Source organism: Gopherus flavomarginatus, chromosome 4, assembly GCF_025201925.1.
Source record: "Gopherus flavomarginatus isolate rGopFla2 chromosome 4, rGopFla2.mat.asm, whole genome shotgun sequence".
Taxonomy (NCBI): domain Eukaryota; kingdom Metazoa; phylum Chordata; order Testudines; family Testudinidae; genus Gopherus; species Gopherus flavomarginatus.
The window spans coordinates 69,262,311-69,406,489 of NC_066620.1; the positions used below are offsets into that span (position 1 = coordinate 69,262,311).

The window sequence follows — 144,179 nt, forward strand, 5'->3', positions numbered from 1 at the left end:
TGTCTAGCCAGGCCCTGTGATATAGACTTGCATCTGCTGCCAACATGGGTCACCTGGGTCACATTAAGATTTCTGGCACTTTTAAAATTGCAACTAGAGAGAAGCAATGAGTGAGTGATAGAGCCTTGATTTTGGACTCAGGAAGCCCCCCGCCCCTTAAAAAAATATAAAATGGAAAAAACACTTATTGGAAACAGATGTACTAACATATCTAATGTTCATATGAAAAGTAAATGGAAGCAGACAAAGCAAGTTAGGTCACAGCTATTCAATTAATTTGCTTACAAAAGACTGCTAATTGCTTTCCTTGGACCCAGTTCTGAAAGTTTAGTGTGCATCCAACTCTACCTTCCTTCACATCATCTTAGTTTTATTTGGCTTTGTGATACATAGAACAACAGTTTGTTATGCTTACAGCAGGATTATTATTTTTGCAACATCAAAGGACTAATTCCCCTACAGATGGTTTTCTACCTTCTCAAAAAGTATTCCACCTAAGACCTTCCCCTGGTAACATTTAGGGTATGTCTACATGGGCAGAGTTATACCACCGGCAGTTACAGCGGTGCTCAGAGAGCGCTAAAGGGAAATCACTGTTGTGTGTTCATACTGTCAGCTGCCTGCACTATAGTATGTTCACCCTTGTGGCACTTTCAGCTGTATTTGGAGCAGTGCATTCTGGGCAGCTATCCCACAGAGCATCTCTTCCTCTTCTGCTGCTAAGAGTTGTGGGAAGGCAGAGGAGGTTGCAGGACATCCTGTGTCCTGTTCCAATGCCTGGTGATGCATTGCTTTGCATCCCAGCAATCCTTGTGCTTCCGTGCACATTTGGTGTCATCTTTCAATGGTTTGTGTACTGTGTGCTCTGCCTCTTTGGTCTGCTGGCATGGATCCCGCACTGTTGACCAATATGCTGCTCGCTTTCACTAACAAGTCATGAGTGGCAGAGGAGTTATTTCTTAAATTACAAAGGCAAGAGGAGTGCAACATTGATCTCGCCATGTGTAGTAGCTACGACACAAGATTGCTTATGGAATTCATGGAGGTGCTGACCACAGTGTAACACCGCTTTTGGGCTCAGGGAAACAAGCACTGACTGGTGGGATCACATCGTGCTGCATGGCTGGGATGACAAGCAGTGGCTGCAGAACTTTCAAGATGAGGAAAGCCACATTCATGGGACTGTATGATGAGCTTGCCCCCACCCTGAGGCACAAGGACACAAGACTGAGACTGCCCTGTCATTGGAAAAGTGCATGGCAATTGCACTGTGGAAACTGGCTACTCCAGACTGCTATCGATCAGTTGCTAATCAGTTCAGAGTGGGAAAGTTGACCATTGGACTCATGTTGATGGAATTGTGCAGGGCCATTAATTGCATTGTGCTCTGAAAGACTGTGACTCTTGGCAACATGCGTGACATTGTGGATGGCTTTGCACAAATGGGCTTCCCTAACTGCAGAGGGATGATAGATGGCACCCATATTCCAATTCTAGCACCAGCCCATCTAACCACTGAGTACATTAAGCAGAAGGGGTATTTCTCTATGGTTCTCCAGGTGCCTGTGGCTCACCGTGGGCATTTCATGGAAATTAATGCAGGCTGGTCCAGAAAGGTGTGTGACACATGCATCTTTCAGAACATTGGCCTGTTCAGCAAGCTGCTAGCAGGGACTGTCTTCCCGGACCAGAAGATCACCATAGGGGAAGTTGAAATGTCCATTTTGATCCTGGGAGACCCTGTCTACCCCTTAATGCCGTGGCTTATGAAGCCAGACATGGGGAACCTTGACAGCAGCAAAAAGCGGTTCAACAACAGGCTGAGCAAGGGCAGAATGACTGTGGAGTGTGTTTTTGGCCATTTAAAGGCCCGCTGGCGCTGCCTATATAGGAGACTGGACCTGTCCGATGATAATATTCCTATGCTTATAGCTGCGTGCTATACACTGCATAATATTTGTGAAGGGAAGGATGAAAGCTTCACTCAGGGCTGGACTGCTCAGGCTCAGCACCTGGAGGCTGAATTTGAACAGCCAGAGACCAGGGCTATTAGAGGGGCACAGGAGGGGGCCATAAGAATCAGGGATACCTTGAGACAGCACTTTGAAGCTAAAAGTCACTAACATTTGTAGCTATGCTCAGGAGTGCAATGCTTGTAATAGTAGGAGGTGATTGTGATTGATGGAGACTATGGACTATGAAGGTTTAAGACAATTGCCTGTTGCTTTGCGGGGCTCTATTTGCTTTCAATTAATGGAATTGTAGCGGGGTGGTCATCCCGCTCCTGCCCTGAAGGGCTTAAAACAGCCCTAGGAGAGGGCTGTGGCAGGGGAAGAGCTGGGCTGATTGGGGGAAGCAGCCCAATCAGACCACAGCTGGGCCTATAAGAGGGCTGAGGGCCAGAGACTGAGACAGACACTCTCTCTAGTTTCCCTGAGAGAGAAGAACTTGGCTGCCTGGAACCAGAGCAGGGTACATGAGGTGGAGCAGTGCTGGGGAAGGGCAGAGGGAGCTGGGGAGCTCCAGCCTAGCAAAGCCCCAGGCTGCAGGCTGAGTTAAGGGCCCACAAAGGTACTGGGACTGTAGAGGGGCAGCCTAGATATAGGCAGAGGCAGCTCGTCCAGCTCCCCCTTGCCAATGATGAGTGGTTTATAGACTGCAGTTTGCACTGGGGACAGATGATGATGACTGGCAGTAGTCACTGAAGCAAGGTGGGGATAGGAGGTTGGGGGTTCCCTGGGATGGATAGACCCAAATTGCAGGTTACTGCTGGGGGCAGAACCCTAACATAGAGGGGTACTGGGGTCTGGAAGGGACACGGAGGCCAGTGACAGGTGAGACATCAGCTGGCAGAGGGCGCTCCGGAGCTGGAAAGGAGCTAATTTGCTGGAGAACCAGCAGGAGGCACCATGCTGGTGAGTCTCACCCCACCACAGGAATAAAGATTGCTTTCAAAGCAAAACAATTATTTTATTAAAAAACAACAAAAATACACATCAGCACTGTGGGGGGATGAAGGAAGGGAGACTCCCAGGAGGAGGTGGGGTCCTGGGACAGTCAAAGATTTGTGTATGTCCAGGTATCATATGCAACCTTGTCCTTTGGAGTACAGTGCACTGGGTACTGTTCTGCAGAGGGCCGAGTGTAGAGTGCGGTGGGAGTCTGCAGGGCTGGGCTGTGACAGGGCAGGAGGTTGATAAAAGTGTGTCGGCAGTATCTGGGGGTGCATGGGAAAGGGTTCTGTGACAGAGGCATGGACCTGCTCGGTTTACAGCGCTAGTAGAGCCTGGAGCACTCCATAATGTTTAAAAGCCGCTCCGTGGCTTCGTTCTGGCACACCACATTCTCCTTTTGGTCCCTTTTCTTGCTGTCCCGCCACTCCTTTGGTTCTTGTTTTTTGGCTGTGGAGAGCATCATGACCTCACGCAGAAAGTCCTCTTCAGTTCTTCTTGGCCGCTTTCTAATTGTGTGCAGCCATTCAGCTGGCGATAACAAAGAGGGAGGCTGGGCTTCCAAGGTCATATCTGTGAAGCCAAAATGCAACATTTTACAGAGCAGTATTGTTTGCCCACTGTCATAAACAGATAGCTAAGGGTTAATGTCTCTTTCACCTGAAGCACCTGACCAGAGGACCAATCAGGAAACCGGATTTTTTCAACTTTGGGTGGAGGGAAGTTTGTGTCTAAGTCTTTGTGTCTGTCTGCCTGCTTTCTCTGAGCTTTGGAGAAGTAGTTCTACTTTCTAGTCTTCTGTTTCTAAGTGTAAGGACAAAGAGATCAGATAGTAAGTTCTATGGTTTCTTTTCTTTGGTATTTGCATGAATATAAGTGCTGGAGTGCTTTGATTTGTATTCTTTTTGAATAAGGCTGTTTATTCAATATTCTTTTAAGCAATTGACCCTGTGTTGTATCATCTTAATACAGAGAGAACATTTGTATGTATTTTTCTTTCTTTTTATATAAAGCTTTCTTTTAAGACCTGTTGGAGTTTTTCTTTACTTCAGGGAAATTGAGTCTGTACTCACCAGGGAATTGGTGGGAGGAAGGAATCGGGGAGATCTGTGTGTTGGATTGCTAGCCTGATTTTGCATTCCCTCTGGGGGAATAGGAAAGTACTTTTTGTTTCCAGGATTGGGAACAGAGAGGGAGATTCACTCTGTTTGGATTCACAGAGCTTGTGTCTGTGTATCTCTCCCGGAGCACCTGGAGGGGGGAAGGGAAAAAGGATTATTTCCCTTTGTTGTGAGACTCAAGGGATTTGGATCTTGGGGTCCCCAGGGAAGGTTTTTCAGAGGGACCAGAGTGCCCCAAAACAATCTAATTTTTTGGGTGGTGGCAGCAGGTACCAGGTCCAAGCTAGTAACTAAGCTTGGAGGTTTTCATGCTAACCCCCATATTTTGGACGCTAAGGTCCAAATCTGGGACTAAGGTTATGTCACCCACTGATTTAAAACACAGCCACTATTCACATACCTGTCACTAACTGGCTGACCCCAGGCAAGCACATGTAAGCCGCAAGACCCCCACAATGGTGAGTAACTGCAGGGCAGAGGAAATCCGTGTCCCAGAACCATACTGTCCACTGGGCACGTGGAGAGCCAGCACTGAGGGTTGGGGGGGGAGGCTTATATTCATTCCTGTCCCCACATTGTCCACAAGCTGTGTTCATTATGGCAGATACGTTGCTGCTGAGAGTGACCAGAGAGTCAAGGGAGGATTTCTCCTAGACTGTGGCTTCTGCCCTGGCCCTTATGCGGCTCACCTGTGTGCAGCAATGGTCCCCTCTCCAGTGATGGCAGAGTGGTGCAGGAGTTACACTTAATGGGGCAAGAAACAAAGTAGCTCTGCCAAAGAAGCTGCAGCAGCAGATTGCCCAGTATCTCCATGAGAGTTTTGTGGAGTTCTCTGAGGCAGATTCCCGTGAAGTGGGGGAGTCAATCAACACCCTGTTCAGCCACTCAGACTAGGCATATGGTGGTACGCGCATCATACAGACACAAGCCTGCTTTCTGCAATCTTCCTGTCCCTAACAATTAGCTTCAGCAATTCCCAAAATCAAAGCCATTTACTAGGGGCCTCCTCTCCTGTTTGCACTTTGCCAAGCTCCAATAGCTGTGACTGGCTAGTCTCCTCCAGGATGAAGAAGAGCTCCTGGCTGCATGCATCTCTGACCTCTGAGTCATCCTCTGCCTCTGGTCCCCCTCCCTCTCCTCATTCAAGATTTCCTCCTTCTGCCTCGGTCCACTCTCGACTGGCACATGAGCCACCGAAGTATGCACAGCTCTTTGTAGAACCAGTAGCTTGTGGGTGCAGCACTGGAGCGGTGGTTTGCCTCCCGTGCCTTGTTGTAGGCTCCTTCACTTTGAACCTCACTGCAGTGTTTCCTGGTCATGGCCCCTTTCTGTCACTCATCATGAAATCTGTCTGTAGGTATCCTACGGCTGGAGCACAGCTGGGACTGGACAGCCTCCTCTTCCCAAATACTGATGAGGTCCAGCAGCTCAGCATTGCTCCAAGTGGGGGATTGCCTGGTGCGTGGAGCAGGCATGGCCACCTGGAGAGATGCGCTGAGACCACTGCAAGCGTCACCGAGGAAATGGCAAGGGGGCTTTCAAAATTTTCAAGGTATTTAAGGGGTGGGACTCATGGTTGGTCACCTGAGGGCAGGGCAGTAGAGTTCAAACCATGACCAGTGTGGCAAACTCAGGACACTTAGCTACCAAGCGTGGGGTAGTAATTAGTCCCAGAAGGCTTAACCATGGAGGAATAAGGTTCAGCTGGAACAGGGGTTACCAGGGAGGTAATTAGTTTCAGCTGGCCCCAATGGCTGGAGACCTTTTTAAACCCTCCCTGGCAGGGAAGCAGGGAGGGAGGAGAGAAGTAGAGTAGCTGCCAGCGAGTAGAGGCAGCTGAACTCTAAAAACTTTTCTTGCAAGACAGGTTGCACTCTCCCCAGAAGGAGAGGAAAACAGAACAAGGGCCTGACTGAGAAGGGATCAGCCAGACCCTGCACGACTGTGAAGGGCTTTTGCTTTGCCCAAGCCTGTGTCTCCAAGGCTGAGGAGGACTGAGCTAGGAGAGGAGAGACAGGTACTTTGCCACACGTGGTGTCAGGAGTGGGATGTACTAGTGAGTGTGGCTCGGTGGCAAGCCATCACAGGGCAAGGTAAAAAAAAAAAAAAAAAAAGAGAGAGAGAAAAAAAATTTTTTTTTCCTTTGGGAAAAATGGAGGATGTGCTGAAGGCGTTGATGCAGGCCACCGCGGCTCAGCAGGAGGCTACCCGAGTACAGGTGGTGGCCCAGCGAGAGTCCGTGCGGGTGCAGCAGGAGACCAACCAGCTGCTGATGAGCCAGGTGGCCCAAGATCGAGCCACCCTGACCGAGGTAGTGAACCAGTTGAAGGCCCTGACTACGATGACGCACGCGGCCCAGGGGACCCGGCCGCTACGGGCAAGCAACTACTTACAGAAGATGACAACGGATGACGATATAGAGGCGTATCTCCTCGCGTTTGAGAGGACGGCACTGCAGGAGGCCTGGCCCCAAGACCAGTGGGCAGGTCTGCTGGCTCCATTCCTGTGTGGGGAGGCCCAGAAAGCCTACTTCGACATGACCGTAGAAGCAGCTATGGATTACCCTCGGCTGAAGGCGGAAATCCTCGCGAGCGCAGGCGTGACGCCAGCCATAACGGCCCAGCGCTTCCACGAGTGGAAGTACTGGGAGGACAAACCACCAAGGTCCCAGCTATTTGATTTGATACACCTTGCACGGAAGTGGCTCCGCCCCGAGGCCCGTGGGCTGGAGAAGGTAGTAGAGACTCTGGTATTGGACAGGTACATGAGAGGGTTGCCGCCGGACATACGGGGGTGGGTCTGCCAAAATGATCCCTCCTCTTATGATGATCTAGTTGCTCTCGTGGAGAGGCATTTGGCAGCCCAAGAACTTTCTCCGACCCCCAAGGGAGGAAGGCGCCAGTATCGGAGACCAGCCTCTGCACCGAGGCCCCGGTTTGCCCCAGCTCCAGGCCGGAAAATGGAGGGGAGGCAGGAGGCGGAAGAGCAGCCGGCAGTCCCGGAGAGACGGGAGGACTGGGGAAGAAAGGCTCAGGCGATAAATCCCAGCAGCCCGAAAAATAGGGGGCTGCCCCGAGGGGGGTACCGCTGTTATGCCTGTGGTGAATTAGGGCATATTGCTGCCCAATGCCCTAATCTAGGAGAGCCCATGCAGTGTGAACTGGGAGATATAGGGGGACCATGCGAGCTAATAAGTCTAGTTGGGGTTGCGATGGTCCCCCATAGGTACACTAGGCCCGTTAAGCTGAATGGTATAGAGACCACAGCTTTAATAGACTCGGGGAGTGCAGTCACACTGGTCTCAGGGAGGCTGGTCAGGCCGGGCCAACTATCCCAGGCCAAGCGCTCGGGAATATCAGCTATTACCCGACCGTCCCCGTATGCATAGAAGTTCTAGGGAACCCCGCTGAGTTGACAGTGGGAGTCGTCCCGAAACTCCCTTACCCTGTCCTTATCGGATGACACTTCCCCGGGTTTGATGGCCTACTCCCCGGGGACGAGGGAGAAGGAAAGAAGGACTCTGTGATCCAAAGGGTGGCCCAGATCGGGGACCCTCTCCCCACCTTCCACGAGTTTAGCCAGGATGTGTTCTCTCCACCGGGGAAGTCCAGGAAGACTCGGAGGGAATGGAGGGCGGATAAAAGGAGGGGGACGAGGATCCTGACACGGTACCTGATGCCTACACTAGCAAGAGAAAGAAGGAACTCAACTGACAGTGGGACGGTGTTGGCTAACTACAACCCAATTGTTGGACCGGGTTCCCCAGGCTCTGTCCCTGAGGGGGAGACGGAGGTAGACCCCCCCGAAATAAGGCCAATAGGGACCGCGCACGGGACTTTTGGTCAGGATCAGGCCAATGATCCCATATACCACAACATTTTTAAGGAAGTAGTCAAGGTAAATGGGGTCCCAGTGGAGGGGAGAACTAAGGGCCCAGGGCCGTATTATATGATTAAAAAAGATCTTCTGTACAGAGTAGTCTGCGTCCAAGAGCAAGTCATCGAACAACTCTTGGTCCCCCGGAAGCATCAAAAAGCGGTAATGGATCTGGCCCACAGTCATCTATTTGGAGCCCACCTAGGGATGGATAAGACCCTTGATCGGATCCTACAGAGGTTTTTTTGGCCTGGTATTTATGTGGCCGTCCGGCGATATTGTTCCTCCAGTCCGGAGTGCCAAATACATGGGCCCAGACCATACTTAAGGGCCCCTCTGGTACCTCTGCCAATTATTAAGGTTCCATTCGAACGAATAGCTATGGACATAGTGGGGCCATTGGAGAAGTCGGCCCGGGGCCATCAATACATCCTGGTAGTACTAGATTACGCCACCCGATACCCCGAGGCCATCCCCCTACGGAATGCCATGTCCAAGACCATAGCCAAAGAGTTAGTCCAGATATTCTCCAGAGTAGGGATACCTAAGGAGATCCTGACGGACCAAGGGACCCCCTTTGTTTCTAAACTGATGATGGACTTGTGTACCATGCTCCACATATGGACCCTCAGAACGTCGGTCTACCACCCCCAGACCGGTGGCCTCGTTGAACGTTTTAATAGGACGTTGAAGAGCCTGTTACGGAAGATGATTAGCCGCGACGGAAAAGACTGGGATGCCCTGCTACCTTATGTACTGTTTGCCGTACGGGAAGTTCCTCAGGCTTCCACTGGATTCTCCCCTTTCGAGCTGTTATATGGTCGACACCCCAGGAGCATACTGGACCTGGCTAAAGAAGACTGGAAAGAGCAGCCGAACCCAGGGAGAAACATTGTGGAACATGTGCTGCAAATGAAAGACCGAATAGCCCGAGTCACCCCTCTTGTGCGCGAACACATGGAGAAGGCCCAAGGGACGCAACGGACGTACTACAATCGTCAAGCACGGTCCCGGAAATTCCAGGTGGGGGACCGGGTGACGGTGCTCATACCCACGGCAGAGAGCAAGCTCCTGGCCAGATGGCAGGGGCCCTATGAGGTAATCGAAGCCGTAGGAGAAGTTGACTGTAAGGTCCGGCAGCCAGGTCACCGGAAGCAGGAGCAGATCTACCATATAAATCTGCTGAAACCTTGGCGGGATAGAGAAGCTCTGGTAGCTGCGCTGGGGGCACCATCCCCTAAAGGCGATCAGCCCAACCTGGTAGGAATATCCCCAGAGCTGACCCCGGAACAACGATCCGAAGTGGTCAGCCTGATCAAACGCAACCAAGATGTGTTCTCAGAAAAGCCAGGCAGGACTACTGAGGTTCACCATCACATCTTCACAGAACCTGGAGTGAAGGTGCACGTTAAGCCATACCGGATCCCGGAGGCCAAGAGAGAAGAGATTACGAAAGAGGTCAGGAAGATGCTGGCCTTAGGAGTCATTGAAGAGTCTCATAGTCAATGGTCTAGTCCCGTGGTTTTAGTGCCTAAGCCAGACGGCAGTATGAGGTTCTGCAATGACTTCCGCAAGCTAAACGAGGTGTCCCGATTTGACGCCTACCCTTTACCCAGGATAGACGAGCTGATTGACAAACTGGGAAAAGCCCGTTTCATGTCTACCCTTGATCTTACTAAGGGCTATTGGCAGATCCCTCTGGCTAAAGCCGACAAGGAGAAGACGGCCTTTGCAACCCCAGAAGGACTATATCAGTATACTGTTCTTCCTTTTGGATTGCATGGGGCCCCCGCTACCTTCCAGCGGCTGATGGACAAACTGTTAGGGTCCCATCGGGAGTACGCTGCTGCCTATCTTGATGACGTCATCATATATAGCCCCGACTGGGAGACGCACCTAAGAAAGGTAGAGGCAGTCCTGGATACCCTGAGAAAGGCCGGACTGACTGCGAATCCCTCCAAATGTTCGATCGGATTAGCTGAGGCCAAATACCTTGGATATATTGTGGGGAGGGGCGTGGTGAGGCCTCAACTCAACAAGCTAGACGCCATACAGAAGTGGCCCCGACCACTCCGGAAAAAACAGGTCCGAGCATTCCTGGGACTCATGGGGTACTATAGACGTTTCATTCCCCACTTCGCCACCAGGGCATGCCCACTCATGGACCTGACCAAGGCTCGGGGCCCAGATATAGTAAAATGGTCTGCTGAGGCCGAAGCCGCTTTTGCAGATCTGCGAACGGCCCTCTGCACAGACCCCGTGCTGATAGCCCCAGACTGGAGGGAGGAGTTTATCCTGCAAACAGATGCCTCTGAAGTAGGGCTGGGGGCGGTGCTCTCACAAATGGTCGGAGATGACGAACACCCCGTCCTCTTCCTCAGTAGAAAGCTCCTGCCTAGGGAACGGAAGTACGCCATAGTGGAAAAGGAATGCTTGGCGGTAAAATGGGCCGTTGAAAGCCTCCGCTACTATCTACTCGGACGGAGGTTTACCTTGGTCACGGACCATGCTCTGTTGCAGTGGATGCACCAAAACAAGGACAAAAATGCGAGAGTAACGAGATGGTTCCTATCGCTTCAACCCTTCCACTTTACGGTAAGACACAGGTCGGGAGTCCAACATGGCAATGCGGATGGCTTGTCGAGGGTGCACTGCTTTCCGACCCAAGTAGCCCAACCCCATAGTTGAGCAGGGGGGGTGGGATATGTGGCAAACTCAGGACACTTAGCTACCAAGCGTGGGGTAGTAATTAGTCCCAGAAGGCTTAACCATGGAGGAATAAGGTTCAGCTGGAACAGGGGTTACCAGGGAGGTAATTAGTTTCAGCTGGCCCCAATGGCTGGAGACCTTTTTAAACCCTCCCTGGCAGGGAAGCAGGGGGGAGGAGAGAAGTAGAGTAGCTGCCAGCGAGTAGAGGCAGCTGAACTCTAAAAACTTTTCTTGCAAGGCAGGTTGCACTCTCCCCAGAAGGAGAGGAAAACAGAACAAGGGCCTGACTGAGAAGGGATCAGCCAGACCCTGCACGACTGTGAAGGGCTTTTGCTTTGCCCAAGCCTGTGTCTCCAAGGCTGAGGAGGACTGAGCTAGGAGAGGAGAGACAGGTACTTTGCCACACCAGAGAGGCGAGAACAGGCATTGTGGGACAGCTCCTGGAGGCCAATTACAGCACTGTAATCGACCAGGATGTCTACACTGGCACCGCAGCGCTGTAGCCCTGGTGCAGAAAGCTGTACACCTCTCGTTGGGGTGGCTTGTTTACAGCGCTGCACCTGTGCAGCTTCTGCACACTAAGTGGCTTGGTGGTATGTACACCTCCGGAGTTATACCGTTCAAAGCTGCTTCACTGGCAAGTTTCTGTGCAGTATAGACAAAGCCTTACTAACCTACCTCACATATTCCAGCAGTGATATATTCCCTTGAACCAACTCACATCCCATCTACCAAAGTATGTTGTATTTCTTTGCCTAGATCTACCCCCCACAAAAAAATGGGGGTGAGGGGGGTTAAGGGAGCTATTTTAAACTCAGGTTAGCCAAACTAGATTACAATATCTATGAAGACACAGCAGCTCTGCTTTTAACTCATGTTAGCAGCTAGATTTAAAACCTAAATGTTGCATCTCATTCTTCTCACCTAGTAATAGCTTCCAGCACATGCTAGAGTAAATCTTCCCAATCCTAAACCCTACAGCCAAACTACTTTGCTGACACCTACTGATGCAAATAGTAGAAGGACTATGAAGCTAATTCTCTGCCCAGATCTAGTGTCATGTGTATCTTGAGTCATCCATAGTCTGGGCCCAGTTCTGCATTACCCTGTTCTATTAGAGACCTTTTTTTGCCAGTCACTTACTAAATAAAAAATGGTAGTTCTCAACATCCACTTTGTACCGGTATCAGTGGCTACTCAAGGGACAGAGCAGAGCAATGGAAAATCAGGCCCTCTATGTACCAAACATTAAAATGGAGCAGCATGAGTTCAAACATCACTGACAATCACTATCAAGCGGAGTGCTCCAAGGGTTGGTCCTGGGGCTGGTTTTGTTCAATATTTTCATTAATGATCTGGAGGATGGCAGGATTGCACCTTCAGCAGGTTTGCAGATGACACTAAACTGGGAGGAGTGGTAGATACGCTGGAGGGTAGGGGTAGGATATAGAGGGTCCTAGACAAATTAGAGGATTGGGCCAAAAGAAATCTGATGAGGTTCAACAAAGACAAGTGCAGAGTCCTGCACTTAGGACGGAAGAATCCCATGCACTGCTACAGACTAGGGACCGAATGGCTAGGCAGCAGTTCTGCAGAAAAGGACCTAGGGGTTACAGTGGACGAGAAGCTGGATATGAGTCGACAGTGTGCCCTTGTTGCCAAGAAGACTAATGGCATTTTGGGCTGTCTAAGTAGGGGCATTGCCAGCAGATTGAGGGACGTGATCATTCCCCTCTAGTCAACATTGGTGAGGCCTCATCTGAAGTAGTGTGTCCAGTTTTGGGCCTCACACTATAAGGAGGATGTGGAAAAATTGGAAAGAGTCCAGCGGAGGGCAACAAAAATTATTAGCGGGTTGGAGCATATAACTTACAAGGAGAAGCTGAGGGAACTGGGATTGTTTAGTCTGCACAAGAGAATAACGAGGGGGGATTTAATAGCTGCTTTCAATTGCCAGAAAGGGGGTTCCAAAGAGGATGGATTTACAGTGTTCTCAGTGGTAGCAGATGACAGAACAAGGAGTAATGGTCTCAAGTTGCACTGGGGAAAGTTTAGGTTGCATATTAGGAAAAACTTTTTCACTAGGAGAGTGGTGAAGTACTGGAATGGGTTACCTAGGGAGGTGGTGGAATCTCCTTCCTTAGAGGTTTTAAAGGTCAGGATTGACAAAGCCCTGGCTGGGATAATTTAGTTGGGGATTGGTCCTACTTTGAGCAGGGGGTTGGACTACAAGACCTTCTGAGCTCCCTTCCAACTCTGATATTCTATGACAATGCATATAGGAACCCTAACCCTAGCTCCAAGTGCCTACCCTTAGGAACCCTAACCCTAGCTCCAAGTGCCCTACGTATAGGAACCATAACTCTAGCTAAAAGTGACCTACCCTTAGGAACTCTAACCCTAGGGTGGGAAGCCCTACCCATAGGAACTCTAACCCTAGCTCCAAGTGCCCTATCCTTAGAATCCTAACCCTAGGACAGGAAGCCTTACCCATAGGAACCTGAAACCTAGTTCCAAGTGCCCTACCCTTAGGAATCTAACCCTAGGGCAGGAAGCCCTACCTTAGGAAACCTAACTCTAGATCCAAGTGCCCTACCCACAGGAACCCTAACCCTAGGGTGGGGTACCCTACCCATAGGAACCCTAACACTAGCTACAAGTGCTCTGCCCTTAGGAACCCTAACCCTAGGGTGGGAAGCCCTACCAATAGGAACCCTAACCCTAGCTCCAAGTGCCCTACTTTTAGAAACACTAACCCTAGGGTGGGAAGCCCTACCCATAGGAACCCTAACCTTAGCTCCAAGTGCCCAACAATTAAGAACCCTAACCCTAGAGCGGAAAGTCTTCCACATAGAAACCCTAACCCTAGCTCCAACTGCCCTACCGACAGGAACCTTAACCCTAGCTCCAAGTGCCCTACTCTTAGGAACCCTAATACTAGGGAGAGAAGCCCTACCCAGGGCAGAAAGTCCTCCCCATAGGAACCTGAATCCTAGCTCCAAGTGCCCTACCTATAGGAACCCTAATCCTAGATTATAGTTCCCGACCCTTAGGAACCTTTACCCTAGGGCGGGAAGCCCTATTCATAGGATCTCTAACCCTAGATCCAACTCCTATACTCATAGGATCCCTAACCCTAGGGCGGGAAGGGCTACCCATAGGAACCCTAACACTAGGGCGGGAAGCTCTGCCCATAGGATCGCTAACCCAAGCTCCAAGTGCCCTACTCTTAGGAACCCTAACCCTAGCTCCAAGTGCCCTACCCATAGGAACCCTAACCCAGCTCCAAGTCACCTACCTTAGGAACCTTAACCTCAGGGCGGGAAGCCCCACCTATAGGAACCCTAAACTTAGGTCCAAGTGCCCTACCCTTAGAAACTCTTACACTAGGGTGGGGTGCCATATCCATAGAAACTCTAACTCTATCTCCAAGTGCCGTACGCATAGGAACCATAACCCTTGCTCAAACTGCTCTGCCCTTAGGAACCCTAACCCTAAGTCCAAGTACTCTACCCATAGGATCCCTAACCATAGGGTGGGAAGCCTACCAATAGGAACCCTAACCCTAGCTCCTACTGCCCTATCCATAGGAACCCTAATCATAGGTCGGGAAGTCCTACGCATAGGAAACCTAACCATAGCTCCAAGTGCCCAACCTATAGGAACCCTAAAACTAGAGCAGGGTGCCGTACCCATAGGAACCCTAACCCTAGCTCCAATTGCCCTACCATAAGAAACCCTTACTCTAGTACGGGAAACCCTACTCTAGGAACCCTAATCATAGTTCCAAGTGCGCTACTCATAGGAACCCTAACCCCAGGGCTGGAAGCCCTACCCATAGAAAACCTAAGCCTAGTTCCAATTGCCCTAACCATGGGAACCCTAACCTAAGCTCTAAGTTCCCTAGCCTTAGGAACCCTAAGCCTAGGGAAGGGCGCCCTCCCATAGGAACCCTAATCCTAGCTCCAAATGCTCTTCCCATAGAAACCCTTATAATAGGGAGCGGCACCATAACCATAGAAACCCTAACCCTATCTCCAAGATCCTACCCATGGGAACCATAATCCTGGCTCCAAAAGCTCTTCCCTTAGGAACTCAAACCCTAGAGTGGGAAGCCATAACCATAGGAACCCTAACCCTAGCTCCAAGTGCCCTACCGTTAGGAACCCTAACCCTAGCTCCAAGTACCCTACCCTTATGAACTCTAATCCTAGGGTGGAAAGCCCTACCCATAGGATCGCTAACCCTAGCTCCAAGTGCCGTACCCTTAGGAACCCTAACCCTCGGGCGGGGTGCCATACCCATAGGAAACCTAACCCTAGCTCCAAGTTCCCTATTCTTAGGAACCCTAACCCTAGGGCAGAACACCCTACCCATAAGAACCCTAACCCTAGCTCCAAGTGCCCTAGCCATAAGAACCCTAACCCTACCTCCAAGTGCCCTACCTATAGGACCCCTAACTCTAGGGAGAGAAGCCCTACCCATAGCAAGCATAACTCTAGCTCCATGTGCCCTAACTATATGAATTCTAATCCTAGGGTGGGATACCTAACTCATAGGAAACCTATAGGAATATCTATGGTTAGAGCACTTCGCGCTTGGGTTAGGGTTATTATGGGTAGGGATTCCCGCCCCAGGGTTAGGGTCCCTAAACCTATGGCATTTGCAGCTAGGTTTAGGGTTCCTAAGGGTAGGGCACTTAGAGCTAGGGTTAGAGTTCCTATAGGTACCTCACCCTGCCCTAAGGTTAGAGTTCCTATGGGTGGGGCAGTTGGAGCTATGGTTAGGGTTCATATGGGTACGGTGCCCCGACCCAGGGTTAGGGTCCTTATGGGGAGGGCTCTTGGAGCTACGGTTAGGGTTTCTATAGGTACAGCGCCCGGCCCTAGCATTAGGGTTCATAAGGGTAGGGCACTTGGAGCTAGGGTTAGGGTTGCTATCACAAGGGCTTCTCTCCCTAGGGTTAGGGTTCCTAAGGATACGGCTCTTGGAGCTAGGATTAAGGTTCCTATGGGTAGGGCTTCCAGCCCTAGGGTTAGGTTTCATAAGGGTAGGGTACTTGGAGCTAGGGTTAGGGATCCTATGGGTAGGGCACTTGGAGCTAGGGTTAGGCTTCCGATAAGTAGGATGCCCCACCCTAGGGTTAGGGTTCCTAAAGGTAGGGCACTTGGAGCTAGGGTTAGTGTTCCTATGGATAGGGCTTCCCGCCCTAGGGTTAGGGTTCCTCAGGGTAGGGCACTTGGAGCTAGGGTTAGGATACGATGGGTAGGACTTCTAGCGCTAGAGTTAGGGTTCCTAAAGGTAGGGTACTTGGAGCTAGGGTTAGGGTTTATAAGAGTAGGGCACTTGGAACTAGGTTTATGGCTCCTATGGGTATGGCTTCCAGCCCTAGGGTAAGGGTTTCTATGGGTAGGGCATTGAAGCTAGGGTTAGGGTTCCTAAGTGTAGGGCACTTGGAGCTAGAGCTAGGCATCCTATGGATAGGGCATCCTCCACTAAGGTTAGAGTTCCTAAGGGTAGGGCAGTTGGAGCTAGGATTAGGGTTCTTATGGGTACGGCGTCCTACCCTAGGGTTAGGATTCCTATGGGTAGGGCACTTGGAGATAGGGTTAGGGTTCCTATGGGTAGGGTTCCCCACCTTACGGTTAGGGTTCCTAAAGGTAGGGCACTTGGAGATAGGGTTAGGGTTCCTAAGGGTACGGCACTTGGAGCTAGGGTTAGGGTTCCTATGAGAACGGCTTCCCACCCAAAGGTTAGTGTTCCTAGGTGTAGGGAACTTGGAGGTATGATTAGGGTTCCAATGGGTAGTGTTTCCTGCTCTAGGGTTAGGCTTCCTAAGGGTAGGGCATTTGGAGCTAGGGTTAGGGTTCCTAAGGGTAGGGCACTTGTTCTAGGGTTAGGTTCCCTATGGACAGGGTTTCCCTCCGTAGGTTTAGGGTTCCTAAGCGTAGCGCACTAGGAGCTGGAGTTAGGGTTCCTATGTTTAGGGCTTCCTGGCCTATGGGTAGGGTTCCTAAGGGTCGGGCACTTGGACCTAGGTGTAAGGTTCCTATGGGTACGGTGCCCCACTAGGATTTGGGTTCTTATAGGTAGGGCACTTGTAGATAGGGTTTGGGTTCATATGGCGAGGGCGCCCTACCCTAGTGTTAGAGTTCCTAAGGGTAGCGCACTTGGAGCTAGGGTTAGGGTTCCTATGGGGTAGGACATTTGGAGCTAGGATTAGGGTTTGTAAGGGTAGGTCACTTGGAGCTAGGTTTAGGGTCCATATGGGTAGGACGCCCCCCCAGGGTTAGGGTTCCTATGGGTAGGGCATTTGGGATAGTGTTAGGGTCCTTATGGGTATGTCTTTCCATCTTAGGGTTGGAGTTCCTAAGGGTAGGGCACTTGGAACTAGGGTCAGGGTTTCTATGGGTAGGGCTTCCGGCCCTATGGTTATGGTTCCCAAGGGTAGGGCACTTAGAGAAAGGGTTAGGGTTCCTATGGGTAGGGCTTCCTGCCCTAGGGTTAGGGTTTTTAAGGGTAGGGCACTTGGAGCTAGGTTTAGGTTTCCTATGGGTACGGTGGCTCCCCTTGGATTTAGAGTTCCTATGGTTAGAGCAATTGGAGATAGGGTTTCGGTTCCTATGGCTCTGTCGCCCTGCCCTAGTGTTAGTGTTTCTATGGGTAGGGCACTTGGAGCTATGGTTAGGGTTCCTATGTCGAGGGTGCCTCTCCCTAGGGTTAGGGTTCCTAGGGGTAGTGCGCTTGGAGCTAGGGTTACGGTTCCTATGGGTAGGGCTTCCCTTCCTAGGGTAAGGATTTGTATGAATAGGGCACTTGGAGCTAGGGTTAGGGTTCCTAAGGTTAGGTCACTTGGAGTTAGGGTCAGGCATCCTATGGATAGGACGCCCTGCCCTATAGTTAGGGTTTCTAAGGATAGGGCACTTGGAGCTAGTGTTCCTGTGGTTACGGATTCCCGCCCTTGAGTAAGAGTTCCTATGGGTATGGCACTTGGAATTAGGGTGAGGGTTCCTATGCGTAGGGCACTTGGAGCTAGTATAAGGTTTCCTATAGGTAGGGCTTCCCACCCTAGGGTTAGGGTTCCTAAGCGTAGGGCACTTTGAGCTAGGGTTAGGGTTCCTATGGGAACGGCTTCCCATTCCTAGGTTAGGGATCCTAGGTGCTGGGCACTTGGAGCTAGGGTAAGGGTTCCTACGAGTAGGGTTTCCGTCCCGAGGGTTAGGGTTATTAAAGGTAGGGAAGTTGGAGCTAGTGTTGGGGTTCCTCTGTGTAGGGCTTCCCCCTGTAATATTAGGGTTCCTAAGGGTAGGGTACTTGGCAGTAGGGTTCGGGTCCCTATGGGTATAGTTTCACCCCCTTGGGTATGGGTTACTATAGGTAGGGCAGTTGGAGCTATGGTTAGGATTCCTAAGGGTAGGGCACTTGGAGTTAAGGTTAGGGATCCTATGGTTAGGGGTTACCGCCCCAGGGTTAGGATTTATAAGGGTAGGGCACTTGCAGAAAGGATTAGGGTTCCGATGTGTAGGGCTTCCCACCGTAATGTTAGGATTCCTAAGGGTCGATTCACTTGGCGGTAGGGTCAGGGTTCCTATGGATAGGGCTTTCTGCCATAGGGTTAGTGTTCCTATGGGTAGGGCACTTTTTCTAGGGTTAGGGTCCCTATGGGCAGGGCTTTCCGCCATAGGAATAAGATTCTTAAGGGTAGGGCACTTGGAACTAGGGTTAGGGTTCCTATGGGCAGGTCTTCCAGCCCTAGGTTTATGGTTCCGAAATGTAGGGCACTTGGAGCTAGGGTTAGGCATCCTATGGTAGGACTTCCTGCCCTACGGTTAGGGTTCCTAAGGGTAGGGTACTTGGAGCAAGGGTTAGGGTTCCTATAGGTAGAGCTTCCCATCCAAGGGTAAGGGTTCCTAAGGATAGGGCGGTTGGAGCTAAGGTTAGGGCTCCCATGGGTAGGGCTTCCAGCCCTAGGGTTAGGATTCCTAAGGGTAGGGCACTTGGAGCTAGGGTTAGAGTTCCTATAGGTAGGGTATCCTGGAATAGGGTTAGAGTTCCTTAGGGTAGGGCACTTGGAGCTAGAGTTAAGGTTCCAATGGGTAGGGCTTCCTGCCGTAGGGTTAGGGTACCTAAGGGTAGGGCACCTGGAGGTAGGTTTAGGGTTCATATGGGTAGGGCACTTGGGCTAGGGTTAGAGTCCCTATGGGTAGGCCTTCCCGTTCTAGGGTTTGGATTCCTAAGGGTAGGGCACTTGGATCAAGGTTTAGGGTTCCTATGGGTACGGCGCCTCGCCCTAGGGTTAGGGTTCCTATGGGTAGGGTACTTGGAGATAGGGTTACGGTTCCTATGGGTCCGTCGCCCCGTCCGACAGGTTAGGGTTCCTATGTGTACGGCACTTGGAGCTAGGGTTAGGGTTCCTATGGTGAGGGTACCCCCCGAGGGTTAGGGTTCCTATGGGTAGGGCACTTCAAGCTAGGGTTCATATTCTTATGTGTAGGGCTTCCCTTCCTAGGGTAAGGGTTCCTAAGAGTAGCGCAATTGGAGTTTGAGTGGGGGTTCCTAAGTTTAGGTCACTTGGAGTTAGAGTTAGTCTTCCTGTGGGTAGGATGCCCCGCCCTAGCATTAGGGTTCCTAAGGGTAGGACACTTGCAGCTAGGGTTAGGGTTCCCATGGGAACGGCTTCCCACTCTAAGGTTAGCATTCCTAAGTGTTGGGCAATTGGTGCTAGGGTTAGAGTTCCTATGGGTAGGGTTTCCCTCCCTAGGGTTTGGGTTCCTAAGGGTAGGGAACGTGGAGTTAGGGTTAGGGTTACTATGGGTAGGGCATTTTGAATTAAGGTTAGGGATCCTATGGGAACATCTTCCCTCCCTAGGGCTAGAGTTTCTAAGGGTAAGGCACTTGGAGCTAGGGTGAGAGTTCCTAAGGGTAGGGCACTTGGAGCTAGGGTTAGAATTCCTATGGGTAAGGCACTTGGAGCTAGGGTTGGGGTTCCTAAGGGTAGGGCACTTGGAGCAAGGGTTATTGTTCCTATGGGTAAGGCTTCCCGCCCGAGGGTTATAGTTCCTTAGTGTAGGGCACATGGAGATAGGGTTAGGGTTCCTATGGGTAAGGCACTTGGCGCTATGGTTAAAGTTTATTTGGGTAGGGCACTTTAAATTTGGGTTAGGGTTCACATGTATAGGGCTTCTCGCACTAAGAGTTCATAAGGGTAGAGCACTGGGATCTAGGGTTAGGGTTCCTATGGGTAGGGCTTCTCGCCCTAGGGTTATGGTTCCTATGAGCATAGTTTCCAGGCCTAGGGTTAGAGTTCCTAAGGGTTGGGCACTTGAAGTTAGGCTTAGGATTCTTAGAGGTAGAGGACTCGTAGATAGCGTTAGGGTTACTATGATACAGCTTTCCACCCTAGGGTTAGGGTTCCTAAAGGTAGTGCACTTAGAGGTAGGGTCAGCGTTCCTAGAGATAGGGAACTTGGAGATAGAGTTAGGGATCCTATGGTATGGCTTCCTGATCTAAACCTAACAATAAGTGCACTAAGGTTAGGAACTCTAACCCTAGGGCGGGAAGACCTACTAAGATGAACCTTAACCCTAGGTCCAAGTGCCCTATCCTTTGGAACCCTAACCCAACGGCTGGAAGCCCTACCCTTAGGATCCCTAAGCCTAGCTCAAAGTGCCGTACCCTTAGGAACTCTAACCCTAGGGTAGGGTGCCCTACCAATAGGAACCCTAACTGTAGTTCCAAGTGCCCTACCCATTGGGTCCCTAACAATAGGGTTGGAAACCCTACCAATACGAACCCTAACCCTAGCTCCAAGTGTCCTACCTTTAGGAACCCTAACTCTAGCTCCAAGTGCCCTACCCATAAGAACACAAACACTAGGGCACGACGCCCTACCCATAGGAACCCTAACTCTAGCTCCCTGTTCCCTACCCATAGGAAGCCTAAACCTACCTCCAAGTGCCCTACCCATAGGAACCGCAACTCTAGCTCCATTTTTTTACCCATAGAAACCCTAACCCTAGCTCCAAGTGCCAACCCTTAGGAACCCTAACCCTAGGGCAGGGTGCCCTACCCATAGGAACCCTAAACCTAGCTCCCAGTGCCCTATCTTTAGGAACTCTTACCCTAGGGCCAGAAGCCCTACCAATGGAAACCCTAACTCTAGCTCTAAGTGCCTTACCTTTAGAAACCCTAACCCTAAGCCGGGAAGCCCTACTCATAGGAACCCTAAGCCTAGGTCCAAGTGCCCTACCCTTAGGAATCCTAACCCTTGGGATGGAAGCCCTACCCCTAGTAACCGTAACCCTAGCTCCACGTGCCCTACCCTTAGAAATGCTAAACCTAGATCAGGAAGCCCTACCCATAGGAACCCTAACCCTAGAGCGGGGTGCACTACCTATTGGAATACTAACGCTTGGTCCAAGTGCCCTACTCTTCGGAATCCTAACCTTAGGACTGGATGTCCTGCCCATAGGAACCCTCACCCTAGCTCCAAGTGCCCAACATATAGGAACCCTAACCCTAGAGAGGGAACCCCTACACATAGGAAGCCTAACCCTAGCTCCAAGTGTCCTACCATTAGAAACTCTAACCCTAGGGAGAGAAGCCCTACCCATAGGAACTCTAAACCTAGCTCCCAGTGCTCTACCCTTAGGAACTCTAAACCTAGGGTGGGAAGCCCTACCCAAAAGTACCCCAACCCTAGCTGTAACTGCCATACCCATAGGAACCCTAACGCTAGGGCAGGGTGCACTACCCAAAGGAACCTGAAGCCTAGCTCCAAGTGCTCTACCCATAGGAATGCTAACCATAGCTCCAAGTTCCGTATCCTTAGGAACCCTAATCCTAGGGTGGAAAGCCCTACCCATGGGAACCCTAACCCAAGCTCGAAGTGCCCTACCCATAGGAACCCTAAGCCTAGATCGAAGTGCACTATAATTAGGAACCCTAACCCTAGGGTGGGAAACCCTACTAATAGGAACGCTAACTCTAGCTCCAAGTGCCCTAACCTTAGGAACCCTAATCCTAGGGAGGGAAGCCTTACCCATAGGATCCCTAACCCTAGCTCCAATTGCCCTTAGGAACGCTAACCCTAGCTCCAAGTGCCCTACCCTTAGGACATAGTGCCAAGTGCCCTACCCTTAGGAACCCTAACCCTAGGGCTGGGCACACTACCCATAGGAACCCGAACTCTAGCTCCAAGTGCCCTATCTTTAGGAACCATAACCCTAGGGCCAGAAGCCCTACCCATGGGATCCCTAACTCTAGCTCCAAGTGCCCTACGTTTAGGAGTCTTAACACTAGAGCGGGAAGCCCTATGCACAGGAACCCTAACCCAAGGTCCAACTGCCCTACCCTTAGGAACCCTAACCCTTAAGAGGGAAGCTCTACCCATGGTAACCGTAACCCTAGCTCCACGTGCCCTACCTCTAAAGACACTAAACCTAGGTTGGGAAGCCCTACTCATAGGATAACTAATCCTAGCTTCAAGTGCCTTACCCTTAGGAACTCTAAACCTAGGGTGGGGTGTCCTACGTATAGGAACCCTAACCCTAACTCCAAGTGCCCTACCCTTAGAAATTCTAACCCTAGGGCGGGAAGCCTTACCCATAGGAACTCTAACCCTCGCTCTAACTGTGCTACCTTTAGGAACTCTAACTCTACGGCGGGAAGCCTTACACATAGTAACCTTAACCCTAGCTGCAGTTGCCCTACCCTTAGGAACCTTATCCCTCTCTGCAAGTGCCCTACCCAAAGGAACCCTAACACTAGCTCCAAGTGCTCTATCCTTATGAATCGTAACGCTAGGGTGGGAAGCCCTACCCATAGGAACCCTAACTCTAGCTCCAAGTTCCCTACCCATAGGAATCATAACCCTATCGGCATGGTGACCTATCCGTAGGAAACCTAACACTAGCTCGAAGTGCCCTACCTTTAGGATCCATTACCGTAGGGCCAGAAGTCATACCTATGGGAACCCTAACCCTAGCTCCTAGTGCCATGCTCTTAGGAACCCTAACCCTAGGGCGGGAAGCCCTGCTCATAGGAACCCTAACCCTAGCTCCAAGTGCCCTACCCCTAGGAACCCTAACCCTGGGGTGGGAAGCCTTGCCCTTAGGAACCCTAACCCTAGCTCCAATTGCCCTACTTTTGGGAACCCCAACCCTAGCTGCAAGCGCCCTACACATAGGGACTATAACCCTAGGGCGTGGCACCCTACCCATAGGAACCATAACCCTAGGTCCAAGAGCCCTACCCTTAGGAACCCTAACTCTATCTGCAAGTGCCCTACCCATAGTAACCCTAACACCAGCTCCAAGTGCCCTACCCTTAGGAACTCTAACTCTAGGTCGGGAAGCCCTAGCCGTAGGAACCTTAATCCTAGCTCCAAGTGCTGTACCAATAGGAACCCTAAACCTAAGGCTACGCCCCCTACCCATAGGAACCCTAACTCTAGCTCCAAGTGCCGTACCCATAGGAACCCTAACTCTAGCTCCAATTCCCTACCCATAGGAACCCTAACCCTAGCTCCAAGTGCCCATTCTGTTAACCCTAACCCTAGGGCAGAGTGCCGTACTCATAGGAACCCTAACCCTTGCTCCAAGTGCCCTACCCTTAGGAACCGTAACCCTAGGGCAGAAAGCCCTACCCATAGGAACCCTAAGCCTAGCTCCAAGTGCCCTACCCTTAGGAGCCCTAACCCTAGCTCCAAGTGCTCTACCCTTAGGAACGCTTACGGTAGGGTGGGAAGCCCTACCCATGGGAACCCTAACCCTAGCTCTACGTGCCGTACCAATAGGACCTTAACCCTAGCTCCAAGTGCCCTACCCTTAGGAACCCTAACCCTAGGACGGGAAGCCCTACCCATAGGAATCGTAACCCTATCTCCAAGTGCCTTACCCTTAGAAACCCAAACCCTAGGTCCAAGTGTGCTACCCATAGTAACCCTAACCCTAGGGTGAAGTGCCCTACCCAGAGGAACCCTAACCCTAGCTGCAAGTGCCCTACCCTTAAGAACCCTAACCCTAGGGCAGGAGGCCCTATGCATGGGAACCCAACCCCAGCTGCAAGTGTCTGATGTATAGGCAGTGGTGAGCTGGAGCTGGTTCCCACTGGGTCGCGGGAACTAGTTGTTAAATTTAGAAGCCCTTTTCAATTTATCAAAAGCCCCAGCAGCTCCCTGCCCTTTCCCCGTCCCCAGCTCACCTCACTCCGCCTCTGCCTCCTCCCCTGAATGCTGCCGAGGCTTGTCCTCCCTCTCCCTCGCCCTCTCCCTGACTTCCCGCAAATCAGCTATTCACACGGTAAGCCTGGGAGAGCTGAGAAGGAAGCAGTAGCTTCCCTCAGGTTTGCTAGGGCAGGAGTGCGAGGAGGGCTCCAGGCACCGCACGGCTCCGAACTGGCTCCTGACCTCATCCCCAGGCAGCGCGGCTCCGGCTCGGTCCCGACCTCGGCGGCCCGGTTCTGGCTCGGCCCTTTGGCCCTGCTGGCTGGGCAGCACATCATGGCTCTGGTCCCAAGCCCTGCCAAGCGGCCCAGCCCGGCCCCTCCCCCATCTCCACGCAGTGTGGTAAGGGGGCAGAGAGCATGGAGGAGGTGTTGGATAGAGTGCAGGGGAATTGTTGGGGTGGATTAGTGTCAGGGTTGTCAGAGGGCAGGGAACATGGGGATTGAATGAGGGCAAGGGTCCCGGGGGGGGCAGTCAGTAAGGAGCAGGGGTCGGTGGGGCGGTAGGGGGCAGTCAGGGGACAGGGAAAGGGGGGTGGATGGGGCAGGGGTCTGGGGGGGGCTGTCAAGGAACGTGGGGGGTTGGATGGGGAAGGAGTCCCGGGGAGAGCATGACCCCCTCATGGGGTGAGGAGGAGGGAACTGGTTGTTAATATTTTGGCAGCTCCTCACTGTGCACATCATGACAGCTACTATGTCAGATGAGGCTAGACAGAGCTGGGTAAAACAGAAACGTATTTTAAAGAAGTGTGCATTTTAAAAATTATGTTAGATCTGAATCCAGTTCCATTTTTTAAATGTGCTGTAAATCTTACATGTATGCTTGGCAAACCTAAGCTTATTCACAGATCCAGCATGTGCTATAAGGGAAACTTTCATGCTGGGGGAACTTGGAAAAAAGAAACATTTATACATGATGTAACTTATTTTGCCACTAACTTCCTTTACCTTCTGCTTCAGTTGCAAATGTGCATTTGAAGAGATTTCCATCCTTACCATCCTTTCTGCCTGCAATCAAGGTTGCGGCTTTAGATCAGTCTACTCCACAATAGTGCCTCTAGTGAATATCACTCATTCCGCAGTCTAATTACAAGATCAAATAAAAAGAACTGATAGTTAAGATTAGGCACTGGCTATGTGCCTAATTTGTAAAGAAAGAGGTGCTAGGGCTCAAGCAATTTTTTTACTTTCATAACTGCCACAGCCAGAGGTGCCAGGGCTATGAACTGCCCAGCCTAGAGGTGCTGACAGTCAGCCCTGGCACAACCTAAGCAGTGTTCATAGCTTTTTAAACAAAATGCATTGAGTGTTCAGGAAAATGGGCAGGCGATTTATTAAGAGAACATGAAACATAAAAGGATAAGTCAGTAGTAAGACTAGTTGAAAGCTTAACCTGTAGTGAAAAACAACTTTCTAAAAACCACATTACCTTAAAAGCAGCATAAGAGCGTGAGCCAACTGCCTCATAATTTTTATTTATATGAAGAAATCACAGTTCTGATCAAATGTGCAAGCGCTGGAAAGGTTGCATATCCTGGTTTTATGTGAAGCTGCCCTACACAGAGAAAGAGCAAGTCTGTTATAGAAACTCAAAATCCTTCTTCCATATTCCCCATAGCTTCCAAACACACTAGTACTGAGTCAACTGGTAGGTGAAAAGATTAGAACTACTAGTTCATGAGGGGTTCCACGATGTTGTGGTCTCTCCTCTCTGCATAATAAACTGGCTTTTCCCCTTCCCACACTGCCAGGCTACAAATGGGAGACTCTCAGTATGTAACCTGGAAGACCTTTCCTGAATAGCCATGATCGAACAGGAAGGATGGCCTGCGGTTAGGTCACTAGTCTAGGACTTGAGAGCTCAGGGACCAAGTCCTTGCTCCAACAGACCTCTTGTGTAACCTTGGGCAAGTCACGTAGCCTCTCTGGGCCTCAGTTCTCTCTCTGTACAAATGAGGATAATGGCACTGCCCCATTTCACACAGGTGCTGTCAGAAGTATGTCAAAGATTATCAAGTGCTCGACTACTACAGTAAAGGGGACATTTAAATATCGTAGATAAAGGAACAAAGGCAGATTCAGTAGCAGATTTAGGGGGTGGGAGTGAAGGAAAAAAGCATGCATTTGATGAAGTGGGTTTTAGTCCACAAAAGCTTATGCCCAAATAAATTTGTTAGTCTCTAAAGTGCTGCAAGGTATCCCTGTTGTTTTTGCTGATACAGACTAACACCAATGCCATTCTGAAACTAGGAAAGAACTGTTTTTAAAACTAAACTTGTAGCACATCTGGAATTAGTAGCGATCCTTAATAGACTTTCTGAGGGTGATAAAATATTTGGATTATCCATGGGCTCTATCACTATTTCCTGGCAAACAGATACAATATATATTCCTGAGGTCAGTTCTAGAGAAGCATCTTATAACAGTGTTTATGTGAAATTCTGGCCTCATTGAAGCCTATGGTAAAACTCGCATTGACTTCAACGGGGTCAGGATTTTACCCTTTATGTCCATTACAGGAAAGGATTTTCCTCAGTGTGATCATGCCAGCACACCCTCCCTTCCTTCCTTCATGTGGGGCTCTCCCACCTACTATCAAACCGTTGGCTGCATATTTCCCCCCATCCTTCCAGTGATGGGATTCACTCCTCCCTGGGGCACCTCCTTCTAACTGCCTGTGGGGACTAGCTCCTTCCAGGTCTAATCCTCTCTTTCATCATTCATTCATGTGAGCTGCAGCCTCCTTCTCTCTCTGCATGAAACAGGGTGCTCTTTGTGGCTTAGCCCTCCAGCCAGGTCACTACACTCCTTTGCTTCTGGGGTATAGAAGTCTCACTGGGCCATCTGTCTCAGACAATCTTCTGTTCCACTACCCAGCCTGTACCATTTCCCCACTGGTGGGCAAGGGAACCCAACCCCACCCACTACTCCATGTTCCAGCCCAGGGATCTTACAAGAAGCAGTGAAGATCTGCACTTTCCCAAACCTTGCTGCAGTTTCCCTGGGCTACTTCCTACTTTGTCTTGATTGGACTCCTCCACCTTCCTCGAGGCATGCCCTTACCTCAGAGCCAGGATCACAGACACCAACTTTTGTCATTTCTGGGGGGATGCTAGACCCCTGTGCCCCCTCTACCTTTTCCTGCACCCACCCCACCTTGTTCTGCCCTGCCCTCACTTTGTGCCCTCCCCTCCAGCATGCCACTGAACAGCTGTTTGCAGTGGGCAGGAGGCACTGCTGAGCCCTAGAGCACCCAGGAAGTCAGCACCCATGGCCAGGATCCCAGAGCCTCTTTGTTCCCCTGGTTTCTTCCTTTTCTTCTCTAAACTCAGAGTGACTGCAAGCCTTCCCCTCACCCAGCTGTGCTTCATCATCATATTAGACCTGAATCTCCCCCAACATGGAAAATATCACAGGGTTAATTGGCTCTTTCCGTCTCCTCAGGCTGCCTGGGGTAAGCACCTCATCATAATCTTAACTCCCCCAGGGATCCCTGTAAGCCTGGAAAGTATGGGTGGTGGTACATGCACTCTCCCCACCTAGTCCCACAGAGTTCCCCATACAAATGTAATACAGCTGCAGAGTTCCTGTTCCCTGTTTGTCCTGCAGGAGATGATCAGATAGTCCATTTTATTCAGTCCTTGCTTGGGGCAACTCCCGTTGAATCTTAAAATTGTACAAAAGGAAAAACATGGGTTTAAAAGAAAATCCTCAGAATTCAATCCATCATCAGTGCTAAGGGAGTCAAAGGCAAAAGGCCGGCCTCAATTGCTCCTCAGGCTAATTTTTGAAAACTGGCCAATAGGGAAGAGAATAGCCCAATCTCATTCTTGAACTATAATCCTTTTGAAGATTTTCCCCTCAGTCAGCTCAGGGAAGAATGCCCCTCCATAATGGAAGGCTGAATAGGCTCATGGAGTCCTTTATCCAACTGGGAGTTGGATAAAATAAAAAAAGAGCAAGTAAAAAATCATTTAGAAAAGTTAGATGCCTGCAAGTCACCAGGGCCTGATGAACTACATCCTAGAATACTCAAGGAGTTAATAGAGGAGGTATCTGAGCCTCTAGCTATTATCTTTGGGAAATCATGGGAGACGGGGGAGATTCCAGAAGACTGGAAAAGGGCAAATATAGTGCCCATCTATAAAAAGGGAAATAAAAACAACCCAGGAAACTACAGACCAGTTAGTTTAACTTCTGTGCCAGCGAAGATAATGGAGCAAGTAATTAAAGAAATCATCTGCAAACACTTGGAAGGTGGTATGGTGATAGGGAATAGCCAGCATGGATTTGTAAAGAACAAATCGTGTCAAACTAATCTGATAGCATTCTTTGATAGGATAACGAGCCTTGTGGATAAGGGAGAAGCGGTGGATGTGATATACCTAGACTTTAGTAAGGCATTTGATACGGTCGCGCATGATATTCTTATAGATAAACTAGGAAAGTACAATTTAGATGGGGCTACTATAAGGTGGGTGCATAACTGGCTGGATAACCGTACTCAGAGAGTAGTTATTAATGGCTCCCAATCCTGCTGGAAAGGTATAACAAGTGGGCTTCCGCAGGGGTCTGTTTTGGGACCGGCTCTGTTCAATATCTTCATCAACGATTTAGATGTTGGCATAGAAAGTATGCTTATTAAGTTTGCGGATGATACCAAACTGGGAGGGATTGCAACTGCTTTGGAGGACAGGGTCAAAATTCAAAATGATCTGGACAAATTGGAGAAATGGTCTGAGGTAAACAGGATGAATAAAGATCAATAAAGATAAATGCAATGTGCTCCATTTAGAAAGGAACAATCAGTTTCACACATACAGAATGGGAAGAGACTGTCTAGGAAGGAGTATGGCAGAAAGAGATTTAGGGGTCATAGTGGACCACAAGCTTAATATGAGTCAACAGTGTGATACTGTTGCAAAAAAAGCAAACGTGATTCTGGGATGCATTAACAGGTGTGTTGTAAACAAGACACGAGAAGTCATTCTTCCGCTTTACTCTGCGCTGGTTAGGCCTCAACTGGAGTATTGTGTCCAGTTCTGGGCACCGCATTTCAAGAAAGATGTGGAGAAATTGGAGACGGTCCAGAGAAGAGCAACAAGAATGATTAAAGGTCTTGAGAACATGACCTATGAAGGAAGGCTGAAACAATTGGGTTTGTTTAGTTTGGAAAAGAGAAGACTGAGAGGGGACATGATAGCAGTTTTCAGGTATCTAAAAGGGTGTCATCAGGAGGAGGGAGAAAACTTGTTCACCTTAGCCTCCAATGATAGAACAAGAAGCAATGGGCTTAAACTGCAGCAAGGGAGATTTAGGTTGGACATTAGGAAAAAGTTCCTGTCAGGGTAATTGAACACTGGAATAGATTGCCTAGGGAAGTCGTGGAATCTCCATCTCTGGAGATATTTAAGAGTAGGTTAGATAAATGTCTATTAGGGATGGTCTAGACAGTATTTGGTCCTGCCATGAGGGCAGGGGACTGGACTCAATGACCAACTCGAGGTCCCTTCCAGTCCTAGAGAGTCTATGAGTCTATAGGGCCTAACTGAAGTCCAACAATTGGTCTAGGCAGAGTTTGATTCCATGCAGTAGTAACTAGAACGAGTTTAAGCCACCACCACCCACCCACAAAAACTCCCCAGAAAGTATTTTTGCACAATTTTGGTTTCTATGCTCTCTCCCTGCCACAATTTTTTTCCTCTCACACACACCCCACCCCCCAAGCCAGAATCCCTGCAGCACCATATCCCCAAACTCAAACCCCTACAGGGGGGCTGGGCCTTGCAATGTCTTCAAAAGAAAAAACTTTATTGGCTGTGTCTGTACTGGAGGAATCCTCCTCATCTGAACTGCTCTGGCCCTTTTATCCAGCACAAAGGGAGCTAGGTGGAGGATAGAACCTCACCCCTCAGCTGCAATTAAAAACTCTTTTCATCTGCATTAGTTTTCTTTTAATTAGCTTAGAAAGACTTGACCTTTTAGTAAAACTTCTATCTACTTTTAACTTTGGAGAGACTAACATTTAATTAAGATAATGGGGCTGACTCTGTCTCCTGCATGACTCATTTTCCACTAATGTTGCTCTATGCAGTGGACAATCAGCCCTCAGGTTGCCAATCCTCCAGGATTATCCTGGAGTCTCCAGGAATTAAAAATTAATCTTTAATTAGAGAAGTCATGTGATGAAAACTCCAGGATACACTCATCCAAAACTGACAAACCTAAATCAGGCCCAATATTTCATGTCAGAGCTATGTATTTAATCACAAAGAGACAAGGGAATTTAAACATTTATTCTTTATTGTATTGCTCAGAGTATCTACGCAATTTATGTATGTAGTGTAGTTAAGGATCCACATTTCCCAAAACATCACACTGCAGCACAGTTTCTTTACACACTGTGAGTAATCAGTGCGTTCTTTAAAAGGTGACAATCAGTTGCAAGTTTAAGCATTTCTGGTAGTAAATGAAGGAAAAAGCTAAGTTATCAATACATATTTTTTCACACTCAAAAACACAGTTTACAAAGGACCGCCAATGGTGAAGCAACTACTTTGATGATACTCTATCTGTAAATGTAGACTCTGCAGTAAAAAAAAAAAAAAAAAAAAAAAAAAGCCAAATAAGCATAAAAATATATATTTTAACTCTTAAAATAATTTAAACACAGTAATATTTTGCTTGTGTTACCTGTGTTTACAACGTATTGTCTTTGATCTGATCTATAGATATAGGGCCAGATCTTTAGCACCTGTGGCTCTGACCCATATTTAAACTGAATCACCCCAAGTCGTTCATATGTGAACACAGAGCAACTGTTTAATATTGAAGAACTAGTTACAGTGCAGCTAAAAGAAATAGTAGTAATTTAAACAATTTAAGATTCTAGAAAGAATCTTAGATGTAACACAATGTTGAAATAGTTAATATTTATTCTTCACCTCATAAGTCTCTAGTTGATGCTTACAGATTGATTACTCAAAAGCCACTGAAGGTCAGTTAAGCTAAGGTCACAAGTTGCATTATTATCCCCAAACAACATTTCTTAATTTTTTGATAACTAATACTGGTATCTGAAATATATTTGTATGGTTGCTGAAAACTTTTATTAAAATGTATCCTCCTGCTACGAGATATTTACCATACTAAAAAAACCCCCAAAACAAAAAAACATGAAAAACATAAAAAAATATTTTTAAAGATTTTTAGAAAACTCAAACAACTGCTAATACAGCTGATCTTTTAATATATATATTCTTCAGTTTGTTTTTTTTTAAATGTATCATTTACAAAGAGGCAAAAAAGTACAACAGTCCTAGGATTTATTTTTGTCCATTACATTGAGGACTTCATCCAGAAGTGAGGGTCCCAGGTCAAGCTGCAAAGAAAGAAGCGAGCCTGCAAGATCTGACAAGGATTCTTCTGACTTAGTCTCTGCCTTGGTTAGTTCACATGAGAGATGACTGTCATCAAGTAAGTCAACTGTTTGCCAATCAGTGCACTGTTCAGAAAGGCTGGATGAATGACTCTCTCTGCCATTAGTATAATGCGATCCAGAACCATTTGGCTCCCATAGAATGTCATCTTTGTACATTTCCCCATTCTCCAACTGTTTGCTTTTCTCCTGCAATTTTTCTTCCATTACTGGCTCACAACTAAGCCTTGGATTCTTTGATGGCCCAAAAGAGTCCCGCTTCGAATTAAATGTCACTGGTGACAATAAGGGCAACACAAGGGCTTGAGAACCACCAATGGCAGGAAGCGAGATGGCATTTTTGAGCACGGGTGAAGGAGTTTCTGTAAACATGGAGTCACAGGTGCTGTTTGCCCTTAAGAACTCATTATGTCCACCAAACTGACCAACTCTTGGTGTTCCCTCGTTCCCAGGTAACAGCTCATAATTTCCTTGCAGAAATGAGATGTCTCCAAAAACATCATGTTGTCCCTCTTTCCCAATGTGTATGGTGTGGCGAAAGTCTCCGAGTGGTGGACTGATCATATCAGGAGACAAAATATCCCTTAATTTGAATTTCTTCCCTTTCTTAGTATTGGCAGCTTTCAGGTAGATGGGTGTCTTAGCTGGCATTTTGTTTGCAGATTTTGAAGTGGTTTGTTTTATAAGGGATGAAAAAAAACCAAAAACCACTTATAAGAATTAGCGATTCTTCTCCAGCAGACTTTCAATGTTATCGTTGTCGCATTATTGACTTGGACTCTTCTCACACACAAGGTCCATTTCTTCTGGGAAAGAAAATCTGGGAATTAAGAGAGCTGAAGAACCCCAACGTAGAGCCTTCCAAGTTTAAGCATACAACCGTCCTTCAGGTGAGGATTTAGTGACCAAGTACTCTGTTACTTCCAAAACCTGAGAAAACCTGTATGGGAAACAAAGCAGGTTATTAGCTTACTCTTCATGGTTCACTCAGCCTTGCTTTTACAAAAACGATTAGTAATGGTACTGACAGTTCCAGCCTACAGATTAGCTTTATGATGTTGCTTCCCTTCATTAAGCAGGATAAAAGGCTTTAGTCTAATAAGGGCTAGCTAACCTCTTCCTGACTTCATAGTTTTTTGAAGTCAGAGTTCCTTAGACACGGTTCCTGAGCACAGTTCACTTGGTAAACTCACTATCTCTGTTTCTCTCTCACTCTGTCAGTCATCTTCAATCTGTAGAGGTAGTGATGATATTCAAAGGTTTCTACATTGACATTTAAAAGAAAAAACCCTCAAACTTTTTAAACAAAACCCCACACACTTTAACACAGAGGCCTATTCACATTACGATATAGACAGGTCTGAGAAAGTTCAAAGTTAGACTTGTACAGCCAAAATTTTCAAAAAATGGTATCGAAGGCACCACTGTAAGCTCTCTAGTGTAGCCACTCTAAGTCGATGGGAGAGAGGTCACCTGTTGGCAACTCCAGCCCCAATGAGTGGCAGTAGCTATGTTGGCGTGAGAAACTCTCCCACCGACATAGCGGTGTCTATACCAACACTTACATCGGCATAAGTTACTATGCTCAGGAAGGTGGCTAATTCACACCCATGAGTGACATAACTATGACAACTTAAGATGTAGTGTAGCCATGGAGCCTAGCTTTAGGTTCCTAACCCCATACTGAAGCATCTAAATAAGATACCTGATTTTCAAGAACGTTAGGCACCCATCACCTTTCACTGCCTCCCACCCCCAAGAAAAGGAAAGAGTCAGATCATTTATTTAGAAGTGTAAGTGTAGGCCCTCTTTTGCTTCCCCAAAAGGTCAAAATTTTAGCAAGTTATGCACAACTGAAAAGATCTTAGAATGGAAACTCCCACCTCAGCCTTAACTATAGTTGTCATCAACACTTCAATTATAATTAAGTTCAAAAAATTGCACATTTGAAACAAAATCACAGCACATAAGGAAGTGCAGAAAGTGTTTAAAAACATATTCCAGGTTAAAGCCTACTGAAGCCAATAGAATTAGGCTACAGGTTCTAACAGCAACATTAATTCAGTCAGGCTGCATACTATCTGCAGTCCATTAGATTTATTTACTAAAATGAGCATTAGAAATAAAGCTATACAGTTAAGAACAGAAAACATCATTTATGTGCAAGGTGGTCAAGTTCACTTTAATATTTTTTATTTCTTGGCTTTCTGGGTGTGATTTTAAAGCCAGTCCTCTAGTTTTTACAGGCAAAATTTTACATCCACAATTAGCTGCGTCTAGTATTCATTCAGGAAGGAGCAAAATTGTGGGAGTAATTCACTGTTGGTGCCAAACTCCACAAGCAAGACTGGCCCAGCTTGAAAGTCAGCCCTCTGCAAGATTTACCTTTTTGACTTATTGCGATTCAGTTTCCTAGTGTGCACTTTTAGGAACTAAGTGCCTAGTTAAAAACTCTTAGCCAGTGACTTCTAACATGCACTGGAAAAGTGACCTTCATATCCCTCCCTTGGCTTCCCTTTCTCCATCATATAAAATGTCAGCTACGTGTCCTCCTTTCCAAGGAACTTTATGACCCTTCCTCACCCAACCTCGTCTCTCATTCAGGATGATTGGCCATGATGCCAGCCTCTACAGCCCTGCTGTAACAAGACTAAGGGAGCGGATCTGTGATAGCAGAGCTGAAGAGAACTCCTGGAGCTGCTGCAGGGCCTGGGACAATGCATCCCTGCAGGCAGAGGCAAAGTAGGTATTTGTGGATCCCTGGGCCAGAGCAAGTGGGGCCCCTTCCCTATCCCTTCCACCTGCATTCCCCCCCGGCGCTCCTGCAGGGGAGGAGTGGGGTTGGGCTATAGGGGCTTCCCCCACTCCCCGGCAGGAGCACCGGGCGGACAGAGCAGGGCAAGCCAATGCGGGGACACCCATTTTGCTGGTGCTCTTGGACATAGGCCCCATTGGCCCGTGGCTAATCCGCCACTGCCTGCAGACACAAGGTAGGGGTGAAGGAAAGGAAGACCTCCCCAGTCCTAGTGGAGCAGACCAGAGACCCCTGGCCAAGGCTGTGAGGAGGAGAATAACAGTAACGATCCTCCCTCCAGCCATGGTGGAGACCATCGAGTGCAGTGGCTGAATGGCTCAGTCCACAGGCAGGAACTGTTCAGGAACACCCCATGGCCACACGCTCATCCTCCCTTCTGGCAGTCCTGACCTGGGGGTGGGGGTCTCTGCTCTGCTAGGCCATGACCACATAACGTCCTGCACCTTGTGCCTCAATGTCTTGGGCCCCTACTGTTGGCGCTAGTAGCCCCCTGCAGCCCCACTGTTGGCATTGTTCTATCCATACCCGCCCCCCATTTTACAGCAACTGTAAAAATAAAGATAGTTAAAAAATTCTTAACGGTGAAAAATGCAATATTAATATTTGAGATAAAAGTCCTGGATTCTGCCAAAGCTATACATAGCACCATATGGTCCTGGTCCATCACTAAGGCACAATAAATAGGTAAAATAAATAGATAAAAAGGGTACAAATAAACTTAATAAAAAAAGATGAAAAGGATCGCCTTCAAATTAAAAATAAAACAACAACAAAAATCCCTCCCCGGCATACTTTGAATAGAGATGAGGCCTGAGACATTTCAGCCCCAATGACCCATTTTCAGTATTTGATTCATTTATAACCCTGTTTTCACTCAAGCAGTTTTACCTTCTATTCTTTGCTACCAAGCAAAGATTTATAATGCTGTCTCAGATTCCTTTCAGCAGTCTCATCAACCCAGTACACAGTCAGCATAAGCCTCCCTCAAGTAGCCTAAAATTTTCAATGGGTGCCTCAGTTTATACCCCAGCCAGCACATCACAAACAGTTACAAGCTAGTTTTTGAGGACTAGGGCTACTAGACAGAGGTAAATACATAAGGTAAAGGCAGATTCTCATCTCCATCCCCAGCAAGGCCAGAGGAAATTCCCTGGTGAGATGGGATTTCTATTAGAGCAGTGGTTTTCAACCTGGGGCCCACAGACTATATCTAAGATTTCCAAAGGTGTCCGCAAATGAAAAAACTTTGAAAACCACTGTATTAGTGATCTCTTTTGGGGGCTCCATCTTTCAAATTTATGTCTGGTTAATAGGTGTTAGCACTGTTCTACATACAAAGTTGTGCGGATCTTGTTAAACTGGTGCATCACCACACCTTTAGTTCCACCAGTGCAACTTTTGGGTTCAGACCAAGCCTTAAATCTGAAGTCTCACCACCAAACTGCTCGGAGGAAAGAGATGCCTCCTGCAAGGGAGAGGGTCTCCACTATTTTGCCCCTCTACGCTTGGAGCCTTCTCTCCTCTGATTAACTCCAGTCCCTACCTCTGTTGCTGCTCAGAGCTTTCCAAAGCAGAAGCAATAAACATTTGACATCTTCAGTTTCACTGCTGCTCACAGGGTTCTGAACAGCAGCAGTCAAAAGTGACCAGAACCATGTTAACTTCACTCTGATGCTGCTTGGCAAAGCTAAAAGCAATGAATCAGTGCATCTGTCAACTCAGCAAAATGACACTGCATTGAGCCTGCATCAGTTTACATTTCGGAGGTGCTCTTAATTTACATAGGAGTTAGAAACATACAAAATAATCTTCAACTCTGCAGAATTTAACAGGACAATTTCTGTTACTTGCCTCGTCGATTTGTCTCTTAGTCACCAGACGAATGTATTTTTCAAGCCCTGACAAGACACTCTGTCCTGAATTTAAAAAAACAAGGAGATGCATTAGGTACTAGAATGGCATTCAGATATTCTCCTGTTTGTCAACACTAACAAGAATATGCATTGATAAGGTCCTCAATTAGCACAATGGCAAACTCTCTTGAAAAGCTGGACGCTCAAAATACATACAGAATATATTTTATGCTGCTTACAAAGCCAAAGGCCAATAGAGTAATCATGTAAGACAGAAAGGGGTTCTACAGAAAATGCAAACCAGATCAGAGGCTCTGGTGCAGCTACAACCCACGGCTGGCCAATCATGGCTTAAGTCAGGGCAAACTAGTCAGTACAGTGTAGACAAGCCCTTAAGCAGCACTGATATACTTAATTAAGAACTTACCATCTCTTATCTTTGAAATCCCATCTAGATTTCTGTATCTGTAACAGGCAGCACGCCCTGGAAAATATGAGAGAAGGACATATATGTCTGTTTCCTGGAAAAGACCCCTTAACTTCTGTGTTTATATAGTCCCAAATCCCTTCTGAGTAGCTCCAACCAAATCAGTTGGTACTGTTTAGCTCTTTTGTTGCTCCGTGCTAAAGAGTTTGCATTCTTTTGATTCAGGCCACAGATTTAATTACTCCATTAAAGATTCAGGCCAATTCACACACCAGTTCAGTTCAAGTGATTTACCCTAACTCTGCTCAACCCAGCCCTTTTAGATTAAATTTACCCATTCTGTCCCAGTTTAACTCAAAAGAAACTGTAAACAAAAAAAGAAAAACAAACCACACCTCCTGTGCACCACTGGACATATATTTGTCATTAACAGGGAATGCATGGAAAGCCTCAAATATTTGATGTCACAGTGAGCTGAAGGGAGTATAAAAGGAACTGGTTCATTTTCAGGAACACTTTCCTCTCCACTTCTCTTCCCAAAGGTGTGAAACACTTTTTATATGGATTCTGTCCCTAAATGTTTTCATTTCCTCTAGTTAGATTCCCTCAATTTAACGAAACGTTAGATGAAAAGTATGCCAGCAATGTTTAGACAGGTGGTGAAGATAGCTGAACTGCAAGGATAGGCTAGAAAAGATGGAACTTAGAGCCCCTGACTCTAGATATCTTTCATTCCTCCTATGTCTGTTCTCCCCACAGAGTCCCCTCTCATGTTGAAGATGAAAATAAATATCAAACTTTTGGAAAAATCATTCAGCTATTTGCATCTTTAACTCTTGCAGCCTTTCCCCCGTGGAAAAACCCCTCACACAAATCAAACCCCACTGGATAAAAACATCTTAGTTGCTTCTACTAAAATGCACAACAATGAGATAAAGTTGCCATTATAATGGTCATACTAAAATTTCAGTTACCCACCCCACTGAAATGGATGGGGTAATTGACACATCTAGGAGCTATTATTTTAGTCTTTCAATCAGCAATCTTAAAACAGCCTTGCGCTTACTGACACTTGAAAGGATCTCTCTGAAATCAGAAGAGTGTCGCACAATGCCTGTTCTCATCTCTCTGGCCACTGGTTTGAACTCTACTGCCCTGTTCTCAGGTGACCAACTGTCAGCCCCATCCCATACATTCCTTTGCAAATTTGGAAGTCCCCTTCCTGTTTGCTTGGTGACGTGTGCAGTGGACTCGGCGCATCTTTCCAGGTGTCCATGCCTGCTCCATACAATCCCCCGCTTGGAGCAATGCTGAGCTGCTAGACCTCATTGGCATTTGGGGATTGGAGGCAGTGCAGTCACAGCTGCGCTCCAGCCATAGGAATTATGATACCTCTGGACAGATTTCTAGATGCATGATAGGAAAGGGCCACGACCTGGGCACACTACAGTGCAGGGTCAAAGTGAAGGAGCTGCGGAATACCTACCACAAGGCGTGGGATGCAAACCGCCGCTCTGGTACTGCGCCCACGAGCTGCCGGTTCTACAAAGAGCTGGATGCGATACTTGATGGTAACCCCACCTCCACTGCAAAGTCCCCTGTGGATACTTCTTTGGCTCACGTTGCAGTTGAGAGTGGATCGAGCCAGGAGGAGGGGGATGAAGAGAGGGAGGGGAAACCAGAGGCAGAGGATGACTCAGAGGCCAGAGATGCATGCAGTCAGGAGCTCTTTTCTACCCCGGAGGAGCCTCGCCAGTCACAGCAGTCGGCTCCTGGCAAAGCGCAAACAGGAGAGAAGGCCCCTGATAAGTGGATCTGATTTTGGGAATTGCTGAAGCGAGTTGTTGGGGGCAGGAGGGTTGCAGAAAGCAGGCTTGTCTCCCACTTCATGCCTAGTTTGAGCGGCGGGACAGGCTGTTGATACACTCCCTCGCTTCACGGGAATCTCCCTCAGAGACCTCCAGGAAACTCTTGTGGAGACACTGGGCAATCTGCTCTCGCAGGTTCCTCAGCCCCATTAACAGTAACTTTCCTGTGCCACTGTGTGTGTGTGGGTGGAACCATTGCTGCACACAGGTGAGCCACATATGGGGCCAGGGTGGAAGCCGCAGGCTTGGAGAAGACCCTCCATTGATTCCCTGCTCACCCTCAGCAGCGAGGTATCTTCCATAATGACTACCTCCTGTGGAAAGTGTGGGGACAGGAATGATTATCAGCACCCCCCTACAGTGCTGGCTCTCCCCATGTGCCCAAGAGCCACATGCCGTGTACAGCAGGCTCCAGGAACGGTGATTTACCCTGCCCCTGCGGCTACTCACCATTTTGGGGGTCTTGTAACTTATGTGCGCTTGCTTGGGGTCATCCCCCTCCCTGCTGATGAATTTTTTCGTTTGACTCTCTCCCTTGGTTGTCTTTCAATAAAAGAATTGTGTTTGTTTGAAAGCAGCCTTTATTCTATTAAGTGAAAGCAAAAAGAGCACTGCAAAGCAACATACAATTAGGTTAAGGCCCTTTCTTGCATTATGTGCACCAATCACCTCCTAGCATTACAAGCACGCAATCCCGAGCATAGCAACAAATATTAGTGGCTCTCAGCTTCAAATTGCTGCCTCAAAGCATCCCTGATCCTTATGGCCCCACACTGTGCCCCTCTAATAGCCCTGGTCGCTGGTTGTTCAAACTCAGCCTCCAGGCACTGAGCTTCTGCGGTCCAGCCCTGAATGAAGCTTTCACCCTTCCTTTCATAAATATTATGGAGCGTACAGCTATAAGCATAGGAATATTGTCATAGGTCATGCCCAGCTTCCCATACAGGCATCATCAGCAGGCTTTTAAACAGCCAAATGCACACTCCACAGTCATTCTGCACTTGCTCAGCCTGTTGTTGAACAGCCTTTGCTGTTGTCCAGTTGCCCAGTGTATGCCTTCATAAGCCACGGCATTAAGGGGTAGGCAGGGTCTCCCAGGATCACAATAGGCATTTCGACTTCCCCTACGGTGATCTTCGGGTCCAGGAAGAAGCTTCTTGAACAGGCTAGTGTTCCAAAAGATGTGTGCGTCATGCACCTTTCTGGACCAGCCTGCGTTCATGCTTGTGAAATGCCTACAGTTATCCACAAGCGCCTGGAGAACCATTAAGAAATACCCCTTGTGATTAACGTACTCAGTGGCTAGGTGGTCTGGTGCCAGAATTGGAACATGACTGCCATCTATCACCCCTCCGCAGTTAGGTAAGCCCATCTGTGCAAAACTATCCACAATCTCACACATATTGCCCAGGGTCATGGTCTTTCAAAGCAGGATGCGATTAATGGTCCTGGACGCTTCCATCAACATGACTCCAACAGTCGACTTTCCCACTCCAAACTGGTTAGCAGCCAATCAGTAGCAGTCTGGAGTAGCAATTGCCATGCGCTTTTCCAATGACAGGGCAGCTCTCATTCTCATGTCCTTACGCTTCAGGGCTGGGGTGAGCTCATCACACAGTCCCATGAATGTGGCTTTCCTCATCCAAAAGTACTGCAGCCACTGCTCGTCATCCCAGACGCGCATCACAATGTGATCCCACCACTCAGTGCTTGTTTCTCTGAGCCCAAATGCGGTGTTCCACTGTGGTCAGCGCCTCTGTGAATGCCACAAGTGTTCTATCATAGCTACTACATGTGGCAAGATCAATGACGCATTCCTCTTGCCTTTCTAGTTTAAGGAATAAATACACTGCCACTCGTGACATGTTGGTCAGTGCAAACAGCATACTGGTCAACAGCTTGGGATCTATTCCTGCAGCCAGAAAGAGGCAGGGCAGGGTGCAAAGTACACAAACCGTTGAAAGATGGTGCCAAATGCAGACAGAAGCACAGGGATTGCTGGGATTTGAAGCAATGCATCACGGGGCATTAGGACAAGACCCAGGATGCCCTGCAACCCCTTCCGCCTTCCCGCAAGTTTTAGCAGCAAAAGAGAAAGAGGTGCTCTGTGGGATAGCTGCCTAGAGTGCACGGCTCCAAATAGCGCCGCAAGTGTCAACATGCTATTGTGTGGACAGCTGTTCGTGTGAACACACAACAGTGGTTTTCCTTCGGCACTCTCTGAGTGACGCTCTAACTTTTCCAGTCTAGACATGCCCTAAGTGACTATACAACAGAGGGGGTGTACTGCTTTAACCTTAAGTGACTACACAAGGTGCAAGGTAGCACGAATTAAGCTTTTGTCTTCATTAAAAAAAATTTACCAAAAAGAAGTCCTACTGTTGCTGACACTCCTTGAGCTCCAGCACTGTTAGGTCTTGTCTAGAAACAGAAGTTGCGTGGGTTTAACTAAAGGTGTGATGTTACAGCAATTTAGTTAAACCAATGCTGTTTTGTGGGGCGACATGCCACAACAGTTAAATCTGGCCTCTCTTGGTTTAGGCTTGCCTCACAAAGTTGCATCAAGCAACTCTGTGGAACATTACACCTTTAATTAAACCAGTGCAACTTTGTGTACAAATGAGGCCTTAGTACATTAGAGTAGCTCTAAAGTAGGTGCTGCGGCAGCCATTTTCAGCACAGTGTTGATTAGACTTGCTGTGATACTGAAAATGGCTGCTGAAGCCCGAGAGCTATCTGTGCTTGGGCCTCTGAAAGTTGCTCTCACGGGGGAGCTGAAGGATCAGCACAGTGACAATTAAAAATAAATCCTTAGTTTAGATCAGTGTTTCCCAACTGGTGGGTCAGGACTCCTGGGGAACATGAATGGCTGTCCTGGTGGTCATGAGGTGTTGAAAATTTTATTCCAGTCTAAAGCAAAGAAAAAATCTTGCTCCCTGCACACCTTATCAAGAGCCAGTATTCTCTATCATTCTCTCAAAACTCTTGCATAGATCAATGACATATTTTACTCTTACTTTTATAGTAAATGTAAGGGGACCAAGTCTTTCTTTTTTAAAGCTTCAAATAAGTGATTAGCAACCTGAAAAAAGACTTAGAAACATGGGTGTTGAGAAAGTTTCAAGGCCCAAGTACACACTTTGTATAGGTATAAGTGACAAAACAAAAAGTAAGGCAATGGAAAACAAGACAATTTGTACGGACCCTATTCATGGGTAAGAGTGAACCTCCTCTCTGTGTTGTAGGTCTTCCCTTCCCCAAAGACTAAAGTAGAAAAGATATATCACCATGGGTGGGAAGGTGGTGAAGTTTTGCACTGAATTAAAAACTTTGCTCTCACGCAGACGTCAATGAGTAGGCCTACACAGCAATTGGGAGGTGTGATTCCCAGCATGGGTAGACAGACTCAAGCTAGCTCAGCTTGAACTAACACACTAAAAACAGCAGTGCAGACACTGCGGCACTTGCTTGCACTCGACAGCTCTCGCTAGCCCTGGGTTCAAGTTCAGGTGGGTAGTCCGAGCTCTCACTAATGTTGCACCATCCACACTGCTATTTTTAGCATGAGTCTGTTTACCTGTGCTGAGAATCACACCTCCCAGCTGCAGTGTAGACAAGCCCAATAAGGCTTTTGAGCAAAACCAAGCTCTTTTACTTGAATTCTGCATTGTTTCCCCAAATATGACTTTATAAATCATCCATGCACAATTCAATACTGGTTGTTGTTGAATTTAAAATTATTCTTCATTTTTGTTTTAGATCATCATATGGAAGAGAACCCAACAGAATGAAAACAAAATGTTAAAAAATGGGCCCAATCTTGCTTTCCCAACGCATGATTTCAATGAGAGTTACATGTGAGAGCAACACCGGACTGGGGTTACTGCATGTTGGGTGGTCCATTTTTCATACAAGTGAAAGACACATGTCAGACACTACCTTTCTAGCTGGGGCATGTCATTGTCACCTATCACTTGCCTCTGACTTTGCTGATATGAATACACCATGCCAGAGAGTAATGCAATTCTTGCTGCTTCCTTTTGGAATCTGTTTGCTGACAGTAAACACGACTTGGTAAAGAGTCCTCCACAGGAGTCATGTCTCATTAACTTATATGTCCGATATATAATGTACCTGGTATATCTTTTTCTGGAAAGAACCACTTAAATATTTATGCTCCGAGTACGTGGTATTGCTTTGAAAAACAGTTATGCTTCAGATACTGCTTTGCAAAAGCAGCCTTATTTCAAATAGTTAAATATGCTAGGATCTTATTCTATGTTTGGCAAGAACAATAAGGTACAAAGAATGAAATACTAGAGTGTGGCAGCAGCATCACTATAATTAAGACTGGAACTAGCTCATTAACAGCTGATTTTTCTAAAGCTCTAGAATCTACAGGCTCTCTCAGACTGTCTTGGAAAACTAAGTACATTTTGAGGGTCTGATGTAGGATCAGTGGCCCAAACTGGAGGTTATTGGAGCAACTGGTTCCTGAGATGCAGCCCCCTAAAAATCTGTTTTTTATAAAAAAGTGTATGAATTCCATGTGAGCCCATGTACTATGGCACTGATCATTCCCAAACTTACCACACCAGCTTGAGACTGATCTTAGCTAGTGTCCATCAACCACTGTCCCTCTGGGGGAGCAGTATTTCAAAAGTTACACAGGGTAAAAGTTACATCTCACAGTGTGGCTCTGGTCAACTTGATAAACCAGAATTTGCACATGTTCAGCATGAGTTCTGTCAAGACAGCTTTGCAGGCAGCCTGGAATTAAGGTAGTGGTCTAGGACTGAATCTAAGCAGCACCTAGCTGCGAGCTTTCTAAGAGTATATTACTTTCTGCCTGCATTCTGTAGGGTCTCCTTCTGGAATTTTTGTCCCGAGAACAAAGCTTAAACTCTGGTAAAAGCTGACACTTCAAAGTGCTCCAATATCCACATGAATACCTAGATTTTACTTTTGAAGTACTGTCAAGGAAAATTGCATTAAACAACAGATGGAGGATGAAAGTCTGGTAAACAGCAGCGTAATGTAATCATGACATGCTCCTCACCCATCTCCTGAAGAATAGGATTGAATGTGATAAGAGGAAAGCAAGTAGTTGTGTCTCATCTATATTAACAGGAAAGGTCATGAGGTTGCCAAATCAGGTTATAATAAGTAATTTTTGGCTTGTTTTTGTGGCATGGGGCAGTTGTTTTCATGCAGTTGTGTGGCCTGCATTTATTCCTGCTTGCCTGTGGGGAAGCTTTGAAACAACAGCAACCCCCCCCCCAAACAAACAAACTGCCCCTCTCCCCCTTTTTTGAGGTTTTCACAAGTTTTTTTGAGGCCAATCAGGCTTGGTTTTAGGTGGCACAGGTCCCAAACACTCTGCAAAGGTCTCTCTCACATGGGAAGGAACATGGGGCCCCACAGAGACAGTCTTCCAATCCCATAAATTCCAGAAACTTCTTGTGAGGGCATCAGCCTCTCTGTGCTGCTTCTCTGGTCCAAGCCGAAAGAAATTCATGTGGCCAATTGGGGAAAAATACCATGGAGTGACTGGGATGGAGCCACCCTGGATCCACCAGATACCTTCTGGCTGCAGAGTACACTTAGGTTTTGATTTATACTGCAGCAGTCACTGTAAAAATTTCCACACGTTGCTCTGACAGAGCATTTCTAAAACTGATCTACAACACTCCTACTATATTAAATCTTGTGCCTCTTTTAAGCGTAAACTGCCAAGAATAATCATGCCAAGTTGCGCAGACACATAACTTGAGGAACAAATATTCCTTGTGAATTAGAACAAGACCAAACCCATAAATTTTTATTTTTAATCCAAGGCAGAATTTGAACCTGAAGGTGAAAGACTCACACAGTAGCCCACTGTAGGTAAGCCCTCTGATATCAGATTTATTGTATTTTCTCTTTCATGTCCTCCTCCACCACACACATTCTATGATTCTTTGTTCATACAGAAAAATATACTTAGTAAAGTCAACAAAAATCTTTCCAGAGGAAACTGTCATTATATATAAACTAGATTATTGGATAATTAATAATAAACTTCACTGTACATCTCTCTCTCTCTCTCACACACACACACACACACACAATTATTAACACCTTTCCAGATAGCTTGATTGTACAAGTTTGACTGTCACAAGAATACTAATAAACTCATGGTTTCTATGTGTTACTATAAGGACTCTGGATAGTTGCTGAATTTTCTTTTCCAGAACCCAATGAAATTTTTTGAAAATACTGTGGGATTTACTTTTATGTAAACTTACTCAAAATACAAGAATACTGATCATTTGGTATTTTTGAGTAGTTTTAAATGAATGATTTATTTACCTAAAAAAAAAAATAAAAATAAAAATAAATAATTCCCCAATCTTTAGCTTTTTACCACCCACGAGAGTGCAACATTCACCATTCTATAGAGATGGTCTAATCCTCCCATATCACTTGTTTCCCTCACAGTCCAATGTTGAGGACCAAACAAAGTTAAATATTTAATTAAAAAATGAACTTATAGGCCTTTCTAAATCCTGCAGCTGTACTCTCGTAGAATGCCCTTTCAAACAATTCAAAACACTCTGAGCACAGCACATTAGAAGTAAAGCTTTTACTAGCAGCACAGCAGTTAGCATTTATACAACGTTCACTGGATTTCAAAAATTAACCTTCCTAAATTCACACCTCTCAAAGCTACTGTTTCAGTGAGCTTAACTCAGGAAGTCAGCATTTCAGTGGGTCACATCTGGAAAAATTTCTATGCGAACAGAAAGACTAAAAACCTCATTTTAAAATGAAAGTTAAACTTGCAATATACAAATATTGAGAATACCAAAAATCCAGAGAGACCCTTGATCTGCACTATACTTTGGCTCTTCCAACATGTGTACTTCAAGTGTCTTTACTTATTATTTCAGTAATACGTATAGACTGGTGTGTTTTTATTGCTTGATTAAACCAATCTTAACACTATTCTGGTGGAATGCCCTTCATACTTGAGGATATTTACTTCTCCCATGTGGGAGAAGATATGAAAAGCTTTCTTGTGTGTTTTTTCCATGTATTGGAGCACTGCTGTTGGACTTTCCATTGTAAGTCCCTAATTTCATAATTGCTTAGCAATAATTATTTGCTCCCCGATGAAACTTGGCATACAAAGTCTCAGGGCACAAAAATGTTTTATCAATTTTGAAACTACCTTAGTTCATATTAAATATTGTACACCGCACAGTGCTAAAGTAACAAGTGTCTCTTAACAGGAAATACATTGTATGCTCTAGCTTCCCCAAGTATTTTGTTGGTACGTTTTACAATTAAATGTTAGGTGTAAATAATGTTAGGGTTAGCAGCTGCTTCTCGACTACTGTGCATAGAGGGACACTTTTCCAAACTCATTTTGCTAGCTTGAAAGACAAATGAAGTTCCTTTGGGGTCCTTAGGCCCATTTCTGATTTCACTCAGTTAGAAGTAACTGTTGAAACCAATGAAATTACATCAATGTATAACTGGTGTAAGTTAAATTAAAATCACGCCTCGTTTTCCTTTCACTCCAATTAAAGCAGGCTGGACCCTTAAGATGTTGATGTGTTATGTAACTCCACATCATCCAGTGCACTTTTGCAAAAGCAAACAATAATTTTAATGTTACTGCTGCTCCTGCAAGTAGTGGGCCTGGTCCTCTTGCACAATTTTAACTCTAGTGACTTGGACGGAGTTTTTCCTGACTCCCACAAGGATAATGACATTACAAGTATGTTCCCAAGAGGGGCAGTGCAGTGACTGACTGAGCATGCATCAAATTTACCATGTGCTTACTAGGGGGATGCTACAGACAGCAACAGCAGAAGCACAGACACAATCCATACAGATAGGTTTGTCCTACAGGAAAGAGGGAAAATTTGGCATATTTTATAGAATCATCGATTCCAAGGCCAGAAGGGACCATTGTGATCATCCAGTCTGACTTCCTGTATAGCACAGGCCATAGAGCTTGACCAAAATAATTCCCACAGCAGTTTTTTTAAAGAAACATCCAATCCTGATTTAAAAATTGTCAGTGGTGAAGAATCAACCACAACCCTTGGAACGTTGTTCCAATGGTTAATTACTCTCTGTAAAAAAATTTACACTTCCTCCAGTCTGAATTTGTCTAGCTTCAACTTCCAGCCATTGGATTGTGTTTCTCTGCTAGACTGAAGAACCCATTAGTAAATATTTGCTCCCCAAGTAGATACTTATAGACTGTAATCAAATCACCCCATAACCTCCTCTTTGCTAAACTAAATAGTGTCAAAGAGCTCGATCTGTTACCATAAGGCAGGGGTTGGGCAAACTACGGCCTGTGGGCCAGATCTGGCACATCAGGGCTTTGGATCCAACCCACAGGATTGCCACCCCCATGGCGCCATGTGCCGCTCCTGGAAATGGTCAGCACCACGTCCCTGTAGCCCCTGGGGGAGGGGAGGGAGCAGAGGGTTCTGTCTGCTGCCCTCGCCTGCAGGCACCATCTCTTGCAGTTCCCACTGGCTGGGAATGGGGAACCGCAGCCAATGGGAGCTTTGGAGGAGGTACCTGCAGGCGAGGGCAGTGCACAGAGCACTCTGCCTCTCCCTCCCCCAGGGGCCACAGAGACTTGGTGCTGGCTGCTTCTGGGAGCAGCACGGGGCCAGGATAGGCAGGGAGCCAGACCTGGCCCCGGTGCGTGCCACTGCCACCCCTGAGCCGCTCCAGGTAAGTGGCACTGGGCCAGAGTCCGCACCCCAAACTCCTCCTGCAACCCGCACTCCAACCCCCTCCTACACCCCTTGTCCTGAGATCCTTCCTGCACACTGCAGCCCCTCCCACACCCTGCACTCCCAGGCCCAGCCCTACATTCATGGCCCTGCATGCAATTTCCCCACTCAGATGTGGTCCTTGGGCCAAAAAGTTTGCCCACCCCTGCCATAAAACATGTTTTTAATCCTTTAATCATTCTCGCAGCTTTTCTCTGAACCGTTTCCAGTTTATCAGCACCTTTCCTGTATTGCGGACAACAGAACTGGACACTGCATTCAAGTGCTATTTACACCAGAGCCAAATACAGAGGTAAAACAGCCTCTCTACTCCTACTTAAGAGTCCCTTCTTTATGCATCCAAGGATTTCATTAGCCCTTTTGGCCACAGTGTCACACAAAGCTCATATTCAGCTGATTATCCATCCTGACCCCCAAATCTTTTTCAGAATCCTATGCAAAATTTTAGTCTTATGCAAAACTTAAACCCATGGCCTTCAAAGTCAGGATCTGGTCAACACCTACATCATCACTCACATATAATATCCCCTTTAAAAATGTCCCTACTCTTCCGGTCATCAGGCACTTTCCTTTGCTCCTGCAGTTTCAAGACAGAGCTTAGCTCTAACCTCATCAGAAAACTGAGCCTTGTGTCAAACTGAATTAGTGCAAAATTCAAAATAGCAACAGTATCTGAAGTGAAAAAACAGAAGATTTGTACCAGAATTTGTTTCCATCATGAATATTATGACTAATGTTAAAGAATATCCTGTACTTTTAAATATTTTATATTTAGACAGACTTCTACTGTTTTGGGGAAAGTAGGACGTTTAGGAAGCTGTCCTTAAGAGATTTTACAGTGCATAAATAACTCTGAGGAGAATAAGGTCTCTATTCAGCTACTGCACAGCAGAACTAACCAGCAACATTAGTGAAGTCCACGGTATTCCATCTTAATAATCATTCCCATAATCTATTAATATTAAGAGTCTGTAATTCAATTATTGAGTTATTTCTGCACTACAAGTCAGGATTCTAGGCAAAGCTATTCCCCATCCCACCCCGCCCCTTTAGGGGATTAAAATGCCCAGTGTTTCAAAGATTTACCAGACACCAACTAACCAGATCAGTAAGAAAAATAAGGTGAGGCCAGCAGCAAAGCTGAGAGGGACAATGCCTTTGTGAGACACTCAACTAACACTCCACTTCCTTTCCTGATGGTGGAAATCCCAGCAACTTCTCCTTCAAGATCCTTGCTCAGAAACTCTAGCTTCAGTAGAACAGTTAAGTCCCTGATATATTTTGAAGTCATTATTTTAAAACTGAAACTTAAGACTAGGCCCCCAGGAGTTGCAGAGCCTCACTGGCAGCTAACAAAGAAAGGGGCTAGGCAACAGAACAAAGCAACCAGAGGAGAGGTGGTTTCCTCTTTAGTCTTCAGCTTCAGAGAAACGAGAGAGGAGAATGTCTCCTGCTCTGATGCCTTCCACCAAGTTCCCTTCTGATTATACCTACCCTCAGCTGAACCCACTTTCTCCCCAAGCTGCTGAACACCTTTTGAAGTCTGCAGGATGGTGGCCCTGACTGCCCAGCCATTAGGAGATGTGGCTACATGGAGCAAGGGGCTTGAGTGGGAAAAGACTGGGGAGTATTTCCTCCTTTCTTGTTGACATCCTGCTGTCAGCAGTGAGAATTCCCAGTATACCTCAGAGTGGATCATCAGCCCCTCTCCTTCCCTGGGGAGGCTTGCTGAGGGCAACCCTGCCTTTGGGGGCCTTCACTCATAGAGGTAGCCCTCAACTTCTATTTGTACAATATTCAGCAGCCTTTGAGAAGTCTGTTTAGACTTGGCGAGGCTGACAAGCTTATTTATGTTCACCAGGCTCTGAAGGGCAACATAAGGCCGCAAACATTTAGAAGGAAGCCTGAATGAGCTGCTCTTAGCTATGAGGGGACACCACTGAGTCTTTTAAGATTCATGAGGGAGGAAAGGAAGGTTTGGGTTGGGGTATGACAAACAATGAGATTCTTAAGGATCTAAAGGTGATGCTACTGAATTAGGGCTTATGCCTTTACCCATGTGGAGGCCTCAACTTCTGCACACTTCCGAAGGTTGGAATCACCACATGGACTTCAAGAGGTCTGCAGGCAGAAGGGATGGAAACAGCCACTGATGTGTTGCTCCCTCTCCCAGCTATTATGATCATTCTATTCATCCCTTTACCTCCTGAGATCAAAAGGAGGAAACCCATCCAGCCCATGTCTACATGAAAGGTGCGTCCCTCCTGCAGAACATAGGAAACCAGCAGGAAAGAAAGCGAGTGTCGCTGCTCTCTCCCTAACTCAAGTCCACTTTTCTGCCTAGTCCCATGTTAAGGCTATTTACAGGGATAAAGTAAATTTAAGGCAAAAACAAAAACAAAACAAACAACCCTTTTTAGGGTAAACTTACGGTGGAGAGTACATATCAATAATTTAAGGATTTTAATCCTTACAAAAAAATCAATGCAGTCATCAAGAAAAAACTACAATGACCAACATCCCACCCACCCCATCCATTAGAAAGGTCTGGAAATCTAGAACAAAGTTTCAACTTTCAAGAAACTAAAGTATCTGAATGCATGGAGGAAATTCACAGTTAAGGTACTTATACAACCAACGCTGCCCCCATAGTGATAACTTAAGGAAATCCATAACAAAGAGTTTGATCTCACCAGTGACTACAGAACATTAATCTTTACTATAGGAGGGTTGTGCTGACACAGGCCTTGTTTACACAGGCAAGTTTCTGAGCAGTAAAGCAGCTTCCTGCGGTGTAACTCTTGGGGGGCACACTGCCAAGTCACTTAGTGTGCAGAAACAGTGCAGTTGCAGCGCTGTAAAAAAAAAAAAAAAAACGACACCCACACACCCTGACGAGAGGCGCATAGCTTTCTGCGCTGGAGGTACAGCACTGTGGTGCCAGTGCAGACACCCTGGTTGATTACAGCACTGCAACTGGCCTCCAGAAGGTGTCCCACAATGCTTGTTCCTGCCTGTCATCGGTCTGAACTCTACTGCCCTGTCCTCAGGTGACCAACTGTGAGCCCCACTGTTACTTCCTTAGGAATTTTGGAAGTCCCCTTCCTGTTTGCTCGGTGACGTGTGCAGTGGTCTCAGTGCATCTTTCTAGATGATCATGCCTGCTCCACACACCAGGCAATCTCCTGCTTGGAGGAGTGCTGAGCTGCTGGACCTCACTGGCATTTGGGGAGAGGAGGCTGTGCAGTTCCAGTGCACAGTACAGTCCTGGAACATGGATTTCCCTGCCCCCTGCAGTTACTGACCATTTTGGGGGTCTTGTGGCTCATGTGTGTTAGCCTGGGGTCAGCCAGTTAGTGACAGGTATGTGAATAGTGGCTGTGTTTTAAATCAGTGGTCTCTGTGTTGCAAACAATACTGCTTCTGTAAAATGTTGCATTTTGGCTTCACAGATATGACCTTGGGAGCCCAGCCTCCCTCTTTGTTATCACCGGCTGAATGGCTGCACAGAATTAGAAAGTGGCCATGAAGAACTGAAGAGGACTTTCTGTGTGATGTCATGATGCACTCCGCGTCCGAAAAACAAGAATTGAAGGAGTGGCAGGACAGCGAGAAGAGGGACCGAAAGGAGAATGCAGCGTGCCAGAACAAAGCTGCTCTTAAATGTTATGGAGCGTCAAGCAGACACGTTCCAGGTGCTAACAGCACTGCAAACTGAGCAGCTCCACGCCCGCCCTCCTCTGAAGTTGCTGTTGCGAAACTCTTTCCTATGTGCCCCCAGACACCGCCAAACACACTCTTATCAACCTCTTGGCTCCTGTCTGTACCCGCTGCATTCCACTCCTGCCCCATCACAGTCCTGCTCTGCGGACTCCTAGTATCCACTGCACTCAACAGCCGTCCCTCTGCAGTTTAGCCCTGCTGAAGTACAGTACTGCTGAACTGTACCCCAAAGGACAAGGTTGCATATGATACCTGGACATACACAAATCTTTAACCCCACCTCCTCCCTTCCCCCACAGTGCTGATGTGTTTTTTTTGTTTGTCTCTCGCCTTCGGTTGTTGCTTTTGAATAAAAGAATAGTTTTGGTTTGAAAGCAATCTTTATTCCATTAATTGAAAGGAAACAGAGCCCTGCAAAGCAACAGGCAATTGTCTTAAACCTTCACAGTGCATCGTCTCCACCAATCACAATCATCTCCTAGCATTACAAGCACTGTACTTCCGAGCATAGCAACAAATATTACTGACTTTAGCTTCAAATTGCAGCCTCAAGGTATCCCTGATCCTTATGGCCCTGCACTGCGCCCCTGTAATAGCCCTGGTTTCTGGCTGTTCAAATTCAGCCTTCAGGTGCTGAGCCTCAGTGGTCCAGCCCTGAGTGAAGCTTTCAGCCTTCCGTTCACAAATATTATGGCGTGTATAGCATGTGGCGAAAAAGAGCTAAACTAAAAACTAAAAAAAGCCACCGTGGCTTAACAACCTTGTAAAAGAAACAGTGAGAGATAAAAAGGCATCTTGTAAAAAGTGGAAGTCAAATTCTAGTGAGGCAAATAGAAAGGAGCATAAACAGTCAAATTAAGTGTAAAAATGTAATAAGAAAAGCTAAAAAGGAGTTTGAAGAACAGCTAGCCAAAAACTCCAAAGGTAATAACAAAATGTTTTTTAAGTACATCAGAAGCAGGAAGCCTGCTAAACAACCAGTGGCGTCCCTGGACAATCGAGATAAAAAAGGAGCACTTAAAAGACGATAAAGGCATTGTAGAGAAACCAAATGAATTCTTTGCTTCAGTCTTCATGGCTGAGGATGCAAGGGAGATTCCTAAACCTGAGTCATCCTCTGTAGGTGATAAATCTGAGGAACTGTCACAGATTAAAAGTAACAAGTCACCGGGACCTGATTTGGTGGCCTCTAGTTCTTATATTATGGGAACAAGTAAATAATTTTTCCTTATTCACTTTCTCCACACCACTCATGATTTTATATACCTCTATCATATCCCCTCCATAGTCTCCTCTTTTCCAAACTGAGAAGTCCTAGCCTCTTTAATCTCTCCTCATATGGAACTCGTTCCAAACCCCTAATCATTTTAGTTGCCCTTCTCTGAACCTTGTCTAATGCCAGGATATCTTTCTGAGATGAGAAGACCACATCTATACGCAGTATTCAAGATGTGGGCATACCATGGATTTATATAAGGGCAATAAGGCATTTTCCGTCTTATTCTCTATCCCTTATTGAATGATTCCTAACATCCTGTTGGCTTTTCTGACTGCTGCTGCACAATGCATGGACGTCTTCAGAGAACTATCCACAAAGACTTCAAGATCTCTTTCCTGATTAGTTGTAGCTAAATTAGCCCCCATTATATTGCATCTATAATTGGGGTTATTTTTTCCAATGTGCATTACTTTACATTTATCCACATTAAATTTCATTTGCCATTTTGTTACCCAATCACTTAGTTTTGTGAGATCTTTTTGAAGTTCTTCACAGTCTGCTTTGGTCTTAACTATCTTGAGCAGCTTCGTATTGTCTGCAAATTTTGCCACCTCACTCTTTACCCCTTTCTCCAGATCATTTATGAGTAAGTGGAATAGGATTGGTCCTAGGACTGACCCTTGGGGAACACCACTAGTCACTCCTCTTCGTCACACAGTGCACAGTCAACCTATGGAACTCCTTGCCTGAGGACGTTGTGAAGGCTAGAACTATAACAGAGTTTAAAAGAGAACTGGATAAATTCATGGTGGTTAAGTCCATTAATGGTTATTAGCCAAGATGGGTAAGGAATGGTGTCCCTAGCCTCTGTTTGTCAGAGGATGGAGATGGATGACAGGAGAAAGATCACTTTATTATTATCTGTTAGGTTCACTCCCTCTGGGGCACCTGGCATTGGCCACTGTCAGTAGACAGGATACTGGGCTGGATGGACCTTTGGTATGACCTAGCATGGCCTCTCTTATGTTCTTATGGCTATAAGCATAGGAATACCAGCAACAGCCAGATTCAGCCTCCCATTTGGGAAGCGCCAGTGGGCCTTTAATGGCCAAAAGCATACTTAGTCATTCTGCACTTGCTCAGCCTGTTGTTGAACCACTCCTTGCTGCTGTCAAGGTTTCCCATGTCTGGCTCCATAAGTCATGGCATTAAGGGGTAGGCAGGGTCTCCCAGGATCACAATGGGCATTTCAACTTCCCCTACGGTGATCTTCTGGTCCAGGAAGAAAATCCCTGCTAGCAGCTTCCTGAACAGGCCAGTGTTCCGAAATATGTGTGCATCATGCACCTTTCTGGACCAGTCTATGTTAATGTCTATGAAACACCCACGATGATCCACAAGCACCCGGAAAACTAAAGAGAAATACCCCTTCTGATTAATATACTCGGTGGTTAGACGGTCTGGTGCCAGAATTAGAATATGGGTGCCATCTATCGCCCCTTAGTTAGGGAAGCCCATTTGTGCAAAGGCATCCACGATGTCATGCATGTTGCCCACAGTCTTTCAGAGCAGGATACTATTAATGGCCCCGCACACTTCCAACAACACAAGTTCAACGGTCGATACTCATTAGTGACCAATCGGTAGCAGTCTGGAATAACCAGCTTCCACAGTGCAATTGCCATGTGCTTCTCCAATGGCAGGGCATCTCTCATTCTCGTGTCCTTGTGCTGAAGAGCTGGGGCGAGCTTATCACAGTCTCATGAATGTGGCTTTCCTCATCCGAAAGTTTGCAGCCACTGCTCGTCATTCCAGACATGAATGATGATGTGATCCCACCACTCAGTGCTTGCTTCCCAAGCCTAAGAATGGTGTTCCACTGTGGTCAGCACCCCGGAATGCCACAAGCAATCTTGTGTCGTAGCTACTACGCGGGGCGAGATCAATGTTGAACTCCGCTTGCCTTTGTAGTTTAAGGAATAACTCCTCTGCCACTCGTGACATGTTAGTGAGAGCAAGCGGCATACTGGTGAACAGTGCAGGGATCCATTCCTGCAGACCGAAGAGGCAGAGCATGCAGTATAAAAACCGCTGAAAGATGGTGCCAACGTGGACAGAAGCACAGAGATTGCCGGGATGTGAAGTAGCTCATCACAGGGCTTTCGGACAGGACCCAGGATGCCCTGCGGCCCCCTCTGCATTCCCATAACTCTTAGCAGCAGAAGAGGAAGAGATGCTCTGTGGGATAGCTGCCCAGAGTGCACCACTCCAAATACCACAGCAAGTGCCACAAGTGTGAACATGCTATTGCGCAGGCAGCTGACAGTGTGAACACACAAAAGCGGTTTCCGTCCAGTGCTCTCTGAGCGGTGATGTAACTGCCAGCAATATAACTCTGCCAGCGTAGACATACTCTCAGTGCTCTGTGATCATACACAGTACATGGAATAAACCTACTGCACAAATTTCTATTTAGACAAAAACCATAGAGGAGGCAATCAATCCCGTTCGCCTATAAAGGGCTCCAAGAAGCTAGGTGCCAACAAATTTCCCCATGTCAACTTCCCAGGTCCAGACCACGATATTGCCCCTACCTGAAAAGGTCAAAAGTTGGGATGTGGTGTCACTATGTGACTTGGTACCAGAAGTAGAGGGAACTAATTATAAAACCAGTGCTCCATAGCATATATTTTTAGTTCCTCACCTGCAGGATGCACAATTTCCTGGCTCTTCCATAATATTTTTTGGTTGTCTAATGTCCTTGTAAGGCTTTTTACCTGGAACTTATTAATATGGATAAACTTCACTTCACCTTAACTTTCTTTTGTCTGGAAATTATTGAAATGTCTAACAGTAAGATGCTTAGCTGATCTCAAAACAAGACATTTTTCTATTTAAGAAAAAAAAAAGATATTTGCAAAACATTATTTAAATCCAGGACAAAATAGCAAATTTGTAAAAGCCACTTATTCAAATTCACTGGCTCTTCTCTGGATAGTCAAAAGGACTACTGTGAAGAGTGAAAGGGTAACACTCCTTAACATGGTCAGAGGAAAATCTCACTCAACTGGTACAATTGAAAGAAAACCCTAATTTTGAAAAAATCTGCTTTTGACTTCCTACTTTAAATCCTGCCTGAGTACTGAATATTGCCAATAATTCACTTTCTTGCCAAGCTACCATGAAAAGTTTTATGTTCGCAAACTTTAAAATTGCAAATTAGTACTAAACTGATATGCAACCAAAATAGTACACATTTTCTAATGTTGCTCGTTAGCTAATCTTAGCTCATTCATTTCAAATAGATTACAAAATACTATCAATATAATTTTCAAACTTGAGTGCCTAAAGCTAGGGACCTACAGTACGTGAATTTAAGTGCTCAACTTGAGGTAGCCAGTTTTTAAAAGTTTGGCTTTAGTCTTTACCTAAATTAAATAATCTTTTTTTAGCAGAAAGACAGCACAAGGTTCTCAATTTTGTCAATCACAGACACTCTCAACTTATAAAAAGTCAAAATTGATTTGACCATGTACTTTCCATAACTAATAGCTTTGTACTGTTTTAATGGAATGGATTTATCATGGGAAATTAAGAAAAGATTCCTCCCAAACTTTTAGCATGCAGAGTGTTGAGAGACATTCTTTCACCATTTGAATTCTCAAGGTCTGTCTACAATTTAAATGCTGTAGCAGCACAGCTGCACCACTGCAGTGCTTCAGTGTAGACACTCCCAGTGCTGATGGAAGGGGTTCTCCTGGAAGCATAGGTAATTCACCTTCCAGAGAGGCGGCAGCTAGGTCGATGGAAGAACTCTTCCATCGACCTAGTGCTGTCTACACGGGGACTTAGCTCAGCTTAACAACACTGCTCAGGAGTGTGGATTTTTCATACTCCTGCCCGGGATTGTTAAACCAACCATTTTGCCATTGTAGACCAGGCCTGAGTGACAGGCTAATGATAGCAGATGATTTAAATATTTTGATACATTTCAAATTAGCTGAGGTTAAGTTATTGAAATTACATTTCAAGATGATGTGAGTCTTTATAAACAACACTCTCAAACTGCTATTTACCTTGAGTTGTGCACCTATCTAATTTTCCAATTATAGCAACTGTATTTTAGGCTGGAGACACTTTGGGAGCGCATTAACTCAAGAACTACACACTGAAAATTCTATGACAGACAACCCCTAGTATTGCATAATCAAAGAAACACTTTCAATCATGTGATTGACTTTGCCATTTTAGATAAACGTCTTTAACCCCAAGTTGAAACCCCCCTCCTCCATATAGAGTACGATAAATACAGCTTCCTTCATGTTACGGTACTTATGGTCAGGTGATTATTTCTCACAGCATGTATTATAGGTGGTATAGGTAGTGCTGCCTTTTCTTCAGGTTGGCCAACACTTTCCATTAGAAGACCCTGCTTTCAGTTGCTTGTAACTTTGCCAATCTGTAGCAATGTGGGTTGAAATTTTCCAGCCAGGTGGTTGCCTAAGGCTGAATATTTTGGGATAATTTGAGCTAAAATGGTTGAGCCACTTCTGGTGAGTATTTGCTTCACGTTGGGAGGCTGTCTAAGTCAATGCATCATCAAGGATCTCAAACCTACCCTGAAGGACGATCCCTCACTCTCACAGACCCTGGGAGACAGGCCAGTCCTCGCTTACAGACTGCCCCCCAACCTGAAGCAAATACTCACCAGCAACTACACACAACAAAAACACTAACCCAGGAACCAATCCCTGCAACAAACCCTGCTGCCAACTCTGTCTGCATATCTATTCAAGGAACGCTATCATAGGACCTAACCACATCAGCCACATCAGCTTTTTCACCTGCAAATCTACCAATGTGATATACGCCATCATGTGCCAGCAACGCCCCTCAGCCACGTACACTGGCCAAACTGGACAGTCTCTACACAAAAGAATAAATGGACACAAATCTGACATCAAGAATTCTAACATTCAAAAATCAGTGGGAGAACACTTCAATCTCCCTGGTCACTCAATAACAGACCTGAAAGTAGCAATTCTTCAACAAAAAAGCCCCTCAAAAACAGACTCCAATGCGAAACTACAGAACTAGAATTAATTTGCAAACTGGACACCATCAAATTAGGCCTGAATAAAGACTGGGAGCGGATGGGTCACTAGAAAAAGTAATTTTCCCCTCTGCTGATACTCACAACTTCTTGTCAACTGTTGGAAATGGGCGACGTCCACCTTGATTGCATTGGCCTCCTTAGCACTACAGAAGTAATTTTCCCTCTCTTGATATTTACCCCTTCTTGTCAACTGTTGAGAATAGGCCACTTCCACCTTAACTGAATTAGCCTCGTTAACAGTGACCCCCTACTTGGTAAGGCAACTCCCATTTTTTCATGTGCGGTAATATTTATACTGCTTTCTGTGTTTTTCACTCCTTGCATCTGATGAAGTGGATTTCAGCCCACAAAAGCTTATGCCCAAATAACTTTGTTAGTCTCTAAGGTGCCACAAGGACTCCTCCTTATTTTTGCTGATACAGACTAACACAGTTATCACTCTGAAATATACCATTAATGTGATCATGCATACACATAAGGAGGCCAAATTAAGGTTGCACAGACAACCTTAATTCTGACATTTCCTAACTCATGGGTAGCCAATTATTTTTTTGTCAAGGTCCAAACTTTTTAGTCTAGCCTTAGATATAGTCAAGGACCAGACTCCAGAGAAACATTTTTCACACAGCAGTTAAGTGTACACTACAAAATTAAGTCAACTTAAGTTAGGTCGACATACAGCCACTGCAGTAATTATTATGGTTTTTCATGTCCACACTACACCCCTCTGTCAGTGGTGTGTGTCCTCACAAACTTAACTGACAGTGTGGGCACTCGCAGCCCAGAGCCCTGCCGCCCCAGGGCTCAGGTGGTCAGCCCTGCCTGTATATCGCCTGTTGCTGCCTTTGACAGTCCAACTTGTCAGCTGTAGGGCTGAGAGCTCGGGCATTTAAAGGCAGAAACAGGCAATGTTAGCATAAGTAAATAGGGCTGTCAAGTGATTAATTGCAATTAACTTTTTTAATCACACTGTTAAAGAATAGAATACCATTTAAATATTTTTGAATGTATTCTACATTTTCAAATATTGCTTTCAATTACCATAAAAAATAAAAAAAGTGTACAGTCCACACTTTTGTATTATTTTTATTACAAATATTTGCACAGTAAAAAACAGAAGATTTTTCAATTCACTTAATACAAATAATGTAGTGCAATCTCTTTATCATGAAAATTCAATGTTGAATTATGTACAAAAATAACTGCACTCAAAAATAAAACAATGTAGGCTTTTAAGTTTTACAAGTCCACTCAGTCCTACTTCTTGTTCACTTACTTGCTCAGACAAACAAGTTTGTTTACATGTGCAGGAGATAATGCTGCCTGCTTCTTGTTTACAATGTCACCTGAAAGTGACAACAAGTGTTTGCATGGCACTGTTGTAGCCGGTGTCGCAACATACTTATGTGCCAGATGCGCTAAATATTCATATATCCCTTCATCTTCAAACACCATTACAGAAGACATGCATCCATGCTAATGACAGGTTCTGCTCAATAACGATCCAAAGCACTGCGGACCGATGCATGTTTATTTTTATCATCTCAGTCAGATGCCACCAGAAGAAGGTTAATTTTCTTTTTTTGGTTGTTCAGTTCTGTAGTTTTATCATACCTTTAGTCCCAGATTTGGACCTTAGCGTCCAATATGGGGGTTAGCATGAAAACCTCCAAGCTTAGTTACCAGCTTGGACCTGGTACTTGCTGCCACCACCCAAAAAATTAGAGTGTTTTGGGGCACTCTGGTCCCCCTGAAAAACCTTCCCTGGGGACCCCAAGACCCAAATCCCTTGAGTCTCACAACAAAGAGAAATAATCCTTTTTCCCTTCCCCCCTCCAGGTGCTCCTGGAGAGATACACAGACACAAGCTCTGTGAATCCAAACAGAGTGACTCCCCCTCTCCGTTCCCAGTCCTGGAAACAAAAGCACTTTCCTCTTCACCCAGAGGGAATGCAAAATCAGGCTAGCAAATCCAACACACACAGATCTCCCCCTGATTTCTTCCTCCCACCAATTCCCTGGTGAGTACAGACTCAATTTCCCTGAAATTTCCCAGAAAAGAAAACTCCAACAGGTCTTAAAAGAAAGCTTTATATAAAAAAGAAAGAAAAAATACATACAAATGGTCTCTCTGTATTAAGGTGACAAAATACAGGGTCAATTGCTTAAAAGAATATTGAATAAACAGCCTTATTCAAAAAGAATACAAATCAAAACACTCCAGCACTTATATTCATGCAAATACCAAAGAAAAGAAACCATATAACTTACTATCTGATCTCTTTGTCTTTACATTTAGAAACAGAAGATCAGAAAGCAGAAACTACTTCTCCAAAGCTCAGAGAAAGCAGGCAGACAGACAAAGACCTCACACACAAAATTCCCTCCACCCAAAGTTGAAAAAATCCGGTTTCCTGATTGGTCCTCTGGTCAGGTGCTTCAGGTGAAAGAGACATTAACCCTTAGCTATCTGTTTATGACAAGTTTCCACATCGGAGTATTGTTCTTTTAAGACATCTGAAAGCATGCTCCAAACCTCGTCCCTCTCAGATTCTGGAAGGCACTTCAGATTCTTAAACCTTGGTTCAAGTGCAATAGCTATCTTTAGAAATCTCAGATTGGTACCTTCTTTGCGTTTTTGTCAAATCTGAAGTGAAAGTGTTCTTAAAACAAAGAACGTCCTGGGTCACCATCCGAGATTGTTGTAACAGGAAATGTATGGCAGAATGCAGGTAAAACACAGAGCAGGAGACATACAATTCTCCCCCAAGGAGTTCTGTCACAAATGTAATTAATGTATTTTTTTTTAAAAAAACGAGTGTCATCAACATGGAAGTATGTCTTCTGGAATGGTGGCTGAAACATGAAGGAGCATATGAATGTTTAGCATATCTGTCACGTAAATACCCTGCAATGCAGGCTACAAAAGTACCCTGCAAATGCCTGCTCTTACTTTCAGGTGACACTGTAAATAACAAGCGGGCAGCATTATGGCCCGTAAATGTAAATAAAACTTGTTTGTCTTAGTGATTGGCTGAACATGAAGTAGGACTGAGTGGACATGTAGGCTCTAAAGTTTTATATTGTTTGGTTTTTGAGTGCAGTTATGCAACAACAAAAATTCTACATTTGTAAGTTTCACTGTCAAAATACTTGTATGAGGTGAATTGAAAACTACTATCTCTTTACAATTTTTACAGTGCAAATATTTGTAATAAAAATGATAATATAAAGTGAGCACTGTACACTTTGTATTGTGTTGTAATTGAAATCTATATATTTGAAAATGTAGAAAAACATCCCAAAATATTTAATAAATATAAATATCAGTTGGTATTCTATTGTTAACAGTGATTAAAAGTGCAATTAATAGCGATTAATTTTTTAATTGTGATTAATTTTTGAGTTAATTGTGTGAGTTAACTGCCATTAAATCGACAGCTCTATAGGTAAATAAGAAGATTTCACGCTCTCTTCAAAAGCATCTGGTGATCTGCATTTGGTCCATGGTCCGCCTATTGACTATCCCTGTCCTAATTTATTGACTTTGCCAATTTAACATTCTTTGAATGTAGTTTGTGTGTAGTCTCCACACACACACACGCACATTTGATGTTAATGCTGACATTGTAACAACAGCTAGAATGCTAGGATATTTCTTTAGCAGTACTACAGGAGGAAGTTATAACAATACTTGTAGAGTGTTGCAGTCTTTCCCTGCAAATGTGAAGTGTGGGTGGGTGGGAGGAGGCGAGAGAATGAGATATTTTAGGGCCCAATTCTAATTATGTATGCAAAACGCCCATTAATTTAAATGGGAGCTAAATCCTTCTTTAGTCTGCAGAATTGGTCCCTAAAATGTATTTCCTTTCTTCGACATTGTTCAGCTGCATACAGATTCTCTTTTTGTATTTTCAGTGAATTTTTCAAACACAATTCAAAGATTTAAATTTTAATGGATATATTTTCTGCTAGGCAAAGGCATCACTGAAAGTATTTAAAATTATGAAAACACTGTTACAGATTTAGTATATGCCACTCCACGATTTCCTTCAAAGTCTCCTTCAAAGACTCCTGCAAAGTCACAAAAGTATTGTCCTGGCATTCCAGTTGCTATTCCAATGACAAACATTAACATTAGGAAATGTGTATAGTTTTCTGCCAATGTAGAGCCCTAGAGTAGTTTCAAGGTAAGATGATATACAGAAGTCTTGAGATCAATAAAAATAAATGTTTACTTTTTAAATTACTTAACGTTAGACAAAAGATGGCTGTTTGCAGTAAAACTACTAGTTTTGCACTGGTTTATCCTGTTCATTGATTTTCATCTCCTGTGCAGATCGTTTTAGATCTATTAGTACTTTTGATACCGTTGGCCAGAGGTGGTTGAGTAATAACTGTCAAATAATTGTTTAACAAAGAAGGTTGCAAATTTTTAGAATGAAATTAAAGTGAATTTTGTTTTTTTTAAATTGACCACCCAACTCTACCACTAAATTTGTGCTTTTGTTGATGTGGCTGTGGACTCTAGGCACAAGTGAACGGAGGTGGCTTAGGAGATTCCAGGGACAGATCTAGGGTCTTCTGCACTTTGTTTTAAAGCATTGCCCCTGAAATGCATATTGCAATGTACTGTATGTCAGTGAAGGTGTATCAAATCCTGCCAACTGGGCAAGGTGCATATAGGAACATAGTATTGCCATAAAACCAGTTCTCTGTCTAGTCCAGTATATTGTCTCTGACAATGGGCTCTTCTATTCACTCTATCTAGCCTCTCTATATCATTCATTTTGTATGCCTTTAAAAAGGAAACCAATATTTGCTATATCTCTTTTAGGTGGGATGACCAGAATTGAACACTGCACTCCAGGTGAGGGAGTATCACTGATTTATACAACATCAATACTAATAGGGTGCATAAGGAATGGAATGTAAAACAAATGTTCAAAATATTATAATGAAGAACCCATGTGTGCATGTTATATCTATACCACAGGTTCCCAAACTTGGTTTGCGGCTTGCGCAGGGTAAGCCCCTGGCGGGCCACGAGACACTTTGTTTACTCGAGTGTCCGCAGGTACAGCCGCTTGCAGCTCCCAGTGGCCGTGGTTCACCATTCTTAGCCAATGGGAGCTGCAGGAAGCGTCAGTACCTGTGGATGCTTGAGTAAACAAAGTGTCTCGCGGCCCGCCAAGGGCTTACCCTGCACAAGCCGCAAACCAAGTTTGGAAACCCCTGATCTACACATACATCACTGAAAGATGTTGCCAAACAGCAGGAAGTGTCTTTGGTCACCACGTATCACGCTCTTTTGAACTGTGGTTATTCTTCCAGGGTCCTATTCCAAAAAGCCATGAGCAAACAGGCAGCCAAGTTAAACTGATCAAAGGCAGTAAACTTCTGCATCAATCCTTTGCAAGCTTGAATATACAAACGCCTCACATGTAGGACAAACAATCACATTATCTTCTCAATGTCACTTGCATTCTGGCCATCCAATTCTCTCATTGTTTAGTAAGCGTCAGGGCCAAGAGAAAACAATCTAAAGGCCAAAAGAGCTGGAAAAAAGAATGAGACAAAAGGTAGGGAATGTCAAAAGGAACTTACATAGTTGAACATATCTATACATATAAAATTGCACCAATAGCTCTTCTTTGATATAGGACATGCACACAAGAGCTGAGATATGCTTATCTTTGTGAAGAAAAGTTAACCAAGGATGGAGACAGAACTAGCTGAGGGTATATTATGCCTTTCTCCCTCACCATTCCCCCCAACTTCCATGACTAGGCACTGCTGTATTTAAAAAACACTAAGAGCAGAATCCGGTGGCATTTTCCCCTTCCTTCTCCCCTCCCCCTCGCCCCGACATATGCAGCGTTTGTTTTCTTAGGCTTTTTGTTTTTTAATCCTTGTGATTACATTAACCAGTATCTTAATTCTCTCAACAAATCCAGCCAGATTTTTATTCACATTTAGAACAATATTATCATGGTTGGTTCATTGCCATCATACAGGTTTTGTAAAATTAAGATTTATACTGGTACAGATATAGTCTGAAACTGAAAAGGGAGATGTCAATAATGCATAGTTGTTATACAAGACAGAAATAGAGTCCTATGGTTGGGAGACATTATATAGAAAAATTCAACAACACTGTAATCCCCAAAAGAGAGTATATCACCCGTACCTGAAAACAAAGATGGTAAACTGATACCAAACACTACTTACCACGGTCAATGAATCATTAGAAGCAGTGGCAATAGGTAGTCTGAGCATGCTGCTGTTACTTAATAACTGGTGTGCCAAATTGAAAACAGAATGTTGGCGTATTTGGAATGTAAAAGGGACTCACATCTCTGTCTAATCTTTGCCTGTGTTCCAGGTTTCGTTTGTCCGCCCCAGAGAATAAATGGAATTAAAGTCATTTTAGGAAACTAAATCAAACCATATTTAGCTGCAGCAGTTAACTTGAGTTAATGGTAGATTTAGAGGGTTTCTCTCAAATATTTTAAGATGTATAAAAAGTATTTAAAGAGATGTTCATATAAACGGATTGATTCTACTCCTGTAGTAGACCTATACACATACTCATATAGATGGAGACAGGAGCAGTGGAAGTTCCCTAAAACTGAGGGTGCTACAGGCGACTGAACAATGACCCCATCCCCTGCGTTGCCCCCCCCACTGCCCTTTCTCTCCGAACCCCCAACCTCACACCACCCCCTCCCCCAAAGCCCAGCCCCTGTGCTGCCTCTTCCCCCAAGACACTGCCCCCACTTGTTCCTCTCTGCCTCCACTCTCCATTGTTCACCCTTACGGCCAGTAAGAAGTGGGAGGGACATGGCCTCCTGCAACCTCCTCCCCCCTGTTCCAACACCCTTGGATGGAGAGAAGAATAATAGTTGTTTTTTGAGCACAGTATGCTTTCTTAACGTTTTGTTGAATATAGTTAGAAAGGTCAGATTTACCAAGAATTAAAAAAAGTCTTTGTAAGATCCAAATAGCTAGCTATGTGACCTCTACAATATTCTTATAATCAAGGATATTTAAAAAGGCATCTATATTTTACTTCATTTAAAATCTCTTTCTTAGTAAGAAAAATTTAATAGTGCTGCCACACAAGTCAAGGATACATCAACATATCCTACTTAGTGAAATATTAACCAAAATTACTCAAGATAGTCAGCTTTGGACTTAACTGCAAAGAGTTACACAGGAATCTCACAAAACTGGGTGACTGGGCAAGAAAATGGCAGATGAAATACAATATTGATAAATGCTAAGTAATGCACACTGGAAAACATAATCGCAACTACACATAAAAAATGATGGGGCCTAAATTAGCTGTTACCACTCAAGAAAGTGATCTTGTGGTCATCATGGATAGTTCTCTGAAAGCATCTGCCCAATGCACAGCAGCAGTCAAAAAAATGAACAAAATGTTAGGAACCACTAGGAAAGAGATAGATAAGACAGAAACTATCACATCACCATATGAATCAATGGTATGCCCACACCTTGAATACCGTGGGCAGTTCTACTCACTCAATCTCAAAAACAAATACAGTAAAATTGGAACAAGTATAAACAAAGGCAATAAAAATGATTAGGGGTATGGAACAGCTTCCATATAAGGAGAGATTAAAAAGACTGGTACTGTTTAGAGTAGAAAAGAAATGACTAAGAGGGATATGATAGACGTCTATAAAATCATGAATGATGTGGATACAGTGTTATTTACTCCTTCACATAACACAAGAACTAGGGGTCATGCAATGAAATCAACAGGCAGCAATTTTAAAACAAACATAAGGAAGTATTTCTAAACACAACACACAGTCAACCTGTGGAACTTGTTTCTAGGGGATACTGTGAAGGCCAAAAGTATAACTTGGTTAAAAAAAGAATTAGATAAGTTCATGGAGGATAGGTCCATCAATGGCTGTTAGGCAAGAAGGTCAGGGATGCCACCCCATGCTTTAGGTGTCCCTAAACCTCTGATTGCCAGAAAATGAGACTGGACGATAGGGGATGGATCATTCGACAACTGCCCTGTTCTGTTCATTCCCTCTGAAGCACCTGACATTGGCTGCTGTCGGAAGACAGGATACTGAGCTAGACTGACCACTGGTCTGACCCATCACGGCTGTTCTTACTATGTTTTTAAAAAGACAAGAATATACATTTGGAAAAACAAACAAAAACAATAACCAAACTAAAATGAAAATATTTATATGCCCTCAGCACCATAGTCCCTGAGCATCTCCCAAATACCAAAGAAACAATCAACTGTCTCTTACCACCTCTTTTGTAGCAGACCCTGTCATGTCAATCAGTCACTTCCTTTCTACATTGAACAAGGAACTTTACTAGAATGGCTCTTCAGTGAAGCACAGGCCGGTGATGGACCGAAGAGCTTAAACCTAAAGTCTTCTCTAGCACCTCTTCCTCTCACAGGTTATTAGAGATCTAAAGCAGTAGTACTCATATCCTCACAGGTGTCTTTGGTTGCCTTCCCAGGTAGATCTGGAGAAAAGCAAGTACTGCTGTCTAGAGAGAGTTAGTTTTACAACTGCCTTGGAAGAATTCTCAGCTGGTGAATCAGGGCCGGATTAAACTTTTGTGGGCCTGGCGCCAAACATATTTGTGGGCCCCCATGGGGGCAATGGAGCATGGCACAGACGGTTCAGTCCCCAAAGCAAGGGGCCAGTCAGGGGCAAGGCATAGCAGGGGTGACCCTGCTCTGCCCAGTGCAAGGGCACTATTTACAAACTGGCAGTTGCCAGATGCACAATGGCCCACCCGGCCCTGTGCTGCCAGCGTGCCCCTTCCCATTCGGGGTGGGCTCATGTTGTGCCACAGAGCCCTGCCCCCCAATTCCCTATGGCCAAAGCCCCCTGGACTCCCTATACCCAGCTCCCCCCCAGACCCTGTCACAAATGTACAGTGCCCTGCACAACACCTCAACTGCCCAGCACCCCACACAGAACTCCCACTCCCTAGTTCCTCAACACACAGATCTTCCCCACCTCCTCACAGCCCAGCACCCTCCCCTAGACCCTCAAAGACCCATTCCCCCATGCCCTGCCTCCTGGCTCACTCACTGGCCCTGCTGGGAGGCGACTGGGATTGCCAGGCTGAGCCACCAGTGTCCTGGCGCGGGGAATCACTCCGGCCCCTTGGAAGTGGCATTATCAGCTAGGCCAGGGCTTGCCCCTGCCCCACCCAGGCTCCCTCAGGACCCACTTGCCTGGAAGGGCCCAGCCAAACCCCCCCCACCCAACCAGCCAAGACTGGCCAAGCTTCTGCATCAGTTCCAGGCGGCTCAGCTCCAGGGAGACCGGTGGAGCCCCATAGGTGGTGGAAAGCAGAGACTGTCTCGAGCCAGAGGTGCACTGGGCTCTGGCCAGGAGGCAGAGAGAGAAGCTGGCAGGTGTGGCCAGGGGGTGGAGAGGAGGCCTCGGCCGGCCGAGAAGAGCTAGTGCTGGGCAGGAGGTGGGGGGGGAGCCAGCAGGCTAGCGGCGTCTCAGGGCACAGTGCAAACAGAACATGCCAGGGCCCCTTCTGAACATGTGCCTGACTCCATGACGTCACTGGCGCCATTGTAAACCCAGCACTGCTGGTGATATAGGCAGGGAACCTCCTTTGATCCCCCTTATTGAGTAGTGCAAGAAGGAGGAGAAAAGTCTTATGATGTGGAGAAAGTGGATAAGGAAAAGTTACTTACTTATTCCCATAATACAAGAACTAGGGGTCACCAAATGAAATTAATAGGCAGCAGGTTTAAAACAAATAAAAGGAAGTTCTTCTTTACGCAGTGCACAGTCAACTTGTGGAACTCCTTGCCTGAGGACATTGTGAAGGCTAGGACTATAACAGCGTTTAAAAGAGAACTGGATAAATTCATGGTGGTTAAGTCCTTAAATGGCTATTAGCCACGATGGGTAAGGAATGGTGTCCCTAGCCTCTGTTCACCAGAGGATGGAGATGGATGGCAGGAGAGAGATCACTTGATCATTGTCTGTTAGATTCACTCCCTCTGGGGCACCTGGCATTGGACACTGTTGGTAGACAGATACTGGGCTAGATGGACCTTTGGTCTGACCTGGTACGGCAGTTCTTATGTTCAAAATTCTTCATAATTAAAATTACATATGAAAAAAATCCAAAATTTGAATGTTAAGATTGCAAAGTCAAGTAATGAGAAGTTAGGAAATACCAGGATTAAAGTTTCCTGTGTAACCTTAATTCGGACCCCTTGTGCATACACATTATGACAGTGGTACTCAACACTACATAGGAAGTCTGTGGCAGCTTTAGGAATAGAACCCAGCTCTCCTGACCCAGTACCTTAAAATAAGAAAATAATCTCTCTTTTTGAAACCTCTGGCCTCATTCATTGTGCACCAAATGAGGTGAAGTCCTGTGGTGAAAAGTAGCATGAGATTATGTTATGACTGATGGGTTCACAGCAAGTATGCACAAAGGAATCAAATTAAGGTAACACAAACAACCTTAATTCTGGCATTTCCTAACTTTTGCAACCTTAACATTCTTTTAATCTAATTTTGGTATTTAAACTTCCCAGATTTTTTTAAAAGCCAACAAGCAATTCACATGGAACAATATTAACATTCTTTAGTCAGATTGTTTTAAATTGTTTGTTACTGTTAACATTTCACACCAATGTCTAATTAACCTTTAGGAAAAAGAATGTCGTGATTAAAGATTCGATGCCTCAGTTCTGCCATTAAGATGTAAGAGCTCATAATACGCATGCTCTGTTTTGCTGGAAGATTTCTCTTGGATGTCAATGAAGATCAGACTTGATATTTCAAACATTTCTCAGATAAAAACAAACAAAAAAAAAAAAAGGTCCAACAACTCCTGCCTTTTAGGCCTTCTTTATAAACCATAAAAAGCACAAATTGAGTGAACAAACCCAGTTTAAAAAAAGTGCTTTGCATGTTACCTTTAAAATATTTTTATTGCCATAAAAGTACATCTGGACAGCTTCTGTGAAGCTTGGGTGAGTCAAACTCAGTCTGGATGACTTCAGCTTGTAATCAGCAATTTTATCTCTACAGAAGGTCAGTCATTATTTGCAACGGCATAGAATCACAGAAAAGATCACTTGTATCACCCACTCTAACCCGTAGCAAGATAACTGCCTGCATCACTTCATCTAATGTCTTATCTAAACTTTTTCTGCAAAGAGAATGCCTTCACTACCTCCTCTGATAGCAATCTAGGTAGTTAAATAGAATGTCTGAACTCTTCCAATTAAATATAAGCATGCAACATTAAGAGTGTATAGTTAAGCATCTACATTTCATTCAATGTAAAAATTAAGGTTGAACACACACCCGTAACTCTAGCCCACTGCATGCATGGTCATTCTATCTTTAAAGTTATGAGGCTGCATAATATTTCTGAACAATACATTATAGCAGCTTTTTCTACAACCTTAGGCAAAGATGTAGCATATACCTTCAATAACATGATCACTGTATACATGCAAGAAGGTAAAATTTAGGTTGAGCATTCAACCATAACTTTGCATTTCTGGACTTTTGGGTGCTTGAATGTGCAGTCCTAGCAAATGTAGGTTTTTGCATATCATTTCTGAGACTTTTAAGAAAAAAGTTCCGACTCACCAACACCATCAAAGGTTGTCTATAAAAGTCATTAGTAATTTGTGGACTCAAATAGCATTAGTGTAAAAATGAATGCTCAGCTTGCAATACCTGGGCATTTGTTCCATGGCAGCATAAGTTCCTCTTATCACCCTGGCAAGCTCTCTAGCTCCCTGTTATTTTTGTATACTAACTCAATCTGTATTGTTTTGCAAACCTCAGAGACTTGAGTTATTTCCAAAACCACAAAAATATCACTATTGTTTGCCTAATCCAAGATTGCTTCTGTTATACCTGATTCCTGTAAGAGTCCCATGTTGGATTAATAGCTTGATACCAGTTTAATGAGCTTAATACTATTTTAAATTCAATGCAAGATTTTGGAAGTAATGATTACCTCAAGCAGGGCATCCAAAAATACAATTAATACTATATTAAATAAAGGAGTAGGTCCATTGCAAAGCATACTGAAATGGATTCACATTTTGGGGTATATCTCCACTAAAGAGTTGGCACATGGGTTAGCCTAGCCTGGTGTGAGCATTCCCACTGCAAAGGCCCATTTGTGTTATTGTGTCCTCCCTCATGCTGTCTTTGTTGCAGAGCAAACTTGGCGTCTTATTTGAGTGTTGCCCCAATCGCTCTTCCATCCACACAAAAACCCCTTTCACCTGTGTTTTGCAGTGCTTAAATTCTGGCTTAGCTGGAAAAGTGGGTTAGACCTAAAGGGCTGCTTTCACTTGGGCTGGTAACTCATCCACTTTTCAGTAAGGATGAAGGAAAAGTCACTTGAGGGCTGATAGTTCTCCTCTGCATGTCCCTGCCCTCCTGTACCCAGAAGCAAAGACAAGTTCTTCCACAATCCACTGGGAAAGAATCAAAGTGGCACCATTTACTGGAGCATATGCCCCATAAGTCCTAGCGACACGCGCGAGTGGTGCACCAGTGAGGACGCAGTAAGTTTGTGGTGGGTTTTGCAGCGTGACTGTTCACACCTGGGCTATGCTAAGCAGGATGACAATACCCAGAGTTAACTCTGCAGTGAAGATGTGCCCTTGTAAGTCCACTCTAAAGGAGGTAGAGTGACTCCATTCAGGATAACCTGGGGAACCTCCAGAATAGGACACTGGCTGTTTCAAGTGCAATGTAAGGGGAAAAAAATCTTGCTGCATTTTTTCACTACTTTACGTTTGCATCACTCACTGTGAAATTAGATCAAATCCTGCAGTAGCACAAACACTGTGCTTCTGCTGTGTAGTGGAGTCAGGATATGAAAAGGCAACAGAGTGGACTCTACTGTCCCAGTGCAGCAGCAGTTCTACTCATGGCAGAATGGGAGTGCGGTGGACACATGGACTGTGAGTCTATGAATTCTCTTGATCCTTTGGAATACAATCTCATTGAAAAGGAGAAATAAAAGGAGAACTAGAGCGAGCCAGGAAGGTGCTCTGAACTCGGTAACAAGACATGAGGAGAAACTCTCCTTTTAACACCCTGTACAAAACCCCTACTCAAGACTTGGGCTGGGGACCAGGATTTCACCCATAAGGAAGACATTTTATTTGAAAGAGATTATTAGGTATGTTGCTCTGGTTTACAGAGAAAAACAGAGAACAGTTTTGTTTTGCCAAACCTATGGTGTTACTTGGTCACAGCAGAGCTGATACAAGTGGTTTGGAAGAGTTTTAAACAGTTCTTTGGAGCTAGACTGCAGCATTTAGCCACATCACTTGAAGGCCTAGTGCAGAGCCACACTGCCCCAGGAAAAGCTTGGGCTGAAACTGCACTTTAAAAGATAATTCTCCTCTCTTCCTCCCCCAGGCTGCAAACTCCAGACCCTTCTCCTCCCGGTGCATTTGGCCAGCTTTGAAGAATGGTATGGGGGGCGGGGCCATGGCTATGTTTCCCCTCACTTTTGGGGGTGATGTGTACTTTTGACTGAGTTCACGAGAGTGAGGATGGTACTTTTCCTTGATCTGTGCAGAGGATGGACCCAGTGAAGCCTCCTCTCCCTACACTGCTCACCTATACTAGGGGCAGGGAAAATCTGGCTCTTTACTATTTTTCTGCGGAGACAAACAAAAACCTGTTGAAGAACAATGTATTCCAGCATATTCCAATGCAGAAACAAATGCTCAAATCAAAGAATATTTTGGCTGTATATATCTACTTCATTCACTTTTCAGAATACCAGTGCTGTAATGCTACTTGTAACATGCTGCTGTGAGAATATAAATCTAAATGTGAACCCAGTAAAAAAATAGGCCCTTCACAATACCCTTTAAAAATTAAATCCTTGCAACATAGTAATCACTTGACTGCATACATGTTTATATTTCTGCAGTCACCCAGGTGACATATTGGGTTCTAACATTGTGTTTTCCTGTGAAGAATACACAAAATCCTGCTCTTTGAGATTCACTGAGCACCACAACTCCTTTATTAGTACCATGTTTCTAAAAATCCTAAGTGAAGCACATTCATTTTATAAGAATGGTCTCATTAAGATTTCAAATGGAAAATGGGTTTTAGGAATCACCCATTTTAGGTTTTCAATTGTTTTTAAATTCATGCTTTTAATTGTTTATTCAAACATACTGTCCCCTACATACCTCTATCCACATTTAGCAAGGAATAATGACCCACTTAAATGATTGGTGACAATGGAGCACTTTCCCAAATGCTTTCAAAGAAAAATAAAAGCTCATGCTCATTTTATAAATATTAGGATTCTAGTTTTAAAGCACAACTACAATCTACAGCAGGGGATCTCAGACTTTTGTACTGGTGACCCCTTTCACACAGCAAGCCTCTGAGTTAAATATATAAACATGTGTTTATATATTTAACTCCATTATAAATGCTGGAGACAAAGCGGGCTTTGAGGTGGAGGCTGACAGCTCGTGAACCCTCATGTAATAACCTTGCGACCGCCTGTGGGGTCCTGACCCCCAGTTTGAGAACCCCTGATCTACAGTGATGGACTCTTCCACTAACTGCTTTCTAGATTTGGGACTTTATTTTCAAGTGACTTTTTTTCCAAAAAATCTTACCTCGGCTTTACTTTCAGATAGTATCTCAATAAAACCCCTTTGGTGAGTTCCTTACAATCTCTGTCAGATAACCAGTATTACACTGTACTATGGGCTCTCTTTTCAGCAGAGTACTCTGCTTTGATGCATTCAAGTCACAGCTACATAGCTATTCAGAAATGCAGCATTCAAGTAGATATTTATTTTTAAACCGACCTATCCAGAACTACACTGCAAAAATGACATCCTGCCAAAAAGAAAAAATCCCACCACCACTCTATTTTTATTCAAATATGTGACTCTGAAATAGGAAATGAAACTAGGTATCACCTTTAGTACTAAACTGCATCAATTATATTTGTCGGTCTGGATGCTAATTTTTTAAGTCACTGAAATTGACAGGTTTTTTAAAAAAATTCACTCAGACAGTAGCCAAGCTGTTTCAGTACAACTGTCTTAAGTTGCCAAGTGTTATGGCAAAACACACTGCATCTTGACTTCTGTAATCGGCTCTTGAGAGAGCAGAGTAAAAAATCTGTGATGCTTATGGCAGCTCCACGCCCAGAATTTTGCCCAATCTGTGCACACAGAAGCCCAGAATAGAAAAGCCACGCTGTGCTGGGTAGATCCCAAAGCAGAATTTTGCTAGTTGTTCCCTGTGGAGAACAAAGTATCAGCCAAGATACACGGGGGGCGGGGGGGGGAAACCAGAATTGTGCCCCTTTCATGCACATGCTGCAGAATACTGGAGCAGAGATGTGCAAGGTGGGTGTTTGTTGGAGCAAAACTGGATCTGTTTCATGGGGAGAATCTGAGCCCTGACGGATTGGGTGGCTCTGGGAGGGAGCAGAATCGTATCTGTTTTGCACGGAGGAAGGAGAACAGAATCACTAGTCGCACTGCACTGGGCAGCCCTGAGCGCAGAGCTGGCTCGCCCTGCACTCCCCTACCAGATCACTGGAGTCCTGCTGCATGGGGCGGATCCGGGCACAGGGTTGTGCTCGCTGAACATGCCCAGGGGAAGCCGGATACCGGAGGGGCGATGCCCCGGGCAGCTCAGAGCAGAACTGTGCCCCGCTCGCGCCTTGGGGGTGCTGCTCCCCGGGGGTTAGGCTTTACAAACCCGCCCTTCCGCCACTTGCAGCCCAACACAGGAAACCTCCACATAATACAAGGGAAAGACAACACCCGCTGCCTGCAAATCACCTGCCTGCCAGGCCAGGCGGCTCAGGCAGGGGCTGGGGCCGCAGATCTTTGTACGCAGCAACTTACAGGCTTCCCGGGGCGTCTGCTCCTTCCCCCGGCTGCGCGGCTCGCTGGCTGCTCCTCCTGCAAGCAAGGCCGCCTGTGAGGAGTTGGCTCTGTCTGGGCTGGCAGCCGCAGCAGCCTCGAGGAGGGGGAGGGGGAGCAGCAGCTGGTTGGGGCGCAGAGACTCCTCTCCCGTGACTCAGAGGCAACAGCAGCACCTGTGACCGCCTGTCACCCGGCAGCTCCCTCCCCTGCGCGCCCTCCCCCTCCTCTGGGCTGGTGCATTGGATGGGAAACGCCTTACTCCTTGCTCGTCCCCAGAGGTTGCAGGCGAGAAAGTAGCAGCAGCGTCCACAGGCTGTTGCAAGCCTGATGTCTGCAGCAGGTCCTGCGTGTGGCCAGCGCTTCCCTCGGGAGCCCGGGTGTCTGCTCACACCGGCACAGCTCAGGGCTAAGCCCACGTGCTTGCAGAGGGCTGGACTGGGCGCTCGGCAGTTCTCTGGAGTGAGGCACACTGCAGCTGAACTGAAAACCTTGCAGAGACCAGGGCTGGCTGGAATACACTCAAGACACTTGATTTTTAAATCTATATATCTTGATGGTTAGTGCCTCCATAATGCTGTGCGCAGACTAACTGCTCCCTGGTTAAAGCTGCGTCTGCACTAATGCCAGGCATTTAAAAAAAAAAAAAAATCAGATGAGCGCTCTCCCCCTCAAAAATCATGATTGGCTGGGGAAAATTAGTTTGAAAGCACATTTGGGGTTCTTTCCATTTGCCTCTCATTTTTTGATCCTTTACAGTTCTCTCTGCAACTCGGAGGGTTGGGGGGACTTTTTGTCTTCAAAGGGAGGCAAGATTTTGCAGGGAATGCCGTGATTCCAGGAGCCAGGATTTTAAGAGAAAACTCCCAAACATGGCAAGAATTGGCAACGGAGCTCAGGCTTTTGCAATGCCCAAAGTTATAAACACATGCTATACAGAGACACTTCTCTGTCAGGAGTTCTCACAACCAAGATCATTTTGAACACCAGATTTAAAATTTAACTGTCCATCTATTTTATGAAAGCAAAAATGCTTTAAGCTCAGTGTTAAAGAACTAATAAAATAGTTGTTGGCAGTCCAGCAGATTATGGGATAGGAAGCCCATAAATACTAAACTGATGTTAATATTTTTACAAGTGCCAGAGTTAATCCTGATAGAGACCCCAGCATTGTTTGGCTTCTCCAATGATATCCTCCCAGAAGTTATTGTTGGCAGCTACCTGAACTTAACAGAACTCTTCTGACAGTTTTACTAAAGGTTCATTTTTCAAAATGTTACATTTGGCACAGACACGCAAGCACTGCATGTGAATTGATTGAAAATATTAAATATGTTACAGACCTTACAAAAAGATATTTTTATAAATATTTACACAGTTTTTATTATGCATGGTATTTTTATAAGTATAAATGCTAGATATATTCCCAGTACCTATACTTCTCCCCTCTATTGTCAGTGGCTGTTAAGCACTTTACTTCAGGGCAATTGGGAGTAATTCCTTTTACAATTTATATAAATATAATGTCACAGGACTGAGAAACCATTTTCACTCTGTGGCCCTGATTTTGGAATGTTCAACATGCAGGTGGACTGTTGCACCCTCACAGAGGCCCTACGAGGGCTATGGATGAGTACAGCCATCCAACCACACATAATGCATAGAATTAAGGCCCTGATCCTGCAATTTTCATAATTCCCCTCAAAAAACCCTACCACCTTTCAAATGAAGTCTCACACACTGAGTGCTGAAGTTAATTTTTTTTGGTAAACTTTATAAAACCCCCTTCAGCAAGTACCCTAGGAGGGGAAAGCAGGTTTCACTTGTTAAAGGAAAATGGCAGTGACTGATTCTCATCGATTGAAGAAGTAAACACTAATCTTCAGTATATAACTGAATTTCCACACTTTTCTTTTAAAATACATTCTTGTCACACTTATGTTACTCTGAATTGTTCTGGTGTCTGAGTTATCACCGTCTTAATGGCCTGCTGTAGTGATTTGCTCTTAACTCAGTCCCATTTAAACCAGAGGGAATCTGTAAGATGCCTTGAACGGCATCAAGTGCTGTATTGACGTTATGGGAATCAACCCATACTCTTTGACTCCAGCCCACAGAGAGATAGGGCAGAATACAACTCTATTATTTGTTACAAAGTGCTTCTTCGGAGATGAATACATGGGAGGCTGGAGGCTTTCATGTTTGTTTTATAATAAGTGGAGTTATTTTGTTATAAAAAAGTTTGTGTATAATAGCATTCATGATAGGAAATACTATTGGTGAGTTCAAGGGCTTTCCAATCCACTTACTGTTTTCATTTGTGTATAATTTTTTTTTTTAAATGTTTAGACAAACACACTCCATGTTTGGTTTCACACCCAGGAGGTGAATTTGCTTCCTCAGTTGGACTGCTGACAGTCTGGAGTTTTGTGCAGGAAGTTATTTCCCTTGCTACTCTTTGTGTGGTGGGGCCTCCCAGCTACAATGAGAGTATCAACTCAGCAGCTGGAACTATAGCGTGGTCCCACTGCTGCTGGAGAATTGGAATGGCTCTATGCCCTGGCAGCCCTTAGTAGTAGTGGCATGACCAGACCATTCAGTATTTCAGTGATTCTTAGTTGCTCCAACAGCCTACATAAATTGAGAGCAGCTTCTGGGCTGCTTGCAACTTAAGCAGGGGGCCAGGTATAGACTGTGGGTACCACAAAGTTGTCTTAAAGTGGTCTTTGTCACATCATCTCCATTCACACCCTGAGAACAATTTGGGAAGAATAGTGAATAGGACCCACTGTCTGAAAAACACAAGTATCTCCTGTGCAGCAAATTGAAACTTTCAGGCCCCAAGTAATGCTACTTACATACATACATATATTTCTTAGCTCAATATTACCCCAACTGTTATGGGATACAGGAGTTGCCAGTTAGGTTTCTTGGTGGAATGGATTTCCACCTCACCCCAAAAGGGAAAAAAAGAATCCTTTACTAAATGCTTACTTCTGTGAGTCCCTTCCTAACTTCTGCAATGTTCACATCAGACTTTGTGATTGTTATTTGTTGGCCAGACTGCACTTATGCATTATCTGTTTTTAAGCTGACTATTGTTGAGACTGTGCTTTCATTCCAAAGACTCTGTTATAAGCCACTTAAAGGTATCTTTGGGATTCAAGTTTGTCATGCTACTTGTTGGTTCACAGGTGAAATCTGTCAGCAGTAGTTTGAAGAAAATCCAGCCAACCATTTTTGAGGACTGGATAGTCAAATAGACACAGGTGCATTTGACTGCCAATATTTAACAAGGGCTCCTGCAAAAATTTGTTTCAGTCATGGGACACATCCCAGCCCCTTTGAATGCCTTCATTGGCTTCTTGTCTCTTTGATCATTAGATTCAAGAGCCTCACTTTCCAGGATCTGCACAAGCTCGCTCTCACCTATATTGCTGACTTAGTGTTATTGTGCTCCTGTGATATACCACATTTGTCCAAAGTCCTCTTCTGTTACTGCTCCCTTTCTCTTCTCCATCTCTCAGCTATACAGTCCTTCATATTGTCCCCTAAGTTTGGATCATTCTCTCACCGCTTGTCCATGAAGTAACTCTCTCCTTCTTCAAGCCCATTTCTGTTAGGAATCCCATTCATCCTACTTTCCTTATACACTTATCCTTACCATTCCCCAATTCATTTCAGTATCCTCCTGATTTCAGAGTTAGATTGTTAGCTCTTCATGATGGAAGATCCTTTATCTATCCTGTAATGTGCCAGGCACAACTATAAGTAATACTACTTAGATTATATTATGAAGAAAAAGGATTAATAGTGCAAAAAAAGTCCTGCTCAGATGTATACAAGCTTATAGAAAAGCAGTCTAAACATAATACACAATTCAACTTGTTTGTATAGTCTTACTGGAGGAGTAGTTTAATAGAAAATGCATTTTCCTCCTACTGTAAGGTATACATATTAGAGGAAGAATCAAGGTTCCTAGGGAAACCTGAATTCCTAGTTTCTCAATTCTTGTGTAATTAAAATCTCAACATTTAACATGTGTAATAACATACAGCTACTTGTAAATGTATTGCAAAGTAGGAGTGGAAATGCCTGTCCCATTCCCACCAAGGATTTATGCTTTCTCTCTATAATTTAAAGCTTTCATAGGTAGGAACTTGTGCTGGAGTTGAAAGGTTGGTCGTAGGGTATGTCTACATCTACAATTTTGCAGCGCTGGTTGTTACAGCTGTATTAGTACAGCTGTATAGGGCCAGCGCTGCAGAGTGGCCACACTTACAGCAACCAGCGCTGCAAGTGGTGTTAGATGTGGCCACACTGCAGCGCTGTTGGGCGGCTTCAAGGGGGGTTCGGGGAACGCGAGAGCAAACCGCAGGGAAGGAGACCTGCTTGCACAGGGGTTTGGGGAACGCGAGAACAAACCGGGGAAGGAGACCTGCTTGCTCGGGGGTTCGGGGAACGCGAGAGCAAACCGCAGGGAAGGAGACCTGCTTGCTCGGGGGTTCGGGGAACGCGAGAGCAAACCGGGGAAGGAGACCTGCTTCCCCGCGGTTTGCTCTCGCGTTCCCCGAACCCCCCTGCAAACCGCAGGGAAAGAAAACCTGCTTGCATGGGGGTTCGGGGAACGCGAGAGCAAACCGGGGAAGGAGACCTGCTTGATTACCAGAGAGGCTTCCTCAGGTATGCTGGGATACCTGCTTATTCCACGGAGGTCAAGAAAAGCCCTGGTAAGTGTCTACACTTGATTACCAGCGCTGGATCCTCTACACCCGAGACAAAACGGGAGTACAGCCAGTGCTGCAAACAGGGAGTTGCAGCGCTGGTGATGCCCTGCAGATGTGTACACCTCCTAAGTTGCAGCGCTGTAACCCCCTCACCAGCGCTGCAACTTTGTGATGTAGACAAGCCCTTAGTTAAAGTTCTTAATTGACATTAGGCATACTAGTCCCAATTCAGATCAGTACTTAAATCCCACTTCTAGTATGTCAAATGGCAATTATAATGGATTTATATGTGCCCCATTGAAGTCAATGGCATTTAGCATTTATTTCACTGGGAGCAGGAGCAGCCACTTAGTAAGCACAGAACTTAAATGTAATTTGCAAACTGATTCCTTTGTGTTTTGAAATTATCAGTTTCAAAGCCATAAATTGACAAGGCATGTACAAGGGCTTTATAGTCATTAAACTTTGCAGTGGTCCTCAACCTTGTTGTCTGGCAGGTGCCAGACAAAGGACCGTGGCGGCGGTGGAGCATCCGCCAAAATGCCGCCGAATTTCAGCGGCATTTCAGTGTCGCCGCCTCTTGATGACATCGCTTGTCGGCCGCAAGCAGCGTCGAGAGGCGTCGCAGCTGAAATGCCACAGAAATTCGGCAGCATTTTGGCAGATGCTCCACCACTGGCCAGGACGCGGGCGCATTTAGATGCCCCGCAGGCTCCATGGCGCCTGCGGGCACTGCGTTGGGGACCGCTGCATTAAAAGTATACCCCTTTACACCTATCTACACCTAAAAAACTTTAGTTGACCTAACTACGTCACTCGGGGTGTGAAAAATGCACATCCCAAAAGATGTAGTTAAAACAGTATAAATCCTGGTATAGACAATGCTAGGTCAATGGAAGAATTCTTCCATCAACCTAGTTCCTGCCTCTTGAGGGGATGGATTAACTACAGTGATGAAAAAGCCCCTTCTGTCACTGTAGCGACTGTCTACCCTATGGCGGTACAGCACCCAGTGTAAACTCAAGAAGTTGAGAGTTTAAAGGAAATGTAAATGCTTTTCACAAAAAGCTTTGGTCATAAATAAGGAAGTTAGACTCCAAGCCTACAATATTTTTAAAAAGTCATTTAATACTGTTTCACACTGCACTCAGAAGGTTACATTCTGGAATACATTTGCTAGATACTATATAGTAATATGTTTGATTATGTTTCCTTCCACCTTTTTACAATCCAAGTGGATTACTGAAGGCACACAGATCTCCAGTAATTCATCTTCTCTCACCATTTGTTCATACATGTCAATACAATGCCCAGGGGTTACATAACACAATTTCATGGAAATGATTACACAGTTCTTGGAAGGAGACTTTTTTGAATTTTTTAAAGTTTTCTTTAGCCTGTTGGCCACAGATTATTTCAGTAACTGCCGCTTTGGGAATTTCTATAAATAAAATCACTAGCAGGCTGAGCAGTGGATCTTTTCTACTGATTTTTTTAAAAAAGAGAAAATACTTCTGCTTTTCATCTAAATTCTTTATATCGCTGAAATCATTAAAAGAAGAAAGTCCAAAGAAACATTGTTAGCTTTGACCAAAAGTCTCCCACTGGAATATTTAACAGAATATGTAGAGAACAGTATTGAAAGTCTTTTTATAATAATTGGAACCCATTTTTTAGAATCTGGTACTGTTATTTCTGATGTCCAGAATCTCTTGTTTAGCTTGAATGTGATCCTCCTCTTCAGTGTTAATACTACAGATGTGCAAGAGAGAAAGACTAATTCACCCCTTGCTTGAAAGGGGGATTGTTTTGTTTTTAGTGATGTTCACCTTATTTATGGTGTCTGAATCATAACATATTGATATGCAAATGCTGTGCAATTTACTCTGGCTTTTGCTATTATATCTAGGACCCCAATGTCAGCAAGTTGACCTTCAGAGGCCCTCGATCCCTGCTCCATTGGGTCACTTTAATAGCAAGCACTGCCCCAGAAGTGGATGGTGCTAACCAGGGCGGGAGCACGGTTAAGCTGGCCATGGTATGTGCTAATTCACACACATCCACAGGCAGCCTTTGGATCTCCAATAGCAAGCTCAGACTGCCTTTCTCTGCAGTGCTCTTGGAAGAGGGATGCAAACTGAATATGCTCGTGCCAGCTGGGGAAGGAATCAAGGTCACTGTATATATTAAACCAAAAGATTCAACTCAATAAGCTTTTGTTTTTAGTAAAGACAATTAATGGTTATTGTCTGCTAAGCTTTGAAGGAGAAAAATAAAATGTTAATTAGTGGGTAAGGGATATGGCAATTGTTAAGAAGTGCACATGGAATGTGTGGGGAAGACAGAGAATAAATATTGTAATGTTGATAAAAACTGCTAAGCTTATAAACAAGAAGAAAGCCAAATTCTAACTGGAACACTCTCACTTGTTGTCTTGCTCCATACAAAAATTGCCATCAGCTTTAAACATTAGGGGCTAATCCTGGAAGTTGCCAAGTACCCTTCACTCCATTTGACTACAGTGGGAATTGAGATCACTCAGCATCTTGAAGGATCAGGCTCTTTGCCATCTTTGATGTAGAGTCTGACAATACTGAATAAAAATATTCCTGGGGGTAGCCTGCAATTATATAGTATGAGCTCATTTTTTCAGTATAAAAATGTGAGTTGAAACCATTCATAACTGCCAGGCAATATTACAACAGGCAATTCCAGTTTTTCATTGCATGGGAAAAGCACTAACAAGCTTTAATAAGCTTCAAAAATAGCTGCCACATCAACAAAATTGTGATTGTGCTTGTGCTTGGTTTTCTAATGCGAGTACCTGTGCAGCAGACATCCCTTAAAAACGATAGAATCAGAATAGCTCAGGGAATGTAAAACAGCTACTTTATTTGTCAGCTGCACACCCATTGTTTTCAGTCAGAGCCAGCAGAGCAGCTTCAGCTGTACATTCCTGGGAAGTGAATAATATCAGTGGAGATTACACTGCAGTATCACATCTATTACTAGCACATTATAAAGATTGAATATAACCTAATTAGGAAATGCTGCAGCCTGCTGGGTGTGGACTTGGGCTGGTAGTCGTTTTACTTGACCTCTACTTATTGAAAATGGGAGTTCACAGAGGATAAAGCAAAGGTACTAACCCACAGCTCAGTCCTGAGTCTAGATTTCACAAATACATTCCTCAGACGATTGCCACTTACCTAAGACAGTGCTGTGCCCTACATTTCACTGGTATGAAACCTCATTGCAGATAGCAGCATGAGCCAAGTTTGGACAACTTCTTATGTTTTATTCAATGCAGATGAATGCAAAATTCTATCTTAATGAGCTCAGTTTTTCTAAGTCAGCCAGAATTCCCCCTGGAGTGTCCTAGGAAGCACATGTTGCAGCAGTTGTCTTGTCACTCTGGCAATGGGTGGTGTTCCCTCAACATTGCCTGTTAACACCTTCACCATACCCCAGCTGACCAGTATACAGGGTAGCAGGCTTGTGGTCTCCCCATTCTCCTCCCTCACCCTTTCAGGCAGCCATGGAAGCATTGGGGTATGATGTGGTGGGGCAGAATCTGCACTCCAGTATGAGATCATGCCTAGCATCTGTGCAGGTCAGGACCTACCACAATCTGACCCTAAGTTTTTTGTTCCATCGTCATTATTTCACTTGCCTTCTGACAGGAATGGTAAATACTTTATTAAATGGACTGAAAGATCTTCTGTTTTCTTTGTAGCTTCTCTAAGGTCCTGTCTTCAATGAAGAAGTGAAGGGCAATCTCCTCCAACTTCCTCAGGAAAGTGGCCTTCCTCACATGGATGTTCTGAAGCCACTGCTGATTTCTCCCACATCTGCATGATGTAGTCCCACCACTTTTTGCTTCTGGTCCTACTCCAGAGCTTCCGGTCAGTGTAGGGGGATCCCATGGCTATTAAACCTGCATCACTTGTCTCCATGTCTGCATGCATCCTGCAGAATCCTCTTAGCAAGGTACGTCAGCGCCTTCTCAGAACAACAAACCAGTGCCAAAATGCCCTCCACTGTGTGTCATGACCTGCATTGACCTAATGTGTCTGAAATAAGAATTGCATTAATGCCAACTGCTGGAACAGGTCATCCTTCTGAGTTGGATCCAGGCCTTGCCACTGGCTGGAACAGAGGCTGAAACCAAGAATCTAGACTGTGCCAATCCAGAAAGAGTTTACTGACCTGGCGGGCTAAGAGCACGTCCACACAGAGGCCCAGAAAGGACAGACAAGTTGTCCCATGACACAGAAGAATTCAGATTGGCAGTTTATTGTAGCGCTAAGAACAATGGTATGTGCCCCCAGAAGTCCTAGCGCCTTACACAAATACTGATGCGCTTTGCATTTTGGCTGTCCACACCTAAGTTAGGCTGACCCAGGCCTCCCATATGGATGTCAATCATGCAGGTTCCCTGAAGTTATGACATACTCAAATGACCTACTCCAAAACCCATGCAAACAATTTAAAGACCTCCCATTGTTTTCAGTGGGCTTTGGATCATGGTCTGTGTGTTGTAGGTCTGATTCTAATCTCATATTGGTACAAAATCAGGAATAACTTGGTCACCAGAGTTACACTAATGAAAAATGGGTGTAAAAATCAGAATCAGGCCTCTGTATCTTTTCCTAAAATGCTCTTTGACTTCTTATAATAGTGCTTATTGAATCATAACTTGTATTCCTCCAACAGCTGTGACATTACACGGAAAGGGAAAAATAAATCTTCCAATCAGCGTAATACAACTTTGGTCACAAACTTGTGCTCAACCAGGGTTCTGTGTCAACAGATCCTCTAAATAAAATGCAGAATGAATGAAAATTACCTTTCTGTAATATAGTCCTATGAATATTATAAAAAGCATTTTAAGTTTTAGGTTGAAACCAATAAAAGTGATAAAACTAACTTGAAGCAATATTTCACTGCTCCTTTTAATAAATAAAAAGTACTGAAAAGAACTGTTTGGAATTTAATTTGTTTTCAATTTTTCTGTTAGATTATGTCCTCATATTCATGGCCAAGAACATAAGAATGGCTATACTGGGTCAGACCAATGGTCCACCTAGCTCAATATCCTGTCTTCTGACAGTGGCCAGTGCCAGGTGCTTCAGAGGGAATGAACAGAACAGGCAATTCGTCCAGTGATCCATCCCCTGTCATCCACTCCCCGCTTCTGGCGAGCAGAGGCTAGAGACTCAGAGCAACACCATGCTCCGAGTCTCAAGAATACTGCTAGAGATTGCATTTTTGCATCATATAGCTTTTTGTGTGTGTCAAGAAAGAGCATTCACTGGACTCAAAGTGATTACAGGGGGAAAAAATTAGAGGAAAAATGCTCTGAACATTTGTAATGTTTTTAAACTGATAAAACTGTAATATATAGCTTGACATTGAGTCCATCTACTAAAATCAACAGTGAATTTCAAAGCATTAACACCAGGAATCAGAAACCCTCATCGTATCAGTCTTCCAAGGTGATTTTTTTGAAATGTATACACTGGTTACTGTTATGTTTTTAACCAGTATTTCTGTTACAAATGAAGATGTACCTTCTATCTGGCTAAGTATTGTGATAAAACAGTATGTGATTAAAATACTGAGCAAGTTGCACAGATGACGACAAGGTAGCTTGGAAAAATAAATCCATTCACCTTGGAGGAATAGGAAGTTTTTCCCAGACAAGAGCATCATCATCATCTGCAGAATCTAAGCCTCCATTCAAAGTACAAAACACACACACACAGATCGTATCCTGGAACAAACATTTGGAAACTGTTCCGCCTAGTCTTTACAAATGTGTTAAATACCTATCATTAGTCAGCAATTAATTAACTTGAGGTAAAAAGCTTTAGTGTAGACAAGCCCCAAGATAGGAAAGGCCCCACTGAAGTCAATGGGAGTTTTGCCTGCATAAGACTTACAGGCCATGCTCAGATCTTCACAGTACAGGATCTGAGATTTGGAGAGTCACCGGATATTTCAAAACCCCATATATCTTTAGAGAAGTCATTTGTTGCAAGTGTCCTCTTTAGTAATCCAGTATTACAAGACCACATATTTTAGTGAACAGAGAGATTTGTATTAATATTTAAACATTAGTCATGCTGCTGAATGACATAACTAGCATTACTTAATTGACCACAAGACTTAAGGCTTCGCTTGTCTACATGGCCCTACAGTTTGGACTATAGGGATGCAAATTGCTGTGCGCACTGCTGACTATGCTAGTAACTCCCTCATGCAAATGCTGCTGGCATGAACTAAAAAGGTACCCAGTTCGTGTTAACGTAGTCATTTTTAAAAGAGGTATTGTATTTCTATTCGTTTGCAACTACCAGTTTTACTAATTAAGTGGCAGGACAAGATCAGCAACAGCCTTTGTCAGCACTGGTTTGGTTGCAGCAGCTTTCTTGGTATGGACATATTATTAGAATGGAAGACCAACAAATTATGAAGCAAGTTTGCCAAGGAATGCCACTACATGGCCAGTGATCATGTGAATGCCAAAAGCTTTGGTGATATGATAAGCTCGCCAGTGATGGACAAAAATGGAATATCTGGTCAGAACATCTTAAGGACCAAGCCAGAGATGAAGATGGGTGACGCTCGATTTACAAGGAGGCTATGTGCCCTAGGGATTTATCATGCTGATCATACCAGTTTTACATATGTCACATTAGCAGATGTTTTAGAAATGTATCCCATAATGTCAGGTTGTTTGGTGTTGGCTAACAGAGTGGCAACATCCTCATGCCTTCTACAACTCGAAGGAAAAGATGCATCACTGAAAAAGAAATTACAGAGAAGATTTCACTCAATTCCCTAGAGGATTTTTTCAGAAGAGGAAAGTTTCTTATTCTGAGTTTATTCACAGTGAATCAGCTCCTGTAGTCCTTACTCAGGGTGGGATCATTTCCCTCAGGAGATGCGTGCACAGAAAGTTATTCTTATATGAATAAAAGAATTCTCTAGTTTTGAAAACGTCCACTGGGCATGATTGGAGAAGTCTGTACCTGGGGGAAGACCCCATTTCTGTTAGGGCTAAGTTTTTAGATTCACTTTAGTTTGTCCCTGCTCTCCATTGTATAGTGTTTGTTTTGAAAATGAGTCCAAATTTATGAAGTCTTTCGTGAGGATGGCCAGTCAGTTCTGATTCATGACATCTTGCAGTAGTTTCATATTGGTTAATAATACCTACTCTATATGGGTCTGTGTTTCCAAGTTGTGAAATACCACAGGCATTGATGAATAATAGGACAGATTTCCAGGAACACAAAGTACACTCTTTCAGAGTACAGACCCTCCTGCAAATAATACTTCTGGAATATTTGGTGACAGGATTACAGCTTCCATTCCTGACCCTGCCCCACCAAAAACAAGGGGGGCAAGTTGCAGGGGCTCCCATGCTTTTAAATTGCAATGTATGCAAGACAGATTAATGTGAAAGTTAATAGTTACTAGTTTAAAGTCCGGTCCTGGAAAACCTAACTAGTGGGTATACTGCTTACTGCAGTGGACTAATCATGGTAGCTAAATACTGTGATCTTGAGCCAAGCCCACTGAAGTCAATGGAAAGAGTCTCTGACTTCAATGGGCTTTGGATCTGGCAATATGCCTGGTAATGTTTGCAAACTTGGAACTGTAAACTGGCATATTATTTATATCCAATTTTAAATTATGCTGCTATTTAGAATAAATCAAGCTATGCAAGATTAAACAAATAGGGAAATTCATTTCCAAAGGCACAGTCTCTTAAAGGTGAACTGGAAATGAAAATGTAAATGCCACCTATTATAGCAGTGTGCTGAAAGGTACCACAAAAGCTAGACTACAATAGTAATGCAGTGTGTAAACAAACTAAACTTCAGAATCCTTTTTAATCCCTGTGAAGTTGTGCCAGTTCCTCTGTGATGCTCCAAAGGGCACAGTTACCAGAGTGACATTTTATATGTGGGACACTTCTCAAAATTCCTTTAGTATGAGGTAAGAAGAGACTGGGTTTCTTCACCTCAGAAGGAATTACTATTTATTGACCTGAAGAGCAAATATTGACCAAGACAATATTACCTTAAAACTCAATAATTACCTCCTTGGGAATAGCCCAGCAAAGGGGCAGGAAACACTGAGCTTCTTGTGGCACTACCAGTCATGGTAGTTCTCTATCTTGCCCCCCTGTAGACTGGGCAATAGATGTGACATAAAATGACCATTATAGGTTACAGAAGAAGACTGAAGTACTCCCTACAATCGGTCAAATTCCACTCAGCTTCAGGGGGAGGTAGGGATGAAGAAAGGGGTTCCCCTTTGATATTCTTCCCCCCCTCCGGGTCACCACCACACACATCCCAGTACAGCTCTCTGGATCTGTGCTGTCATGGGAACTCTTCTCTTCCCCTGGCCCCATTTTTCAGTTTTTCTTCGATCATTGAAATCTATATTTTCAAACAAACATAAATATAGCCTCAGTAGAGCTGCCTGGAGGGGTTTGATCTGTAGAGAGCAGGCAACATCACATTGCATCTCTTCTATCTACCACACCCTCCCATTACCACCACCAAAATCTTATCCGCACAAGTCAAACCAAGATTCTTACCTCTACCTCTCTCCCCAAGGTATTTGGTATAATTAGCATGCCCCACTGTGTTTACATTCCTTATTTAGTGCCTAGTGTTCCATTACTGGTTATCCATTAAGAAGGTAACATGCATCATTTGATTAGATTATAGGTGGGCTTCAAAAATAATCATACAAAGGATCATATTCTGTGATATAAGTGTTTGATTTTTCATCATGACTAGATCATTGTGGAGTAATATCCCTTAAAAATAAGCTTCGTCTTGTGTTTTTCCAAAAGTTATGCCCTTTTCCTCTTGAAACATAGGTGGCCATGCTAATGACAGCATGATTGGTAATGAGATATATACTAGTGGGTCTCATCCACTCTACAAGACTCTGATGTGTACCTCTGAAGGGGAGACTGGGTGCCAGCTGATGTACAAGTTAAACACAACAACTGTGGAAAAACTAATGAGAGATTATTACCACTACTGCCATTAAAGAGTCCCCACATCACAAGAGGATTCTCCCCACACCATTTGGGGGGCTGGATCTGCAGGCACACCACAGATTTATCAGATTCAAGAACTGGTCCCAGGAAGTTTGGATCTGGACCAGAGATCAGAACTGTGGCTTTGGTTTGTGCCTATTTCCCCTTACTGCATGTACTGCACTTGTAGTGACAATGTAAGGGAAAACATTTACAATGATGCAAATCAGGAATATTTCCACAGATATTAGTGGAGTCACACTAGTGTAAGATGACTAAGAGGTAATATTTGGACCCTAAAGATTTATAAGATAAACATTTGTATTTGAGTATGACATTTATTTTTTCTATGTTGGTTGATATTTAAATTCAGCATGAAGGGCAACTTGCAGGTTCAAGACCAACAGTTCAGCCTGGTAGCAATTGCTTAATGTCTATTTGCACTTTTCCAAAAACATATGGCTAGATTCTACTCTCTCTCATGCTGGTGTAAAAGTCCAGATTTAGAGAGAACAAAGTTTATTAAAAAGAGAATTTGGCTGTTTTTGTTTAAAAACAATTTTCTAGTGCAGCAAGATAGATCCACAAAGAGATTTAGGTGCCTAAGAACCTAAACCTAAGTCCAAAATGTAGATTCTCAAACTCACCACTAAGATGCTGCCTAACTCTGCAGGTGTCTAAATTTCTGCCAGTGGGAATACACACAGCTGCCTAAATCCTGACACACAGCATCTAACTCACACCTGAGCCCTCACAGGATTTACCAACTAATTGATCCCCTGCCTGTCTTGCCCGATCAGGTAGGTGTGCTCTGAGACCACCTTAGAACATTTCTACTGGAGTGGGCCCTGCACAAAACATATCTGGAGGTGGTTGTGCCCCCTTTTCCCCAATATTGTGGGGTGGGGGGGGAAGAGAGAGATTCTATAGCCCACTGGTTAGGGCCCTCCCTGGGATGTGGGAGAGTCAGGTTCAAGCCACTGCTCCAATGAAAATTTGATTTTATACAAAGTGTAACAGCTTCAACAGGAGAGTTTGAGGGAGACCCACCCAAATATACCTCAGAGCCCAGCATCTAGGGCGCTCACCTGGAAGGTGGGAAACCCGGGGTCAAGTCCCTACTCCTCTTAGGGAGAGTGGAGATCAGCCCTTGAGTCTCCCAGATCCTGGATGAGTGCTCTAACCACTGAGCTACTGGGTACAAGGGGGGTATCCACCACCACTACATCCTCCATTTTTTGGAGAGAAAAGATCTTAAAACAGATTGGCCCTAACTCCAGAGAGGGTTCAGGGCGGTGAACCTCAACTGGAGAAAGATGCCTCCCTCAGACTTGGAGTTAGGGCCAGGCTATCCCCCTCTGGTTAGCATTTCCTGCTGGTTGGTTTAGGTGACTTCCCACTCAGCATGCTGGAATTCGTTAATCCCACTCTTTGGCTCCTATTTCTCCCTATGCATTGTAAAAGGAGCCTGAGCTCCTAACTCAGGACCATGGATTCTACTATATGGCAGAGCACGTAAAGGTAGAGATTGTAACACTTAGCCTAAATCCCCTTTGTGGAATCTGCTCTTGAGACAATCATAAGAGTCAAGCTTCAAATAAGCATAACTATATTTTAGCAATTTATCTCCCTAAAACATACTTCCCCCCAGTGTATCACGGAAAAGGCTCTATTTTTTCTCCCTGTAACAGTCAGGCAGTTCTAGATAGAAGACCTAACACTGGACTTGGAAAGACACTGATGTTTTCATACATAGGAGAGATAATCCAGAGCAGATGATAATTCATTGCATGAGAGTGCTAACGTGTTAATCCAGCTGCTTTGAGAAACTGGAAGTGCTTACTGGGATTCCCAATTACAGTCTGAGCTGTATTTCTCTCAGCCTTGATGTGCAGATTAATATGGGAGCATGAAATGTAGAGAATTCTTACTACATTCAGAATGGTTTCTCTCTGAAAAAGGGCACTTCAGCCAAATTCAGAATATGCAGCATACAATACTTGCTCTAGGAAGAAATACATTGATTACATGTTGTATTTATGGGGCCTACTTATCTTCTCCTTTTGGCTTGCTCTAGGTTTTCCCTTTGGTAGGGGATAGTGAATAAAGTGCAGTATCGGGAGCTGCCTTAAATGTTTTTCCTACTTCTCTTGCCATGCTTGCCTCTAATCTGCTTAGAGAGATGGAGCTCCCCAATGCTGAGAGCCAGCCAAAAATAGAAATGCTTCTTCCTGACTGCAAGCGTTTCTTGGGGAACACTTGTGAGAACACACACAAAAGGTATGAGTTACCATTACTTTTTTTTTTTTTTTTTTAATTTGGAAAACTTCAGACCCAGCTGTGGTTTGCTATGCAGAGGAATGACTCCTTGGCAGTTTGGACTTCAGTGTCTCCAAGTTGTTTGATTGCAATAACTTACTGTACATCTAGCAGTTTAAATATTGAAAACTATCTATATACATTACATTTTAGTGAGGTTTTTTTTTGTCTCTTGTTTCTCCTGAGGTGTTCTGTTTGTTTTACTGGCTATAGCTAAAAGGCTATACCAGCATCCGACTGGCTTAACCCCCAATATTTGAGAAGATTGGTGCGGGTGGGTTTTTTAATAGGAAAAATTGCTGAGGAGAAATCCTTAAATGTTTGTTTATAAACACTTTTCTTACCTGACCTAGAGAGCAAGAAGTGAGCTATGATCATGGGATAGTCCAGTATGAATCTGGACTGTATAGGGTCACTTATGGTCAAAGAGAGGTGAAAACATTATTCTATAACAGAGTTTTGATTACATTATCTCTTAAGTAAGGTTCTGAGAAGGAATTTTACATTAAAAAAGTGTTTTTTTGTTGTTGACATGGTACTTTACAACAACTGAATCATCTACCATTCCCAGTTGTTAATACAACTGGATTGCCACTCCAGATGAAGGATCTGTGCAAGGCGGGAGGAGGCAGCTGTTCCTCTGCCTATTGCACAAGTAGTGGGGGATATAAGCAGCAGCAACAGGACTTTGATGAGCAGCTCAGCAGAACGTTTTCAAAAATGCCCTTGCTTAAACACAGTCGCTCAGCTGTTACAGTAAATACCTATGTCCTCATGTAAAGCCTTAATCCTGGTAGCATTTACACACGTTTAACTTTAAGCATGTGTGTAAGTGTGTGTAGCATCAGAATCCAAGATTCCAACCTGGAGCTATTGTGAGCATAGGAGGTGATGTAGGAAAGAGGAGGGCAGATGGAGACCAGGGCTGAGTTATGGAGGGCTTTGAAGGCAAGGACAAGTTTTAACAGCAACGTTAGCATAAATTAAGACTCGCAATGTAGAGTTAGGGTTGAAAGCTAAATCTATGTCCAGCCTTAGTGCTTAAATATGACCCCTTTATATCAAATGAATTATTTGTAACTAATATAATGCAAACTGCCATACACTAACTATCTGATTTTATACGCGCGCACACACACACACACAAAAATCTTTAGACTTGGTTTCATGGCTTAAAGGCATCACTGAGGTTTACAGAACACATTCATTTATCCATAGTTTGAATTTACTAATCCGGGGAAGAGACAAGCTGGTCACTCACTCTTCTCCCTTGCTTTGTTCCCTGTAGATTTTCGGGAACTGTACATGTAGTGCGACATCCTCCTCGATGCTACTGAATTGTTAACCCCCTTCCTTCCCCCACCCTACTTCTTCCTTTCCAAATTTTCTCCTCACAAAGCCAAGAAAGAAAGGATTTTCCACTTCTGCCTTGCACTTGACACATCTCTGCAATTTAGTCTTCTACAAAATTAAGGGGAATCTCAAACATGGATTCTCATAGCTAAAGATGCGCTTGTCTAGTATTCAGTGGGTCCATAGATAAGAAATACATAAAGCTGTGTATTCATGTATGACACACTGCTCATTTTCTTATGTCAGATTGGCATATAAGACTGGCTGCAGGTGCAGTCTTCAGACCTAAGCTTTTGGAATATACATTTTTACTACATTCTTGTGATCATGCATTATTGTTTACACAGTCTTGGTCTATTACAGTATCTGTATCATTTTAACTTTTCAATCCATGAGGGGCTCCCTATGTATTATTTTCTGGAAATAACACTGCATAGGAAGAGATTAACACTATAAGGGTAAATCATCTTTTGCCAAGACTGTAAATTCCAAATAATTTAGCCAATTTGTTTGATCAAGAAATGCCATGTCTAAAATAATATTATCATTTATAAACCACCACCTCCTTTCCTAACCAAGAAGCTCAAGGTTCTACACAAGTCGATAAGAACCAGTCATAAAAATAGATGGATTACTCTAATTAAAATATTATAAGCACCTACTTTGCTATTCATATGGAATGTAGTATTGTTGTCTCCCTTTCACCACATTGCCAACCCCACCCCTCCAAAAATCATGAATCAGATCCCAAAGAAGAAATTTTTAAAAATAATAATTTTTGTTGTTCCTTTTATTTGCCTCCAACTTATTGGGACATTAGGGAACATGTTTTCAAGCTTTCCTCTGCAACCATGAGGACTAACAGCTTTCCTTTTGTTAAGCATCAAAGCTGAGAGTCATATTCACATGACTGCAGGAACTGGGGCTTTAAAAACACACCAAATTTCATAGGACTCAGAATAAAATGGCAAGAATATTATTTGTAACTATTGCAAATATCCACTTTACACATCTCAATAATGCTACCAAACTAACTAACAAATACTGTATCATTTAACAATCAAAGTTCACAACAGAGACATCTATCCTTCAGGGTGAGACAGGCCATGAGGGAAAACTATGAGAGAGTTAAGGTATCTGTTCACAGGTCAATATAATTCTAATTTGCATGACAATTATCAATTGAAATTAATATCAAGCTCTAAGGCAAAGTTAGGAGAAACCAGCTGCAGAACACACACTACAGAAGTCATTCCTTCCTTACATGTCCCCTTATACTATTAAAAAAAAAAAACAACAACCAAAAACAGGCTCTCTTACTTCAGAGGAGTTGTTACCACTCTGGATCCAAAGGAAGCTAACAGAATTTGATGGCAGACAGTATTTTGGGCCAGGTGAAGAGGCTTTTGAGTGCTGCTGTTTATACCCCCAAACACCTGGTGCTAGGCATGCATCATCCTATTACAATGAATGCTGCAAAGTTTGCTGCTTTTCTTTGGTTTATTCTTTTTCTTATTTATTGTGTTTGTTTGTTCGTGGGTGACTGGTGCCGGGGGCCTCTACTTTTATTTGGCATGGGGAAGTTAAGGTGCTAAATTATTTTTAATGGCTAGAACAAAGCAAAAGCACATTCATTTTCCCCTCAGCTCCCCTCCCCCGACCCCAAGAAAGAAAGAAAGAAAGAAAAAGAAAAACAAGTGTGTGTGTGTGTGTTGAACTGTGGTTCAGGAAATCATGTGGCAAGGTAAAAGTGGCTGAACAGACTGAAACCAGGAGAGAGGTTAAGGGTGGCAAAGAAGCCCAGGGACAATAAGGCTGGTTTTCACTGCTAGGCAAGTCACTGTAGGGTAGATCTTGTAGTGTAGTTAGGTCTTACTTCAGGATTCAATCCTGAAGGCATTCTCTAAACCAGGTCTTTATAATGGGTGGCAACTTTCATAACTATTACTTGAACTTTTTGTGACCTGCCACCTAGACTGTGATATGTCTCATTATAAAACCAGAATTTGATATGCCTTTCACCTATACATGCCAAGAAATTCAGCAGATCTCTCTTACTTATCATAAGGGCATTCGGCTGTGCCCTTTTAAAAAGACAGCTATAAATTATAAAATCAATGAAATATATAGTACTTACAATTTTATCAGTTGGTACACATTTGCTACACTGTGTCAGTCAGTAATTATACACCAGCTTATTAACAATAACCAAAATCATATCAAAGGTTTAACTTTGTAACTTTAATGTTATTTAAAAATAAACTAGATATTGAAATTGTTCTATTAGCTCTAATATATTGAGCAGTGCCAGATGTTAAAAAATCATGAGTTAAGCCCCACAATCATCAGATTTGCTGAAAATCATGAGATTTTCATAAATAAATGTGTTCTTTTTATTAACTTTTTAGTTTTCGTGCCCTTCGTATACACTCAGGTTACATTTTCAAACTTTTCTCTGAAACCAAGAGGTCTAGAAGCTTACTTTCAAAAGAAAGTCTCAGGATTACAGGAATTGTGGCTTTAACAGAAACATGAAATAGCTCAAGATGTGATAAAATAGCACCAGCTGACAATGCTATTTCCATTGTGACATCTTCAATTCTTCTGTTTGCCTGCCCATGACCCTGCCAGCCATACATAGGCAAAACTGAGATGACATGGGATGAAGACATCCTTTTGCCCATTGAAATAATTCTACATAGTTGAAAAAAGAATAATTCTACAACTGTATTGACTAGATTGCATAGTGTCTGGAAAACTGTCCCAAGATCAATGTCTAGACTTCAGAGAGGAGATTGTCTTTTAAAATTTGGATCATGTGCTATTGCTTGTACTCTAAAATGTAGGGTATGTCGACATTGCAGCTGGGAGGTGTAATTCCCAGCTCAAGTAAATGTACATGCACTTGCTTTGCACCTGAAAATAGCAGTGTAACCATTAGCTGCCCAACTACATACCTAGGATCTTGGACCTTGTACCCGGGCGGATAACTTGAGCTGTGCCACCAGGGCCGTACTGCTATTTTTAATGCACTAACTCAAGCAAAGCTGGTGTGTGTAAGTCCTCCTGAGCTAGGAATCACACCTCCTACTTGCAGCGTAGACAGGGCTGGTGCAACCATTTAGGCGACTGCTAGGATTTGGGGGGCGCTATTTTCTTTGGCAGCGACCACGGCAGCCAGATCTTTGGCCGCCCCGGTTGCTGCCGGCATTTAGGCGGAGGGAGCTAGGGCAGGGTAGTGCGGGGAGGGCCGCTTGCAGCAAGTAAGGGGGGTGGTGGCACACAGGGGAACTCCCCACCCCAGCTCACCTCTGCCCCGCCTCCTCCCCGAGCACGCCGTGGCTGCTTCACTTCTCTCGCCTCCCAGGCTTGCAGTGCCTAAGCTGATTGGCGCCGCAAGCCTGGGAGGCGGGAGAAGTGAAACAGCCATGGTGTGCTTGGGGAGGAGTTGGGGCAGGGGTGATGTAATAACCTTAGTCCCAGATTTGGACCTTAGCGTCCAAAATATGGGGGTTAGCATGAAAACCTCCAAGCTTAGTTACCAGCTTGGACCTGGTACCTGCTGCCACCACCCAAAAAATTAGAGTGTTTTGGGGCACTCTGGTCCCCCTGAAAAACCTTTCCTGGGGACCCCAAGACCCAAATCCCTTGAGTCTCACAACAAAGGGAAATAATCCTTTTTCCCTTCCCCCCTCCAGGTGCTCCTGGAGAGATACACAGACACCAGCTCTGTGAATCCAAACAGAGTGAATCTCCCTCTCTGTTCCCAATCCTGGAAACAAAAAGTACTTTCCTATTCCCCCAGAGGGAATGCAACATTAGGCTAGCGATCCAACACACAAATCTCCCCTTGATTTCTTCCTCCCACCAATTCCCTGGTGAGTACAGACTCAATTTCCCTGAAGTAAAGAAAAACTCCAACAGGTCTTAAAAGAAAGCTTTATATAAAAAGAAAGAAAAATAAGTACAAATATTCTCTCTGTATTAAGATGATACAACACAGGGCAATTTCTTAAAAGAATATTGAATAAACAGCCTTATTCAAAAAGAATACAAATCAAAGCACTCCAGCACTTATATTTATGCAAATACCAAAGAAAAGAAACCATATAACTTACTATCTGATCTCTTTGTCCTTACACTTGGAAACAGAAGACTAGAAAGTAGAACTACTTCTCCAAAGCTCAGAGAAAGCAGGCAGCCAGAAAACAAAGACCTTAGACACTCAATTCCCTCCACCCAAAGTTGAAAAAATCCGGTTTCCTGATTGGTCCTCTGGTCAGGTGCTTCAGGTGAAAGAGACATTAACCCTTAGCTATCTGTTTATGACACGCCCCCCAAATTGCAGACAGTGGGGAATCTCACTGGCGGCGATTTCCTTGTAGAACTTGAAAATAAACAGATTAATACAACACATACACCTTTACCTGCTTCTTGGACCGTGGGACAGGCCACTTTTGGATAGCATCCACCTTGGCCTGTAGGGGGTTTATGGTTCCTCGACCCACCTGGTGCCCCAGGTAAGTCACTCTGTTTTGGCCTATTTGACACTTTTTGGCCTTAACAGTTAGTCCTGCCTGCCTGATGCGCTCAAAGACCTTTTCCAGGTGTAGTAGGTGTTCGGGCCAGGAGTCTGAAAAAATGGCCACATCATCGAGGTAGGCAACTGCAAATTCTCCCAGTCCAGCTAGTAGACCATCTACCAGCCTCTGGAAGGTGGCGGGTGCATTTCGAAGGCCGAAAGGAAGGACATTGAATTCATACACCCCCGCATGGGTGACGAATGCTGACCTCTCCTTGGCAGGTTCATCTAGCGGTACTTGCCAGTACCCCTTGGTTAAGTCTATTGTAGAGATGAACTGGGCACCTCCCAACTTTTCCAATAGCTCATCGGTGCGTGGCATTGGATAGTTGTCCGGACGAGTTACAGCATTTAGCTTACGGTAGTCCACGCAAAAGCGTATTTCCCCATCTGGTTTGGGTACCAGAACCACTGGAGATGCCCATGCACTGGTAGATGAGCGGATTATACCCATCTGTAGCATGTTCTGGATCTCCCGTTCTATAGCAGCTTGGGCATGAGGAGACACTCGGTAGGGTGGGGTTCTGATTGGGTGAGCATTACCTGTATCAATGGAGTGGTATGCCCGTTCAGTCCGTCCTGGGGTGGCTGAGAACAATGGGGCGAAGCTAGTGCACAGCTCCTTGATTTGTTGCCGCTGCAGACGTTCCAGGGTGGTTGAGAGGTTCACCTCTTCCACGCCACCGTCTTTTTTCCCGTCGTAGTAGACACCGTCAGGCCACTCAGCATCATCTCCCTGGACTGTAAACTGACAAACCTGTAAGTCTCTGGAATAGAAAGGCTTGAGAGAATTAACATGGTACACTTTAGGCTTTAGTGAGGAATTGGGAAATGCTATGAGGTAGTTTACAGCTCCCAGGCGCTCTTGGACCGTGAAGGGCCCTTCCCATGATGCTTCCATCTTATGGGCCTGTTGCGCCTTCAAGACCATAACCTGGTCTCCTACCTTGAAGGACCGATCTCTGGCATGTCTGTCATACCAGGCCTTTTGCTCTTCCTGAGCATCCTTTAGATTCTCTCTAGCAAGGGCTAAAGAGTGTCGGAGGGTGCTTTGTAGGTTGCTTACAAAGTCCAGAATGTTAGTTCCTGGAGAAGGCGTAAACCCCTCCCATTGCTGCTTCACCAACTGTAATGGCCCCTTAACCTCGTGACCATACACAAGTTCAAATGGTGAAAACCCTAAACTGGGATGTGGTACAGCCCTGTAGGCAAACAGCAACTGCTGCAACACTAGGTCCCAATTATTGGAGAATTCGTTGATGAATTTTCGTATCATGGCCCCCAAAGTTCCATTGAACCTTTTCACCAGGCCATTGGTTTGATGGTGGTATGGGGTGGCAACCAAGTGATTCACCCCATGAGTTTCCCACAGTTTTTCCATGGTCCCTGCCAGGAAATTAGACCCTGAATCTGTAAGGATGTCGCAGGGCCAACCTACCCTGGCAAAGATGTCTGTTAGGGCCAGGCACACAGTGTTAGCCCTGGTGTTGCCTAGAGCGACTGCTTCTGGCCATCGGGTAGCAAAGTCCACTAAAGTCAGTACGTACTGCTTTCCTCTGGGCGTCTTTTTTGGGAAAGGGCCCAGAATATCCACAGCTACTCGCTGAAATGGGACCTCAATTATGGGGAGTGGCTGGAGAGGGGCCTTGACCTGGTCTTGAGGCTTTCCCACTCTTTGGCATACCTCACAAGACCGGACATACTTGGCAACGTCCTTGCCCATCCCCTCCCAGTGGAAGGACTTCCCCAACCGGTCCTTGGTTCTGTTCACCCCAGCATGGCCACTGGGATGATCATGGGCTAAGCTTAAGAGCTTCCCCCGGTACTTAGTTGGAACCACCAACTGTTTTTGCGGCTGCCATTCTTCCCGGTGTCCACCAGAAAGAATTTCCTTGTACAAAAGTCCTTGGTCTATAACAAACCGGGATCGATTAGAAGAGCTGAGAGGCGGTGGGGTGCTCCGTGCCGCCGCCCAAGCTTTCTGAAGGCTGTCATCCGCTTCCTGCTCAGTCTGGAACTGTTCCCTTGAGGCTGGGGTCACCAGTTCTTCCTCAGACTGTGGACTGGGGCTTGGTCCCTCTGGAAGCGATGTAGGTGATGGGGTTGTTTCCGTTGCTGGTGAACCGCTCTCCGCTGGTGCACCTGAGGGTATTTTAGGCTCTGGCTGAGCCTTTTGGGTATGGTTGTCTTTTGCTTCTGCCAGTTCTGGCTCGCTGGCGCCCTCTGGCGTTGAGTTTGAAGATGGGGTTGCACTTGCTGGTGCTGGTTGCTGTTCCAGTTCCGGGCCTGGGACTGGAGATGCTGTGGCTGTTTCAGTGGTAGGCATGGAATCCGGGTCCACTACCTCTGTCTGGGTCTCTGGTAACACAGACGGGGCCTCTGTGGACGGTTCAGGAACAGGAATGGGTCTGGAAGCTTGCCTGGTTTGGCTACGTGTAACCATTCCCACTCTCTTGGCCCGCCTCACCTGGTTGGCCAAGTCTTCCCCCAGTAGCATGGGGATAGGATAATTGTCATAGACTGCAAAAGTCCACATTCCTGACCAGCCTTTGTACTGGACAGGCAGTTGAGCTGTAGGCAAGTCTACAGCTTGTGACATGAAGGGGTAAATTGTAACTTTGGCCTTTGGGTTGATGAATTTGGGGTCAACGAAGGATTGGTGGATAGCTGACACTTGTGCTCCCGTGTCTCTCCACGCAGTAACCTTCTTTCCGCCCACTCTCAAATTTTCCCTTCGCTCCAAGGGTATTTGAGAGGCATCCGGGCCTGGGGATCTTTGGTGTGATGGTGGTGTAATGAATTGCACTCGCATGGTGTTCTTGGGACACTTGGCCTTGATATGTCCCAGTTCATTACACTTAAAGCATCTTCCATCTGATGGGTCACTGGGCCGAGGTGAGTTACTGGAGACTGGTGAGGTTGAAGGGTAGGGTATCTGTCGCTTTACTTGGGTGGTATGTGGGGTCTTTGGCTGTCCTCGGTTGTAGGGTTTATGGTCTGTGTGCCCCCTGGGGTAATCGTTCCCCTTGACAGTAGCTTTTTTGCTTTCTGCCAGTTCCATCCATTTGGCTCCAATCTCCCCCGCCTCAGCGATATTCTTGGGGTGTCCATCTTGTATGTACCGTGTGATGTCTTCAGGAACACCATCCAAGAACTGCTCCATTTGTATGAGGAGGTTCAGTTCTTCCAAGGTTTGAATGTTGTTTCCTGTTAGCCAGGCCTCATAGTTTTTTGCAATGTAGTAGGCGTGTTTGGGAAATGACACCTCTGGTTTCCACTTTTGGGTTCTGAAGCGCCGACGGGCATGATCTGGGGTTATCCCCATCCTGTATCTGGCCTTGGTTTGAAAAAGTTTATAGTCATTCATTTGCTGCTTAGGCATTTCAGCTGCCACCTCTGCTAAAGGTCCACTGAGGTGTGGCCTTAATTCTACCATGTACTGGTCTTCGGGGATGCTGTACCCAAGACAGGCTCTTTCAAAGTTTTCCAAGAAGGCCTCGGTGTCATCACCTGCCTTGTAGGTGGGAAATTTCCTGTGCTGTGGAGCAATATTTGGCGCTGGGTTGTTAGGGTTGGCTGGCACATGCAGCCCAGCTTTTGCCAACTCCAGTTCATGTTTTCTCTGTTTTTCCTTCTCTTCATTCTCTTTTTGTTGTTTTTCCATTTCTTTTTGTTGTTTTTCCATTTCTTTTTGGTGTTTTTCCATGTCTCGGCGGTGGGCCGCCTCTTCTTCTTCTTGCTTCCTTCTGTGGGCCAACTCTTCTTCTGCTTGTTTCCTTCGGTAGGCCACCTCTTCTTCTTCTAGTTTTCTTTTGTGTGCTGCCTCTTTGGCTGCCTCTTTGGCTGCCTGTTCTCTTTGGTAGGCTGCCTCTTTGATCTGTTCTTCTCTTTCTTTCATCTCCATCTCTTTTTGTTTTATTTCCAGTTGTCGCCTGTGTTCAGCTTCTTTGATTTGTTCTTCGGCCTCCATTTTTTCCTTAGAAGTCATGGTTCCTGTTTTCTTGTGTTGGGGTGCCCTCCGGTGTTTATCTTCTGAACTGCAGGTTCTCTGTTGCCTCCTGAAGTCTGCCTAGCAACAGTGCCTTTAGCTAATCTTCAATGTCAAGTAAACCTGAAAAACCACTTTATTTGCATTCATATAGTGCTGGTATGACTCTCAATGGGAGTGCTATTGTGTGACAAAAGACTGTTAATAGTCCTTAACGACTTCTGCTTAACATGCAAGCCACAAACTGCCAGAGAGAGCAGAAAAAAAAAATTTCTCTCTGGTTCCCTTTTAAAACCAAACTGTTTCTCTCTGCTAAAAAGCCCTTAGCAGAGAAAAGAAAAATATAATATTTCTACTGGCTTCTGGATTCTGTCTATATCCCACCACTGCTACACCATGTAATAACCTTAGTCCCAGATTTGGACCTTAGCGTCCAAAATATGGGGGTTAGCATGAAAACCTCCAAGCTTAGTTACCAGCTTGGACCTGGTACCTGCTGCCACCACCCAAAAAATTAGAGTGTTTTGGGGCACTCTGGTCCCTCTGAAAAACCTTCCCTGGGGACCCCAAGACCCAAATCCCTTGAGTCTCACAACCAAGGGAAATAATCCTTTTTCCCTTCCCCCCTCCAGGTGCTCCTGGAGAGATACACAGACACAAGCTCTGTGAAACTACACAGAGGGACTCCCCCTCTCCGTTCCCAATCCTGGAAACAAAAAGTACTTTCCTCTTCACCCAGAGGGAATGCAAAATCAGGCTAGCCACTTCAACACACACAGATCTCCCCTGATTTCTTCCTCCCACCAATTCCCTGGTGAGTACAGACTCAATTTCCCTGAAGTAAAGAAAAACTCCAACAGGTCTTAAAAGAAAGCTTTATATAAAAAGAAAGAAAAATAAGTACAAATGTTCTCTCTGTATTAGATGATACAACACAGGGTCAATTGCTTAAAAGAATATTGAATAAACAGCCTTATTCCAAAAGAATACAAATCAAAGCACTCCAGCACTTATATTCATGCAAATACCAAAGAAAAGAAACCATAGAACTTACTATCTGATCTCTTTGTCCTTACACTTAGAAACAGAAGACTAGAAAGTAGAACTACTTCTCCAAAGCTCAGAGCAAGCAGGCAGCCAGAAACAAAGACAAAAACACTCAGTTCCCTCCACCCAAAGTTGAAAAAATCCGGTTTCCTGATTGGTCCTCTGGTCAGGTGCTTCAGGTGAAAGAGACATTAACCCTTAGCTATCTGTACACTTTTTAACTATTGAATTCTGGGAAACTCTCACGGGAGAGTGCATCAGCAACTTTATTAGAAGCTACTGTGATGTGTTGAATTTCAAAATCAAAATATTGGAGAGCTAAACTACAACGAAGAAGTTTTTTGTTGTTCCCCTTGGCAGTATGAAGCCACTTTAGTGCAGCATGGTCAGTTTGTAGTTGGAACTGCCGTCCCCAAACATATGGGCGTAGCTTTTTCAGGGCGTACACAATGGCATAGCATTCCTTTTCACTGACTGACCAGTGACTTTCCCTCTCAGACAGTTTCTTGCTGAGAAACACGACAGGATGGAAGTTGTGATCTGTTGCTTACTGCATGAGCACTGCTCCTATACCACGCTAAGATGCATCCGTGGTTACTAGGAATGGCTTGTAAAAATCCGGGGCCCTGAGCACAGGGTCAGACATGAGCGTTGCCTTAAGTTGGGTAAAGGCCTTTTGACACTCATGAGTCCACTTAACTGCATTTGGCTGGGTCTTTTTGGTCAGGTCGGTCAGTGGGGCAGCGATTTGGCTGTAGTGTGGTACAAATCGCCTGTAGTATTGTTTCAGGAACACCATCCAAGAACTGCTCCATTTGTATGAGGAGGTTCAGTTCTTCCAAGGTTTGAATGTTGTTTTCTGTTAGCCAGGCCTCATAGTTTTTTGCAATGTAGTAGGCGTGTTTGGGAAATGACACCTCTGGTTTCCACTTTTGGGTTCTGAAGCGCCGACGGGCATGATCTGGGGTTATCCCCATCCTGTATCTGGCCTTGGTTAGAAAAAGTTTATAGTCATTCATTTGGTGCTTAGGCATTTCAGCTGCCACCTCTGCTAAAGGTCCACTGAGCTGTGACCTCAATTCTACCATGTACTGGTCTTCGGGAATGCTGTACCCAAGACAGGCTCTTTCAAAATTTTTCAAGAAGGCCTCGGTGTCATCACCTGCCTTGTAGGTGGGAAATTTCCTGTGCTGTGGAGCAATAATGGGCGCCGGGTTGTTAGGGTTGGCTGGCACATGCAGCCCAGCTTTTGCCAACTCCAGTTCATGTTTTCTCTGTTTTTCCTTCTTTTCATTTTCTTTTTGTTGTTTTTCCATTTCTTTTTGTTGTTTTTTCATTTCTCGGCGGTGGGCCACCTCTTCTTCTTCTAGTTTTTTTTTGTGTGCTGCCTCTTGGGCTGCCTGTTTTTTTTGGAAGGCTGCCTCTTTGATTTGTTTTTCTTTTTTTTTCATTTTCATCTCTTTTTGTTTTATTTTTAGTTGTTGCCTGTGTTTAGCTTTTTTGATTTGCTCTTCGGCGTCAATTTTTGCCTTAGAAGTCATGATTCCTGTTTTTTTGTGTTGGGGTGCCCTCCGGTGTTTATCTTCTGAACTGCAGGTTCTCTGTTGCCTCCTGAAGTCTGCCTAGCAACAGTGCCTTTAGCTAATTTTCCTTTTCTCTCTCTAGCTAATGTTCAATGAAGGGAAACCAGAAAAACCACTTTATTTGCATGCCTATAAGTGCTGGTACTTGACTCCTAATGGGAGGGCTATTGCATGACAAAAGACCCTTAACATGCAAGCCACAAACTGCGAGAGAGAGCAGAAAAAAAAAATTCTCTCTGGTTCCCTTTTAAAACCAACTGCTTCTCTCTGCTAAAAAGCCCTTAGCAGAGAAAAGAAAAATATAATATTTCTACTGGCTTCTGGGTTCTGTCTATCTCCCACCAGCTGCCACTCATGTAATAACCTTAGTCCCAGATTTGGACCTTAGCGTCCAAAATATGGGGGTTAGCATGAAAACCTCCAAGCTTAGTTACCAGCTTGGACCTGGTACTTGCTGCCACCACCCAAAAAATTAGAGTGTTTTGGGGCACTCTGGTCCCCCTGAAAAACCTTTCCTGGGGACCCCAAGACCCAAATCCCTTGAGTCTCACAACAAAGGGAAATAATCCTTTTTCCCTTCCCCCCTCCAGGTGCTCCTGGAGAGATACACAGACACCAGCTCTGTGAATCCAAACAGAGTGAATCTCCCTCTCTGTTCCCAATCCTGGAAACAAAAAGTACTTTCCTATTCCCCCAGAGGGAATGCAACATTAGGCTAGCGATCCAACACACAAATCTCCCCTTGATTTCTTCCTCCCACCAATTCCCTGGTGAGTACAGACTCAATTTCCCTGAAGTAAAGAAAAACTCCAACAGGTCTTAAAAGAAAGCTTTATATAAAAAGAAAGAAAAATAAGTACAAATATTCTCTCTGTATTAAGATGATACAACACAGGGCAATTTCTTAAAAGAATATTGAATAAACAGCCTTATTCAAAAAGAATACAAATCAAAGCACTCCAGCACTTATATTTATGCAAATACCAAAGAAAAGAAACCATATAACTTACTATCTGATCTCTTTGTCCTTACACTTGGAAACAGAAGACTAGAAAGTAGAACTACTTCTCCAAAGCTCAGAGAAAGCAGGCAGCCAGAAAACAAAGACCTTAGACACTCAATTCCCTCCACCCAAAGTTGAAAAAATCCGGTTTCCTGATTGGTCCTCTGGTCAGGTGCTTCAGGTGAAAGAGACATTAACCCTTAGCTATCTGTTTATGACAGGTGAGCTGGGGGGGGCGCCTCAGGGCAGAGGGAGGGAGCTGCCACAGGGGGGGCACCTCAGGGCAGGGGCACGAGGAGGAAGGGCGCAATGTGGAAGTTTTGCCTAGAGCGCAAAACATCCTTGCACCGGCCCTGAGTGTAGACATAGCCATAGAGTAAAGGCTGGAGTGGGGCAAGAGGTAATTGAGTAGAAAGAGCATCAAAAAGCAAAAAAAACTTTTTCTTTTTAGTTCCAGTTCACCATTTTTACACAAAATAATACAAAAAAAATAGCTTGCTATCAAAACTGGCAGAATGAGCTAGGACTGCCCCCTTTTCACATTTTACATTTTCCAGCAACAAAAATACTTGTAGTACTTTATGGTTTCTGCAAATATTTGTAAACTCCCCAATTTTGAGAAAGATAATTAAATAACTCAAAAGCAGATGTGAAATCTACTTGACAGTATATTACTTTCCAGCAGTTGCTACATGTAAAACTAATTCAGTATGGAATGAGACTTCTCTGCTATCACAATCCCTACATTTCAGATATATTTGGCGGTCTGACTTAGTGAATTATGAATGAATGTATGGGACAGAGTCTATTTTTATTGTAGATCAAAACCAGGAAGAGTTTCAGCATTTGTAGAAATTTTAACTAATTTTTTTCCGATTACTCAGCGCCTGATTTGAAGACCATTAAAGTAGACAGAAAGATTCCCATTGACTTCAACAGTTTTTGGCTCAGGCTCTTAATGCCTAAATTCCTTACTCACAGATTGTCAATTCTCTTTCTTCTGTGAGGGTACAGGGATCTTAACTTATTATAAACTAGTGAAATAAAATCTTAGACAGAAATTCCTTTAACAGCAGAATTTTGTTTTCCTCTTTTTTATGTTAACAACATTTTATAATCCTGAACTTGTACACATATTTAAAAAAAAAATTTTATACCATCTTTAGAGTTGAAAAGAATATTTTCAGGATCTATAAAACAGCTACAGTATATGAATTGTTTTGTTCCCACACCATCCAGATTGAATCATTAACAGCAGACAAGAGCCAGAACCTTAACTCTTGATACAAACATCCCCAAGATTTTGCAGAAGTCCAGATCCAAATTTTGCAGCTCTGGCCCAACTCTTACTGAAACTAGCCATTAAATCCAAATTATGATTCATTTTGAGGTTACTCTGGGATGTCAGTTTTACCCATTCTCATCTCACAGCTTAGACACAGTACTGCTCACCAGAGAGTGTTTCTATGTGTCTACTTCTCTTCTACTGGTGGGTTGTTTCTTTTACATTGTGCAAAATAAGTGTAATAGAATTTAAGAGAATATTTCTCTGTCTGCAGTGAAGTCTAACATCCATTCTGACATAGGCCTGAATTCTGCAAGGAGTTACACAGGTCAACTCCCAGTGACTTTGTTAGGGCTTGTAACAGGGTGCTTACCCCACTCCTGCCCTGGAGGGCTTAAAACAGCCCTGGGAGAGGGCTGTGGCTGGAAAAGCAGCTACTAGGCTGACTGGGGCGTGGCCGAGCTGTAGCTGCTTCCCCAGTCAGGCCTCAGCTGGCCCTAGTAAGAGGCTGGGAGCTAGGCACTCAATAGTCTCTCTCTGCATTCAGAGAGAGAAGAGTCTGGCTGTAGGGAGGTTAACCAGGTATCCGGAGTGGAGCAGGGCTGGAGAAAGGCCAAGGGAGCTCTGGCCTAGGAAAGCCCCAGGCTGCAGGCATATTAGGTACTGGGTTGCAGGAGCAGCCCACAGGTAGCCAGAGGCAGCAGGTCCAAACCCCTTTGCCTGTGATGAGTGGCTTATACTGCAGCCTGCCCCAGTGAATGGGGGCTACATGGAGACTGGGTAGTAGCCAAGACTGAGGCAAAGTGGGGATAGTGAGTGGGGGTTCCCCTGGGAGGGGGAGACCCAGAACTGTGGGGGTCCTGCCAGGGGGCAGCACCCAGTTAAAGGGGCACCAGGGTCTTGGGGGGAGAAACACGGGGAGCCAGCAAGCAGCAATGGGACACTGGCTGACAGAAGGTGCTCTGGAGGCTGGATGAGCTAGTTCCCCAAGATAACCAGCAGGAGGTGCTGCAGTGGTGAGTACTGCACACTTACAGTCTATGCACACTCATGGCTTTGTCTACCCAGAGCTCTTTTTAAGGTCATAGTCATTCTTACATGTCTAAAACTGCAAGTGCACAAATAACTAAGCAGACCTGGAAAACCTATTCGCTAACGGTGAAATCCTGGCTCCACTGAATTCCATGGGAGGTTTTGCCATTGATTTCAATAAGATCAGAATTTTAACTCAAATATTCAGCCCTCCACCTAGACAGGCACTCCATCTCCCACCTCATGTTTAAGTTATCACACAAATGCTTTCCGCTTCTCTCTTCACTTTTACATGTTCTCTTGGAGAGTATGGCCAAGCATTTCTAAGAACTGCTGAGCCACTGGGCCAGACTCTAATCTAACTTACATGGACGTAAAACTGCCACAACTCCACCAAAGTTAATGGAGTTACTCAGTGCTGTCCTTAGGATTTATAGGGCCCTACGTAGTATTATTAAACTGGTGCCCCTATGCCTGACGGCAGCCTGGGCTTGCAGCCTGGGGGGTGGTGGGGGAGGGTTGAGGCAGCAAAGGATACTGAGCCTCACGGCGGCGGCGAGTCACAATTCCCTACAGAGACCCCTCTCTCCCTCATACAGAATGCACGGTGCCGGCACATTCAGCTCTGTGAATGCGGCCCCTGCCTAACTTGACTAGGCTAGCTCCCCAGCCCACCTCTTCTGCCTGTGGCCCCGCCCATACTCCATTCCTGCTCTACTCCAGGCCTTGCCCCACTCTACCCAGGCCCCACCCTCTCCCCACTGGCTCCATCCTCTCTGCCCTTCCCCTCCCGGCTCACCTCCTTCCAGCCAAATCCCTGAACCAAATGACATTAGAAAGGAATTAGAAGAGTGTTTTTTTCAAAAGAAAATGGAGTATGTTTTCCACTTCATGCCAGACAGTGAAGACTGGACATGCAGAAGGTGCCTAATTAAAAGCACTAAACTTGGGAATAAAAAAATGTTAGTCACAGGTATTTTGATATACCCTGAAGTTTGTCAGGGATTTATTTGCAAAAACTTTGTAGTAAGGGCAAGTCAGCTGTCCTGTTGAATACAACACTAAATATTATGGAATACATGATGCAGCTCTTCTCTGCTTTACATTTTCTTAATCAGTATTTCTAAGCTGATTTTATATTTTAAATGTACTTTTAAGCCTTCATAAAGTAATCATTCCAGATTACTACATATTTAACTCACTGAAACAACTACATTATTTTAAATTAATCAGTAACAAAGGTTTAGTGTGTTCATAACAATATTAATTGCTTTTAGAAAAAGGGAACACTAATTTACTTTGTGTGATCTCCACAACAATAGTTTATGAAATTTCACAAACTTTAAAAAATGTTTCCAAAGATTTTAGGCATAACAAAGGATTTTATCTTACTAAGGTACTGATTTTGCTAGACGGTTATCTTAAAACTAGTTCATCAAATAGAAGTAAAGAAAGGGAAACTTGTTTGTCCAGCTATCTGGAAGGAAAGGGATATTGTCCTCTCTTCACAGGGTCAGCTCAGGCTTTTTTGCTGCCCCAAGTGGTGAAGAAAACAACAACAACAACAACAACAAAACTGCACCGCTTCATTCGTTGGCGACAATTTGGCAGCGGGTCCTTCGCTCTGAGAGGGCCTGATGGACCCGCTGCCGAATTGCCGCTGAAGACCCGGACGTGCCGCCCCTTCGCATTGGCTGCTCCAAGCACCTGCTTCAATCACTGGTGCCTGGAGCTGGCCCCGCCTCTTCAACATTGGGGGGAAGGGAGAAAGGGATGAACAAAAAGGACAGGAAAACTTTGGAAGCAAGTTTTTTGTACTATAGTAATTAAAATTAAAATGTGTTTTCTATAAGGGTGGTCTTTTGAAGGATTTATTTTAAAAAACTATATGTCTGAAGAGCCAAGCATTTAAGTGTAAAGATGAATATTCAGATTGTGCATCTAAAAATCTATGCAAGGATTTTGTAGAGATGTGATTTTATAATCTTCAGCAATCTTCTAATGAAATATTTTTAAAGCAAATTTTAAACTAAGGTCCTGTAGACTAACATGTTCTGAGTAAACATTACAATTACTAGATCCCCTCTGGAGGAAGACTCACCAGGCTGCAGCAGCTAGCTGTAGGAACCTTCAAGAAGGGTCCGAATAGTGATAGGAAGAGGTGAGATGGTGGACACTAAGACCCAGGGGTTCCCCAAATTTTCAGGTGCCCTACACAGCTGCATATGTTGCGTATGCCTAAGGATGGCCCTGGAGTTACTCCAGAATTACATCAGTGTAAATTAAATCAGAATCTGTCTTAGTGCATTACAACACTTTGTTAGTTAAAAATGTATGCCTTATTTCCAGATAATAATTAACAGTGAGGATCATTGTTGGATTCTCCATCACTGACAATTTTTAAATCAAGATGGGATTTTTGAACTAAAGCATTTTTTTTTAAAAGGAATTATTTTGGGGAAGTTCTATGGCCTGTGTTGTACAGGAGGTCAGGCAAATGATCACAATGGTCCCTTCTGGCCTTGGAATTTATGCATCTATGAATTATTCAGAGCTACTCTTCTATTTTGGATAGATATCTATTCTGGCTTTCAAAAAGTAGAAGAAATCCATCTAAATTGTACTTATGGGGAACAATTCATCTTAAAAGTACAATGGTAACTGGGTGTGAACTTTTAAAGTATGAAACAGACAAATTGTCCACTAGGCCAGAGGTGCTGGAACAATTTGTATCATCGAGGTGCTGAGAACAATTGGACCAAACTGTAAACCTTGTATATGATGGAAACCACTTCAAGCCAGGGGGTGCAGCAACAACCCCAGCACTCCTAGTTCCAGCCCCTATGCACTGGCCTATACATTGCTAAGTTAACTGAAATAGCTAGAGATAGATGTAACTTTGGCCACCAGTAGGCTTTTGTAATTATGTAATTAAAAAATCATATTGGAAAGTGTGACTAAAGAAGTAATAGTAAAAATCTAATGGTACAATTAAAATGTGTATGAACAGTTGGAAACAGGGACTAAAGGTCACACCATATACTATTGGCAGGATAACACTGGTCTACAATTTTTGAGAAGTCGTCTGCTTCAGAGATAAAATGTGATATTTATTATGTATTTTGATGTGCTGTATTCAAATATGACAATTAAAACAACTGATTGGCTACTGTTTCTAAGATATTTAAGTTTTTACATTTTATGTCTATGTATATTGTGTAGATAGTAGAGTTTTAATCATAAATTGTAAACCTAGGTCTTTTCATGTGTTTATGGTTGCTTTACATGATAATATTTCACCTGTCCTGTTTATGTAACACTTTAAAAATCAGCAAAAGGGTTATATAAATACAATTTATTATGAAACAAAAGGCAAAAAACTATTATGTACATAGTTTAGTCCTATTCAGTGTCTACTTGGCACTTCTTGGCTTGTCTCTTGTATTCATTAAATGGAGCATCTCTTGTCACTGTCCAGCAATAGTCTGCAAGCATTGATGGGCTCCATTTGCCCTGACAGCCTGCCAGGAGATTCCACTGCTGTAGTCTGGAGCCCAACAGCTCTGCCTTACTCTTGGGTAGTTCCAAATCCTTGACAAGGTCATTCAGTTCACCTTGTGTTATGAGGTGTGGTTCAGAGGAGGAGGATGGGAGAAAATGTGGATCCTGTGACATTAATGGTTCAGGACCAGAAGTTTCATCCTCTTCCTTGTCTGACTCAAGTGAGAATGATTCTGGTGCATCAGGAACAGCAGTCCTTCTCCGTGGGGTACTGGGCGTATAGCTGATGGAATGTTTGGATAATGCACAGTCCACTTTTTCTTCTTTGACACACCTTTCCCAACTGGAGGCACCATGCAGAAGTAACAATTGCTGGTATGATCTGTTGGCTCTCTCCAAATCATTGGCACTGCAAAAGGCATAGATTTCCTTTTCCTGTTCAACCACTGGCGAAGATTTGTTGCACAAGTGTTGCAGCATATGTGTGGGGCCCACCTCTTGTGCTGATCTCCAATTTTGCAGCCAAAATAAAGGCAATAGGCTCTCTTAACCATAGTGGTTATACTGCGCTTTTGTGATGCAAAAGTCACTTCACTACAAACACAGCAGAAGTTATCTGCACTGTTCACACAAGTACGAGGCATCTCTGCTCACTTTGGCTAAACAGAAATGTGTCCCTTTGCAAAATCAAACATTGACAAATAAGAGAGCACGACACTGTATGATTTCTAGAGCTGATATAGGGCAATTTGTTCAGCAGAGTGATGTAAGCTTCGTTATGATTGCATCATCCATGACTTCTAGGAATAACATGATGCAATTCATATCATGTATGACACAATACCAGCTTCAGATTGCATCATTCATTGTTTTGCTTAAAAAGCAAGTACTGTCCAAACCCAGTCATAGATTTATTCATAGATCCAGTTAAAGATATATTTTAGTCATTTCTGGTTTAAATTGAGATCCCTTGCCTTTATAACTCACTTATCCTCCGCCATTCCCAAGTCAAGGGTCGTATATACTGACCCAATAGCATATCTTGAAAACTAGAGCCAATCAACAATTTTAAGCATCATTTTCGTTCTCAGTGACCCAGAATTAGTAAAGTTGGATTACATTTATTTCAGAAGCATTTTGGCTGTAGAGCAGTGTAATTATTAATAATAATACTTAGCATATGCATATTCAGAGCAGTGGACAGTCTAATTAGTCCTCACAATGCCTCTGTAGAGATAAATACTTTTATTCCTGTTTTACAGGTGGGGAAACTGGAAGAGAAAGATGAATAGATTTTCCAATGACCAGACTGAAGTAGCAGCAGAGTCAAGATTAGAGCTCAAAATCTCCAGGCCACGCTGCCTTCCCACTAATGTGCAATCAATTACCTTTTATTTATATACTATAGTAAAAGTGCATGAAGTTTACTATGAGTAAATTATATTAAACAGTAAGACTTGGATTTAGTCTATAATTCTTTGTATTTGACTTATCTGACCTTGAAATGTTTGAAGCCTGATTCTCCATTGACTTGCACCTTGTATGATCATTTACACCTGGGCAAGATGAGATTAAATTGCCACCAGATCAGAATGGAATAATTTAAGACTTACACAGCCTTTACTTTGCACAGGTGAAAAATGATGAAGTAATGTTCAAGGCAGTGGAGAATCAGATCCTTGGATGTGGACTCCTTATACCCTAATCACAACCTACGGTATTATTAAATGCCCCAAAACTTTGTTAACTTAGGGCTGGTCTCCCCGGGGGGGTGGATTGATCTAAGTTATGCAACTTTGTAGCTGAAGTCGATGTACTTAGGTCGACTTACCGTGGTGTCTTCACCGCGTAAGTTGACTGCTGCTGCTCCCCGGCCTGCGCCTCTCGCCGAGCTGGAGTACAGGAGTCAATGGGAGAGGGCTTGGGAGTTGATTTATTGCATCTAGACTAGGCACGATAAATCGACCCCCCCCCCCGGATCAATCACTGCCCGCTGATCCGGCAGGTAGTGTAGACATACCCTTAGAGTTACAGTTGCCCAATGGTGCCTAAGGCCTTTCCAGAGTGTACAATGTGACATATACCTTAACTCCATATTTTCTGGGTTTTCAGAGGTTTAGGTATATGTCATTACTCAAAAAAACTCTAACTTTTTCCTCTTTGAGTGATGCCAAACATGTCAATAACACACCTACTAGCACTCCACCCTGTGAGATAATGTAGAACACAGATAACAGCGCACATGATCACTGTAGGACAAAGTCCAACACCTCTTAGCCTCTGCCCTGAATCTCTTTTGCCTAGAGCAATCTACAGCTGGCCTATACTAAAACACTGAGCCTATTCCACACAACTCACCCTGCTCCAGACTTGCTAAATGTCATCTCCACTCCACCCTTGTCCTGTGGATTCCTTCTGAGACATTGCCTTCACTTACTGGTCACTAAGTCCTGGAGACTGCTGTCACGTAGGCCATCAGACTGCTGACAAGCTACATGGAAAGAAGACACCCTTGTGCACCTCTGACTCAGCCTAAAAAATGCAGTGCTGAAATAAGGCCTACCTGATCCCTTCAGAGACGTGTCTATCTCTCTCATATCACACCACAGCTCTGCCAAGTTGCTCCAACTTTCAGTGCAGCTATATGTAGAACAGTGAATGCAGCTGGGTTGCATGCAGACAAATGCTGGAATTCAAATCTGTGGAACATGCTGCAAAAATGGCACATTCCCTTAGTCCTTCTTTGTGTCTATTTATTATAGATTCATAGATATTAAGGCCAGAAGGGACCATTAGATCATCTAGTTTGATTTCCTGAATAACACAGGCCAGAGAATTTCATCCAATTACTCCTGCATTGAGCCTAATAACTTGTGTTTGACTAAAGCATATCTTGCAGAAAGGCTTTCAGTGTTGATCCTTAGACATAAAAAGATGGAGACCTCTCTTCTTCCCTTGGTACTTAGTTATCCTCTGCACCCTCCTTACTGAACTATTCCCAGTGGCTTTTGCCAGCTCCAGGGGGACAGAGTTACAGTTGCACTGCAGGGATGATACCCTAGCTTTTATTTCCAGCTTGTTAGAGGTTTAATTTGAGCTGTTGGCCACATTCTGGAAAGGCATGAGGCTACACTGGGCAACCATAACTCTGTTTACAGCACTTAATTTCCTTATTTTTTTAAAAAATTACTTCTTGGCACCCCCACATACCACAGCCCAGGTCTCCTCTCCATTGCCCCAGGCTCCTTGGCAACGATTACCCTGGCCACAGAATGCACTGGCTGCATGATAGTCCCTTCATTTCCCTAGTATTATCTTCTCATCTGCCCTCTCTCTGCCTGTTCAGAACAACCTCATCCTTTCTCCTCAGCTTTCCTCCCCACAGAGGGGCAGGGGTCAGCATGGGACCAGCAGTTTGAGGAGCTGTAGAGGGAATGTAGGCTGAGTGCAGAGATTAGCGTGGTGATATTTTCTAAAGGGGGTGATAGACATGAGAGGGGCATGGATGTAGGGGATTTGGGGAAGCCAGAAATGAAGCCCCTTAACACTCCCCACTGCACATCTGACACCCTGCTTTCCTTCCCACTTTTCCCTATACTATTCCAATTCCCCCTCATATTCCTTGCCACTGCTCTGAACCCCCCATATCCCCTAAAACTGCTCAGAGATTTCCATCACTGCTGTGACACTCTCAACTTCTCCCTCCATCATGCCTATAGCTCTGACTATACCCACACTCAGACTAGCTCCACCCTCCTCCTTGTGACTCCATGACCCTGGCAAGCTTGGAGGGATGGTGGGACTATGAGGAGTGCATGTACCAACTGGAGTCAGGGAGAGGCAGGAGACTGGAGATGCAGAGTCCCCACCCCAATTCTGGGTCTAGTGTACAAGGAAGAGGCGTGGCTATTTGCAGCATCGGAGGCTCGAAGAGGTGTGAAGTGGCCCATTCCTCTCAATGTGGTGATCTCAGCTGAATGAGACCCGCCCCCTGAAGGTGGATGCAGCCTGAAATAATAGCTCTGAAATGTGTGAACTATTTCATTCATCTCAGTGACTGCTCTCATCCTCCCACTCCCTCTGGCCTTTAGTATCTCAGCTCACATATAGTGGGGCAGGGAGCTTGCTCACATGGAGTGGTCAAGGAGAGGGGCAGAGCACCCCCCAAATCCTGGTCCACATATGGGAGGTCCCTGCCCTCCCTGGGGCTGGAGGTCACTGATCGCCCCCCCCCCTTTGTGTGAAGTGTGTCCCCTTCTGGCTCCTACACATTGTCCTAAGAAATAGGGCTATGAATGGAAAGCATCTCACCTCACCACTGAGGTTGGTGACTACAAGGGGAGCAAGGAAGGGGAGGAGATAGGAGGCTTCAAACAGGCAGAATATGGGGCAGACAGCACCCCACAATTTCTCCAGTCCCCTGTGTTTCCTAGCTCTGCACCAAAAAAGTTATGTTATAAACAGCTAGTGTTAGGGGACTATTATCAGGAACCCCTTAAGTGACCCAGTAACCTGCTTTCCTTTGATCAGTCAGTTCCATTGTTCAGGAAAAATCAGCTCACTATCATGCCTGTCTTCTTCCTTCTGTTTCATTTGTGCTAATTTATTTGACAATATTTCTAAAGTAAAACCAGAGTCCGCATTTGGATTTTTGAGCACTTTGAACAATATCACTCTTAACCCACAAATTTTGGTCTCAGGGCAAAAATTCCAAAATGAGCCCCTGCAGAATGCAAGGAGTGTGCACAAGATACATTCTGTGAAACTCTCAAGGGTAATAGGGTTCAAACTCACAGTGCATGGGTGCCACTTAAGTTCAATGACCACAGCCTCTCACCATGAGCCCTCCAGTTACAACAGCCTCTTACTTCAACAACGCCCTAGTCTTTCTGCAAGTACACATTTTAGGGGGTATATCTCAGGAACCCCTAGATAAAATGACCCTAAATTTGGAGTACATACACTACCCAACACCTCCATGAGGCACAACAAATTTGAGTCAGCATCTGGATTTTAGAACACTTAGAACCATCCACCTTTAAACAGAAAGTGATGCTCAACCTTAACTAAAGCAAATCTACCACTCTGCTATAATATTGTAAATAAAAACAAGATTTCCCCTCCATTTTAGCCATAAATACCCCCCCAATAAATAAGGCACATGTTAAGAAGAATTTGAATGTAATGTTAGAGTGCTTAGACCTGCGTGAAAGCCTAAAGGGCTAAATTTTAAAAACTCAGGTCCTAAACTGCTCACTGCTCCAAAGGAAAAAAAAAAGCTGCAAGACAAATTCTGTGTAACACTAAGGTACTTAAAATATATATACCCATTTGCACATGCATTTACCTGATTTGAGTACACAAATGCATTTGTGTGTGCATATAAGAATACTTTCTACAGGCATAATCTAGAACTTAAGTTTTGAAAATTTGGCCCCAAAAGTATAAAAATTCCAGAGCACAAATCATTGTCACTTTGCATCTTGTGTAAACCTTTCCAACAGTGTCAAGTCGATATAAAATGCTACTATTCTGACTTGGCCGTATTTTACAATCATTTTGCACTGTGGTATCTGACTATCAAAGGAGCAGTGACTTATTTGGCTCCTCTATGCTTGGTATTATAAGGGAAATCTCTACGATGGATCACACCTGATCCTGTACAGCTAGCAACTGAATTTCTTTCTTTTTATAATGTGACTCAGATCACTTTTGTGACTTTCAGTGTCTGAGCTCAGTTTCTATATATCCCTGTCTGTCACTCTCAAAGACTATATACGTTCTCAGCAATTAAATAATGTTCTTCATAGCTAAAATGCCCCATCTTTCAGTACCTGGGCAAGGAATTAAAACAAAGTAAATGAATCTCTCTTCCTTAAAACACCAAGTAAACTTTCTAGTGTTTTGCTTGAATTTTGACTTAAATTAAGGAAAGTGAACATAATCAGTTACTTATTTTTTTTAAAAATAGTAACTTGAGAGAATTGATACACTGAGCCATCTTTCAATACAAATAGTTCCTGACGTACCATAAATTATGATTGTTCATTTTTCTAATGATGACTTTGCCTAAGTGACTGCAGCAACTTAAACCTTATTTCTTTTCATTGTTATTTATGACAATTACATTTTAGACAACTTAGTTCATTTAATTTAAATCCCGTCCCATTTAATGAAATACAGTATCTGGCACTTCTACTGCGAAATCCATTAAACATTTCCAGATTAGAATCTAACTTGTCTAGTGTATTTGCCCAGCAGAGTACAGTGAATCTTTGTGCTGTGTTAGTGGGCTGAGCTGCTGGACGAGACCAGGCTTTCTGATGATCGAGAATTTTCATGTGAATTGCATACTATGAGATTGAGAGACATGGAACTTTCATGAAATCAGAGGAATATACTACATATTTTTACTGACTAACCCATGTCACTTCCATTACACTATGGATTGAGATGGAAAAACCCCTGCTCAAAAAAAACCCAAAAAACCCTTGGGAATTGTAGTTGTTTTTTGGAGGAATTCTTAGAGACCAGACATTGGTGGCCTCTGAAAATAAGAACCAAAGTGAGGTCTTTTTGTATGCTTCACATTTATTATTTGTTAAGCACCCACTGACAAACCTAGGACTTGTAATGGGGGTCAGTGGGCCCTCTGGAATTCAATAGGGAATCCACTGGGACCAAAAACACCACTCTATTTAATGACATGCTCCCAAAGGGAGGGTGGGGGGAAAGGAAGAAGCTGGAAGGGATTAACAAGGCACAGATGCTTCCAGACCTCTTTTCTGACCATGGAAGAAGAGATGGCCCAGGATCCAGGCAGGGAGAGCAGGTGGATTGTGTTTTAATAAGAAGCGCTTAGAAAGTAGGAGGTCGGAAAGAAACTCTCTAAGCAAAATGTTCAGCTGGTAGTGTGACTAGTCTTTTTTCCCCCTCTTATGCATATTCTGAGATGAATAGAGACAGAAATAGTGACTAAGAAAGGCTCAGCTGTCTGAAACTCTTCATGTCTCCTTTATAGGAATCTGTGTCTGTTGTTAATTACTTAAATAAAAAATCAACCTGGAAAGATAGTCTTGTTTTGTTTTTTGTTTGTTTTCCTTCAGTTTTGAAAACACCAAGAAAAATGATGTCTCTCTCTGAACTTGTTTTGGCACAAAGCGAGAGCCTTCTGTAGCTTTATAGCCGGTACAAAACTAGAGAGAATCCCCATTCCGAGGAGTTCACAAACTAAGGGCAGGTCTTCACTACGGAGCTAAACTGGTGCTGCTGCAATCGATGCAGCAGCATTGATTTAGTGAATCCAGTGAAGACACGCTCAATTGACAGGAGAGCACTCTTCCATCAATCTGTGTACTCCACCTCAACAAGAAGCGGAAGCAATGTTGGCAGGAGAGTGTCTCCCGTCAACATAGAGTAGTGTGGACCACGTGGTAAGTAGATCTAAGCTATGTTTGACTTGAATTACGCTATGAACGTAACTCAAATTGTGTAGCTTAGATTGACCGGCAGCAGTAGTGTAGACCAGGCATAAGAGGCCTGCACCAATAGGACATCATGCACTGGGAGACGCCATGTTAGTTCAGGGTGGATTTTTTTTGTTTGTTTGTTTAAATTGTTTTTCTTCTCCTTTTGTAATATTGGGCAGGAGATGAGATCTGACTTTTGTGCGTTAGTGTCTGTGGACCTTCCAGCAGAAGTGGGTCTCTAGGAATAATTTGCATGAGGAGAAGATAGAGCCTGTTGCACTGTGACTGTTAGTTTGTTCCATGCTGGGGGTGGGGTGGGGGGTGCGGGGTGGAAGAACTGTATGGAAGTAGCCCCAAAAGAGGAGAGAAAGAAAGGAGAAGAGATATATGAGGATACAAGTAACTACCTTTTTATACATGGAGAAGGGGAACTGTGAAGCGTTCTAGTCAGAAGTTCTATAGCAAAGCAGAAAGACAGATTAGTTTTAGTGACAAAACTGTTTTCCTTACTCTAATAAGCGTCCTTGTTCAGTGTTAGAAGAAAGTGACTGACTATTTACCAAAGCAACAGGGCATGGAGTCAAAAGCTGACATTTTTAAGCAGCATAAGAGAGTGCTAAGAACTGCACAGAAGAAGCCATTTGCAATGTACAACAACCAGTTTTATCAGCTGGCAAAACTCAGGAACAATGCTGCATATTCTTGCACACCATCTGCTGGGGCTTTGTCTATTAACTATTTATATTTCTTTTTTATAGAACACGTCTGTAACAGTAACGAAAAGAGAATGCTAAAGTGCATTGTAGTTTTGTACTGCATGACTGTTGGCATGCTAAACCCACAGAATGGTCTGAGTGGAATTAGAGTTTACAACATTTTGAATCACAGTGAAGCTTAACACTGTGCATGGAAAAGTACAAGTCAATCCACTGGCATTGTGCAGTGTGAACACATGGGAATGCAAGTCTCCAGCAAGAAAGTAATGGAAACCTGGTGCAAAAGGAGCAAAGACATTTTCATGGGAGAAAAGGAGATGTACTGCAAAAAATTCCTTTAAACCCCACCTATAGTTTTATGGTCAGAAATGTAGTAAAAGGGAGAATGCAAGACTGAAGTGCGCCCATCCACTGGAGACATGCACAGGAAGTGTAAGGACAAAAGTTGCTCTAGAAGCATGTCTGTTGTAGCAAAGGAATGAGGCAATGTCTGCTTCCTAGGATCTGTGTCTAAAGATGGCATTCTTGAACAGGCTTGAACTGTTAATCTCAAGTTTGCAGTATTACTGTTGTTTAAATCCAAAACTGATTAAGGGGCACAGATGACTGTGATTCTGGGTAGGGCTCAACAGCCCAGTGTGACTAGGGTTGCCAAGCATCTGGTTTTTGACCAGAATGCCTGGTCAAAAAGGGATCCTGGCGGCAGTACTGACCAGGCCATTAAAAGTCCAGTCAGTGGGGCAGCAGGGCTAAGGCAGGCTCCCAGCCTGCCCTGGCTCCATGCGATTCCTGTAAGCGGCTGGCTTTTTCCTCCAGCTCCTAGGCGGAGGTGCAGCCACAGTGGGTCTGCGCATTGCCCCCGCTCTGAGCACTGGCTCCGCAGCTTCCTTTGGCCGGGAACCGTGACCGATGGGAGCTGCGGGCGCGGTGCCTATGGACGGGGTCAGTGCGCACTGCGAATTTCTGCCCCGCCGTACCTCTGCTTAGGAGCCGGAGGGACATGCTGGCCACTACCAGGAGCCACCTGAACTTCCACCCGAAGCCCGCATCCCGAACCCCCTCCTGCACCCCAACCCTCTGTCCCAGCCTTGACCCACCTCCCACACCCAAACTCCCTTCCAGAGCCCATACCCAAACTCTCTCCCACAGCCCATACCTAGAAACTGAAAGAGGTGGCTGTGCCACAGTTTTCAGCACAGCGACAAGAGTGCCAATCCTGCTGTATCCCACAATGAAAGAACTGGGTGAGGTGGAGAAGAATAGCATAACAGAACACATTTCTGAATGGATAGTGATGTGCCCTTATGGTGCCTGTATTTGCTTTTTAAAAAGTACATTCATATCTGCACAGACTTATAGAAATGCAGTGAATGAAGGAAAGGTATATTTTCCTCCTTGTGTAAGAGAGAATCTCCAAGTTAACTGGTCCAGTAATGATCACCTCACTAAGGACTTATCTACACCACAATTTAATCTTTTTCTAACACGTTAGTTGTGACACGAATGTAAATCGAGTCTGGATAAGGAGCAAACGTCTCTGCTGGTTGCATATAACCCTAGTGTCCAACCAAGGATTAGAGATTTCTGGTACAATTGTGATATTGAAAGCTGTGCTTTCTTAAAGGATGTTATCAAAATTGTTGGCTTGGCCCTGGCACTGTTGAGTGGAACTGAGTAGAATCTCTGCTAGGCCTTGCCTACACTGTGGTTTGTAACTAGGTTAATAATCTTGTGAGCTCAGTCAGGGGTGGCTCCAGGCCCCAGCATGCCAAGCGCGTGCTTGGGGCGGCATGCCGCGGGGGACGCTCTGTGGAGGGTCGGCTGGTCCTGCGGCTCCGGTGGAACTCCCACAGACGTGCCTGTGGAGAATCCGCTGGTCCCGCGGCTTCGATGGAGCCGTGGGACCAGCAGACCCTCCGCAGGCACGCCTGCGGGAGGTCCACTGGAGCCACGGGACCGGAGACTGGCAGAGCGCCCCCTGCGGCATGCCGCCGTGCTTGGGGTGACGAAATATCTAGAGCCGCCCCTGAGCTCACTTACATGCTACAGCTGGGGCATTCTGTCAAGCTTTAATCTGCCATGACTCTTCTAGGCTGGCACTTTTTATAATGCTCTTTGGAAGAGATTGCTCTCATTATCACGAGCCCCCTAGAAATCTTCCAAAGTAAATGACTGAGATTCTTGAAGGAGTAGCAATTAATATGGATGACATTTTTCTCTCTGGGAAATCAGAAGAACATAATGAGGTTAAAACAAATCCTCATGACAACTAAGGTTGCTGGACCAAAATTAAAGAGAAAAATATATTTGAGGACAAATTCAACTTCTACTCTTAGGGCACACCACTGATAAAGAAGGGGTGAAGGCAGCTTCAGAAAAAGTCAAAGTCATAGCTGAAATGCCACCACCTAAAAACGTATAGAAATCCACACAGTTCCCCAGTAGGATATAAATTTTATTCAAACCTGACTTCAAAAGGCCAAGCTATTTATAAACCTACTTAAAACAGATGGGGATAAATCACAGAGATATGCTTTTGAGGATCTAAAGCATCTATTGACCTCCTCATTATGTTTCCAAGTCTACAGTCATTTCAGCAGCTGCGGTCTTATTGAGTTGCTACTTTACTTAAATGAAGATGATCAGAAGCTGGCAACACATTGTTCCAGATGGCTTTCAAACAAATCTAGAATGCCCCAACAGAAAGACAGAATATTTGGTGAGCATGTGGGCGTGCGAGATGCTTGCAGATTTTGCAAGATCTTGATAACATCCTGCTTGTGACAGACCACAAGCCACTTTTACCATTAATAAACATTAAAACCCCAGACAAGCATGCCCTTAGATGACAGATAATAGACTACTCCCTAGGGAAATTCCTTGTGGCAGTTGTGCATGAGGCGGAATGTAACAGCTGCCTAACAGCTGCATAATACACAGTAATTTAGGGGTGAAAGTGAAGAATATTGAACCTTCATATATGCAGAATGGCATTAGAGTACTGGAGTTAGAATCTGGCCAGGACAGTTGATTAACAGCCTACTTAAAAAAAACCAAACATAGCTGTGCAAATTTTAAGAACAAACGGTTAACATCTTGGTTTTACATCTCCTTCTAAAGGTGGCAGCTCAGTGCCATCTGAGCATTGCCCCAGCGCCACGTCATAGAGTCAGATTGCTAACTGAAATACCAACACCACTTCCTGCAATGTCTAGGAACCAAATTCTACCCTGGTGTAAAAAGGTGCACTCTTTGGTCTGAACTTAGTCACAGGACTCCCATCTTTAACTTGAGATCAGATGGGGCAAGGGTGCAAAATGACCATGCCCCTTCCATTTGACTTTTACTGCTTAAGAAAATTCAAGGTTTTAAATGGGACTTACCTACATACATGTTCCTGAGAATAGCATAATATGTTATGTAATGAAAGTGAAGAGCAGCAGGAAGAGTAACATGTGCCTCCCACATGGACATCTGAGCTATATTAATTTTTTCCATGAATAGCAAAAAACATGTCCAAGAAACATAATGAAGGAATGTGTCATCCTGTTAACGACTCCAATAACTTTTGACAAGACGATTTTTTATAAAGATTTTTTATAAGTTACTCTAGACAAAGCTATTAAAACGGCTGAAATGACTACAGATGTGGTCAACCAGGAACCCCTCAAAGGGGTATCTCTCCTTTGCTGTCCCGTAGGTTCCTTCAGTGCAATAAAACTAAACTGCACAGACACATTCATTAGCAGTTCATCAAACATACTAATAGGCATATCATGCCTTTCAGCCATATTATAAATGTGAAACCGTGTATTGCACTACAGAGTAAACAAGAATAAGCAAACCAGTCACATATCTGTAAAAGGACGGTAGACGCTAAGGCCCAGAACCTCAAAGGTATTTAAGATGCCTATTTTCCATTGGCCTAAGATCCTGCATAATGATACACAGCTCATCTAAATCATCTTGCTGGCTGGTGTCTAAACCCTGAAAAAGATACAGGTTAATTACAGCTGAGTCATAGTGACAGATGCATCTTGTCATATATAACAAGAATGTAAGAGGGGTTGGAATGTCTTTCCTTCTCTGAGATAGAGAGAATGAGGGAGTGGCACAGAGGAGGTCCTCCATGGAAAGACTAAGGAACAGCCAAGCTTGGGAAGAAAGCCTAGATTGAGGTTTGTGTTTTGTTTTATCGTTTTGAGTTACCAATAAAGGGGATAAGTCTGGACTATATACAGAGTATACAGAATTTGTTCCCAGCATGGTGAGAACTTCACCAGCTAGCCATTCCTTGTAGCAAAATTGTACTGATCATCTGAGAGATGATCCATCAGTTTATAACTGATAACTCAATAAGCCATTCTACAGAATAATGCAATGTCCTTTAGACTACAATACATTAGTGTACAGTACGATTCTAGGTCTGCACACCCTCTGTGCTGTACGTTGAAAGAAGACTTCTTTAATGCTATCTAGTGTCCTGAAAGGAAATGCAAGTGATTTTAAAGTTCTGACAATATCAGCTTTAATCAGCACAGCTGTCTAGTGTCATTTTCTGAAAGTCAAGAAAATTCAGTGGCATTTCCTATTTATGTCTCAATGCACGGCTCGTTGCACCGATGGAGCAGAGTTCACAGTCCCCAAAGAAAAGTGAGTTCCTTTTAGTTGTCACAACTGTGCTATCATATAAACTTCTATGCACCCTACAACTCATGGAACTACAAAATGGGTTATCTAACATAGATTTTGACTAATCCTATGATAGCATCACTTGTTTCACTGTTTTTTTCTGGGGCGGGGAATTCATTGTTATATATGAAAGCAGAGTTCATTATAAATATTATAGACAGATATAACCCCCCCTTCAATAATGTCAATTATCTTAAAGCAAGGGGATTGATGGTATAGGGCACTGGTATGAATATATGGCAGCTTTTCACCCTGACATTGCCTGTTTTAGTCTATTCCAGATTGATGGTGGCTGAAAATTATCATTATTTAGTGGCCTATATCAAATGAGTTTGTGGTCTTAGCTCAGGCTTACTGAACCTATGTTTAAAAGCCACCATCTCAGCTGAAACACTTGCTGGCACTCTTAGCAGAGAGGACAAGGATTATACCAATACAGAGAATGAACTTATTATTATTTTTTTTTTAACTCTCCAGATGCTGCCACCAACTCGGAGTTAAGGCGTATTAGCGAGGTAGTATAGTGTAATAGCTGGTTGGGAAAATTTCACAGGATTCAAAATTCATTGAAGTTTTGCGGTTCTAGTTTTTTTTAAAAACCACCTATGCAGAGTAGGGAGTCTTGCAGCGGCACTGCCTTTGCTGCGCTAGAACTGTGGGTAGAAGTCATCTGCGTCAAGAGATGTCAAACTCATGCATATTGAACTCTAAATTCATGTATAAATATTTTTACTTAAGAAACGTAGGATATTTACAGTTTCTCTAAATCAGCGTATACTGAAGAAATGTTCAGGAGAGTTCTTACACAGGAAAACATGCATGATGTGTAGAGGATGGGTTTGGTTTTGCATTATCTTATAGCATTATTGAAAACTCCAAATGCTTCCAAAAAGCACACAACCTAACAATAATGCAATAAACTTGTTCTTCATTATATGTGTCTCCTGGGTATTTTCAAGCATCCACTTTTTTTGTTTTTACAGTTCTGGAAGGAATGTGGACAACAGCCAAAGCTCTCCGGCCAGAGTCTAATAGTAACGGCACTTCACTACATTTACATGTCATTGAAATACTAACTGATTTAGGAAGTAACTGTTACCAGACTAAGTTGCACCTATTACAATTAATGCTGTTTAGTAACTATTATTGTTATAAATGATGACAAAGGGAGAACTTTTACAAGTATTTGATAGGTTTAAATACCAAGGAAGGAGAGAAGTTTTTTAGGGCACTTGACTGATTGAATACCATCAGAGAGAGATCATATTTGAGTTAATTAATTAAAATAGAAAGAGTGTTTAGAATATGAGCCTGTGGCACACTCTAATTAAACTAACAATTAGCCAGGAGAAAATGGAGATGCCAAGGGGGTTGATAAACTAGTCTGAAAACCTGGTACAAGAACCTTGTATAGAACAAAAAAGGGAATGTAACTTATTTATCCAAAATTCAGCCAAGGAGAAGCCACTTTGTTTGGGGGAAAGCAGTAGCTGACCCCTACCTACTGCTTAAACATGTATTCATCCACCGATATGTGCAAATAATTTTTGGTCTGGTCCATGTCTCTCAAATGCAGACTGGTGGCCTAGAACACAGTTCAAATGTACTGCCAAGGTGACAGACAACTGTAAGGAAAGGAGGCAGAGAAATAAGCTTACTGAGTGGTGGTGTGACGGAGAGAATCATTGTCCGTGTACTATTCAAGAGATTACTTTCAGGTCTAAAATGGGACTAGGAGGATGGTCACTCCTAAACAGAACAAACAAGGAGCACACTACCTGAAAGGAGTGAAGCCAACTTCATGGGCTGAGACAGGTGGTTCTGGCAGACGGAAGTAGAGAACCAGTTGCAGTGGTACTAAGCCATATGTGCTATAACAGTGAACAAACCCTGTTTTACTTAAAGTGTTTAGCCTACCTCACGAGGCTCTTTGCCAGGCCTTAAATGAGATGATTTCTTACTGCTTCCCTTTGGTTACTCTGATTTCCTCCATTTTTGAAAACTTTATTTTTAAAAAGATACTTGGGACATAGGTTGTTACTGGGGCAACAGCAGCAGCTTTTCCATTGGGACAAAGACAGTTAACTTCTGATACCTTCTGAGAAGCAGAAGCAAGTCAACGTGGTCTGGAGCACTTATTTGTCTGTGGAGGGAGCAACAGGGTGATCCTTCTGAATAGGTGACACTAGTTGCTGGCAGTTGGATGCACCGGGAGGGCTGGTGCTCAAGAGGGTTGGCAGAAAGGAAAGCTTTGGATTACAGGGTATTACAAGGACAGCGCTCCTGCCGACACAGTGCTGTTCACACCAGCATTGTTGTCCACAAAACTTTTGTCTTTTGGGGTGTGTGTTTTTTTAACATCTCCGAATGACAAAAGTTTTGTCTTTCATTTGCCAGTGTAGACAAAGCCTTAGGTACTTTTGTGCTGCCTTAGTGCCATAAAATAAATTCAAAACTGTCCTATGGGTGAGGATGCAGCTCCTGACAACAAGGAATCATTGGGTGGCATATAGCCAGTGTAGCAAATTCTATACTGCCCACTCCCCTCCATTGGCATTACAAGGCAGAGAGGGATCAAGTGCATGGTATGTGGCTGATCTTGGGCTGCAGTAGCTGGGTAGTTTACAGAGGAGCAGCTGAAAATCTGTCCCACAACATGGTGCCAGTTCTTGATAGAAAGAATCATGTCCAGTCTTCTTCCACCAGAGGAAAGATTGGTGTCCCATGGGCCCAGATCCTCAGAGATATTTGGGAACCTAACTTGCATCGAAATCAGTAGGAGTTAGAGTTATTTAGGATCCTGAAGATCTGGGCCATAGGAACTTGAAGGAGTAAAAAGGGAGTGATAAAAACAAAATATAGTAATTACGTTTATTACTAACAAATACTCTAAATCAGACTGTACAAATCCAGTTTAACCCAACCAAGGACTGGCAGAACAAGCAGCAGCTTTGCCTTGCAACGGACATGGTTTAAAGAAAGTGCTCTTTGGTAGTCTTCTCTGCGGGAGACAACACAATTACAGAGAAGACAAGCTAGTGAAGCCCAGCTTTCAAACAACGTTAACTACTCCACAGCAACCACTTGCAGCTACAATTTGCCTCATATTTCTACTGCATTTTTCTGTTTCAACCAAAATTAAAGTAGTGTGTGTGGAGAGGAGTAGGGAATAATTCCAAACTTGTAAACACGTTGACATTTTTTAAAAAAGTGCTAAAAAAATTTATTTAGCATACAAAATTAGGGGTATGCATTTTAAAAAATGAAATTACCAAATGGATTGTCATTTTTCTCCTTCTGAAATGGAAGCTGGGCAGTGAGTAGTAATTTCATACAAAGATAATATTGCAGCTTAGAGATCTGAACACTTCAAATGTACAAAATTGAAGGTAATTTGAAAGGACATGTGGAGTTTATGCTAGCAGAGGCACAGCAGGAGGCTCTTTTTCTTGTCAAAAACAGAAGTGTAACTTAGACATTTCAAGTTATGTAGCAACAAGGGCCCAAAAAAAGAAAAATTCTCCTTCCAAACCTTGTGGCATCTGCTAGTGTGAGGAAATCTCACCTTACTTGAACAATGTGACCAAGCAATTCAGAGTGAGATCTTGAATGCAACCGCCAGCTCCGGTGATGATGTCTTTGTCTCAGAAAGAAAGGAATTTGGGGATGTGTTGACGGTAGTATTTTCTTCTTTAACAAAAAACAGGAAAAGGAATTGAAACTTCACCTTTTCACAGATTCCAAGGTCAGAAGGAACCATGTCATCATCCAGTCTGATCTCCTGTATAGCAAAGACCATAGAACTTCCCCAGAATAATTGACATAGCAGATCTTTTAGAAAAACATCCAATCTTCATTTTAAAATTGTCAGAGATGAAGAATCTATCATAACCCTTGGTAAGTTGTTCCAATGGTTAATTACTCTCAGTGTTAAAAATTTACTACTTATTTCCAGTCTGAACTTGTCTAGTTTCAACTTCCAGCCATTGGATCGTGTTATACCTTTTTCTGCTAGATTGAAAAGCCTATTATTAAATATTTGTTCACATGTTGATACTTATAGACTGTAATCAAATCACCTCTTAACTTTGTCTTTGTTAGCTAAATAGATTGAGCTTCTTGAGACTGTCACTGTAAGGCCTGTTTTCTAATCCTTTAATTACCAAAGGAAACTCTCCAGTCTCTTTGTATTCCTGAGCTCCATTCTGAATAAGCAAAAATCACTCCATTCTGAGATGGACGCTGCAGACACTGAGCATACTCAGTAAGAATTTAGGATTTTTTTTTTAAAGTGCCTTGGAAAGAGCCAAGTGGATGTGGGCGTGGCACAGCAGAATCACAGCTCTGACCTAAAGGACATCTGTGAGCATGTGCAAGATTGGCAACTATTTAGCATATGCAGAAACATGTCCAGGCAAAGACCTGACAGCCAATAGTGTAATTCTGCTGAGTATGTGCAGTAAAGGGCAGGATCCTGTTGTGTTCTGGGATGTGGGCGGGCACAAGCCCACCCACAGCTAAAAGCCCACCCCCCCAGCCTAAGGGGAGGAGCTACTAAACCCAGGACACAAATGAGTATGAGGGACAACAAAAGAAAAAACAGAAACAGGCATGAGGGTCAAAGGGTTAAAAGTAGGGAACCTGAAGGGGAACCGATCAGAGAACCTGACAGCACCTCGAGGCTGTCAAGGGAGCCAGCGGACGCAGCCCAGAGGAACTCTGCCCAGATACGTGAACAGAGAGAGGAATGGAAATAGGCCTCACAGTTGCAGAGCACCCCGTCGGCCAACATCCTCTCCCTGGTGTTATAGATGGCAACTTTGGCCATCGCTAGGAGGAAGCTGACGAGGAGGTCTCGTGACTTTGGGGGCCACCAATGGGGTGTGCATAAATGAGAAGGTGGGGGGAGAAGTGCAGCCAGAACAACAGAAGTAGGTCCAGGAGGAGCTGGAAAAGGGGCTGCACATAGGATGAGCTCTAGGCACCAGCAAAGCAAGCATGTGCATGGGGTGGCACATTTCCAGAGGCGGCATTCTGGCCATCCTTTTTTTCTGGAAAAATCCACCAATGTACGAAAAAAAATAATACATGAAGATCAAAAAAAATCGCTTTCTTCATGCTGTAGGAACAGTACTGCTTTATCTAGTGGGTGGCCCATGAATTTGGCTGAAATGTACCTTCTGCCTAAGTGTGTATATGAAACACGAGGATGAGGAACTCTATTGTATAAGGAACCAGTAACTTAAAAATAAAAAACACACAGTTTATCTATAGAAATATCATAATTTATTTTCTGGGAAATTCTTTCACCACATCTGGATTGGGGAATCCTTGAGAGCAAATCACAGGTGTTCCTATGACTTCATTGCAGTTGGAAAATTCTTCCTCTGGATGCTATTAATTGCCCATACAACAGATCCTATTCTGTTGAATGTGTAGTGTATTGAAGGTTGACTAAGTCTTACTCTTTCAACACAAAGTGAAAATATGGAGTTTATGAATTAAAAGGAATTGCTTGTATTGATATGGAAAGTTGAGAGTATAACTTAAAAAGTCCTAGATTAGCTTGTGTCTACTTATATGAGAGAAACAGCTGTTAAATGTTGGAACAGTGGTTCAAATGCATTTCAGCAACTAGCTTCATTCCTCTCTTGGAGGCAGCTCCTCTGTCTTGTTTGCTTTTTTGGGATACCAGTCTCTTAGCTTGTCCCAGGGGGAGTATATTTATCTGTACTTTACAGATGGGAAAACTGAGGTTCTGGGAAAGTAAGGCAGACATTTTCAAAATGGCCTCTGCTTATGCAATCATTGAGAGCAGCTGGGTGCTCAGCACTTCCGAGAACAGGTACATGTTTCCAGTTGTATATCCAAAATCAAAGATCCTTTTTTAAAACCTAATTGACTGATTCAAGTGACTGAAACAGCAAGTCAGCCTCAGAAAATAGCTTTAAAAGCAAATTCTCTTGAATACTGTGCTTCCCACTATACCTAATCCACTAGATTATAGTGCCTAGAAAACAAGCCACCTAACCTCTCTCTCTATTATTCTTCCTATGCCTTTGACAACTGAGGAAGTTTTGACTGGGACTGAATGTCACAGCTATTCCCTTCATGTATATAATATGCCAGACCATAAGCCTGGATACAAACACACCAAAAATTTGTGAAAGTAAAGGCTCTAGATTTGAACTTTGTGGTTTAGGACCATCTCCTTTATTTTCACACACACAAATATCCCCCTTTCTTCCCAAATCAAAAACCAACACCACACATCCCCAACCCAAAACACCCGTAGGAAATACTTGTATTCAATGAAAAATCTAATGATTAAAAACTACACAAGAGGCACGGGGATAATACAAAACATTTTCTAATTGACAGACTGTTATCAACAGAGTAGTCCTAAGTAGACTGACATGCAGATATTGCATCATCTAACTGTAAATTAATATTGGTAAGTAACCAAGTCTATGAATAATGTAAATCAGTTTGACATTTTCCTGATATGGCTGTAGCTTAAGCACCTATTTTTCTTTCAGACCTGTCTGTTATCAGGCCTAGAGGATGACTAGATGTGTGTGTACATTCACCCACACCCCTTTCTGATGCATGTATTACATACTATTACAAATGGAGGCTGTTAGAGAGGAATGTCTCAAATACACATCCTTTGTAGATGTGTTTTTATTGTGGAACTAGAATTTGCACCCACACTGCCAGTCAACCATTCTCCAATATGCAATGATGAACAATCCAGAGTGAAAAAAATACACCGTAGCTCCTAAGTCTGGCCATGCATAGAAAACAATTGTAATGTATGCGTGCAGCAGCCAAAATAATCCTCAAAAGAGTCTGCAATCAACTTCATTTTTTTGAGTTAGACATTGCTGCATTCACACAGTGTTTTTTAATCAGAAACAAAAAGCCTCATATAAAGTCCTGCTATAGCGCCCTTCTTGAATGTTGTTAGCAAGCTGAATGTTGAGAAATGCTAATTACCCAAAGCGCAGGGAGGGAAGCAGTTTAATGGAGCTAGCTCATTCTGTAAACAAAGTTGTGTATCTTGGATTCCACAGCAACTGCGTTGGAAGCATTCTTTGAACTAGGGAGATAATAAGTGATAAACCATCTCAGTGAGCAAGAAACAATGCTGCAGTTCAAAAATTGTTTATCAGACTAATATAACTCAACATAAATTGCCACAAGCCAGGATGGTTTTTTTTAGCTTTGTCAGTATTTATTATTTGGGATCTCACTGTAGCACTCTGGATCCTGCTCAATTCCCAGTTGGATTATTCAGACTCCTGTTCCAGGGCTCAGTGCAGAAAGAGCAATTTCAAGGAGGCCTGTTTGCTCACAGCTAGAATTATTTGCCCAATTACAATCAGTTAGACTGTTTAATCACCAGTTTAAAAAAAGGACAGGTTACAGAGAACTCAAAAGAGAGGGAGCCCACAATAAACATGTCAAGGTTTTCCCCTGTCTCACAGAAACTCTCTTCTGTTTCCTGATTTAGATTGGAGCAGGGAGAGCAGGGTCTAGTTGGGTTTTACTATTTTAATTTCCACGTATAGTTTTTCTTTCTCCTCAGTTGCTCAACTGGGAACTCTCTGCCCCTTCTCCAGGACTCTCAAGAAATTTACCAGAAGCATCAGCTTTATGGACGTGCTATAAGCCAAATTAAGATCACTGTGCTGCATCAGTTGCTTGCCGCTCTAGTTTAAATTCGTTGTTCCCTTCTGACCGCAGGTTAACAGACATCATTCCAGACTTTAACTAATACCAGTTTTTAAAAGCTGGCCTCAAGTTGCCCAACGGGCAGGTTCTGTACATTGTATGCAGTCCTGCATCAGGGGTGATGCAGAGCTGCCATACCCTATGGGAACAGCAATTCCTCCTCTTGTTGCAGGCATGCAAAGGGAATATGTACAAATACACACCCCAGGCTGGTTTCTATTTCACTTGGGATGACACAGTGTGATCTCTCTGTGTTGTCAGTCAGCTCTTATGCCCTCCCACTTTGGAGTGGATTGTACTATTTTAAGTACTTATATGGCCCTCACTGCTGTAGTATCTTGACACCTCACAATCTTTAATGTGTTTATCCCTATTTTCCAGATAGGGAATTAAGGCAGAAAGAGGCTAAGTGACTTGCTCAAGCTAACACAGAAAGTCCGTGGTAGAGGAGGGATTTGAATACACATCTCCCAACACCTAGACTAGTGCCTTAACCACTGGACCATCCTTCCTCTTCTGTGCCCAGGGTAGGGTGACCAGATGTCCCGATTTTATAGGGACAGTCCTGATTTTTGGGTCTTTTTCTTACATAGGCTCCTATTACCTCCCACCCCTTGTCCCTATTTTTCACATTTGCTGTCTGATCACCCTAGCCCAGGGCTACTAAGAGAGGAGCAGTCCTTGTGTTCCCTTGAGTGCTGAGATTGCTATTCTGCCTGATGCTTGTGGGGTGGATTCAAAGGCAAGAGGTTTCTTGTGTTCTCTCCCTAAACCCCCATCCCGCCCCCCACGTACCCATGCAAGGCACAATCTTACTCTCAGTTAACATGGTATTTCAGTGTGATCCAACTGTTCTATGCAGTGACGTGAAAGTCTGACTACTTCACTTCAAACAAGGCAAAACCTATAAGGAATCTAAATATTTTGATAACTGGCTCTACTCAGAATGTTGGCAAACTTCCACCTCCCCCTTCCCCCCCAAAAAAGCTCTGAAAACAAAACATTTTTAGAATTCCCCAAAGAACCTTCTTATGCAAGGGCTAAATTTATTAACAATTTGTGTAGGAGAAATGTTGCCAATCACATGGTTCAGTGGTCAGAAAAAAAATATGATGGCAGTGTTGTTTTGGCTCAATTTTTGGCACATTTTGTTGTTGGGATATATATTCTCAGAGTGAAACTTTTAGGCCATAGAGCTGGCAGGCTTCTCCCCAGCACACAAATATATTAACTGTGTAGGCCTTCTCCACTGACAAGAGTTTCTTTATCCTGCTCTGTAGATGAAAGGATGAGGAAGCTACGGCTCTGCTTTGTATCTTTCTATGCAGGCAAATGTCTCCTTTATCACCAAGAAATACACAAAGATTCAGCTGCGATTTAAGGCTGGGAGTGGTTATGCTGAAACTCAAGTCACAGCCCAGCACTGCAGGCAGTCAGCAGCTGGCTGCAAACCTCATGACCACTGGAGGCAGACAGGCAGTCATTGAGCGCTGAACAATCCTGAGCGGCTGTGATACTGGCCTGTGAGCCTATATTCAGGTGTTGTCAATTACTTAGCAAAAAGAAAAATTTAGCAAGTAGAGTCACAGCCTTTAGGCCTGATCTGGATTTCAAACCCCACAGTTACAAGGGCCCAAATTTTCAAAAGCCACTAGTGACTCTGAATGCCCAACTTGAGACACCTGGAAGGAGTGTGACTTTCAGAAGGTGGGTGCTCAGCCCTTCTTGAAAATCAGGCCATCTGAAGTGTCTTAAATTTGGGCACCTAAAGTCACTGGCTACTTTTGAAAACATGGGTCAGCATATTTGGTTCAGTCCATTATAAAGTCAGTGGCATCTGGAACATCTGAATCCAGATACAGGTTTGAATTGCAATCATCCTTACATTTCAGGGAGTCTTTTAATTCATGTCCATCTTGCATAGTAGCTGGGACATCTGGTGTAAATTCAGCTCTAATTCTTCAACCTTTAGTTTGGTGAGTAGCCATTTGAATTTAGTGGGATACTTGCATCTGCAAGTTCTATTCCGCATGGGTAAGGATGCATTAGTAAGAATCATGCCCATTAATGGCAAAATAGTAATCAATGTTTTAATCCTAAGAGTATGAATGTTCAGAAGCTAGTCAGGTGTATGCAGTCCCAACAATGTGCTTTTTCTTGTGCATTATAGAGGGAGACAGCCCACGCCTGCCTCAAAGAGTTTAAATCTAAGATGACTTACAATGAGAGAAATGCTTTAGAAAAAAGCTTTGCACATTTCTCCTTCCTTTGCTGTAGGTTTACCTTTAGTTAGAACTGTTCATTCACATCATCTTAGCTGAAAAACAGCTTCCCATTTCCACAGCATTAGTTTAAAAAATAAAATAGACGAGGGAAATGACGTACCTGGTTTCAAAGCAACTAAAATTCTGAAATGGAAATGAACATACAGCTACTGTAGCTGCACCATTAATAACTGTCTTTACCTCAGCAAATGGTTAGTTAAGATTTGAAAGTATTTAAAATGGGGGAGAGGGATAGCTCAAGTGGTTTGAACATTGACCTGCTAAATCCAGCATTGTGAGCTCAATCCTAGAGGGGGCCATTTGGGAATTGGTCCTGCTTTGAGCAGGGGGTTGAACTAGATGATTTCCTGAGGTCCCCTCCAACCCTAAAAATCTATAATTCTATGAAAAGCGTGCACTGAAGTGTTGCATTCCCACTTAAGTAAACAAGCATCCTAAAGATCATTTGATCTTTGGAATATTTCACATCAGTCCATCTTCCCATCAACTGTATATCTCTGCTAGAGTGGCTAAAATTCCCTTACATAAGGATGTGTCTCCACCCAAAACCAGTGCAAAAGGCTGTGTGGACATTCTGGTTTGGGTCTCATTTGGTTTAGTTCAAAGCTGTTCCTAAGTGATGTAAGCTAAACTGAAATCAGCCTGGTTTAAACCAAAATCAGTGTCCACACAGCCTTTTGCATGAGTTCAACTCAACAGGTTTAAAATAACACCTGGTGTTAAACTGGTGCAACTCCAGGTGTAGGCATCCTGACCTCTTTTGGCTGAGAGGTTTGTTCTTAAATATGGAATCTGTATTAAAAACAGTGGGTCCGATCCTGCAGTTATTGAAGCCAATGGAGTTCAATAGCAGCAAGACTGGGCCTAATCCATACCAAGAAGAAAAGTGTCAGTAAAACTAACTCTTACACATCTTAAAAATAAACCTTCTGTAAGCTGCAAGGAAGAGAGCCTATTCTCAGAATAAGGTTTCATTAATGACAAAGCACCATTTAGTTCCACATGCTCTTCAACACTTTTTGTATTTAATTCTGATTCTGCACCATAAGCTTCAATGGGCACAGGATCAGACCTTTAATGGTAAAGCTCCCACTGACTTCATTGACAGAGGATCAAGCCCTACCAGAGCTTTATTACTTGAGTAGGAAAGAGAATATCATGAAAGGTGCCCCAGGAAAAAGGAATGGGAAAGTAAGTGTAACTAAAGGACGAGTCTGGGCAGACCCACAAGAAATATTTAACATTCCTTGCTCTCCACAAAGGGCAGGTCAAGGAAAGGGAATGAGTGGTTGGGATGGAGCACATGCCACAAATATTTTTCAAATACTGTTCAGCACAGTATATCTGGTCACATAAACATCCACAACAAATAGAATGAGTTTGTTCTAGAATGTGGCAAACCTTCTGGGTAATTGTATATATGCAGGATTGGGTGAAACTGTAGAGAAGCCACAGAAGTTGAATTCACAGCTGTATGTTGAACAGACAGGCACAAACACTGAAAGCTGTATCCTGAGCAGAAGATGTTTTCAAAACTGAGCAGTTGCAGTACATCTTGCAAGAGTCCCAGTCAAAACAATATCTATAGCCATGCAATAGGTGCACGTCTAAACCCCAAAGGGGTTTTCAAGAGTCAGAATTGAAAAATGTCAGAAAACCTTTAATGGCAAATGAAAATGACAGATATATTGAGCCAGATGATCTCCATTACAACACTGTGAAATCCAGAGCATCTCCACAGATGTCAAAATTCTGACCCATTGTACAATTTATGCTAAATAAAATCAACAGGCCTGATTCTGATATCAGTAATGCTGATGTAAATCAGAACGAATTGCCCTGAAATCGATGTGGGTGCAGCAGTATAAAACTGATGTGAGATCAGAAAAAAAATTATAATTCTGTTTATGCTGAAATTCAAGACATACAAACATTTTTAATAGTAGTTTGGCTAAAATGTATTTCCAACAAGCTGAGAAAACCAATTCAGTAGGAGCGAACATGCTTTTGCCATTTAAATGCTTCTGTCACTATTGCTATTCACCAGCAGGCCTTCCCCATGCCTCTCACTGCCTGCATTGCAATACATGCATATTGGAAACAGCTGCACTTTACTAAGGAAACTGCTTAAAAAAAAATGTAAACTATACTGCAAACAGTGGCATGGGAAAGAGTAGAACAGCAGCATATAGCTCAGCGGTTCTGAAACTTTTTTACTGGTGACCCCTTTCACACAGCAAGACTCTGAGTGCGAACCTCCCTTATAAATTAAAAAACACATTTTTTATATTTAACACTATTATAAATGCTGGAGGCAAAGTGGGGGTTGGGGGTGGAGGCTGACAGTTCACAACCCCTCACATAATAACCTTGCGACCCCCTGAGGGTCACAACCCCAGTTTGAGAACCCCTGATATATCTGAAAAAGCAGAGTACTTAACAAGGACAAAGTTAAATCAGAAAAGCTATGTTCAGGATGTCTTGTATAGATGCTATCAGATAGCATATTCAGGTACCAATCACATGATTCAGGGTATTCCAACATAGCAGACTCAAAACTCCATGAATTTACATTAATAAATAACCATGTAGTTTTCTCATCTGTTTAGGAGGCAGCCTTTGCTCTCCTGTTCCCATAGAACAAACAGGAAGGTCATGTCAAATAACCACTGAGTCTATGGAGAGGATGCCATGGTCATCTATATAGAGGCCTTGGGCCTGCATGCTGCTCTCCAGTCTACTCTGGCCTCCTTGGCACCACGGCTTCTGCAGACCTGTGCTTCCAGAGGCATCACCAATTAGCCACTTCTCTGGAATCCCTCTGTAGAGTATAAGGAATAGGCTGGTTTCTCTTCAAATAGTTTGTAAGTGCTCTACTGGTGCTCACTGGGTTCTATATTTTAGAGGCCACCAGAAACCAGAGAAAGTGGCAGTATGTAGCTAGGCAGGCAGGCCTTGCACATTCACGTAGAGTTAGTAAAACAGTTATTTTGGACCCAACTGTGCCCTGGTGGCTTCTTCATATTATTTTTATTGTGTAAAGATCAAAAAGACACCACACTTCCTATAGAGGAACTCAACATCATAGGAAGTGGGGTGGGGGAAGGGTGGAACTCTAACAGAATTAATTTAGTAACTTCCTCAAAGTGTGATGGGGAGATGCTGCTGCAAAATCATCAGCAATTAGCACCTTCTTGTGAATGTTCCTTTCTTCTGTTAAGGTGCAGTGCTGTGCTAGATCATCTCAGTAGGAGCACCAGCTGGCATTTTCTCTGGAAGGGGCAGAATACCTCCTGAAAGGCCTCAGCATGCAAAGGGAGCCCAAACTCTGTTACAAGGGTGTAGAATGCTCTTCCTTCTGAGCTGGCTCCTGCACTGGAAGGCAGAGCCATGGTTCTATCTCCTCTGGAGCCCCTTGAGCTCCTAGGAAAGTAGGGAAGGGTGCGCTGAGCATTTGGACTAGAATTCTTCCCACCTTTTAAGAGGATCATGCAAGAATGAAGGTGGCTTCTTAGTCTCCTTCCTTTTGATAGCCATGTAGCTGAATCTGACCCTAGCATGGCATTAATGTCCTACTCCTGTTTACCACATTCATCAATGTGCTATCTGAGCGCCCTACGGAAAGGTGATAGCTCTGGGTAGTATGGGTTAGCTATAGTACCTGTGTTTTCTTTAGTATTGATGCATAGTTAGCTCCAGCAGATATTTCCTTTTGTGTGCAGTTTAAAGCGGCTTACTAGTTAGAGTGGTTGGTGATTTAGGGATCGATGAACTTCCTGGAGTTCCGTGTTTTGTGAACCTTGGGAACTATTTTTGTGGAGATTGGAGGGTTCAGACATCTAGCTGGAGTTCATGAACTTGATCTTCCTGTAACTGAAACCCATGTTTTAGTCAAGGGTGATTCAATATTTAAAATAAACGTTTTCTTTGCTAACGGGAAAGCCTGTTCTACGTATAAGGGATAGAATAACACACTCCCAAAACCCATGTGGCAAAAGTGGGTGGCCTGTACACTAAATGCACACACACACAAAATCAATTTTCTAATTAGAATATTTTTCTTCACCCCTCTTTTTTTTGTCTTACAGTCTGTCTCCTTTCTCCGTGCCTGATCTCTTATCCTGTTGCACATGACTTTTCAATGTATTTTTTTAGTTTCTGTCACCTTTCTGTTCCCCTCCCTCTGTAGTTTCCTTTAAACAGAAGGTGAACCCTGTAATGTTAGAGTTCAGATCAAATTTCAAACCTACCATCTTTGTGGGATCATATGTCCAATCTTGAACTGTTGACATAAACATGATAATAAATTTAGGCTTAAATCCATCCAGCTCATAACCTGAATTAACATCAGCACCTGGTGTACTGAGTACCGGGTATCTCTACGGAGAGGTCAGGGTAAGAGATCCTGTCCACCTCAGGCTGCAGAGTGACTGTGGAGGTGCTCTGCCACTGCAGTCTTAAGTCGCCCCAGCAATCCTAATGTCCTACGGCTTGATAGGGGATCCTTCAGCAGAGACTGAGTTATGCACTGTGCAGGGTGTGCTTAAACCCTGAATAGCCCCTATGCATCCTGCAGCCCTCTTGCACAATGGAACTTCATTGATTTCCTTTGCCAAGGGCTCTTTCATCTCCTGAGGATGTTCCACTCAAACTATATCTGGAATTCCCATCAATACCAGTGAAAATTCCACTCACAGATCAAGGGCAGTACAATCCTAACATGCACAGTCATCATCCAAAGACAGTTTTGTACCAATTTTGTTTTATAAAGTCACAGAATTATCCAACATCTAAAGGAGATAAATCATTAAAAACATGCTAGGACTTTAGGCAGGAAAATGTAAATTACCGGGTATGACAGAGTCTGCTCCAGATCAAGTTCTTTCCTCTGATCTTTGGAAAGATTGTTATTAACTAGCAGGGTCAATGCTAAGACTTTTGCTGGAAAATATACACTTGTCAGCCACCCACATAACAAATAGTCACTAATCCATTTTACTGCCCAAGGCAACCTCATGGACAGAGGTCTTCAGGTGATCTGGGTAACATAATCAGCATAGGAACAAATTGACTATAAACAATGACAATGGTCATTTTGCAGAACACCATTAGGACCAAAATTTTTAAAACTTGAATAAAATGGGCTAAATTCTGCTAAGTTACCTGGGTGAAAACCCACTGACTTCAACAGGAATTACACCTGTGTAAGGATCCATCCACACGATAGCAACTAACAGGCTGGAGGAAGAGGTTACAACGTGGCAGACTCCCAAGTTAAACCAAGTTTTGAGCTTGCAGTGTTGGTAGAAATGAACGATGCTCATTGGGCTCACAGTACAGCCCTGATAAAGTGCAAAGACTCTCATTGGAGTCAGCCTGAGTTCCACGCATATAATGGAGGGAGGGCTAGGGCTAGGGCTCTAAGGCTGTTCTGAAGTTCAGAACAGGTTGGCCCATCTATATGGCATATGACTTATGTCTGAAACACTGGAGGACTACCATATTACAACTGGGTCCCACAATACACTTGCTGCTTTAATGCAGACCAGACCAAAATGAGGGGAGAATTTGACTCTGTCTCTTTTACATCCAACAGCAAGTTAAATCTGTTAATCTTTCCCTCCATTGTGAGTGACATGCATGCCATATAATTCATTGGCAGCATTTTACTTTCAACACGGGACAATATGTTTGTTTGCACCATTTGGCCCATGAAAGCAAAACCAGCCTATTTAAAGGGAGACCTTCAAAGTACCAGACTATGAGAAGAAGCCACAGTTCTGCCTACTTTCTACTCCCCACCAGAGGAACTATGGGTATGTCCACACTGCAATTAAAAACTCATGGCTGGCCTATGCCAGCTGACTCAGGCTTGCAGAGCTTGGGCTGCTTCATTGCAGTGTAGACATCCAGCCTCAGGTTGGAGCCCAGGGTCTAGGATCCTGTGAGGGTCCCAGAGCCAGGGCCGGCTCCAGGCACCAGCTCAGCAAGCAGGTGCTTGGGGCGGCCAAGGGGAAGGGGCGGCACATCAGGCTCTTCGGCGACAATTCAGCGGCAGGTCCCTCGGTCCCTCTCGGAGGGAAGTACCTGCCGCCGAAATGCCGCCGAAGAAGAAAGTGTCGCGGTGGAGCTGCCACCGATCGCGATCGTTCCCCCTCACCATCCGCTTTGGGCGGCAAAAACCCTGGAGCCAGCCCTGCCCAGAGCTCAGGCTGCAGCCCAAACTGGAACATCTACACTGAAGTTAAACAGCCTCTTAGCCCAAGCCCTGCAAGCCCAAATCAGCTGGCATGAGCCAGCCAGGCTGTCTAATTGCAGTGCAGAGATACCCTGAGAGGGAACAGTCTACCATGCTGGGGGTGAAAGGCAGTGATTGTGCCTGGTCTATAGGTGAGACGTATGCAAGGGAAGTTTCATTTCTTGCATTTCTCATCTATGCGCTCCTTCAAGGACTGGGAAAAATCTGGCCCAAAGTAATCAGGCCTGACATTTAATTTATTCTGTGTTATGGACTGGCTGTTCAGAAAATCACACGCAAGTCATCTTGCCTAACTAAAGTGATTTAGCTGCAAAGCTATCCAGACCAAGAAAAAAAACTAGTACATTCAAAAAATACATAATTGATAAAATGGGAGTGAGAACTGCCTATCTGCTCATGCAAACATATGTCACAAGTTAGGCTATCGTTTTCTAGGTGCCTCCTTTCATAGGCATTATCTAGAACTGGAAGCAAATAGCCAGCTGATCTAGATAAAAAATTTGCAATCAATTACACAGTGGCTGTCAGTATTATGATAAGAATCAAAGCAACATGCACAGCAGCTGAAAGGTTAGACATCTGTGGCCTGGGATTACTTTGCTAGAACTATAAAGTACGAGGTTACTTACAATCTGCTTTAGGGGGTTCTGGTTTACCACTATATTTATCTCATACCACTGTTGGAACGTTTGAAAGCAAACATCTTCATGTGTTCTATCCTTCTGGAGACAGTAGTAATGAAGACAGTAGGTAAAGCTGGCTCAGAAAGATAGATAACCATAAAACTCCAGTCACTGTTTTCTTTTTTAGATGTAGGTGAGTCTGTGTTTAGAATCAATTCTAGTAGAGGGGAATTTTGTGATTTTTGGGCCTGATTCAGCAAGATACTTTATTTATCTGCTTACAGTTAAGGCAGATGCTAGACTTATTGACTTCAGCTGGGCCTACTCACATGCTTAAAGTTAGCCACATACTGAAGTACCTTGCTGAATCAGGGCCTTAATGCTAATGTATCTGCAGCTGCTTATAGTCCTAGCTGAAGTTTGCTATCATTGTAAAGTATGAATTCAGTCTTCATGCACTCTTATCTACTATCTCTTCCCTTTTAAAACCACACACTCACTCATGTTCCTTCTGGGTATGACTCAACTCTTTACCTCCCTCAGTAAGAAGTACCCATAAAGCTCAGGCATACTATATTGCACAATCTTTTAGTGGAGTCTCTATGCTCACAGGGCTGCTTAAAGTGCATAGTTTGGTAGGTGGGCTTTTCTTTATATATTTAGGTGTTTAAAATACATCGCTGGAAACAGAAGAATAATAGTTTTTAAGCTGATTTTTTTTGTAGTACTTGTCTACCATCAAGTGGGCTTGAATTTTAGACAGCAGTTAGGCACACTGTTCCATATGTATTTTACTTTTCATTCCTGTGGGAAGAGTTCAAAACCTGATGCTGGTTAAGCTCTTGGGGGTAAGAGACTATTGCCTACCACAATGGCCAGTATTGTCTCGTTGTTTCTTCTTATACTGCCACTTCACTCTGCCCATCTGGTGTCTTGTCTTACGCTTAAATTGTAAGCTCCTTGCAGCAGGGGCTGTCTTTTTGGTCTGTGTTTGTAAAGTGCCTAACACAATGGAGTCCTGGTCCATGACTAAGGCTCGTAAGTGCTACACTATTACAATAAATAAATAAACAAATTAGGTCCCCTCTAAAAGTGCTGAGATTTCCTCCTTCCCCACACAGTTGTCACCGTTCACCCTTCCCTTCCCTCTCTACATGTCTCCTGTGATAGACACCCCTGATACACTGTACCAAAGAGTTTATGCTCATGCCATGCTGGTTCAGTTGTGCTAGCTAGTGTAGAGGGGGTTGTGCCAAGTTTCCTTTACTCATACATGCACGATTAGAACACAAAGACTGCATTTATGACGAGTGACTAAGGGATGCAAGGTGGGGAGCGGAAGAGAGAGAGTGTCTTCTAGCACCTTCTATTGCCCTTTCTGTTGTACACACATTAGGATGTCCACACAGCAAGTGTGAAAAATTGGGACGGGGTGGGGAGTAATAGGAGCGTATAAAAGAAAAAGACCCCAAAATTGGGACATCTGGTCACTCTAACACACATGCAGGGTTAGACACTAGCAGGTCATTCAGCGAGACTCTTAACTGCCCTAGATGGCTCTATTACAGCTTAAAAGAAAGAAGGAAAACAGTATACAAATGTGGGAAGGGACTTGGTGTGGTGATTGCAGAAGCTTTGCACACGCTGCTGCCACTAGACTTTAGACCAAGTTGTACCAGGGAATTTACCGTATCTTTTTCTGTCTGAACTTGACACCTAAAATCAGACACTAATTGTATGTTTTCCAGTACAAAGAACAAGTCTACAGAGGTAGTTCAGGTCATATTCCCTCTTATGCAGAGAAAATTGATATTTAGATATATAGATATATCTGCAATGGACTGCGGCTTGTTGGGTTTGTGTGCGTGTGTACGCATGCAAAAAAAAAAAAAAGTACAAGCACCACCCTGAACTATTTTAAGTCTTGGCAACCAAACTAATTATTATCTTCTGTCTAAGTTGTAAGCAAATGACTACCCATTCCAGCAGTGGGACAAGCTGAACACAGTGGCAAGTAAAGGAATGGGATAATTTATTTTATATGGGACATTTATTTTAAAAGCGCAAAACTCACTAACTACTACATATAGTTAAATAAAGGCTTAAAAACAGAGCTTGGCAAAGTCTTTTGACAAAAATGTGAAGACTCAGATGTGTGCATTTTTACCCAAGGAAATCAGTGCACAAAAAAATAAAAACCCAGCAAAAATTTACTGCCCTACCATTATGTCTTTGATTGTTTTCTGACAGTAAGGTCAAGAGATAGTGATCTATGACTCTGGGTTCTATTAACGGTTCTGCGACTGAGTCACTGTAACTACTGACAAGTCATAAGGTCCAAAAACTTCAGGTCTAAAGTTAGGCACTTACATTTCTGTTTAGGCATCTAAATAGTTGGCAGGTTTTTCAGGGATAGTGAGCACTCCAACTGCAAATTTATTTTCCAATTCCAGCTGAAGTTGTTTATGTGGGTGCCCCAAGTCTGAATATTTTGGCCATAATCTACCTGTGCCTTAGTTTACCCAGGGGTAAAACTTAATTACCTTCATAGATGTGCTGTGAAACTTCATCATTTAATGTCTTTTAAAGTACTTTGAGATCCTTTGAAATGTACTTTACTGGTTGGGTGTAAAATGTCATTACCTGGTGATTATACAGTGGTGACAAATTTATTGACCATTTTAGGGATCTAACTTGATGATGATAGTGTGAATTAATTGCTATTGTTTCCACTGAAGTTACTACATAATGGTATTTAGCAACAAGCAGGTAAGTGACAAATTCTAATTCAAGCATTCTTTTAAAATCTATATATGTTCACAGTATTAACCCCAAATGTTAAAGCATTTTTGATAGACTGAAATATCGTAAAGAGGAGGATTTTTAGGATGCTATTTTACCCCAAAACCAATTAAGAGTAGGTATGGCCTCTTGTAAATCAGAGACCTGGCCCTGAAATGTTTGAAGTTGTTGAATACCTAGTGAGCAAGCAAAGACACAAGATGCCGTGTAACTAAGATAACATTAGCAAAGAATCCTGTGGCACCTTATAGACTAACAGACGTTTTGGAGCATGAGCTTTCATGGGTGAATACCCACTTTGTCATGCATCCGAAAGCTCACGCTCCAAAACGTCTGTTAGTCTATAAGGTGCCACAGGATTCTTTGCTGCTTTTACAGATCCAGACTAACACAGCTACCCCTCTGATACTAAGATAACATTTTAACTTATGTGTTTGTATGCTGCTTAATAACTCCTTTGGTCAATTAACATGCCAAAAACAGGGAACTGAACCTTAATAACTGGAGCTCTGAATGGCCTTTGGACAAATGTCATAATCCTTAATGAGGAAATAGTCTTTGGGCCTTTAGCAGTCACTTAAGTCTGTTCACCATACCACATTTGGCAGGGAAACGTTGGCTAAAGACCCCTTAGTTGATACATCTTTGAGATAGTTTTGATAATCAAAACTGCATGAAAGGCCTGCAGGAGCGGGATAGCAGTGTCAAGTCCTTGGTCTGGTCTCTCCCAATATTCCCCTTTCTTGTCTTATCTGATCTGGGCTGTTAGTCATGGCACCTTCTGAGCTGCCTTAGCTCGTAGTACCCTCTCTAACACAGCCTATTACGAGGCCTGTGGTGGCTGGTGAGAGAGATGGATGCTTTCACAACTTCCTCCCTGCAAATATACAAATGATGCCCCAATGGCACTTGATTCCTTGAAGGGATGCTATCCCTTTAAAATATAAACCCTACAACTAGAGGGTTTGATTTAGTGTAGTGAACCTGCTGGCTCATTACTGACTGCCATATTACTTCCCAGTCCAACATCCATAATCCTTCCTGTACAGAAATACAACCCTGAGGTCAAGAGGGAGCTAGAGGCAGGCTGTGCGGGAAGAGAGGCAGCAGCTTGGGAACTGTCTGTGGAGGGAAGGCTGGGCAGAGGCAGCTCAAGAACTGAGAAGGAAAGTAGCCTGTTAGCAGCAGGAGGCCAGAAGTAGTTGCAAACAGGCACATACCTAGAAGTGGCCGGCAAACTGGAGATCAAGGCAGACAGGCTCCAATGAAACAGCAAGAGCTGGACAGACAGGCTGAATTCTGCCAGGGGAATCTGCAGACCGATGTCTGTTTGCCCCTGTGTGGAGTGTGGTCTGGAGGGAGGATCCCTGGAACTGAGTCTGAGAAGCCCAACTTGTATACCCCTCTAATGCACTGCTCTTGGGGCCTGGGTTAGGAACTGTTGTTTTGTGCATTTACAGTAATCAGTAACACATGTCGTGCTCTGGAGAGCTGCCTGTTGTGTTTCTGGTAACCCTAGTAAAGGATCCCTGTGCTCAAATGGGTGAGTGTTTTGGGGACCCCATAGAGGGCTACAGCTTGTAGAGCCTTCTGTTTGGAGCAACCTGCAGCACTTGCCTCTGAGCTGGTCGGAGACCCTGCACACTACCAGAGGGCAGAGGGGCTGGAGCATGACACTCAGTGTGTTGCTAATTCTCGTGATTTTATTATGATTTGTGCAGTATTTGCTATTTTTCTTAAAGCCTCAGATGCTGGAATCTGGCTATTACCAGAGAATCTCAGCTTTCATTTAAAAAAAAAAATTTCTAGCCTTCATTTTTGGGGAGAAAAGCTGGCAGTGTGAACCCTAATGCTCCAACACCAAGAGGCAAATAAAGAAAACACAACATTTCTTTAAAAAAAAATCTCATTTTGATGCTAATCCCATGATTGTGGGGGCCTGACTCAATTTTATTCTTTTTAAACACTTGGGGTTGGCAGTACTGCACTTGCAGTGACATCCTGCAATGGGGTCTCTTATGCTGCCTTCGACAGATTTCCCTGCTTCTGTCTCTTTTACTGTAGGGCAGCCTCTGGCTTCACCAGTACTGCTGGAACTGAATGCTTGCCTCCTCTAGGGTTTCATTTGCACTGGCTCCCTCAGGGTTCTTGTGGATTGTCCTCTCCCAGGTATATAGCGTTCACAGCCACTATTACCAGGACTGGCAAGGGGGGTTGAGCGAGGATTTTTTAGGATAGAGGAGAAAGTAGTGTGCATGAAGGCAAAGGGAGTAGAGCTGAAAGAGAAACATTTTAGAATAGTGGGAAGGGAGAAGCCAAGAGATCAGGAGGGGGAGGTGATGGGACTTTCAAATGCTTTGTGTGGTTGAGCCTAAACAAACTTTTACTAAGACAGTCTTCCCTCTAAGTTCTTGATGCATATTTACAACTTTAAACAACATTTTTGTCTGGGAAGTATAAACTGATAAACAGGAAATGTATTACTGTAAGCAAAGAGCAGGAAAAAGGAAGAGTTAGTAATCAAGCAGGAACAGGATTTGTTAACACAGAGAGAATAAACAATATTTATACACGAGCCCATTATCTTTCGGGATTGGGACTGATACCTGAGGTTACCATGAGATAATACAGGACAGAAAAAGGTAGTTACAGTGTGAGAAAAATAATGTTAAGGATCAATATATTTGGGGTCAGCTGATGCCTTTCTTTTGCTCCAGCTAAAGAGATTTCCCAGCACCACCGCTTCAGTCCCTGTTCAAATGCCAGGCACAGCTGCAAAGGCCTTACACAGTTTAGTTTCATAAGGTTATATATGGCGCCAGACAATGGACCTACCCCAGCTGAGAAGCTGGTCCTTGGTTTTTAAGTTGTTGGTTTTTTTATTATTTTTTAAATGGCATGGGTGCACACACAAACAGAACCCTGATACATTACCAATATAAAATACTGACAAAGCTAAACTGCACTTGCACTAATGTAGAACAATAATCTACCAGCG

General features: G+C 44.1%; 2 protein-coding genes across 5 annotated transcripts; both read right to left on the bottom strand.

The window, feature by feature from the left end:
- Nucleotides 1-2,949: 2,949 nt before the first annotated feature.
- On the bottom strand, nt 2,950-73,258 carry CDC42EP3 (CDC42 effector protein 3). 4 transcript variants are annotated; one of them, XR_007774112.1, is made up of 2 exons: nt 73,091-73,258; nt 2,950-3,524 (listed from the first exon to the last, which is right to left on the bottom strand). XR_007774112.1 is itself a non-coding variant. In XM_050951334.1 (2 exons), the coding sequence occupies exon 2, from the start codon at nt 31,968-31,970 to the stop codon at nt 31,200-31,202; it is 771 nt and encodes a 256-aa protein (XP_050807291.1). In that variant the 5' UTR covers nt 31,971-32,259; nt 73,091-73,252; the 3' UTR covers nt 30,167-31,199. The 4 variants fall into 4 exon arrangements, 3 of the variants coding, with proteins under 3 accessions (XP_050807291.1, XP_050807292.1, XP_050807293.1); XM_050951334.1 differs by lacking the exon at nt 2,950-3,524 and adding an exon at nt 30,167-32,259 and having other exon boundaries at nt 73,091-73,252; XM_050951335.1 differs by lacking the exons at nt 2,950-3,524; nt 73,091-73,258 and adding exons at nt 30,167-32,259; nt 34,525-34,545.
- On the bottom strand, nt 31,200-31,970 carry LOC127050051 (cdc42 effector protein 3-like). Its single transcript, XM_050951587.1, has one exon. The coding sequence runs from the start codon at nt 31,968-31,970 to the stop codon at nt 31,200-31,202; it is 771 nt and encodes a 256-aa protein (XP_050807544.1).
- Nucleotides 73,259-144,179: the final 70,921 nt, after the last annotated feature.

Coding starts and splice junctions, on each gene's coding strand:
- CDC42EP3 (XM_050951334.1), bottom strand. CDS start 31,970: ATGCCAGCTAAGACACCCATCTACCTGAAAGCTGCCAATACTAAGAAA.
- LOC127050051 (XM_050951587.1), bottom strand. CDS start 31,970: ATGCCAGCTAAGACACCCATCTACCTGAAAGCTGCCAATACTAAGAAA.